Raw genomic sequence first — 144,179 nt, forward strand, 5'->3', positions numbered from 1 at the left:
TTATGTGGCACCTTATCAAATACCTTCTGGAAATCAAAATACACCACATCCACTGGTTCCCCCTTATCCACCCTGCTCGTTACATCCTCAAGGAACTCCAGCAAATTTGTCAAACATGATTTCTTTTTCATAAAACCATGTTGACTCTCCTTAATTGAATTATGCTTTTCCAAATGTCCCGCTATTGCTTCCTTAATAATGGACTCCAGCATTTTCCCAACGACAGATGTTACACTAACTGGTTAATAAATTCCTGGTTTTTGTCTGCCTCCTTTTTTAAATAAGGGCATTACATTTGCGGTTTTCCAATCTGCTGGAACTGCCCCAGAATCCAGGGAATTTTGGTAGATTACAACCAATGCATCCACTATCTCTGCAGCCACTTCTTTTAAGATCCTAGATCTCCTGGCCGGCCTCCCATTTTCCTTACTCTGCTGCTCATATCTTAACTCACACCAAATCCTGTTCATCAATCACCGCTGTGCTCGCTGATCTACATTGCCTCCTGGTCCAGCAACACCTCAAATTTACTGTTCTCATCCTTGTGTTTATATGCCTCCATGGTCTCGCCCATCTCTATCTCTGTAACCCTCCGAGATCTCTTTGTTCTTCAAATTCTGGCCTCTTGTGTATTGCCTCACCATTGGCAGCTATGCCTTCAGCTGTCTGGGCCCTAAGCCCTGGAATTCGATCCCTAAACCTTTCCACCTCTCTACCTCTCTCTCCTCCTTTAAGACACTCCTTAAAACCTGCCTCTTTGACCAATCCTTTGGTCACCTGTCCTGATATCACCTTATGTGACTTAGCGGGATAATTTCACATCGTTTGCTCTTCCCATTAGGGGGCATTAATGGGACACAAACGATTTTTCGCCCGGGGCCGAAACCAACGATTTACTGCCTCCCGCCAAATTGTGCAGGAGTTAACGGTACCACGCCAGTGATGATGACGTCATTGCCGTGCGCAGTGACCCATTTTCGCCCCATAGCGGAAATGTGAGCACCCGCCTCGCGGGTCGTGAACTGGACTGCACTCCACTCGCGGGGCGAAAAGTAAAGGGGAGGTGTGTGGTGCCATTTTTCTTGTACGGTAGACTTACTGGACCAGCCTTTTTTTGTATATTTCATGGGGTCCGTGCGGCAATGGTGCAGCCCAGCACTCCACTTCTGTGCCGAGTTGCGGTCATGACATCCCGCATCCCCTCACCCCACTGCGGAGCTCAAGCATGCCCTCCCCTTTAGCGGAAGGGGAGGGGCATGTGTTCGCACCACCGCTACGTGGAGAGGCCGCATAACGCTGAAAAATTTGCTCACTTACTGGCCTGGTCTCACCCCCGAGAGGAAGTGGAACACTTAATTGTGCTCCACTTCCTCTCAGGGGCAGTATCCCCAATTTTGCGACCGGGTCGGGACTTCCGCGCCAGGCACAGGAAGTCCCACCTCGCCTCAGATGGGGTAATACTGAAGTTTGACCCCTTAGTATCAAATTTTGGTTCATAACATTCCTGTGAAAGGTCTTGCGATGAAAGGCACTGTATAACTGCAAGATGTTGGTGTACTCAAGTGGTTGTTCTTCATATGTGTGTCTGAACTTGTTATGTTGATGAAGGGGTAGGGGGCGGGGTTGGAGGGGGATCACAGCTGTGTTTGAATGTCTCATTACCCAATATCTACATGTGCACCCTGTCTGACAGGAATCATGGAGTAGCTTTCAGGAGTGGGAAACTCTTCTCAGTTCAGGGATACTGAGGCTAGCTACAGCAACCCTGACACCACCCCAGCTAAGATTGGCAAACTCAGCATAGAGAAAGGTACTGTGCCTGTGTGGCATAGTAAATATTTCAGTGCTATCAGTACTTTTAATGGAAATTGTTTTATTTTTTGGTTATTAAATCCACTGCAGGCATTATTATAACATTTCACATCAGTAGGGCATGGCTGCAATCGTGCACTTCATACTTTAAAAGTGGTAAAGATGCAAAGAGTAGGAGGAGTAAATTGGAGTCCGGGAAATCAGCCAGTAAAAGTGAAATGACTCCAGCTACAAAGTGTACACTTTTGGTTATTAGGTAAGAACAGTATGAGAAATCAAGCATTTTGTGTTGTGATTGGCCTCAGTCGGTATTAGTTACTCGAACCGAATGACTGAAATAAACCCAATATTGACTTTGCACCCACATCATGTACCTTACTCATATAAAGTGGGCTCATTGAGGATTCTGGAGCATGGCCTGATAAAGTAGGCTTCTTAAAGGTAGGCTAATGCTCATAGTTGTTGTGAAAGTTGTATTTTTTTGGCATTTTAGATATTGAGGCTTAAATGTTATAAACATATTTAGGTATGTAGCTAGGGGCATCTACCCTGGTTGGGCGTATTCCTGGAGGTTTTATCACATGACCTCCCACCTCCAAATACCCCGCCTATTTTTCCCATCTTCAATATAGATATAGATTACATATATGTGCATAGTAAAAGTTGCATATTTTAACATCGTGAAGGACAAATTATTTTCAGTGAAGCCAACCAGTAAAAGTGTGATGACATGCAGTAGTATCAGAGGTATTTCTGCATTGTATAGCTCACATGCCTACTGGCACACGCCTGGAAATTCCAAGTAGTAAATTATATTGTTTTTGCAACAATGGAAAATGAGATGGTCTTGAGAGGTATTGACAGCAGAATTCGTAGGGGCTGCTCAGTTGCATATCCATTGTATAGTCATTGGTGTGAAACCCAGGTCAAGCAGGAGTAATGGAGCTGGGATGTATGGGAATTGGAGGGCAGCCTTTAAAAAGGTTGCGTTTATTTGCAACACCAGTTTTCTGATTGGTCCACTTGGAGGACACGACACATCTAACAGTTTGTCTGGACTATGTAATTAGATCCTGCCTTCTGGAGAGTAATCAAGTTCTTTGCAATGATTAATTTGATCCATTGATTGTCATAGCCATGCTCCAGAGCTTAGTGTTAACACTACTGCTTTCTGAGAACAGACAGGGCTCACCCGCCCAGGTTAGGAGAAATCACAGTGCTCACACTGCCAAGTTCACATCGTAAGGGGTTACGCCATGGAGGGATTTTAACAAGAGGATGAAAATTTTGTGTTGGTGGGTAGGCTCTGCCATCATAGATGCAATGGGAAGCCCAAGTCTGTGTAATCAGAATTCCCCGCCAAAAATACCTCAAAAGGTAATTCCTAGCTGCAGAAATTGCCAGTAAAGCTCTCCGCGCTCTATAAGCTCACAAAGTCTTCACTTCAACAACAACAATAACAACTTGTATTAAACATAGTAAAACATTCGAAAGTGCTTTAATAAGAGTGTTATTAAACAAATATTGACACTGAACAACATAAGGATATATTGGGACAGGTCAGCCAGGTCAGTTTTAAGGAGTCTCTTAAAGGAAAAGTGAGGTCGAGCAGTAGTGAGGTTTAGGGAGGGAATTCCATAGCTCAGGGCCTAGGCAGCTGAAGACACAGCCACCAATAGTGGAGCGATTAAAATCGGGGATACGCAAGAAGCCATAATTGAAGGAGTGCAGAAATCTAGAGTACTTTTTCTCATGCTCTGTAAAGTATGCCCAGACTGCATACTTTCTTTCAGTGTGGGCCAAGAAGAGGCATGTAGGAATCTAGGATAATGGCTACTTTTGACAGAAGTAAATTATGCTTAAATAATGGTTCAAGAACTTTTGATTGTTAGCTGACTGGGACTCGATTATGTGATGTGCTGTCTGAGGTGATCTTAAGTTATTTATGCTGCACCGACATGATAGAGGAAGTATAATAACAACAACAATTGCATGTACATAGCACCTTTAATGTAGTAAAATGTCCCAAGGTGCTTCACAGGAGTGTTATCAGACAAAAATAAGACCTATTGGCCTAGAAATTCAATAAGACCTGAAAACAGTGGTGGTACTGTGGGGTGAGACTTGTTCACGCCTGTTTAAAAAGTGCAGGCAGCACATTATTTTGGTGCTGCTTGCTGATTTGAATGGTTTTGGCATATAGCCCAGTGATATACAGACTGCTTCAGGCTGTGCGCTCAGCAGGAGGCCCAATATCGCATCACTGTAGCGTCCCTGGAGTGACACTGCATTCTCATAAAGCAAAGCTGTCATTTTAGAAAGTGGTCTTGAGAGCCCTCAAAGCTTAACTGCCATCTGAAAAATAGCATTTTCAAAATCATTCCAAACTAGGCAGTCTTCAACTCTTAAAGCTGAACTGCCTTCTGCACATACAAAAATGGTACAAGTGGTTCAGTACTAACACAGATGGCTCAACAGGCCAGGGAAGGGGCACCCAGGGTCTTGCACTCAGCACTTGAGTTTTGTGCAGGGGGTCAACACTAGAAGAGAGGTCCTCTACCCCCAGGGGGCCAAGAAGCCCTCTAGAAAGAAGGATGTGGAACCAGATCGCAGAGGCCATCACTGCCAGCATTGTCACCTCCAGGACCTGGTTCCAGTGTTCAAAAAAATTTCATGACCTCAGACGAGTGGTCAAGGTCAGTGAATGCATCTTCACAATCCATCTCCTACCAACTGCATCACTAGCCTCACACACAGCTCAATTCACGAACCCCCACCCATCATTCACCTACCAACAATCTTTAGCAAACACGAGGCACACCTCACATTCCTAGCTTCACCTCACCCCCTTGGAGGAGCTGGTGCTGACCATTCTTGGCAGAGGCATGGCTGAGCCCTTGGCCAGCGGCGGGACTGAAAGAATACAAGATGCCGGTATCCTCATACGTTTTCCTCCTTCACACATCCCACTTTACCCTCATCCCACGATATCTTCTGATGTGTAAGCTGCAAGTGGTGTAAGCATGCACCTCTTGCTTTCCTGCCCTCCTCTCACCATCACCCTGCCCTTGTGCCTTCCTCAATTCAGACACCAAAGAAATTAAGCCTGCTCAGCCAGTGGTTTATCAAGAACAGGGAGAGGAGAGTGAAGAAGAGGAAACACCATCACGCGATTTGACACTCCTAGCCATCAGCTCCTCTAAGTCGGCCAGCAAGTCCATTTGCAGTAGCCCCACTGAAAATCAGCAGCCTTCCATCAGCCATGCTGCAGCCACTGGAGTAGTACTGTGTGACATCACTATAATAGGCAAAGGCACATGCAGGACAGTCAGTAAGGGAATGTACAAAGGTGATTAATTTATTTTTTGATATAATATTGGTCGCATTTATGGATATAGTTGGATTGGAAAGTTTGCTTTGTAGTGGCTTTTATTTCAGCATTGTGGCCAAGAGGACGTTGTGATGGTCAGTTACAGATGGAAAGTAATGTTGAAGAGAATTGTGGGAGAAATGTGTGGGAGAAATGTTGAAAGGAGAATTGGGGTTGTGTCACTGGTACTGGCGGCGGATGATTCGATCCCAGATATCCCAGCCAGAACGGGGTTGTCTGGGTTGCTTCCTTCCTTACGTTTCTTCCTCCACTTCGGTTTCCTCCTCTTCTGCGTCTTCCTCTTCTCTCTGCAATGCTTCCACCCAAGGAGAAGTTCAACTAGAGCCCCCTGTGAGCAAGTGGTCTTTTCAATGGCCTTCATTTAACATCCAAAGCCCTGCAAGCATCCAGCAGCACTTCCTGCACACTTGAACAACTTTTAAAATGTATTGCATGCACCAAACCACTACTCCAATAAGAGATTTTTTAAAATTCCAAAAGCTGAAATGATACTTACCTGAAGATGGGTGTATCCCTTTAAGAAGTACTGCATGCACATTTTTCAGTGCGTGGTTAGGAGCAGGAGGTATGGAGTGCGGCGACGTCCAAAACCGCAGTTGTGTGTCAATTCAGGTGTTGCATGCCGGTTAACATCGCAATCTGCACATTTACATTGGAGAGTCGAGCGCAGGCAACGGCAGCGTTGCCAGTGTCTCCAAAATGGTGGCCCACGCCACAAGCGGGCGGAAGCGAGGCAGCCGCCACTTTCTCAAGAAAACCGATTTTAATGGCTGGCATTACAAGATCGAACTTCACAGCCATTGCTTTTCTCTTGGAATGTGAATGTTTAAGAAAATGTCTGTGCCCCTGTTTCTTGTTTCCCACATCACAACAGTGACTAAAGTACTTAATTGGCTGTAAAGCGCTTTGAGACGTCTGGTGGTCGTGAAAGGTGCTATATAAATGTAAGTCTTTCTTTCTTTGAGTGAATCTGATTTGTTTCTGTTTATTTATAATTAGTTTTCAATTTGTATGACATGGTAATGTTAATTCATGGTTAATACTAATCCCAACTACATTCATCAGCAGGTGCTAGGGAGGGTCACAGCAGAATCCCAGAGAGACTCCTGCAGACATCTCAGAACTATGATGTGATGGGTGTTATGGAAACAGTAAGATAGAACAGTCAGGTGGTTTATTGGGAGTTGGGCTTCAGCATGGGAAGTGAGGTCACTATTCTGGCAATGCTCAGTTGTCTGATTGCCATGTCCAGTCATTAATGGGCTCAATTTTCCCAAGTGATTTGCACTGTTTTTTTGGAGCAGTCTGCTCTTTTTGGCCTAAGTTGAAAATCCACAGTTTCCCCAATCAATTTGCACTAGTGTAATTCATTTAGTTACGGTTTTTTTAAGTCAGTTTTTTTTTCAGCTAAAGGGGGCGTAACCAGTCACCTACACCACTTGTGGCCATTTAGGGAAGTTTGGCCAGCTGAGAGTTACGCCAGTTCTGATTAGGCCAGCGTATGTGGCATCTCCAGAAAAACCTTCCCTAGAGTTAAGGAAATCGGCGCAGGTAAGGAAAGCGGTGCAGCAGATGCCCAGACACAGTGAAAAAATTGAAAAACACATAGCAGCAACTTACCTCCAACCCTGTCCGAAGGCTGTCTGGTTCCATTCTCGGTCCCCGGTTCACACACACAGTCCTGTCCCATTCTCGGTCCCTGGTTTCGTGTGAGAGAGAGAGAGAGAGAAGCCCTTCGGGCGGGGTTGGAGGTAATTTGCTGCTATGTGTTTTTTAATTATTTTAATGTGTTGGGAGCTGGCTGTATGTTTCACTTTGCAGTCTCAGCTCGCATTGTGTCCCTAGTTACCATGGCAGCCCGATTTATTTGGCACAGATCAAGGCTCCACCCCCAAAACTAAAGATCGGGTTAGGCCACGCCAAAATGAAGAAATCCAACGGGGAAACTTAGAACATTTGTTTTTGGCGCACTTGGGCCCCAAAAAATCAGGCATAACTCTTCAAGTATGCCAAAAAAATGCTTTAGGGAAAATTAAGCCCATTGTAGTGCAGCAATTAACACAGCAAACAGAATGCTGAGCTATATAGCCAAATCAACGGCACTTAGGTTGAAGCTATCTTTCAGTAACTGTGTAGTACACCTTGAATACCACGTTCACTTATGGCTATCGAGGCACGAAGAACATTCTGCGTCGTCAGACTATTTGTCCAGCATCCAGTCCTGGATGAACCATCATTTGGGAAGACCGAAGCCATTGGCCTAAGCCCCTACCACAAACTTCTGCCCCTTCCGCGACCACTGTCTCAGGCTGAACCAGATAGTTCAGTGGTTCTAACTCTCAGAAGATGAATCAAGAAACAGCTTAACATTTTTGCTTCAGTTTCCTGTCGTTTTCAAAATGACTTGCTGAAATTACTTGCACCATTGCCCAATGGGAAACTTTTATGTGGTGATTTGGTTTTCAAAATAATGCATTCTAGATGGCCACATGTTACAAAAAGGATGAATTAAATGTTTCTACTAATATATGTAGTTCGTCCTATATGATGATTATCTTTACAATGAAAGCAACCTGAAGGTAAAATCTTTGCTTTCTCAGCAGACAGACTTACAAGGCAAATAGCAAGGCAAATATGGATTTCTGTACAAAGACTCCCCATGTGCCATTCATTGCTGCTACAAAGACATAACATCATGTGAAAAAAATTTCTACGGAAATTAATCCCAAAGCTGTTGACCACAATTTCTTGTAGTGACAAAGCTCGTTTTGGTCTGCCAAGGGTGTCATGATGAGGAACCATCACTGCTCAGTTAGTACAGCCTTCTGATGGCTCAATAGTGTCTTGTTTTAAGACAATAGACTACTTCATAGTTAGTGACCTCTTGTAGTCCATGACATCACAGCAGGACACTGGGGGGCAAGAGAATATGTCTTTCCTACAATTAAGGAAACTCCATGAATCCTATGTGGCTTGTAAATCACCAAATATTTAGTTTTAAAAGACAAAACAATTCTTTGAAATCACTGCACAGTTTTTGTCATGAATTTCAATGCAAAATTGTTTAATTATATAGTTATACATAAACAAGCCATTGACATGATTTAACATAATGTTTAAATATATATATATAAATATTTCTGATGGAATTTTGTACTTATTTAAATGAATTCTGTTCACTGAGAAATAAGACCCCTTTCCCACATTTGCTACCCAGTGCCAACATTAATTTCTCCTAGGTGAGGTATAGCATATCAGATGCAGAGTGAAGCTTCCTGCACATTATCACAGCAAGCATGTCTCATCTCCAAGTTCAGAGCACCAATTATTTTTTCTGCTTCCACATCAGCCTCTGTAAATGTACTCCTTAAGTAAAAACTTACCAATTAAGAATTAAATGGAAGCCAGTTTGTGATGCTGGCTCACACCTACTAGAAATGACTCAATGAGGAGCCATGAGAGGAGACTTTGATTGCACTGATGCAGGCTGGATTTGAACCCAGGCCTCAGAATTGAATGGATAGTGCGTTGGACATTGTGCCACCTAATTCTGCCAAACCATATATGTTGCCTAGTAATTCTGGCCCATTTTGGATACAGATTTAGAAACATAGAAACATAGAAAATAAATGCAGGAGTAGGACATTCGGCCCTTCAAGCCTGCACCACCATTCAATATGATCATACAACCCGGTGGGGGTAGAAGAAGTTGGGAAGAACCTATTTCTATTTGGTTTCCACTCCTTTCTAGCCATTGTGAAATTTGAATGGGAGAGAGGCTGGTCAGGCCACTTGCCCCCTTCATCATACAGCACAATTGGAGGCAGGACTGGCAAATAATGGTCTGCGCCCAGAAAGCTACATACATCTAATGTGTGCCTGCAGGAATACTGGGCTTAATTGTCAACATAATGATTACACTAATTCATAACTAACTACCTTCTTCCACTCATGACAGAAATGATAAAAGGATAGATTTGTGTGGGCTGTATGGCCTTTTTCTGTTTCAAAGGGCTGGATTTTTGGCTCATTCGCATCCTGCTTAATGCCTGGGCGGGGCGCAAAACCAAATTTTTTTTTGGCCCAAAACGAGGCGCCCAGCCGGAACTTTCGGCAGTGGTTTTGTGGCGGTGCTAAAACTTAGTGCCCGCCCGATGTTTTCACCATTTGAATGACGTCAATCAGCGTGCAACGCTGCACTAGCACCCTGGACGGAACTTTCGAGCATATCACCTGAATTAGCCTCCGCCCGGGAAGGCACCAGCAAAAATCAGTCGCACTCAGGTCGGACCCAGGGTGCACCCAGCGCTAATGGTGCCATCTTCAAAATGGAGGAGAAGTTGAGAGCATAAAAGGATTGGGAGAAGAAGGCTGCGTTTTTCATAGTGAAGTTTTATGTGAATTTATAGTTCGTTTTAAAGGACGTTTAAGGACATTTTAAAAGATGGGGACCAGACTATGTCAGCCATTAATGCTGGCTGCTATATTTACACAACGTCGAGCTGGAAGAAGACATATTGATGAGCATTTTCAACGTAATTGAAGAGGTCGCAGACTTATGGGGAGGAGGCCTTACCCTCCCACGAGTTTACAGAGAACATCACTCATTTCTGCAGCTCTCTGAGGCACAGTGCATTAGAAGGCTGCGCTTCCGAAAAGACGTGCTGACAGAGATATGCCAGCTCATAAAGGCAGACCTTCAGTCTACCAGCGGCAACAGGACTGCACTGCCCATTGAGGTGAAGGTGACTGCGGCGCCCTCTATGCCTCTGACTCCTTTCAGGCATGGCCATCATAGAATCATAGAAATTTACAGCACAGAAGGAAGCCATTTTGACCCATCGTGTCCGTGTGGAGGAAGAGGAGTTTAGCCATCAGCCTACTCCGGAGTGGGGGGGGGCAGATGCACGACACCTCTTTTGTCCACCGGCAAGCACCTCGTCAGAGGATGAACTTACATTCCCGAGCTTTGAGATCTCTGAGACTCCTGGGACTAGTGGCATGCAGCAATGCAGTTCTGGGGTCGAATTCCATATGCCATCTCTCCAGAGGGTGAGACGGCAAAGTTGGTCTGCTGACAGACAGGCAGACGCAGAACTGGACATGGTGGGACTGTCCAGGGAGAGCACCACTAATTTTAAGGTTATGCCCCCTTGTTCTGGACTCACCCACCAGAAGATATAGTTTCTCTCTATCTACCCTATCAACTCATTTAATCATCTTAAATACCTCAATTAGATCGCCCCTTAATCTTCTAAACTCAAAGGAATACAAGCCTAGTCTATGCAACCTGTCCTCACAAATTAACCCTTTTAGCCCCAGTACTACTCTGATGAATCTGTGCTGCACCCGCTCCAATGTCAATATATCCTTCCTGAGGTGTGGTGTCCGGACTGAACACAGTGTACCATTGTGTTAGGATTTCTTAGGGGTAGACTTTCCCCAAGACCCTGACCACCCGATTGCCACCGAGAAAATACCGCTAAGCTGCATCAGTTAACGCCGGCGAAAGTTTCCACTAATTAGATAATTAAAATTGCCCGGCGAGAAAATGGTTCTTACACCAAGATTCTGGGCGGTTACAGCCGAAAGTAACGAGAACGGGCGGTTCTTAAAAATGTTTTTTAAATTTACTCTGAGGCTGCGGTTGGACCTAGGGAGGGGGGAAAACTTCAAAAAAAAATTTACTAAAAAAACTTTAAAAACATTCCCAAGATAGTTTTACAGCTAATCGCCATTTTAAAATTTAAAAAAAACCTTTAACTTACCTTTCTTTGCAGAGTACTCACCTACCGCCCACCCTGTTTCAGCTGCTTCCAGAGGGCGGTTCCCTCAGCGATCTGGACCGGCTTCTGTTGAGGCCAAACTTACGCCCTGGCGATTCTGTCGGCGGTACACACAGGTGCACATCGGCGGTTTGCTCCCGGCGGTCTTTTCGCAATGTGGGCGGTACAAAGGTGTAGCAGTTATCATGGGTGACTTTAATATGCACATAGATTGGGCTAGCCAAACTGGAAGCAATACGGTGGAGGAGGATTTCCTGGAGTGCATAAGGGATGGTTTTCTAGACCAATATGTCGAGGAACCAACTAGGGGGGAGGCCATCTTAGACTGGGTGTTGTGTAATGAGAGAGGATTAATTAACAATCTCGTTGTGCGAGGCCCCTTGGGGAAGAGTGACCATAATATGTTGGAATTCTGCATTAGGATGGAGAATGAAACAGTAAATTCAGAGACCATGGTCCATAACTTAAAGAAGGGTAACTTTGAAGGTATGAGGCGTGAATTGGCTCGGATAGATTAGCGAATGATACTTAAGGGGTTGACTGTGGATGGGCAATGGCAGACATTTAGAGACCGCATGGATGAAATACAACAATTGTACATTCCTGTCTGGCGTAAAAATAAAAAAGGGAAGGTGGCTCAACCGTGGCTATCAAGGGAAATCAGGAATGTTTTAAAGCCAAGGAAGTGGCATACAAATTGGCCAGAAATAGCAGCGAACCTGGGGCTGGGAGAAATTTAGAACTCAGCAGAGGAGGACAAAGGGTTTGATTAGGGCAGGGAAAATGGGGTACGAGAAGAAGCTTGCAGGGAACATTAAGACAGATTGCAAAAGTTTCTATAAATATATAAAGAGAAAAAGGTTAGTAAAGACAAACGTAGGTCCCCTGCAGTCAGAATCAGGGGAAGTCATAACGGGGAACAAAGAAATGGCAGACCAATTGAACAAGTACTTTGGTTTGGTATTCACTAAGGAGGACACAAACAACCTTCTGGATATAAAAGGGGTCAGAGGGTCTAATAAGGAGGAGGAACTGAGGGAAATCCTTATTAGTTGGGAAATTGTGTTGGGGAAATTGATGGAATTGAAGGCCAATAAATCCCCAGGGCCTGATGGTCTGCATCCCAGAGTACTTAAGGAGGTGGCCTTGGAAATAGCAGATGCATTGACAGTCATTTTCCAACATTCCATTAACTCTGGATCAGTTCCTATCGAGTGGAGGGTAGCCAATATAACCCCACTTTTTAAAAAAGGAGGGAGAGAGAAAACAGGGAATTATAGACCGGTCAAGCCTGACCTCAGTAGTTGGTAAAATGATGGAATCAATTATTAAGGATGTCATAGCAGCGCATTTGGAAAGAGGTGACATGATTGGTTCAAGTCAGCATGGATTTGTGAAAGGGAAATCATGCTTGACAAATGTTCTGGAATTTTTTGAGGATGTTTCCAGTAGAGTGGACAAGGAAGAACCAGTTGATGTGGTGTATTTGGACTTTCAGAAGGCTTTTGACAAGGTCCCACACAAGAGATTAATGTGCAAAGTTAAAGCACATGGGATTGGGGGTAGTGTGCTGACATGGATTGAGAACTGGTTGTCAGACAGGAAGCAAAGAGTAAATGGGTACTTTTCAGAATGGCAGGCAGTGACTCGTGGGGTACCGCAAGGTTCTGTGCTGGGGCCTCAGCTGTTTACATTGTACATTAATGATTTAGACGAGGGGATTGTGTAGTATCTCTAAATTTGCGGATGACACTAAGTTGGGTGGCAGTGTGAGCTGCGAGGAGGATGCTATGAGGCTGCAGAGTGACTTGGATAGGTTAGGTGAGTGGGCAAATGCATGGCAGATGAAGTATAATGTGGATAAATGTGAGGTTATCCACTTTGGTGGTAAAAACAGAGAGACAGACTATTATCTGAATGGTGACAGATTAGGAAAAGGAGAGGTGCAACAAGACCTGGGTGTCATGGTACATCAGTCATTGAAGGTTGGCATGCAGGTACAGCAGGCGGTTAAGAAAGCAAATGGCATGTTGGCCTTCATAGCGAGGGGATTTGAGTACAGGGGCAGGGAGGTGTTGCTACAGTTGTACAGGGCCTTGGTGAGGCCACACCTGGAGTATTGTGTACAGTTTTGGTCTCCTAACTTGAGGAAGGACATTCTTGCTATTGAGGGAGTGCAGCGAAGGTTCACCAGACTGATTCCCGGGATGGTGGGACTGACCTATCAAGAAAGACTGGATCAACTGGGCTTGTATTCACTGGAGTTCAGAAGAATGAGAGGGGACCTCATAGAAACGTTTAAAATTCTGACGGGTTTAGACAGGTTAGATGCAGGAAGAATGTTCCCAATGTTGGGGAAGTCCAGAACCACGGATCACAGTCTTAGGATAAGGGGTAAGCCATTTAGGATTGAGATGAGGAGAAATTTCTTCACCCAGAGAGTGGTGAACCTGTGGAATTCTCTACCACAGAAAGTAGTTGAGGCCAATTCACTAAATATATTCAAAAGGGAGTTAGATGAAGTCCTTACTACTAGGGGGATCAAGGGGTATGGCGAGAAAGCAGGAAGGGGGTACTGAAGTTGCATGTTCAGCCATGAACTCATTGAATGGCGGTGCAGGCTAGAAGGGCCGAATGGCCTACTCCTGCACCTATTTTTCTATGTTTCTATTCAAAAAGTAAGTGGAAAACTTTAGCCGGGCGGTTTCTCTCAGAAAAATAACTGTACCGCTGAGAAAACCGCCCAAAAAGAAGGCGAAAGTCTAGCCCATAGGGTTTTAAAAGTTACGTGCCCAGAAATTGGAACAACCCCTGCGCTGGAACGAACAGGCCCAAGGCCCACCAGATATTGGGCCTGCTCCGTGCCTATAAAATGGGTGTGGTGCCATCGAATTTCGAGGTGGAACATCCGTTCACTTATTCGTTTGCTGTTTGTGAGATTTGGTTACTCCATAAGAACAGTAACTGCACTTCCAAGAGAAATCTATTGGTTGTAATGTGTTTTGTGATGTCCTAAAGATGTGATAAGGTACCAGCTCTTTGTTTACTGCTATTATGCATGGTTTAAACTGGAATAAACCATGTTGCTTAAAGCTGATATCTGTTTGCTGTGAGATGTATTGTGTAACTCTGAGTTACAGGTAGTAGGTTTTCTCTCTGGATATCTCTGTAATTGTGTCGTTAATTACAAATGTTAGTATCCATGTTACTTTGCAGTGATGTTCAGAACCAAAGGGAAGAAAGGGAATCTAATACATTTTTTTCCACTGGAGAAATCAGAAGAAGAAAATGAACCAATTAGAGAGCAATTGTAGACGTTCATTCACTGCATTTGGTTTTAATTTAAAAGAACTTCAAATCATGAAGTAAAATGGAGTCAGAACTGCCTTAGATTCACCAAATCCAGTACGAGAATAAAACTGGTATAACATTTCAACAAAATCACTAACGTAGAATGGAGCGAAAAAAATCCGTCTGCATTAGCTTTAGTGAATGTTATACTTCCTAATAAAATGCTTATGTTCTGAGTCTGAAATCTGCAGCCAAATCACCTTTGTTGATCAAAACATATATATGTATCTTAGCTGATAATATTACATTGCTGGCTTCAGCCAGCCCGCCAGGCCATCTTGTGGACTTTAATGGGAGAAAATACAATTCAGCTTTACAGGATAGGAATTCCTGCATGAACAGCAAGCGGGGCCGCACACACAGTGGGTGGCTTTCTGCCCATTCATGAAAGAAAGAACTTGGATTTCTGTCATGCCCTTCACAACGTCAGGATGTTCGAAAGAGCCAATGAAGTACTTTTGAGGGGCAGCCACTGATACAATATCGGAAACCAGCAGCCAATTTGCACACAGCAAGGTCCCACAAACAGCAATGTGACCAGATAATCGTTTTGATGCTATTGGTTCGGGCATAATTATTGATCCAGGACATCTCATCTGAAAGACAGCAGCTCTAAGAGTGCAGCGCTCACTCAGCACTGCACTGGAGTGCCAGCCTAAATTATGTGCTCAAGACTCTAGAGTGGGGCTTGAATTTATAACCTACTGACTCAGAGGCGAGAGTGCTACCCACTGCGCCACAGCTGACATCTGGCAATGTCACTGGATGGCAAATCCCAGGCCAGTACCCCTGATTTTTTGTTAAGTTGCCTGCTGCATGAGAATAGGCACATGAGCATCAGGGCCAAGCATTTCCGGTTTGGGTGTAATCGGCAATCTGGGCACAAATTGCACTTGAAATTGTGCTAGTTTTCCAAAGTGTTTTTTTTGTTCAAGTTTCTGCTCAAACTCATTTGCATATCACCAAATGCAAAATCTTCCAGGAACCAGCTCAATTGGGCAGCATTTTAGAATACCATTCAAAAAAAAACATTGCATTAAAAAATGTTTCTTGATGTATTTAAGGGCCCAAGTTTTGGGCCGCACCTAGAACGGCGCAGCCCAGACCTGGACGCCCGTTTTTCGCGCCACAAAGTGCGCCTAAAAAAAACTTACCTATTTTCCGGCTCCCTGCAGGCCCTCTGGAGCTGGGCGCGGCGCAGCACGAGCTGTGGGGGGCGGAGCTAGGTCCCTGCGCTGAAAACAGTGCCGGGACGTCTGCACATGCGCGCTACAGTGGCTGCGCATGTGCAGTAGCTCCAGGCGCCCAAAACTGTGTGGGAGGGGCCCAAAGCACGCAGCCCCTAGCCCTGGCCAAATGGCCTCACTGGGGCTGCGTGGATCAGGCTGCACCTCCCACGTCCAGCTCCTGCTTCCTCCCAACCCGACCCGACTCCCACTTCCCCCACCACCCCCCTGCCCCCAGACCGCACCCGACCCCCCGGACTGGACCCGACCCGCACTCCCCCACCCCCCCCACCCGACCTGACCTCCCTCTTCCTCCCGACCCGACCCGAACTGAACCGACCCGACCTCCCTCCCACCACCCCCCCGACCCGACCCGCGCTCCTGACCTCCCTCCCACCCCCTCCGCCCCCGACACGAACCAACCCAACCCAACCTCCCTCTGCCCCCCACCCCAACCCGAACCAAACCGACGCGCGCTCCCTCCCTCCCTCCCCCCCCCGACCTGAACCAACCTGACCTCCCTCCTCCTCCCCCACCCGCGAACCGACCCGACCCAACCCGTGCTCCCTCCGCCCCCCCCCGACCCGACCCGCGCTCCCGACCTCGACCCACGCTCCCCCCGATCCTGGACCCCGGACCCGACCTGACCCAACGCCACCTACCTGTAAATCTGGTGCTGGGGACGGGCCCTGCCCGAAGCCTTGGGCCTGGCCGGGCCCAGCCCGTTCAGCCTCCCTCCCCCTTCTCCTTCCCCCCCCCGCTTCTCCTCCTCCCCTTCTCCTTCCTCCCTTCTCCTTTCCCCCCTTCTCCTTTCTCCCCTTCTCCTTCCCCCCTTCTCCTCCCCTCCCCCTTTCTCCTCCCCTCCCCCTTCTCCTCCCCACCCCCTCCCCCCCCCTTCTCCCCTTCCCCCCTCTCCCCCTTACCCCCTTTCTCCCCCTTCCCCCCTTCCCTCCCCCTTCTCCTTCTTCTCCCCCTTCCCTCCCCTTCTCCCCCTTCCCTCTCTCCCCCTCTCCTCCCCCCTCTCTTCCCCCTCTCTCCCTTCGCCCCTCTCCAACCCCTGCCGCCCCCTCTCCTCCCCCTGCCCCCCTCTCTCCTCCTCCTGCCCCCACTCTCTCCCTCTACCCCCTCCTCCCCTCCACCCCTCGCTGTCAGAAACACAGACACTGACAGACAGAGAGTGAGAGACACACACAGACAGACAGACAGAGAGATAGAGACACTGACAGAGACACACTGGGTGGGGGGCATCCCAGCACGCTGTTGGAGGACTCCCGGTGCTGCAGTCGGTAAGTAGAAAATGTTTTATTTATTGATTTAAAAAAAAATTATTTCTTATTAATTTTTTTTGATTGATTTATTGGTTGATATATTGATGTTTTTATCATTTATTATTGATGATGGCTCTTTATTTGTAAAACTGAAGTGTTGAATGTTTGTAAACTTCCCTTTAAACCCCCCCCCCCCCCCATTCCCTATGCCTGATTTGTAACCTACGCCTGATTTTCTAAGTGTAGACAAGGTTTTTCTGAACGTACAAAAATCTTCACTTACTCCATTCTAAGTTAGTTTGGAGTAAGTTTTCACTGCCTAAACTTTCAAAATGGGCGTAAGTGGCCGGACACGCCCCATTTTGGAAAAAAAATCTGTTCCAAACTGAAACTGTTCTAACTGACTAGAACTGGAGCAAATTAAATGCCGAGAATTGCAATTTCTAAGATACTCCATTCTAAACCAGTTACTCCAAAAAAACAGGAGTAACTCTGGCCGAAACTTGGCCCCAAAGTGTGGTAACTTGGTGGCATTTTATTAATACAGCTGAAAATGGATATAGCACTAAAAATAATGAGGTAGAAATTGGCGCCCCCCCCCCCCGCTCGAAAGGGGGCACACATCCCGTTTCAATGGTTTTTACCGTAGCTGTGGTTGAGGTCGCCTCTTGAGCAAAATTCCATTCTTTGTTCTTTTTTTAAAATTCGGATCCGGAAGTCGCTCTTAATGTGGGCGGTGGCAACACCTGAGGGGCGGAAGTTGGGAGCGGTGTGGAGCGACCACCGTGATTACGGCACCACGTCACCATGGCTTTTCCCTTCAGTTAAAGGGGAGAGCCTTCGCGATTTTAAAACTTCGGTCCACTGGACCACCATGGAGGATTTTAGCCGGGCCAGCAGCCTGGCACCCAAGAGGGGTTGCCAGGCTGCCCACTGATGGCCTGGTCAAACCCGGGGGCATAATTATCGGGTCGACATGGCAGTCGGACGACAAAAAAAAACATGACAGCAGCGACAGTGCGTCCTCCCCTTTAAGGGAAGTCGCACCGCCATTGCAAAAGGCCACAGCCTCACTGGACCACCGGGAAAAAGCAGGTTTTGGCACCGCCGGGCGGGCCGAAGATTTTCAGAGGGAAATGTTGCTGTCAGGTGTGTAGATCGGTAGTGTGCACGGTAATGACGCACTTACCGCCTATCGGCAGCAGTGGAGTGGCGGGGGTGGGGGGGATCGGGACACTGCCGGGAAAACTCTGAAGGGCAATTGGGCGATCAGCGACCACTCCACTCTGCTGCGTGGCCACCGATTTGAGGTGGTAACAGGCCTTAAGGAGAGAGGCAATTTCAGCCCCAAGAATTTTTATGCAGAGTGTCTTGTCCACCACCTGTAAGTAACCCCATTTTAAATAACTGAAAACGACGTTAAAAAAACTCTACAGAACCATTTACTAGTTACATTGGGGCATAGTCGGCATTTTCTTAGTAAATTAAAAATATATAAATATATTTCAGCTTTCAAAACATGTCTAATAGTGTCCTTGCACCTAAATACAACAACTTAATTTTAAGAACCTTCTCGAAGGCCTACTAACGGGCACAATTAGCAGAAACTCGCCATGATGATTAATTTGATCCGGAGTTTGGGCAATTTTGTGGGCGGGGCCAGCTTCAGCCAATGATTTTTAAACCAACGCAAAAGATCACGGAAACTCGGTTTGCGCTGGATGAAAATTGCGCTTGAAAGTCCTCAAACTTTTGAGAAGTTTTGGCCGATTTTGGACAAATTGTGCTGAAAAAAACAGCGCAACCTAGTGGAAACTCCTTCCCCAGGTCTCTAGGCAACAAAAGTGTGGATAGGGGTTTCAGTGGTGGTGGGAATAAAGTGAAGATGGAGGCGCGTGATGCTGTGGTGGTGGAAGGAAGCAGTCTTGCTGATAGATGGAATTTGGTCTTTGAAGCTCAGCCCTGGGATGACCAAGACACCGGGGGTTTCCCACCATCCGATTCAGCAGAGTGAATAGTCAGCAAGGACAATAAAAGTACTGGTAAAGGTTTTTTTGGCAGAAGCTGAATGAGATGGTTTTGGTTATTCCCACTACTCAATCGAGACAATTCTGCATTCCAATAGACACAGTGCGACAGATCAGAGACAGTGGGGGAGACGAGAGAGGTGGCAGAGAGGTAGAATAGGAAACTAACCCAGTGCCTACAGATAATGGGAACAAGTGGCAGCATGTAAAAGAGGAAAAAGTTGAAGCGAACAATGCAACCTTGGGGTATTCTGGAGGTTCTCGTACTGAGGCAGGAGGAAACAATGCTGGAAATACATTGGCAGCATTGAGAAAGATAAAGAAAAACTTATATTTATATAGCGCCTTTCACAACTACCAGACACCTCAAAACGCTTTCCAGCCAATGAAGTACTTTTGGAGTGTAGTCACTGTTGTAATGTGAGAAACGCAGCTGACAATTTGCGTACAGCAAGCTCCCACAAATAGCAATGTGATAATGACCAGATAATGTGTTTTTGTTATGTTGATTGAGGGATAAATATTGGCCAGGACACTGGGGATAACTCCCCTGCTCTTCTTCAAAATAGTGCCATGGGATATTTTACATCCACCTGAGAGAGCAGACAGGGCCTCGGATTAATATCTCATCCTAAAGACGGCACCTTCGACAGTGCAGCACTCCCTCAGCACTGCACTGGAATGTTAACCTAGATTTATGTGCTCAAGTTCATGGCATGGGACTTGAACCCACAACTTTCTGACTCAGAGGCAAGTGTGCTACCCACTGAGCCACGGCTGACAGGGACATGGTTGTGTGATGTTAGTCTTGTGAAGATTGATCACAGCAGATAGGTGTTGGAGGAAGAAGGAAGGTTGAATGCTGCAAAAAAAAGGTCACGGACTAAACTATACACATTGTAGAACAATGGTACTCTTACAATTTAGGATGTCATCTGAAGTCCTTGAACATGTTACAATCTTCTAGCTTCAACCATCATTCATTCTCCTGTAATAATATAGTTTGGACAATTCCCTGAACACCATATCTAAATCTGATGCAAATCAGTTCTCTGGCTCATTCCATTTGTGCTATAGTACTTATTTTGGCCTAGATACTGGGCGGGTTATGGGTTATCTCTTAACCCAAGTTATGCTGGACTTGTTGCACCTCAATGTGTTCTAATCACTAAGTTCTAATCATGGTAATGGGTGTGTTCGACAACCACTTTAGAATTCTTTACAGATGCAATATCTGTTTGCTAGGATAAAGGAGCATGCACATCATTGCAAATTAATCCAGGCATTGTTTTGCTGGTCCTAAATATGGGTTTGTGTCACGAAAAAGGATGAAAAGGTGAAGAGGGCACAGTGCGAGCACTTGTAAAATAAAACCATGAATAACATTTCCACCACATTTAATTTTGTGCACATCTGACAGTATTAGCAATGGGTAAAAAGATGACTTATATTGCAAAGAGGAGTGCAGCGGGAACAGAGGAGACTGAACAAGTTTCAGTAACCTTCTATGCAAGCAAACAAGACTGTTCTTTATAAAAACATGGTATTTTTTTCCCAATTTTAAAATGACTTTTTAATGAGAAGCAGATTCTGTGCTGTCTGTTGTCTGCTCCAGCAGATTTATCAAGACTCCTCCGTTTTGTGTAATGATATAAGAGAAGTTGAAAGTTGACTGTTTTTCCCACCATATCTCCCACGATGCAAAATGTAGCTCTGAAATTTCACAATCATTCTGGGCAGTGCCCCATGCTGTCTACAGACCAAGAGGAAGATCTGCCCTCTGACCAACTGAATAACTCTTTAAACAAACGCAGTTGTTATGGCATTGATGTAAAATGCAGTGAACACCACATACATGAAATTCTGATTTAAGCAAAATTGTCACAGTGCCACTTTCGAGGTGGTCTGGTGGAGGGGAACCGCCCGCTCACATCAGCGCACGGCCGAGTGCCGTAAGTGATCTCCCGCCCGCCAAGCTGCCAGATTGGTGTGGGTGGGAGTCCCCGGGAGTCGGTGCCAGAACGGGGGGTGGACCGCTGAGAGGAGGCTGGTCTGTCCCAACAATAGGTAGGAAGATCCTGAAAAAAACGTTAGTGAACTTTAAAAAACCATTTTCACAGCGACTTACCTGGATGGGGTCCCCTGAAGGTCTTCAGATGGTTTTTTTTATGCTTTTGCTTTTCAGCTCTTCGACCCTCCGTGGGCCCGACTCCATCCTCGGCCGCACTTGGGCGGCAAGCGTCTTTGCCACCGAGAATGAGAGTTCCCGCTGGCTGGTGCCCAGATTGGTGGTGTAAGTCGCTCATTTGCCACCCGCCGACCTTCGAGGGAACTTTCTGATAAAAACCCCACTCAAAGTACCGTCAGGTACCTCGGCAGCCATCGGAGGTCCTTTGGGTGGCATTTGGGTGGGCGGGGGCCTTCATCAAATTCGGGCCCCGAGTCCCAATTTGCTGCTGAGTGAGTCAGGATTGGTATAAAACAACTTCTTGAATTTGTCTAGCACCTTAATCATAGTAAAACGCCCCAAGATGCTTCACAGGAATGATTATCAAACAAAATTAGGAGATTTTAGGACAGGTGACCAAAAGCTTAGTCAAAGAGGTAGGTTTTAAGGAGCGTCTTAAAGGAGGAGAGAGCGATAGAGAGGCGGAGAAGTTTAGGGAAGGAATTCCAGAGCTCTGAACCCTGGCAGCTGAATGCACGGCCACCAATGATGGAGAGATGAAGATCGGGGATGCACAAGAAGCCAGAATTGGAGGAAGGCAGAGTTCTCGGTTAAGCAAATGCTTTGTGAACTATGATGGTTTCTCAGCTGCTGGGATCACAGAAAGCAACTAGTCAAGAATGTAAGAGTAGATACTAAGGGCTGGATTTTCTGATCCTTTGTGCTCAGGGTTTCGCCCCGGAGCGGCGTGAAAGGCGATGGTGAGGTCCCCGGTGCCCCACCGCGATCCTCCGGTCGGGTTTTGCGGCAGCACTGAGCAGCACCGCCCGGAAGAGCTACGCCATGGATGCAATGCCCCTGGTTGTGACACTGGCGCGAGTTTCCCGTCTGCCCGGAAGTGCGCCTGCAATGACCGCCTGGGAAAACAGAGTGGTCCAGTCATGGCGGTGGCGGAGAGGAAGGTAATGGACTCCAAAATAAGTGCATTTGTTTTTTGTTTTAATTTTTTGTGAAATTTGTGTTGCGGTGACGTGAACAATATTTTAGGACTATTTTTGTGGGGGGGTTTTAGCACCCTGCACCCCCCACCCCCGCCCGCTGCCAGGCCTCTCATGGAGCGCTCCCCGGCTCGCTGTTTATCTCAGAAGTTTCCCTTCCTTGCGCCACGAGAGGTGTACAATGCCTCCTTAAGTGCCGCGTCCCCTGACGCAGAGCCCAGGTGCCCGAACTTAAATATTAAAGTGCAAACTATTCCCAGCCGCTAACTTTCCCATCCTGCCGCCATTATCGCTCCGAAAACAGAAAAGCTGAAAATCCAGCCCTATGATTTACCTTTGGCAGAGCATGGGGACATATTGCAGAAATCTTCCATAGGAGATTAAGTGAGTTGATCTGAGTCCATGGCAAAGCACATTGTACATGATCTGTGGAGGCAACAGGATATGTGGCTGAATGGTATTTTCTCAATCTACATTTCCTTCTATATCACTAAGCCATTAATGTGATATAATAATAGCAGATCTACCAATTAAATCTCTTCCTTTCCTCCACCATGTTCTAACTGAATGGCCATTACACTCTGCCCATCAAACTCTGTCTATCAAACTTTGTCCATCAAACTCTGCCCATCAAACTCTGCCCATCAAACTCAGCCCATCAAACTCTGCCCATCAAACTCTGCCCATTACACTCTGCCCATCAAACTTTGTCCATCAAACTCTGCCCATCAAACTCTGCCCATTACACTCTGCCCATCAAACTCTGTCCATCAAACTCTGCCCATCAAACTCTGCCCATCAAACTCTGCCCATCAAACTTTGCCCATTACACTCTGCCCATCAAACTCTGTCTATCAAACTTTGTCCATCAAACTCTGCCCATCAAACTTTGCCCATCAAACTCTGCCCATCAAACTCTGCCCATTACACTCTGCCCATCAAACTCTGTCCATCAAACTCTGCCCATCAAACTCTGCCCATCAAACTCTGCCCATCAAACTCTGCCCATCACACTCTGCCCATCAAACTCTGCCCATTACACTCTGCCCATCAAACTCTGTCCATCAAACTCTGCCCATCAAACTCTGCCCATCAAACTCTGCCCATTACACTCTGCCCATCAAACTTTGTCCATCAAACTCTGCCCATCAAACTCTGCCCATTACACTCTGCCCATCAAACTCTGTCCATCAAACTCTGCCCATCAAACTCTGCCCATCAAACTCTGCCCATCAAACTTTGCCCATTACACTCTGCCCATCAAACTCTGCCCATCAAACTCTGCCCATCAAACTTTGCCCATTACACTCTGCCCATCAAACTCTGTCCATCAAACTCTGCCCATTACACTCTGCCCATCAAACTCTGTCTATCAAACTTTGTCCATCAAACTCTGCCCATCAAACTCTGCCCATCAAACTTTGCCCATCAAACTCTGCCCATCAAACTCTGCCCATTACACTCTGCCCATCAAACTCTGTCTATCAAACTTTGTCCATCAAACTCTGCCCATCAAACTTTGTCCATCAAACTCTGCCCATCAAACTTTGCCCATTACACTCTGCCCATCAAACTCTGCCCATCAAATTCTGCCCATTACACTCTGCCCATCAAACTCTGCCCATTACACTCTGCCCATCAAACTTTGTCCATCAAACTCTGCTCATTACACTCTGCCCATCAAACTCTGTCCATCAAACTCTGCCCATCAAACTCTGCTCATTACACTCTGCCCATCAAACTCTGCCCATCAAACTCTGTCCATCAAACTCTGCCCATCAAACTCTGCCCATTACACTCTGCCCATCAAACTTTGTCCATCAAACTCTGCTCATTACACTCTGCCCATCAAACTCTGTCCATCAAACTCTGCCCATCAAACTCTGCCCATCAAATTCTGCCCATTACACTCTGCCCATCAAACTCTGTCCATCAAACTCTGCCCATCAAACTCTGCCCATCAAACTCTGTCCATCAAACTCTGCTCATTACACTCTGCCCATCAAACTCTGCCCATCAAACTCTGCCCATCAAACTCTGTCCATCAAACTCTGCCCATCAAACTCTGCCCATCAAACTCTGCCCATCAAACTTTGCCCATCAAACTTTGTCCATCAAACTCTGCCCATTACACTCTGTCCATCAAACTCTGCTCATCAAACTCTGCCCACGACTCTCTGCCCTTCGCACATTCTGCACATCGGTACCTGAAAAATACATTAAGGTCCTAAAACTGCCACAGAACCCCAATTTAAATAATGCTCCCACCTATTCTGGGCGCGAATACTGATTGCTCATTCAGATAGTGAGGTTTTATAGGCCGGGGTGGCTAGTGGGCAGTAGGATTCTCCTCAAATTGTTTTCACAGACACAAATCCTTCACCGTCAGTTTAAGCAACAGTTCAACCTGGCTACAAAGTGACACCAATGCACATTGGAAATTGTTTTCCATTGATGCATTTCTTCTGCAAGGCTTTGCATTCTTCAGAAAATGCAAATTTGGGCAGAAAAAAAAGCTCAGAACAAGTTGTCTTGTCATTGATCTCAGAAGATGAATGTGTTTAATTCTTGTGTGAGCATGCCTAATTGCCTGTTTATGAAGCCTGGATGATAACATTGTCAGAAGTAAGTGGTCTTTCAGACAGTCTATAATCCTGATGTGATTAGCCTTTCATTTGACAGCCTTCAGACTTTAGTGTGGATCTAAAATCAGGCTTTCAAGGATGCCTTAATTACCTGTGAATCTTAAGGAGCTCCTTCTTATTGTAACATCAAGAATGCTTGAACATCATCGATAGATCAGTATTTACCATAATTGTGCATCAGGTCTTTTATTTTTGCATCAAAATGGCCATGTCTATGTCCCAGTGGAAAAGTTAGGTAAGCGGCAATTACTAAAAAGCAATTGCTGCAATGGATTCACAGAAAAGCACATTTTATTAAGCACTGTCAAAACGGGAATATATTTGCACTCTGTACATGTGGAAACTCTTACCAGCAACTCTTAATGGTGCCTTTGAATTGCCAGATTGTTCCTGGTTGTAGATCTGAGGTTGGCAGTGAGTCAACAATGTAAGCAAGGTGACACATTATCCAAAGTACGTGGCTTCTGCCCACGGTTCGAACGGGGCCATGAATTCACCGCTACCCCTTGGCACAGGAGCGTATGTTTGTCTTGGGACACCAACAGATGGAGCACCTTAAACACTCGTGCTCACTCAGGCCAGAGGAGCAGGGATTATAGCATGGTTGGGGAAGGTAACTGCCCAGAAAAACAGGCTCGAGTCGTTTTACTACTGATCCTGTCACACAATAACCAAGCCACAGCATCAAGCCAATTTCTACTGCAATGTCAGAAAAGGATTCTCCAGTATAAATATATTGGAGATGGAAATCATAGATACATTTAAGGTGCAGCTAGATAAATGTAGGAAAAAAGGAATAGAAGGATGGGGTAAGATGAAGTAAGGAGGGAGAAGGCTCATGTGGAGCAGAAACACCAGCATAGACCGGCTGGGCCAAATGGCCATTTTCTGTGTTATAAATACTATGTAATAAACGCAGGATGAGATACTATTTATTAGGGCACTGGTGTGGAACAGCACGATAGTGTTTCCAACTGCTCTGCCCTCAAAGGGCAGAGCCCTGGTTAGTGCCTAAACATTCCGCTCATGGTCTTAGCCATGCCTCAGAGGTGGCACAGGACAGAGGCTAAGCTCTTTGCCACTAGAGGGTAAGGACATCAGCAAGCAAGGCACTTCCTTGTAACCGGTTACTGAGCAGCACTTGTAGTTGGATGGCACCAGATGATCTAGCAGCCCCCTCACTCAGGGAATGGTGATGGTTCACACTGTAACCCAGTGTATAATCTGCTGCACATCACAATCTACTATACCAAGCTTCTCTGAATTCAACCTGAATTATAATCATAGAATTATACAGCACAGACGGAGGCCATTCGGTCCATCGTGCCTGTGCCGCCACTTTGAAAGAGCTATCCAATTAAGCCCACACCCGCCCTGCTCTTTTACTATAACCCTGTAAATCTTCTCTTTTCAAGTATTTATCCAATTGCCTTTTGAAAGTTACTATTAAATCTTTCACCGCCCTTTCACGCAGTGCAATCCAGATCATAGCAACTCACTGCGTAACAATAATTGTCCTCATGTCGCCTCTGGTTCTTCTACCAATCACCTTAAATCTATGTCCTCTGGTTACTGACCCTCCTGCCAGTGGAAACAGTTTTGCCTTATTTACGCTGCAAAACCCTTTATAATTTTGAACACCTCTATTAAATCTTCCCTTCACATTCTCTGCTCGAAGGAGAACAGTCCCATAAACAACAACAACAACTTGTATTTATATAGCACCTTTAACATAGTAAAATGTCCCAAGGTGCTTCACAAGAGCGTTATCAAACAATATTTGTCACCGAGCCACATATTAGGGCAGATGACCAAAAGCTTGGTCAAAGAGATCGGTTTAAGGAGCGCCTTAAAGGAGGAAAGAGAGGTAAAGAGGCAGAGAGGTTTAGGGAGGGCTTGGTGCCTTGGCAGCTGAAGGCATGGCCACCAATTGTGGAGCTTTTAAAATTGGGGATGCTCAAGAGGCCAGAATTGGAGGAGCGCAGATATCTCGGAGGGTTGTAGTGTTGGAGGAAGTTACAGAGATAGGAAGGGACGAAGCCATGGAGGGATTTGAAAACAAGGATGAGAATTTTGAAATTGAGGCATTCTTAATCGGGAGCCAATGTAGGTCAGCGAGCACAAGGGTGATGAGTGAATGGGAATTGGTGCGAATTAGGACATGGGCAGCAGAGTTTTGAATTACCTCAAGTTTATGATGGGTGAAAGATGCGAGGCCAGCCAGGAGTGCATTGAAATAATCAAGTCGAGAAGTAGTAAAGGCAGATGAGCTGAGGCAGGGGTGGAGTCAGGCAATGTTATGGAAGTGGAAATAGGTGGCCATAGTGATGGCATGGATATGTGGTTGGAAGCTCATCTCGGGGTCAAATACGACACCAAGGTTGTAAACATTCTGGTTCAACGCCAGACAATTTTCAGGGAGAGGGATGGAGTCGGTGGCTAGGGAATGGAGTTTATGGCAGGGACAAAAGACAATCAGCTAGAAATTCAGTATCGCCCATTTTGAGGCATTAATCCTGTCGGGGCGGTAACAATAGCGCACTTTGAAAGCTTGTGCTGCCTACCATGAAGTTAGGTTTCAGTGCCCCAAGAGGGAAAGGGAGCACTAAATCAGTCATTCCACAATTCTCTTAGGGCATTGGAATCGAAAATCTCAGCGGTAAATTTCCAGAAAGAATGCACTTGCTGCGAAGGCTGCTATACATCCTGTGGACAGCCGATTCTTCATGGCATGGTAAGATAAGTATGCACATGCGCAGTTTCAACTTTTCAGTCAGCTCAGAGCGGGAAAATGGAAGAACAAGAAGGTCGCCATTGTGCACGGCGCTTCTCGGCCATGGCCACGTTCTCCAACCTTCCACTGGGAGGAGGCCCGCTCCTCAAATATTCAGGAGGCTTTAGAGGGAGGTGGCCTAGCACATCTCTGCGAGGAACACAGTACCCAAAACTGCGATACAGTGCCGCAAGAGGTTCAACGACCTCACTAGGGTCGTGGGGGTGTACACTCTTTCTACTAACGTTGCAATGCCATAATGTGACCCTCACTGTCTCACATAATGTCAAGTTTTTGCAGCACCTGCTCCTTCTCTATGTGCACCAGGTCATGGTCTTCATTGGTGAAGACACCATAAAAGTTCAGGCTCTGTTCAGCAGCCATGCCCTGGCATTGAAGTGGAGCTGACCTTCTTCTTCCCTACGTGTTATGCTCCTCCTATACTATGTGGGAAGTCAGGGACGCTTCCAGTGTCCCTGACAACTACATGTGCGGGAAGTGTATACAGCTGCAGCTCCTGACCGACCACATTGCAGCACTGGAGCTGCGGGTGAATTCACTCTGGAGCATCCACGATGCTGAGGATGACCTGAATTGATAGGTCCTTACTATACAGTACAAATGCACATGAGGCCCATGCTTGAGAGAAGGTCACTCTGTGACCAGTAACTTTTATTCCAGCACTGAAGCGATGAAGGTGGTTGGAGCTTCCCCTTTTATACCTGAAAGACCAGGTTAGGAGTGTCTCCCACAAGTTCACCACCTAGTGGTCAATGATCTCACAGTGTACAACTAGTTAGTTTATACATGGGTTCAATGACAGTTAAATACATGACATCACCGCCCCCCCAAAGTCTTAATGGGATCACAGATTAAGTCCCTCTGGTGGTTTACGCTCCCTTGCAGAGCGTCTGAGTTGGGGCTCCAGTTGTTGGGCGCTGGCCTGAGTGTCTGCTGTTTCCGGTGCCTCAGCCCTGTCCAGACTGCCCACAGTGACTGGGCTATCCTCCACTTGGTTCCGGTGTTCGGTCACCTGTGGAGGAATGAACTCTACATCGTGTTCTTCCTCTGCTTCTTCTATGGGGTTGCTGAACCTCCTTTTTGTTTGATCCACGTGTTTGCGGCAGATTTGTCCACTGGTAAGTTTAACGACCAGAATCCTATTTCCCTCTTTGGCAATCATAGTGCCTGCAAGCCATTTAGGCCCTGTAGCTTAGTTGAGAACAAAGACAGGGTCATTGACATCAATACATCACGCCCTCGCATTCCCGTCATGATAGTCACATTGTGACTGACGCCTGCTCTCAACAATTTCTTTCATGGTGAGGTGTATAAGGGATAACCTGGTTTTGAGTGTCCTTTTTATTAGCAGCTCTACGGGTGGGACCCCTGTGAGCGAGTGTGGTCAGGATCTATTGGCCAACAGGAGGCATGATAAGCGGCTTTGTAGGGAACCCCCTTGGATTCTGAGCATCCCCTGTTTGATTATCTGCACTGCTCATTCCACCTGGCTGTTTGAGGCCGGCTTGAATGGTGACGTTCTGACATGGTTGATTCCATTTCCTGCCATAAAGTCCTGGAATTCAATGCTTGTAAAGCTCAGGCCATTGTCACTGACCAAGACGTCAGGTAGACCATGGGCGGCGAACATTGCCCGTAGATTTTCTACCGTGGCCGAGGATGTGCTTGAATTGAGAATGTCACACTCGATCCATTTGGAGTAGACATCTACTACAACCAAAAACATTTTTCCCATGAAAGGACCTGCGTAGTCCACATGGATGCGTAACCATGGTTTGGCGGGCCAGGACCAGGGGCTAAGGGGGGCTTCACTGGGCGCATTGCCCAGCTGGGTGCACGTGTTGCACCTGCGAACACAAAGTTCCAGGTCTGCATCTATCCCTGGCCACCAAACGTGTGACCTGGCAATTGCCTTCATCATGACAATGCCCGGGTGCTGATTGTGGAGTTCTCTGATGAACATCTCTCCGCCCATCTGGGGCATGACTACTCGGTTTCCCCATAGTAGGCAATCGGCCTGAATCGAGAGTTCATCCTTGCGCCTGTGAAATGGTTTGAATTCCTCAGGGTATGCCCTGTCGTAGCTGCCCAGTCCCCATTAAGGACACATTTCTTGACTAAAGACAGTAGTGGGTCTCTATTTGTCCAGACTTTGATCTGACGGGCTGTCACGGGTGAGCCTTCGCTTTCGAAAGCTTCCATAGCCATGACCATCTCAGCAGCATGCTCGGTTGCCCCCTCGGTGGTGGCTAGTGGGAGCCTGCTGAGTGCATCGGCGCAGTTTTCAGTGCCCGGTCTGTGCCGAATTGTATAGTCATAGGTGGCTAACGTGAGTGCCCACCTCTGTATGCGGACTGATGCATTTGCATTTATGGCCTTGTTGTTGGCCAAAAGGGACGTTAGGGGTTTGTGATCTGTCTCCAGCTCAAATTTCCTGCCGAATTTTTTTTAGAGCATATGCACATGCAAGCGCTTCCTTTTCTACCATCCCGTAGCCCCGTTCTGCCTGGGACAGACTTCTAGAGGCATAAGCTACCGGCTGTAACTGACCATTGGCATTCACATGCTGCAACACACACCCCACCCCATAGGACGACGCGTCGCATGTTAAAACAAGTTTCTTACATGGGTCATATAGCGTTAACAGATTGTTGGAGCATAACAAATTTCGTGCTCTATCAAAAGCCTTTTCCTGGCTGTCCCCCTAGACCCATTCGCGACCTTTGCGTAGAAGCACGTGTAGTGGCTCTAACAGCGTGCTCAATTTGGGAAGAAAGTTACCAAAATAGTTCAGGAGCTCGAGGAACGAACGCAGCTCTGTCGTGTTACGGGGTCTGGGTGCTCTCTGGATCACTTCTGTTTTGGATGCAGTAGGTCTGATCCCGGCTGCTGCTACCGTCATCCCCAGGAATTCTACCTCTGGAGCTAGGAAGATGCAATTCACCTTTTTCAGTCGCAGACCTACCCGGTCCAGTCTGCGTAGCACCTCCTCCAGGTTGCGGAGATGTTCTTCAGGATCGCAACCCGTGATGAGGATGTCGTCTTGAAAAACCACTGTCCTTGGAATCGACTTGAGGAGGCTTTACATATTACGTTGAAAGATCGCAGCGGCCGAGCGAATCCCAAACAGATATCTGTTGTACTCAAACAACCTCTTGTGTGTCGTGATGGTGGTTAGCTTCTTCTACTCACTCGCCAGCTCCTGGGTCATGTAGGCTGAGGTTAGGTCCAATCTTGAAAAAAGTTTGCCACCGGATAGCGTCGCAAAGAGGTCCTCCGCTCTCGGTAACGGGTACTGGTCTTGGAGTGACACCCGATTGATGGTGGCCCTGTAATCACCACATATCCTGACCGACCCATCCGTCTTGAGCACCGGCACAATCGGGCTCACCCAGTCACTGAATTCGACTGGCAAGATGATGCCTTCTCTCAGCAGGCAGTTCAATTCGCCTTCTATCTTTTCCCGCATCAAGTACGGTACCGCTCTGGCCTTGTGGTGTACTGGCCTGGCGTCCGGGTTTATGTGAATCACCACCTTGGTCCCCATGAAAGTGCCAATGCTGGGCTGAAATAGTGAGGCAAATTTTTCCAGGACCTGTGAGCATGATATTTGCTCCACAGAAGAAATTGCATTGACATCGCCCCATTTCCAGTTCATGACAGCCAGCCAACTCCTTCCCAGCAGTGCGGGACCGTCCCCCGGAACAATTCAGAGTGGCAACCTGTTCTCCGAATCTTTGTGGGTCACGACTACCGTGGTGCTGCCTAGCACCGGAATGATCTCCTTTGTGTATATCCGTAGCTGTGCATCAATTGGCAATAATTTTGGCCTCCTGGCCTTAGATGCCCACAACTTGTCGAACTGTTTGATAGACATCAGGGACTGGCTGGCCCCTGTGTCTAGCTCTATTGACACTGGGATGCCATTGAGCAGCACTTTCATCATTAACGGTGGTGTCCTGGTGTATGAACTGTATATGTGCTCCACTTGAACTCGCTGAACTTCAGCTTCCAGCGATTTCCCCCAGTGTCCATTTGGCTCTGTAGGGCTTACAGCACCCCCGTCCTCCTCGTACATCAACCTGGCTGCAGGCTTCCTGCACATACGTGCCAAGTGACCGCTGACGTTGCAATTTCTGCAGGTGTATGGCTGATACCTGCAAGCTCTGGCTGTGTGTTTGCCTCCACACCTCCAACATGAGCCGTTGTTGGAAACAAAAGGCCCATTACCAGTCGATCGTCTCTGACTGTCTGTGTAACTATTTTTAAGCACACCATTAACAGGTGTTGATGGCCCCATTACTGGCCGCATTGTCCCTTGCGATGGCGTGAATCGCCGTTCAGCTAGCCATTGTCTCTGTTGAATTCACCCTTTGGGTTCGACTACATGCTCGGGCATGTCCAATTGCCACTGTCTGCCTGGGGAACTGTGTGCCGCGTTAACAATGTTGACTCCTTGTCCATTTGCTGCATTTAAATCAAGATTTTTGTCAAACATCATTCTGGTCTCTTCCTCCCCTGAGATAAATGTCTGGGCCATCAAAGCCGAGGTTTCCAGGGTCAAGTCTTTGGTCTTGATCAGTTTCCTGAAAACCCCAGCGTGCCCGATGCCCTCAATAAAAAAGTCTCGCAGAATCTCTGCTCTGCATGCATCTGGGAACTTAATAGGCTCGCCAGTCGCCGGAGAATTGCCACGAAGTCTGGAACGCTTTGCCCTTCTCGCCGCCGGCGCATATAAAACCGATGTCTCGCTATGTGCATGCTGCTCGCCGGTTTAAAGTGTTCCCCGATTAACTTACTGAGCTCTTCAAAAGTCTTGTCTGTCGGTTTCTCTGGCGCTAGAAGGTCCTTCATCAGGGAGTACGTCCTGGACCCACAAACCGTCAGGAGATGAGCCCTGCGTTTGTCGGCCGAATCCTGTCCCAGCCATTCCTTACTGACGAAGCTTTGCTGTAGTCTCTCAATAAAGTCGTCCCAATCATCACCAACACAGTACCTCTCTTCTGTGCTGCTAGTGGCCATGCTCGCATGGTTTAAATCGCAGTTTCTCGTCGCCAATGATAGGTCCTTACTATACGGTACAAATGCGCACGAGGCGCATGCTTGAGAGAAGGTCACTCTGTGACCAGTAACTTTTATTCCAGCACTGAAGTGATGAAGGTGGGTGGAGCTTCCGCTTTTATACCTGAAAGACCAGGTTAGGAGTGTCTCCCACAAGTTCACCACCTAGTGGTCAATGTTCTCACAGTGTACAACTTAGGTCAGCTTATACATGGGTTCAAAGACAGTTAAATACATGACATGAATAGCACGTTTAGTGAGTTGGTCTTACAGCAGGTAAAGGTTACACAGTCAGATAGGGGATGGGTGACCAACAGGAAGAGCAGTGGAAGGAAGGTTGTGCAGGCGTCCCCTGCGGTCATCCCCCTGCAACACAGATACACCGCTTTGGGTACTGTTGAGGGGGATGATTCATCAGGGGAGAGCAGCAGCAGCCAAGTTCATGGCACCGTGGGTGGCTCTGCTGCACAGGAGGGCAGGAAAAAGAGTGGGAGAGTTATAGTGATAGGGGATTCTATTGTAAGGAGAATAGATAGACGTTTCTGCGGCCACAACTGAGACTCCAGGATGGTATGTTGCCTCTCTGGTGCAAGGGTCAAGGATGTCTCGGAGTGGGTGCAGGACATTTTGAAGGGGGAGGGTAAACAGCCAGTTGTCATGGTGCATATAGGTCTAACGATATAGGTAAAAAACGGGATGAGGTCCTACAAGACAAATTTAGAGAGCTAGGAGCTAAATTATAAAGTAGGACCTCAAAAGTAGTAATCTCAGGATTGCTACCAGTGCCACGTGCTAGTCAGAGTAGGAATCGCAGGATAGCCCAGATGAATACGTGGCTTGAGGAGTGGTGCAGAAGGGAGGGATTCAAATTCCTGGGACATTGGAACCGGTTCTGGGGGAGGTGGGTCCAGTACAAACCGGACGGTCTGCACCGGGGCAGGACCGGAACCAATGTCCTGGGGGAGTGTTTGCTAGTGCTGTTTGGGAGGGGTTAAACCAATATGGCAGGGGGATATGAACCTATGCAGGGAGACAGAGGAAAGTAGAATGGGGGCAGAAGCAAAAGATAGAAAGAACAAAAGTAAAAGTGGAGGGCAGAGAAATCCAAGGCAAAAAGCAAAAAGGGCCACATTACAGCAAAATTCTGAAGGGGCAAAGGGTGTTAAAATGAGAAGCCTGATGGCTCTGTGCCTCAATGCAAGTATTTGCAATAAAGTGGACGAATTAACTGCGCAGACAGCAGTTAACGGATATGATGTAATTGGCATCACGGAGACATGGCTCCAGGGTGACCAAGGCTGGGAATCAACATCCAGGGGTATTCAACATTTAGGAAGGATAGACACAGAAAGGAAAAGGAGGTGGGGTGGCATTGCTGGTTAAAGAGGAAATTAATGCAAGAGTAAGGAAGGACATTAGCTTGGATGATGTAGAATCTGTGTGGGTGGAGCTACGGAATACCAAAGGGCAGAAAATGCTAGTGGGAATTGTGTACAGACCACCAAACAGTAGTAGTAAGGTTGGGGACAGCATCAAACAAGAAATTAGGTATGCATGCAATAAAGGTACAACAGTTATCATAGGCGACTTTAATCTACATATTGATTGGGCTAACCAAACTGGTACCAATGCGGTGGAGGAGGATTTCCTGGAGGGTAGTAGGGATGGTTTTCTAGACCAATATGTCGAGGAGTCAACTAGAGGGCTGGCCATCCTAGACTGGGTGATGTGTAACGAGAAAGGACTAATTAGCAATCTTGTTGTGCGAAGCCCCTTGGGGAAGAGTGACCATAATATGGTAGAATTCTTTATTAAGATGGAGAATGACACAGTTAATTCAGAGACTAGGGTCCTGAACTTAAGGAAAGGTAACTTCGATGGTATGAGACGTCAATTGGCTAGAATAGACTGGCGAGTGATACTTAAAGGGTTGATGGTGGAAAGGCAATGGCAAACATTTAAAGATCACATGGATGAACTTCAACAATTGGACATCCCTGTCTGGAGAAAAAATAAAACGGGGAAGGTGGCTCAACCATGGCTAACAACGGAAATTAAGGATAGTGTTAAATCCAAGGAAGAGGCATATAAATTGGCCAGAAAAAGCAGCAAACCTGAGGACTGGGAGAATTTTGTAATACAGCAGAGGAGGACAAAGGGTTTAATTAGGAAGGGGAAAATAGAGTATGAGAGGAAGCTTGCTGGTAACATAAAAACTGACTGAAAAAGCTTTTATAGATATGTGTAGAGAAAAAGATTAGTGAAGACAAACGTAGGTCCCTTGTAGTCAGATTCAGGTGAATTTATAATGGGGAACAAAGAAATGGCAGACCAGTGGTTCTGTCTTCACGAAGGAAGACACAAATAACCTTCCAGAAATACTAAGGGACCGAGGGTCTAGTGAGAAGGAGGAACTGAAGGAAATCCTTATTAGGCGGGAAATTGTGTTCGGGAAATTGATGGGATTGAAGGCCGATAAATCCCCGGGGCCTGATAGTCTGCATCCCAAAGTAATTAAGGAAGTAGCCCTAGAAATAGTGGATGTATTGGTGATCATTTTCCAACAGTCTATGAACTCTGGATCGGTTCCTATGGATTGGAGGGTAGCTAATGTAACACCACTTTTTAAGAAGGGAGTGAGAGAGAAGGCGGGTAATTAAAGATCGGTTAGCCTGACATCAGTAGTGGGGAAAATGTTGGAATCAATTATTAAAGATAAAATAGCAGCGCATTTGGAAAGCAGTGACGGGATCGGTCCAAGTCAGCATGGATTTATGAAAAGGAAATCCTGCTTGACAAATCTCCTAGATTTTTTGAGGATGTAACTAGTAGAGTGGACAAGGGAGAACTGGTGGATGTTTTGTATTTGGACTTTCAAAAGGCTTTTGACAAGGTCCCACACAAGAGATTGGTGTGCAAAATTAAAGCACATGGTATTGGGGGTAATGTACTGATATGGATAGAGAACTGGATCCTTTTCAGAATGGCAGGCAGTGACTAGTGGGGTGCTGCAGGGCTCAGTGCTGGGACCCCAGCTATTTACAATATACATTAATGATTTGGATGAGGGAATTGAGTGTAATATCTCCAAGTTTGCAGATGTCACTAAGCTGGGTGGCAGTGTGAGCTGTGAGGAGGACGCTAAAAGGCTGCATAATGACTTGGACAGGTTAGGTGAGTGGGCAAATGAGTGGCATGTGGATAAATACGAGGTAATCCATTTTGGTGGCAATAACACGAGGGCAGAATATTATTTGAATGGCGGCAGATTAGGAAAAGGGGAGGTGCATCGAGACCTGGGTGTTATGGTACATCAGTCATTAAAAGCTGGCATGCAGGTACAACAGGCATGTTGGCCTTCATAGCTAGGGGATTTGAGTATCGGAGCAGGGAGGGCTTACTGCAGTTGTACAGGTCCTTAGTGAGGCCTCACCTGGAATATTGTGTGCAGTTTTGGTCTCCTTATCTGAGGAAGGACGTTCTTGCTGTTGAGGGAGTGCAGCGAAGGTTCACCAGACTGATTCCCGGGATGGCAGGACTGACATTTGAGGAGAGGCTGGATCGACTGGGCCTGTATTCACTGGAGTTTAGAAGGACGAGAGGGGATCTCATAGAAATATATAAAATTCTGACGGGATTGGACAGGTTAGATGCTGGTAGAATGTTCCCGATGTTGGGGATGTCCAGAACCAGGGGACATAGTCGAAGGATAAAGGGTAAGCCATTTAGGACTGAGATGAGGAATTCCCTACCACCCAGAGCTGTTGATGCCAGTTCATTGAATATATTCAAGAGGGAGTTAGATATGGCCCTTATGGCTAAAGGGATCAAGGGGTATGGAGAGAAAGCAGGAAAGGGGTACTGAGGTGAATGATCAGCCATGATCTTATTGAATGGTGATGCAGGCCTGAAGGGCCGAATGGCCTACTCCTGCACCTATTTTCTATGTTTCTATGTTTACTCAGCCTGACCCCCTCCTCGCACTACCCTTTCACTCTTGTTATGCGTTCGCAACACTTCAGCCTCATACTTCATCTTAGGTGGTTGTCACGTAATCCTACCATTCACACAGGCACTCTGCACAGCCACACAGATTTAAATGTAGATCGACACACTTCCATACAGTAGCAGCTATTCAACCATGGAAGGCACACGTGGCACACGATGAGCTGCTCACTCATCATACCTTCCTTTGTTTGTTATTGCAGTCGAAACTGGCACACATGGACACACCAGTTGGTGTGGTAGCAGTCAGCGAAGCCGAGCCACCTGTGGACAGCGACGATATGTTAATGCCCTTTGCGTTTTATGTGAGACCCTTTACCCTTAATACTACATGCCTTACCCCCTTTACATATAAATATCCATTGCTACCTCCTTCTTCCCTTCCTGCCCCCTCTCCTGCTGCTAACCACAGTTGTGTTGCTTTGTGCTTACAGATGATGAACCAGAGCACAATTTCCTGCCTGTGAGCCCTCCCCATCGAATGACGGCGGAGACGAGGAGCAAGGGGTACAGAAGTCTAGCGACAGAGCCGAAGCCCCCATCTGCAGTACCAAGTGTGGACCCCACCTTGATGGAAGAGCCGACACTCCTGGGCTTTGAAGAACCTGAGGCTTCTGGCCCCTGTGGCCTGCAGCAAGGCCCAACACGAGGTGTAGCTCAGGCGCCACTTCCCTGGAGGGTGAGTCAGCCCATGAGACCTGCTCAGAGACACTCAGATGTGGACCTGGACTTGGAAGCTATGTCGAGAGAGTCCATAGTAATGCTCCGCGAGCTTATGGATGCATTGGAAAGGGTGCCACATAGTATGGATGCACTTGCCTTGAGGTTGGCGGAGGCCGCCTCAAGCAATGCCCGTGCCTCCTGTAGGTGGTTTGCCTTGATGGTTTCGAATCACCCCAGCCTACGGTTCTAGACACGGGAATTATTTGGTGGAACAGAAAACTGAACCAGAGACAGGTCTTTCAGCCTCAACTGTACAATACTTTATTCAGTTCCACACACACACATACACACACACCAGTAAAAGTAACACCTGGTGGCATTAACAACAGTATAAAAACTGGCCCGTCCTACCAGGCCCCTGTCACAAATTATGACGATTAAGAAAACAACACACTACGGTAATGTACAGGGTATAACTGGATTCGTCCAACAAATCCCACCTTACAAACACTATAATCACACGCAGCACCTCCCTACTAAACCCCTAAGGCTTGGTTTGGGACACACGACATCCACTCACACTCGATTCAGTTGTCTTAATGGTGCATGGGCTTGGATAAATGCTCACCCAGATTATCCGTTGGCTTACTCGCTGCTTCTTCCTTGGGGAAAGCTTTCTCTTCTGATTCCGTTCCGCCGTTGCAGCATTCAGGTCCTGGTCTCGAGGATCCTTCCGAAGGTAGAGTAGCGAGGTTCTTGGTCCCTCATTGGTGGGTTTCCTCTCCGTCCCGGACGGAGTGCACAATTCTTGAAGTGAAGAGAGAAGAGAGAGAAATGGCAGCAAATTGCCGTCTCTTATATGTTACAGTCCATGCTTCTTCCTGACAAAATAGAGTATTTCTTTTGTCTAGGGTGGTTGTCCGAATGGCCCATCTTCCCAGATCTTACGTTTGTGTATTCTGTTGATGGCTCCTGATGGCTTCTGCTTCCACTGGGTCTGGGACTTAATGACAGTTCTTTGTTCGGTTTCCTGCCTTTCGGAGCTATTTCATCCAGGTAATGGCATAAATGGCTCTTGATGGATTTATGCTTCGCACCCGATCTTGGGCTAAGTGGTTTCCCATAATTGAACAATCCTGCCAATCACTTGGGATGAGTTTTCTCTCCTGGCTATTGTTGCCCAGAGACCCCGGTCTGCTCCAGACATTAACACAAACAGGCTGCTGTCTTCTTTTCAGCAAACAATGAAACACAATATGTCCAAAACTCCCAATCTTTGGGAAACAGTACAGTGTCCCGCATGTTCTTTAATAAAAACCTTCTGGCGTAAGCACTTTGTCCAATATCCTTCAATATCTTCCTGAAGCCTGCGCCAATACTTACACTCTCAACAACCCAACGAGCCCATCCTTACCTGGTTACACAGGGAGATGGACTCAATGAGCAACAGTGGAGTGCCAGAAGTGATGGCGCGTGCCATGGTTGACGTGGCAGCAGCTATCACATCACAGGTTGAAGCCACACAAGGCCTTCGTGGTGTGATGCAGTCACTGGTTGTTGGTCTCAGCTCTCAGATTGCTGCATTTCAGACCCAGTCTGCTGTGAGTCAGTCTCAGATCGATGGCAGGCAATCACTGCATGCTGCCATCCTCTCTTTCTTCCCCACAGTCCAACGGGGAAGTGACAGTGCTGAAGCAGGCCACAGATTGCTCCGGATGCTGAGGCTCTGCCCTGGGATAATGGCAGTGGGCCATTGGAAATGAAAGCTGCTGTCCTTGCTCAAGATGACAGCATTCCAGCTCCCACCACTGCCACTCCACCTTTGCACCTGCCGCGGCCTACACCCCAGCCATCCGAGACTTCTGCCACCGGTGCTGAGGTGGGGCAGTCTGCAGTCGGGCCTTCCAGGCCCAGAGCTGGTCCAGAGCATTCTGCTAGACCCTCTGTAGTGTTTGCCTTACAGACAGAGCAGTCCTCAAGCAGCCTTGCTGCAGACACTGTGGCCTCATTAAGGAGGAGCAGTAGGCATGGGAGGGGGATTAACGAAAGGGGTGGCAAATCTCTGAGCAAGTCTCAATAAAGGCTTTGCCCACCAAGGACAGATGTCCTCATCCTGTATGTCATTGTAAATATCTTTTTGCTGTTATTTGACGCCTGCTATTGGTGTATGGGTCTGGGCCCAATATGGCACATGGAAGCTGGTGTCGAATTACAAATGGCAGGGGCATTTGTACACATAGTGCTGAAGTTGATTGTGTGTTATGCTGTTTCAAGGGACATTTATTACATTTGTTATTTGTTGCTGGTGAGGGGTTGTTGGTGTGATGTTTGAGGCAAGATTTTTGATGGAGTTTTTAAAAAATGTTCATTGAATCATTTGCATTCCCATCTTGTGTATTAATGTGTAATGTCACGGAGATGTGCCATTATCATAGCACATAGCCCGGCCAATATTAGCTGCATCTGGCAGCTTCTTCCATTCAAGAGAAGTGATGCATTATGAGCCGCTGACGTGTGGCCCTTACACCTGAAGCATTACCACGGTGCCACTTCCATGGTTGCTGCTCCTCCTCCTCCTTCTCCTCATGTAGCTGGCCATTCAGGGCCTCGGCCGGCTCCTCTTCCTCTTCCTCCTCCTCCTGAGGTGAGGCTGCAATCCCCACTGGCAACGCCTGGTCGCTCATTATGGCCAAGTTATGCAGCATGCAGCACACCACAATGAATAGCAACACCTGTTGAGGGCAGTATTGAAGGCTGCCTCCAGAGCGGTCCAGGCATCGGAAATGTTGCATCAGCACCCCTATTGTCTGCTCGATGAGGTTGTGAGTGGCCGCATGGCTGTCGTTGTAGCATTGCCCCGCTTGGGTGGTGGGGTTGCAGAGGGGGGGTCATCAGCCAGGTGGCTAGGCCAAGCAGCCAGCCGCGCCCTTCCCGTGGTGGCTCAAACATTTGTGGCACATTGCTCTCATGCAGGATGAATGCATCATGTGCGCTGGCAGGATATTGGGCATTCACTGTGAGGATGTGCTGTGTGTGGTCGCACAGCAGCTTCACATTCAGGGATTTGTATCCCTTTCTGTCTCGGAAGACCTCGGCATTCTGGAATGGTGCTTGCAAGGCCACATGTGTGCAGTCAATGACTCCTTGAACCATCGGGAAGCACTCTATCCTGGCAAAGCCACATGTCCGCTCATCAGGTTTATCCCTGCTCATTGGGAACATTATGAAGTCCATTCTCCATCTGTGTGATGTCGCGGATGCAGCAATGTGCAGCAAATTGAGAGAAGCTACATATGTGCCCTGTTGCAGCCTGAAGGAGCCGGAGGCATAGAAGGTCAGTGCAACAGTGTCCTTCACTGCGACGGGCAATGCAGTCCTGGTGCCAATTTCAGGCTGCAGGTCCGGCTGCAGTAGAAGGCATATCTCTGAGAGGAACTCCTTTCAGAAGCGCAGCCTTCTGACACACTGTTCCTCGACATGTCGAGGTGTGAGCATTGCTGCCGGTAAACCTGGGTGGGTAAGTTCTTCTGTCCCGATGTCTACAGGGTCTCCTCAATCGTGGGTCAACATGCCCAACAGCCCTTCTATTTTGATGCCGCCTAACAAGAGCATGTAGAAGGCGACGCTGGCATGCTAGTAATGCACCAATTAAATTCTCAAACTCAAATTGCTCGGAACCTATACGGTCAGATAAAGCTGCCGCTGACGAGTAAGAGCTTCAAACAAAGTGCTCTGTCGAAACGTTGCACTCGCTGTGACCTCTGATTAATCCCTTCAAATAGTCTCCAGCTATCGCCTAAAGAAGTTGGGACCACCTGGTTTCCCCGGCATGTTCAGCAGCGGATGCTAAATGATGTGGAGACACCTACAACTTGCGTGACCGGGTGATAAGCCATTCAAGGCACATTAACGTCCCTCCGGGGTGCTAACTGAAGTGCTACACAACCGAATTTCTAGCCCAATGGCTTTGGTCTTCCCAATATTTAGTTGGAAAAAATTTCTGCTGATCCAGTATCAGATGTCAGACAAGCAATATGATAATTTAAAGACAATGGAGGGGTTGAGAGAAGTAGTGGTGAAGTAGAGCTGGATGTTATCAGCGTACATGTGAAAACGTTCACTGTGCTTTTGGATGATGTCATCAGGGGCAGCACATAGATGAGAAATAGGAGGGGGGCGCCAAGGACACATCCTTAGGGGACACCAGAGATAATGATGCAGGAGTGGGAAGAGAAGTCATTGTAGGTGATTCAATGGCTACAACTGGATAGAAAAGGATAGATAGATAAGATAAAATTCATAAACTGTATGATGATGTCCAATATTATCATGTGGTAATTTAAAATGACAGTTCTTTCCTGTGCAGGCTACATAAAGCATGCTGCAACATTCTTTTAAAAATATTCAACATTTCTAATGATATATTACTGTTTTATCATAAAACAGCACTTGTGTATAAATAAGGGCCTTGATCTAAGGAATGTCTACACTTACATTTTGAGAGTAAAAGCTATCACTGGGGGTGTGTTGCAGCTCGTAACACGCTCCAAGCAGTTTTATTATTTTTACCAAGTTAATCTACCTATTATGACTGTAAAATAGTGCATTGAGATTTTACATTTGTGTTAATATCCTCCATTACTGCTCCCAACCTTTCTCTCACTGCAGATGTTATGACTAGCACGTTTTGCCACGTGATAGTTCTAGTGGAAAGTGAAAGCCATATGCCTTTTCACATGAGATGAGGGTGAGGCGGAGACGCGGGGAAGAGTTTCAATCTAAATACTACAACCCATACATTATTCCATGCACAATATCACGCTGCCGTTGTTTATAAGTTTGCATAGTGTGAAATTGTGCTTTTAGACTTAGCCATGTCTGTAGGTTAACCTAATTGGTTGTGAAAGTGAAGCTGGTGTGATGAACTGAAATTGCACTGACACACTGCCGCAGTGTAGTTGGACCACAGCCAAAGTTCTCTCCGCTATTAGATTTTCGGATTCACGAGACAATGTTGATAGGGGTTGCCAACTCTGATTGGATGTACTCCGGGAGGTTTCACTACATGACCTCCTGCCTCCAATGGCCCCACCCCCACACTCCCCCCATTGGTCACCCAACACGCCCATCCTCCCGCTGCTACACCTTCCCACGGCCAATCAGAAAGGGAACAGACTTTCCATTACCCAACTGGATGAATCTTGACTGCCAGTCAAACAGACATTTTTTCCATCTCCAAAGCCTTTATAACTAAGAAACAAAACCAATCAGAGAAAATTATTATTTTTTTAATACCCTTATGATTTTTCTTCTGGTTTGCTCGCAACAGTGTCCTGGAGATTAATCTTTAATTCCTGGTGACCCCAGGACAATCCTGGATGGTTGGTAACCCTAAGTGGGACTGTGGACGAGAACATTGTTTTCTTATCTCTGAGACTGAAGTTCAAAATCACCTCAGACTGAAGGGATTTCAATTTCCTCTCTGTTGGCCATAAACATCTTGTGTGAAGCCAGTTTTGGCAATCTCAAACATGTCCTTATGATAAAAATGCCCCTGAATAGTTGCAGTTACATTTTAATAATGTATCATGGAATTATATAGCACAGAAGGAGGCTACCATGCCCATCCGCCTGTTCCGGCTCTTTGAAAGAGCTATCCAATTAGTCCCACGTGCCCCTACTCTTTCCCCATAGCCCTGCACATGTTTCCTTCTCAAGTATTTATCCAATTCCCTTTTGATAGTTACTATTGAATCTGCTTCCGCCACCCTTTTAGGCAGTGCATTTCAGATCGTAACAACTCAGATGGGGGGTGCCACTGATGTGCCCCCTCACCCCAAAAGGCCCACTCATTGTGGCCCCCTCCCCCTGTCTCCGTGAACTTAGGCTGGGGTCAACGGTGCCTTAACCACTCGTACTTCAACCCCAGGGAATCTATATATTCTCCATTGGCTAGAGTCATACCTAGCACAAAGGAAGATGATTGTAGTTGTTGGAGGACAATCTTCTCAGCTCCAGGACATCGCTGCAGGAGTTCTTCGAGGCAATGTCCTAGGCCTAACCATCTTCAACTGCTTCATCAATGACTTTCCCTCTATCATAAGGTCATAAGTGGGGATGTTTGCTGATGACTGCACAGTGTTCAGTTCCATTCGCAACTCCTCAGATAATGGAGCAGTCCATGCCCGCATGCAGCAAGACCCGGACAACATTCAGGCTTGGGCTGATAAGTGGCAAGTAACGTTCGCGCCACACGAGTGCCAGGCAATGACTATCTCCAACAAGCGAGAGTCTAACCACCTCCCCTTAATATTCAATGCTATTACCATCGCTAAATCCCCCACCATCAACATCCTGGGGATGCCCATTGACCACAAAGTTAAATGGACCAGCCAATACTGTGGTTACAAGAGCAGGTCAGTGGCTGGGTATTCTGCAGTGAGTGTCTCGCCTGCTGACTCCCCAAAGCCTTTCCAACATCTACAAAACACAAGTCAGGGGTGTGATGGAATACTCTCCACTTGCCTGGATGAGTGCAGCTCCAGCAACACTCAAGAAGCTCAACACCATCCAGGACAAAGCAGCCCGCTTGATTAGCACCCCATCTACCACCTTCAACAATTACTTCCTGCACCACTGGGACACAGTGGCTGCAGTCTGTACCATCTACAGGATGCACTGCTGCAACTTGACAAGGCTTCTTCAGCAGCACCTCCCAAACCCGTGACCTCTACTACCTAGAGGGACATTGGAGAGGTGGAGCGGCAGCGTGGAGAGGCCTACATAAGGACCAACAGGCATCGGGAGCCAGCGTGACGTCGGAGAGGCGGAGCGGCAGCATGGGGAGGCCTACATAAGGCCCAACAGGCATCGGGAGCCAGCGGGACATCGGAGAGGCGGAGCGGCAGCATGGGGAGGCCTACATAAGGCCCAACAGGCATCGGGAGCCAGCGGGACATCGGAGAGGCGGAGCGGCAGCATGGGGAGGCCTACATAAGGCCCAACAGGCATCGGGAGCCAGCGGGACATCGGAGAGGCGGAGCGGCAGCATGGGGAGGCCTACATAAGGCCCAACAGGCGTCGGGAGCCAGCGTGACATCGGAGAGGCCAGCTGGTGCAGCTGCAGCAGGGAGTCAAAAAGAAGTATAAAGAAATTGAAAGGTGATGTCACAGCCAAGGGGGTAAGTGATTGGCTAGTGATTGGAGAGTAGTTTTTCTTATTTTCGTTATCAGTAAGTAACCTTTTAGCATTGTTGTTGCCAAATTAATTTAATCTAAGGGTTAAGTCATGGCAGGAGAGCTCGGACATATATTATGCTCCTCCTGTACTATGTGGGAAGTCAGGGACGCTTCCAGTGTCCCTGACGATTACATATGCAGGAAGTGCATCCACCTGCAGCACCTGACAGACCGCGTTGCGGCACTGGAGCTGCGGGTGGATTTACTCTGGAAATCAACGATGCTGAGAATGACATGAATGGCACGTTTAATTGAGTTGGCCACACCACAGGTAAAGGGTACACAGCCAGATAGGGAATGGGTGACCAACAGGAAGAGCAATGCAAGGAAGGTAGTGCAGGGGTCCCCTGCGGTCATCCCACTGCAAAACAGATACACCGCTTTGGATACTGTTGAGGGGGATGACTCATCAGGGGAGAGCAGTAGCAGCCAAGTTCATGGCACTGTGGGTGACTCTGCTGCATAGGAAGCAAGAAAATAGAGTGGAAGAGCCATAGTGGTAGGGGATTCTATTGTAAGGGGAATAGATAGACGTTTCTGCGGCCGCAAACGAGACTCCAGGATGGTATGTGCCTCCCTCGTGCAAGGGTCAAGGATGTCTCGGACCGGGTGCATTTTGAAGAGGGAGGGTGAACAGCATGGTGCATATAGGTACCAATGATATAGGTAAAAAACGGGAAGAGGTTCTACAAGAAGAATTTAGGGAGCTAGGAGCTAAATTAAAAATTGGACCTCAAAAGTAGTAATCTCAGGATTGCTACCAGTGCCACGTGCTAGTCAGAGTAGGAATCATAGGATAGCTCAGATGAATACGTGGCTTGAGGAGTGGTGCAGAAGGGAGGGATTCAAATTCCTCGGATATTGGAACCTGTTTTGGAGGAGGTGGGACCAGCACAAACTGGACTGTCTGCACCTGGGCATGACTGGAACCAATGTCCTAGGGGGAGTGTTTGCTGGTGCTGTTGGGGAGGAGTTAAACTAATATGGCAGGGGGATATGAACCTATGCAGGGAGACAGAGCTAAGTAGAATGGGGACAGAAGCAAAAAATAGAAAGAAGAAAAGAAAAAGGGGAGGGCAGAGAAACCCAAGGCAAAAAGCAAAAAGGGCCAAATTACAGCAAAATTCTAAAGGGGCAATGTGTGTTAAAAAGACAAGCCTGAAGCCTCTGTGCCTCAATGCGAGGAGTATTCAGAATAAGGTGGACTGATTAACTGTGCAGATAGCAGTTAACAGATATGATGTAATTGGCATCACGGTGATATGGCTCCAGAGTGACCAAGGCTGGGAACTCAACATCCAGGGGTATTCAACATTTAGAAAGGATAGACAGAAAGTAAAAGGAGGTGGGGTGGCATTGCTGGTTAAAGAGGAAATTAATGCAACAGTAAGGAAGAACATTAGCTTGGATGATATGGAATCGGTATGGGTGGAGCTACGAAATACCAAAGGGCAGAAAACGCTAGTGGGAGTTGTGTACAGACCACCAAACAGTAGTAGTGAGGTTGAGGATAGCATCAAACAAGAAATTAGAGATCCATGCAATAAAGGTACAGCAGTTATCATAGGCGACTTTAATCTACATATAGATTGGACTAACCAAACTGGTAGCAATGCGGTGGAGGATGATTTCCTGGAGTGTATTATGGATGGTTTTCTAGACCAATATGTCGTGGAACCAACGAGATGGCTGGCCATCCTAGACTGGGTGATGTGTAATGAGAAAGAACTAATTAGCAATCTTGTTGTGCGAGGCCCCTTGGGAATGGTAGAATTCTTTATTAAGATTGAGAGTGACATAGTTAATTCAGAGACTAGGGTCCTGAACTTAAGGAAAGGTAACTTCAATGGTATGAGACGTGAATTGGCTACAATAGACAGGCAAGTGATACTTAAAGGGTTGACGGTGGATAGGCAATAGCAAACATTTAAAATCACATGGATGAATTTCAACAATTGGATATCCCTGTCTGGAGTAAAAATAAAACGGGGAAGGTGGCTCAACCGTGGCTAACAAGGGAAATTAAGGATAGTGTTAAATCCAAGGAAGAGGCTTATAAATTGGCCAGAAAAAGCAGCAAACCTGAGGACTGGGAGAATTTTGTAATACAGCAGAGGAGGACAAAGGGTTTAATTAGGAGGGGGAAAATAGAGTATGATAGGAAGCTTGCTGGGAGCATAAAAACTGACTGCAAAAGCTTCTCTAGATATGATAAAGAAAAAGATTAGTGAAAACAAACATAGTTCCCTTGCAGTCAGATTCAGGTGAATTTATAATGGGAAACAAAGAAATGGCGGACCAGTTAAACAGGTACTTTGGTTCTGTCTTCACAAAGGAAGACACAAATAACCTTCTGGAAATACGAGGGGTCCAAGAGTCTAGTGTGAAGGAGAAACTGAAGGAAATCCTTATTAGGCGGGAAATGGTGTTAGGTAAATTGATGGAATTGAAGGCTGATAAATCCCCGGGGCCTGATAGTCTGCATCCCAGAGTACTTAAGGAAGAGTGGATGCATTGGTGATCATTTTCCAACAGTCTATCGACTCTGGATCGGTTCCTATGGAAAGGAGGGTAGCTAATGTAACACCACTTTTTAAGAAAAGAGGGAGAGAGAAAACGGGTAATTATAGACTGGTTATCCTGACATCAGTAGTGGGGAAAATGTTGGAATCAATTATTAAAGATGAAATAGCAGCACATTTGGAAAGAAGTGATGGGATCGGCCCAAGTCAGCATAGATTTATGAAAAGGAAATCCTGCTTGACAAATCTTCTAGAATTTTTTGATGATGTAACTGGTAGAGTGGACAAGAGAGAACCAGTGGATGTGGTGTATTTGGACTTTCAAAAGGCTTTTGACAAGGTCCCACAGAAGAGATTGGTGTGCAAAATTAAAGCACATGGTATTGGGGGTAATGTACTGACATGGATAGAGAATTGGTTGGCAGACAGGAAGCAGAGAGTCGAGACAAACGGGTCCTTTTCAGAATGGCAGGCAGTGACTAGTGGGGTACCATAGGGCTCAGTGCTGGGACCCCAGCTATTTACAATATACATTAATGATTTGTATGAGGGAATTGAGTGTAATATCTCCAAGTTTGCAGATGACACTAAGCTGGGTGGCAGTGTGAGCTGTGAGGAGGATGCTAAAAGGCTGCAGGATGACTTGGACAGGTTAGGTGAGTGGGCAAACGTGTGGCAGATGCAGTATAATGTGGATAAATGTGAGGTTATCCATTTTGGTGGCAAAAACACGCAGGCAGAATAATATATAAGGCAGATTAGGAAAAGGGGAGGTGCAGCGAGACCTGGATGTCATGGTACCTCAGTCATTGAAAGTTGGCATGCAGGTTCAGCAGGCGGTGAAGAAGGCAAATGGTATGTTGGCCTTCATAGCTAGGGGATTTGAGTATCGGAGCAGGAAGGTCTTACTGCAATTGTACAGGGCCTTAGTGAGGCCTCATCTGGAATATTGCGTTCAGTTTTGGTCTCCTAATCTGAGGAAGGACGTTCTTGCTATTGAGGGAGTGCAGCGAAGGTTCACCAGACTGATTCCCGGGATGGCAGGACTGACATATGAGGAGAGACTGGATCGACTGGGCTTGTATTCACTGGAGTTTAGAAGGGTGAGAGGGGATCTCATAGAAACATATAAAATTCTGACAGGACTGGACAGGTTAGATGCAGGAAGAATGTTCCCGATGTTGGGGAAGTCTAGAACCAGGGAATATAGTCTAAGGATAAGGGGTAAGCCATTTAGGACTGAGATGAGGATAAACTTCTTCACTCAGAGTTGTTAACCTGTGGAATTCCCTACCGCAGAGAGTTGTTGATGCCAGTTCATTGGATATATTCAAGGGGAAGTTAGATATGGCCCTTACTGCTAAAGGGATCAAGGGGTATGGAGAGAAAGCAGGAAACGGGTACTGAGATGAATGATCAGCCATGATCTTATTGAATGGTGGTGCAGTCTTGAAGGGCCGAATGGCCTAATCCTGCACCTATTTTCTACGTTTCTATGTTTCTAAGGGCAGCAGGCACATAGGAACTCCATCATCTGCAATTTCCCCTCCAAGTCACACACCATTCTGATTTTGATATATATCGCTGTTCCTTCGTCGTCGCTGGATCAAATCCTGGAACTCCCTCCCTAACAGCACTGTGGGAGTACCTTCACCAGAAGCACCGCAGCGATTCAAGAAGGTGGCTCATCACAACCTTCTCAAGGGCAATTAGAGATGGGCAATAAATGCTAATCTTGCCAGCGATGCCCACATCCCAGGAATGAATCAATAAATATTCTGCTAGATTCACCATTTTGAGATGTACATTTAATATTACAGTATCTTTTGTGTTTATATTATGGCATTTGGGTGATTACTTTATACTTGAATGGGTAGAAAGTACAACATGCTGCGGTGCAGAGGGACCAGGGGGTCCTTGTGCATGAATCCCAAAAAGTTAGTTTGCAGGTGCAGCAGGTAATCAGGAAGGCAAATGGAATGTTGGCCTTCATTGCGAGAGGGATGAAATACAAAAACAGGGAGGTCCTGCTGCAACTGTATAGGGTATTGGTGAGGCTGCACCTGGAGTACTGTGTGCAGTTTTGGTCACCTTACTTAAGGAAGGATATACTAGCTTTGGAGCGGGTACAGAGACGATTCACTAGGCTGATTCCGGAGATGAGGGGGTTACCTTATGATGATAGATTGAGTAGACTGGGTCTTTACTCGTTGGAGTTCAGAAGGATGAGGGGTGATCTTATAGAAACATTTAAAATAATGAAAGGGATAGACAAGATAGAGGCAGAAAGGTTGTTTCCACTGGTGGAGGAGACTAGAACTAAGGAGCACAGCCTCAAAATACGGGGGAGCCAATTTAAAACCGAGTTGAGAAGGAATTTCTTCTCCCAGAGGGTTGTGAATCTATGGAATTCTCTGCCCAAGGAAGCAGTTGAGGCTAGCTCATTGAATGTATTCAAATCACAGATAGATAGATTTTTAACCAATAAGGGAATTAAGGGTTACGGGGAGCGGGCGCGTAAGTGGAGCTGAGTCCACGGTCAGATCAGCCATGATCTGATTGAATGGCGAGCAGGCTCGAGGGGCTAGATGGCCTACTCCTGTTCCTAATTCTTATGTTCTTATGTTCTTATGTACCAGGAACATCTAACTTTAAGAATAGTTTTACGATTAAATTCTGCAAACCTATTGTATTCCAGTAACTCTGAATCTGTGCCTCAAATTTTATTGCGAAAATTTTCTTCTGCCTCCTAACATCAAATAAATGATTGCACTGGCTGTTTGTCATGAGTTGGACAGAGAATGCGAGAAGTATGCCTTCGACCCAGCAGTGCAACAGCCCACAGAGAGCAATTTTACAGTAAAATTGGAGATATTTAGTACCGATGCCATGCTTTAGTGTATCGTAGTTTTAATAAAAAGACCATAATTTGTCAGGCTTTTAAGAGCGTCTGTTAGCCGCTTCACTCGGGGAGTCACTTTAAGTACGTATTGGGTTTTGAAAACTATTATTACGACTGATTTATGGTTTAATATTCATCAGCTTCTAAATACATTTTCTGCCGGTTTAGAATGAAATGGGAGCTGCTGCAATGAGAAGCTATTTTTTGAAAAACTGCCAAAGTCTGCAGAAAATTATGGACAGTATCTTATTTTCAGAAGATAAATTATATCCATTTTTAAATAACATGAAAAAAACATGCAGTTAAACTACAAATACAATCAATGGTACACTGATTGTCAGGTTTTAAGGATATGGGAGAAAAATAAAATCCCATTTGACTCTTCTGGCTCCATCTACAATCTAATCTATTTGATTGATGTTGGAGAACACATTTAACTTTTTTCTTTGCCATTTTTTGATGCAGCATTTGAACTCCTGTCATACAAGTCCCTTTTAATCTCCCTTAGGCCTCCACTGTTTCATTGCTGCTCTAGTTTTAAGCTGCTCTCCTCTCTCTTGACTCAGAAATTTATCTCGCTGTGTATTTCGACAAAGTCTAATTTGGCAACCTGCATTGTGTGGCGTCAGAACTTTATTCCTTAAGTTAACAGCCTTTTGAATGCTTTTCTTTTTTTCCCACTCCGTCTTTCCAAAGGCAGTGACCTATGGTGCAGTACGGTTGCACAGAGACTCAACACACCAGGGAGTGCACGACCAACATGATTTAGGAAGTCCTAACTTGCATTACCTATTAGTTTCCTAATTTTAAACTTGCTCTGAACCCAGAGTGTAGCACAAAGTATAGCCTGAAAGAAAAAGAAAGAAATGTATTTATACAGTGCTTTTCACAACCGTAGGATATCTCAAAGCGCTTTACAGTAAAGTACTTTTTGAAGTGCAGTCACCATTATAAGGTAGGAAACAGATCAGCCAATTTGTGCACACCAGATCTTATCAACACCAATGTGATAATGATCAGATAATCTGTTTTACTGATGTTGGTTTGAGGGATAAATATCGGCCTGGACACCTAGAGAACTCCCCTGTCCTTCTTTCAATAGTGCCATGGGATCTTCTACGTCCACCTGAGAGGAAAGACTTGTGATACGTTCAAAATAAAGGATGAAACTGAGTACTATGTACAATGAGCAAGTGTACTCCAGAGTGCAGGTAACTCGTGAATGGCCTGCTTATATACCGTGCTCCCAAGGGATGCTGGGATCCCTTCGGACTCCAACAGGTAGGCCCTCTGGTGGTCGTGTAATACAGATTACAAGGAGTTAAATACATAATATCACTCCTCCGTGAAGTCAATAGTAATTTACAAGGTGAGACGATCTGGGGCTTTTCGCTCCCTTGTCGATCGTCTCGGTACAAATGCGGGTGTGGGTGGGTTGGTTGGTTCTTCACTGGGCTGCTGGGCAGCCGGCCTTACCGGGCTGCTGGAGATGGTGAGTTCGGCTTCGTGGTCAACCATGATGTCGCTTGCCACTTGTGTGTGTGTTGGAGGGTCAAAGTTGGTGGTGTCTTCTTCGGGTTGTTCGTAGCTGTTGGTGAACTGCAATTTGATTTGGTCCAAATGTTTTCTGCACGTTAGTCCATTGGGCAATTTGACCTGAAACACCCTACTCCTCTCTTTGGCTATGACAGTGCCAGCGAGCCAATTGAGACCATGTCCATAATTGAGCACAAACACAGGATCATTGATCTCAATATTGCGTGGCAATTTTGCGCGGTCATGGTACACACTTTGTTGATGCCGCCTGCCCTCCACGTGATCATGGAGATCAGGGTGGACAAGAGAGAGCCTTGTTTTGAGCGCCCTTTTCATAAGCAACTCGGCTGGGGAACCTCCGGTGAGTGAGTGGGGTCTGGTGCGGTAGCTGAGCAGCACTCGGGATAGCCGGGTTTGCATGGAGCCTTCTGACATGAGTTTCAAGCTTTGCTTGATGGTCTGAATTGCCCGTTCTGCCTGGCTGTTGGATGCGGGCTTGAACAGGGCAGATGTGACGTGCTTGATCCCATTGCGGGTCATGAATTCCTTGAATTCAGCACTGGTGAAACACGGCCATTGTCACTGACTAGGACATCAGGCAGGCCGTGCGTGGCAAACGTGGCTCGTAGGCTTTCAATAGTGGCTGTGGACGTGCTTACAGACATTATTGCACATTCAATCCATTTTGAGTAAGCATCCATGACAACCAAGAACATTTTACCTAGAAATGGGCCCGCATAGTCCACGTGGATCCTCGACCACGGTTTGGAAGGCCATGACCACAAACTTAGCGGTGTCTCTCTGGGTGCATTGTTCAGCTGAGAGCAAGTGTTGCACTGGCGCACGCATGACTCTAAATCTGAGTCAATGCCGAGTCACCACACATGGATCTGGCTATGGCTTTCATCATTACAATGCCTGGGTGGGTGTTGTGCAGTTCACAAATGAACATAGCTCTGCCTTTCTTGGGCAAGACCACGTGATTACCCCACAACAGACAGTCCGCCTGCAGGGACATTTTGTCTTTGCACCTGTGGAACGGCCTAATTGCCTCATGCAACTCTGCTGGTATGCTGGACTAGCTCCCATGGAGGACACAGTTTTTCACCAAAGACAGTAAAGCATCTTGGCTGGTCCAGGTCCTGATCTGGCAGGCCATAACGGGAGACTTTCGTTTTCGAATGCATCCATAACCATGAGCAAGTCCGCTGGCTGTGCCATTTCCACCCCGGTGGTGGGCAATGGCAGCCGACTGAGAGCATCTGTACAGTTCTCTGTTCCCTGTCTGTGGCGGATTACATAGTTGTATGCCGACAATGTGAGCGCCCATCTTTGGATGCGGGCAGAGGCATTGGTGTTAATCTCTTTGCTCTCAGAGAACAGTGATATGAACGGCTTGTGGTCAGTTTCAAGCTCAAACTTGAGGCCAAACAAGTACTGGTGCATTTTTTTCACCCCGTAAACGCACGCCAGAGCCTCTTTTTCAATCATGCTGTAGGCTCTTTCGGCCTTGGACAAACTCCTGGATGCAGAAGTGATCAGTTGCAAAATCCCCGATTGTAACACACACCCGACCCCGTATGACGACGCATCGCAAGCTAGCACTAATCTTTTTCAAGGGTCATACAGGACCAGCAGTTTGTTTGAACGCAACGGATTTCTGGCTTTCTTAAAGGCAGCCTCTTGTAAATTCCCCCATACCCAGTCATCTCCCTTGCGCAGTAGAGCATGTAGGGGTTCTAGCAGGGTGCTTAACCTAGGTAGGAATTTACCAAAATAGTTACGGAGTCCGAGGAACGACCGCAGCTCGTCACGTTCTGTGGTCTCGACGCATTCTTGATGGCCTCCGTCTTGGTGTCGGTGGGTCTGATGCCGTCTGCTGCGATTTTTCTTCCCAAGAACTCGACCTCCTGCGCCAGGAAAACACACTTCGAGCATTTCAACCTGAGTCCCACGCGATCCAACCGACTAAGAACCTCTTCCAGATTCTTCAAGTGCTCAATGGAGTCCCGACCTGTAACCAGTATGTCTTCCTGGAAAAACCACGATGCGAGGAACCGACTTTAGCAGGCTCTCCATGTTCCGTTGGAAGATTGCCGCGGACGACCGAATCCCGAACGGGCATCTGTTATAGATGAACAGACCTTTGTGCATGTTGATGCAGGTGAGACCTTTCGATTTCTCCTCCAACTCCTGCATCATGTAGGCCGAGGTCAGATCCAGCTTGGTGAACGTCTTCCCTCCAGCCAGGGTCGCAAATAGGTCATCTGCCTTAGGTAGGGGGTACTGGTCCTGTAGCGGAAAAAAGATTAATCGTTACTTTATAGTCCCCACAAATTCTGACCGTGCCGTCCTCTTTAAGTACCGGGACAATCGGACTAGCCCACTCATTGAATTCCACCGGCACGATGATGCCTTCTCGCTGCAGCCTGTCCAGCTCAATTTCCACTTTCTCACGCATCATAGAAACATAGAAACATAGAAAATAGGTGCAGGAGTAGGCCATTCGGCCCTTCGAGCCTGCACCGCCATTCAACAAGATCATGGCTGATCACCCATCCCAGCACCTCCCCCCCACGCCTCCTCTACATCCCCCGACCCCCCCCCAGCCGCAAGGACCACATCCAACTCCCTCCTGAACACATCCAATGAACTTGCATCAACAACTCTCCGCGGCAGGGAACCCCACAGGCCAACAACTCCCCGAGTGAAGAAGTCTCTCCCAATCCCAGCCCCAAACAGCCCACCCCCCCCATCCCAAGAGTGTGCCCCCCACCGGCTCCGGACCCACCCAACACCGGGAACACTCCCCCCGCACCCAACCCGCCCCATCCCGTCAGAATCCTTCCCAAATGCGGAACACCCCCGGATGTCGAGCCCCCAGCCTCAGCCACCCCGGAGCCACGCCCCCGCGATGCCAACCACACCACACCCACCAACTGCCATTTGCGCAGTCAACCCATCCACCCCACTCCGAACACTCCCCGCACCGAGGCACAGAGTCCCCAGGCCCGCCCCTCCAACACACTTCGCCCTCCCAGACCTCCGCTGCAATGTGGCCCCTCCTGTCCCCCGCCCTGGGTTTCTCCGCCCCCCACCTCCACCACTCTCCCCTCTATATGTGGTATATATGGTATATATATGGTACATGGTATATGCATCATATATGGTACCGCCCGTGCCTTGTGGTGGATGGGTCGCGTACCGGGAACCAAATGGATCTGCACTTTCGCCCCCGAGAAGCTTCCAATGCCTGGCTCGAACAACGATGGAAACCTGCTCAGAATCTGGGCACATGAGGCATCGTCAACAGATGAAAGCGCACGGATGTCGTCCCAGTTCCAGCGGATTTTTCCCAGCCAGCTTCTGCCAAACAATGTGGAACCATCCCCTGGCACAATCCATAGCGGGAGTTCGTGTACTGCTCCATCATAGGAGACTTTGACTTCTGCACTGCCAATTACAGGGATTAGTTCCTTGGTGTAAGTCCTTAGATTGGTGTGAATGGGGCTGAGCTTGGGCCTGTGTGCCTTTTTGCCCCACAGCCTGTCGAAGGACTTTTTACTCATTATGGACTGACTCGTACCCGTGTCCAGTTCCATAGATACTGGAATTCCATTCAGCTCAACTTTCAACATTATTGGTGGACATTTCGTGGTGAATGTGTGTACCCCGTACACTTCTGCCTCCTCAGTACGAGACTCCAATTCAGCCTGATCCACAGTGGATCGATCTTCCTCTGCAATGTGGTGGTTTGCAGGGTTTGTCGCTCACCTACACATTCGCTAGAGGTGCTCCATTGCTGTACAACCATTGCACGCATAGTGCTTGAAGCCGCATTGATGGGGCCGATGATCACCTCCACAATGCCAACAGGGTGTTAACTGCCTCACATTAACGATTGATGGCGGACTCTGGGTCATCTGAGGTCGGGCAGCAGCAGCCGGCGTGTACGTTCTGCCATGTATATTCCTGCTCGAAAATGACGTTACTTTGTGCACAATACTGGCCGAAACTTCTTTACTCTGAGAAATTTGTTTGGTGTTATCGCTGGTGGACATAAATGCCTGGGCTATCGTTATGGCTTTACTTAGACTGGAGTTTCAACAGTCAACAGTTTGTGAAGGATTACTTCATGGCCAATGCCCAGTACAAAAAAGTCTCTAAGCATTTGTTCTAGGAATCCCTCAAATTCGCAATGTCCTGCGAGGTGCCTTAGTTCGGCGACATAGCTCGCCACTTCCTGGCCCTCCGACCATTGACACGTGTAGAACCGATATCTCGCCATCAAAACGCTTTCCTTAGTATTTAGGTGCGCCCTCCCGGACCAGTGTACACAATTCTTCATAGGATTTAGCTGTTGGTTTTGCTGGAGCTAGGAGATTCTTCATGAGGCCACAGGTTGTTGCCCCTCAGACAGTTAGGAGGATCGCCCTTCGTTTGGCAGCATTCTCGTCCCCTTCCAGTTCATTGGCCACAAAGTATTGGTCGAGTCTCTCCACGAAGGCCTCCCAATCGTCCCCTTCTGAGAACTTCTCCAGGATACCAACTGTTCTTTACATTTTTGCGCGGTTTTTCGTTACCTCGTCGCCAATTGATACATTCAAATTAAAGGCTGAAACTGAGTACAGTCTACAATGAGCAAGTGTGACCTTAGCTCCTTTAATAAGACTCCAGAGTGCAGGTACCTCGTGGGCGGCCTGCTTATATATCATGCTCCCAAGGGATGCTGGGATCCCTTGGGACTCCAACAGTAGGCCCTATGGTAATAGTGTAATACAGGTTACAAGGGGTTAAATACATAACAACTTGGTTTAATGTTTCATCTGAATGTTTTCCAGGTGCGGTGGTGGGGCGGGGGGGTAGGCAGGGGGAGGGAAAGATATGGAAGACAAACATGGAAGGACTATAAGAAGAACAGATCAAATGCATGCTAAGTGCATACCACCATGTCTCTGAACATCATACTCCTAAACCTACAATAGTTTTGCACCAGAGTGCCCCATAGGCTGACACCCTCTAATTTCCCTTCTTGCCTTCTGGGGAAGCACCTAGCTTTTATTAAGGGCTTCACTTTGTCTCAGTTGATAGCACTCTCACCTCTGGCTCAGCAGGGCATGGGTTCAAGCTTCACCCTGGGATTTGTGCTTATAATCGCAGCTGACACAGCACTGGGGGAGTATTGCATTGTTTGACCAGACATTATTTGAAGGAGAACGCTAAGTTTTTAACGGGTAACCATTTCTTTGACGTAAATCGGGCTCTATCAGTTCATCCGCTTATTATATACCCTGCGCGAGTTTCCTTTTTCTCAATGGGAGAGGTATAGAGAGGACAGGGGGGGAAGTGAGTTAAAAGGAGAGAGGGAGAGGTGAGTTAAGACGGAGATTAAAATAATAACCCGAGTCCATTTTGAGAAGTGGCAGATGTCACACGTTATCCACCAGTGCCACGTGGCAGTAGTGAGCGGTGCTGGTATCAAATTGAAATATGCAGTCTCAGCCATAGGACTACTTACAGGAAAAACAAACCCTGGCGCTCCAGTGTTTCTGTGTTCAAACGAAGTAAGTAGAAATGACAGAAATTGAGTTCTGCATTTTAAAAGGGGGTTCATTAAAACCTGAAACGTGAAACATTTAAGCTGCGACCAGAAAGGGTTTGAAGCCAAAGTTCCTGTAATAAATCTAAAACTTTCAGTATGTTTCACTTTTAACTGTAGTTTATTCCTTCCAATGGCACACACTTCATTACAGATTTCCAAAACTCTTGCTCCTTGGCCTGATTGAGCTGACATGAACAAGCTGGTCTTCTCTGAGGGAGCTGATCTGATGCTAAACTTGCCCCACAAGCACAGAGCTAGGGATTAGGGTGATTGGATATAATTTACATCTAATTTCACCAGTACCTTACGAGAAATGAAGAATTTCATTTGACAGGAGAGCAATAAGCTGATTTAAAATGATGTCATCGTATTGATCAGATTTGACACTCTGGACCTGATTTTCCTCTTATAATGCATTTTCTTCATGGGTTCTTTGCTTAAGAATTCATAGCAACACATTGCTATTAAGAACAAGTTGGTTTATTAGCAAAGGTTTAACAATCACACTACATATTACCAGTTCATCCACCAGGCTCATAATCACCTGCCTCATTGTGGATCCCCTGAACCCAACTGGCTGGGGTTTTATTGAGTCTTGTGAACATACATGACTGGCTGAGCCACTCACAGCTCAACAGCTCTACAAAACTGTGAGCATACTCATAGATGCATACATTACACCCCTTGAGCACTTGGACATGAGCTTGCTGGCATTAGGGCAATGTCATTGGACAGGGCAAGCACCGAGAGAGAGTCTGTTCCCCCCATTCAACACCACAGACAACAGCAGGTGCCTGCTTGAAGCATGGTGAATTCACACACCCAGTGCTGGCCCATTCACCTTTCAGCTAGTGGCTCAGTGGGTAGTACTCTCACCTCTGAGTCAGAAGGTCGTGGGTTTAAGCCCCACTTCAGAGACTTTAGCATAAAATCTAGGCTGACACTCGCAATACTGAGGGAGTGCTGCACAGTACGAGGTGACATCTTTTGGATGCAATGTTAAACCGAGGCCAAGTCGGTCCTCTCAGTAGATGTTAAAGATCCCACGGCCACTATTCGGAGAAGAGCAGGGGAGTTCTCTCTAGAGTCCTGGCCAATATTTATGGCTCAACCAACATCACTTAAAACAGATCATCTGGTCATTATCAAGTTGATGTTTGTGGGAGCTTGCTGCATGCAAATTGGCTGCTGCGTTCCCTACATTACAACAGCGACTACATTTGAAAGTATTTCATTGGCTATAAAGTGCCTTGGGATATCCTGAAGTTGTGAAAGGTGCAATAGAAATGCGAGGCTTTTGTTTCTTTTTATACTCTCTGACCACAAAAATGACCCAATGATCACAGTACTACTCCTGTATTACTGCTTCTCTGAGATCCCCCGGCATGCTCTCCTCCCTCCAGATGAGAGAGATGAGGTCGTGAATTCATGCCAGCAGTGCCTCTCTGCCATACTTCAATGTCTCAGCAGGGATTCCGACCGCACCCGTAGCCTTGTTTTTAAGCTGTCTTATGGCTTTTTCTACCTCGGGGTCAAACAGGGCTGCGTCATCACCCCAACCCTCTTCTCAATCTTTCTCACAGTCAACAAGCTCCCCGCGGCAGTGGAACTAAACTACAGAACCAGTGGGAACGTGTTCAACCTGCGCTGTCTCCAGGCCAGGTCTAAGACCACCTCAACCTCTGTCGTCGAGCTACAGTAGGCGGACGACGCCTGCATCTGTGCACATACAGAGGCTGCACTCCAGGACATAGTCAACGTATTTACTGAGGCGTACAAAAGCATGGGCCTTACGCTAAACATCCGTAAGACAAAGGTCCTCTACCAGCCTGTCCTCACTGCACAGCACTGCCCTCCAGTCATCAAGATCCATGGCGCGGTTCTGGACACCGTGGACCACTTCCCATATCTCGGGAGCCTCCTATCAACGAGAGCAGGCATCCACGATGAGATCCAACACTACCTCCAGTGCACCAGTGCACCAGTGCAGCCTTCAGCTGCCTGAGGAAAAGAGTGTTTGAAGACCAGGCCTTCAAAACTGCCACCAAGCTCATGGTCTACAGGGCTGTAGTAATACCTGCCCTCCTGCATGGCTCAGAGACATGGACCATGTACAGCAGACACCTCAAGTTGATGGAGAAATATCACCAACGATTTCTCCGCAAGATCCTACAAATCCCCTGGGAGGACAGGCGCACCAACATCAGTGTCCTCGTCCAGGCTAACATCCCCAACATTGAAGCACTGACCACACTCGATCAGCTCTGCTGGGCAGGCCACATAGTTCGCAGGCCAGACACGAGACTCCCAAAGCAAGCGCTCTACTCGGAGATCCTTCACGGCAAACGAGCCAAAGGTGGGCACCGGAAATGCTACAAAGGCACCCTCAAAGCCTCCCTGATAAAGTGCTACATCCCCACTGACACCTGGGAGTCCCTGGCCCAAGACCGCCCTTAGTGGAGGAAGTGCATCCGAGAGGGCGCTGAGCACCTCGAGTCTCAACGCCGAGAGCATGCAAAAATCAAGCGCAGGCAGCGGAAAGAGCATGCGGAAAACCAGTTCCACCCACCCCTTCCCTCAATAACTATCTGTCCCACCTGTGACAGAGTCTGTGGCTCTCGTATTGGACTGTTCAGCCACCAAAGAACTCACTTCAGGAGTGGAAGCAAGTCTTCTTCAATTCCAAGGGACTGCCTATGATGACTCCTGTATCCTGTTTTAATCAGGACATTCAGACGTTAAAAACGCCACAACAACAGTTGCATAAAAGGCTCCTAATCAGCTGATTTGCCAGTTCTATAGAAAGCTGCGCTTCTGCCCCAGGCACCACCCCACACTCCCATCCCGTCCACACAGGTTGAACAATATGGAGAGAACCAACGGAAGATATCTCTGCCATACTTTAATCATTAACTTATTTACTAAAGAAATAGAGGGACGTATCAAAAACACGTATCACATTTCCAATTAAATAAATCAGAATTCTTTCTTTAAAATCCAATTGTATGTTAAAGGAACAAGAAAAACCATTGAAGTCTTGTAGCTGGAATGGAGTAAATTATCTGCTTGTACCCAGAGATTCACTGACTTAATCGTCCATCATGAACAATTTTCACAGCATGACTTTTATAGTCACATCCCCAAAAACACTGAACTATTAAACTGAGTGCAGCTGTTTTTCTTTTATCCAGAGGCTACAGAGAATTGAGCACCAAACACTAAACATTCCCTTAGCAACCACACGGCCACCAATGAATAAAGACAACAGGCCTAAACTAACCAACTAAATCAGTCCCTATAATCATCACCCGAATAACTGCACAGGTACTAAACAATACAAATTGCACGCTGCACAATATATTTCAATACGACATATAATTTGTGATGTCACGTGGGACAATTCCTCTACATTGCCCTTAGGGAACAGCGCCTAGAATTACATAGAATGTACAGTGCAGAAACAGGCCATTCGGCCCAACTGGTCCATGCCGGTATTTATGCTCACACCAGCCTCCTCCCACCCCTCTTCAGCTCATCCTATCAGCATATCCTATTATTCCTTTCTCCCTCATAAGTTTATCTAGCTTCCCCTTAAATGCATCTATACTATTCGCCTCAACCATTCCGTGTGTTACCAAGTTCCACATTCTAAACATGCTCTGAATAAAGAAGTTTCTACTGAATTCTCCAATGAATTTGTTAGTGACTATCTTATATTGATGGCCCCTAGTTCTGGACTCCCCAGAAGTGGAAACATCCTGTCTACCTCTACCTGATCGAACCCTTTCATAATTTTAAAGATCTGTCACGTCACCCCTCAGTCTTCTCTTCTCTTGAGAAAAGATCCCTAGTCTGTTTAGGCTTTCCTGGTCATTATAACCACTCAGTTCTGGTATCATCTTAGTCATAAGTAGACCAGAACTGAGCACAGTTTTATCTGGGTCTAGCTCCGCGACTCTCGTCAGCAAAGTTTGAGGCTTCAGTCCACGCGCCTCAAGCCTCCCAATCCACCGGGGGACATTTTTTTCTTTCAGCATTGGAAGCTGCACTATGGAAGCGTCGGACTCATTAGCACCTATGCAAATATGATAATTGTCACGTGTGTATGCTTGGGTTTACTAGCCACCAGGTAGCGCCACCATCGGATGTTATTGGGCTGTGCGCATGTTTATGCGGCCCAGGTATAAAAGGCCCGCCATCTTGTAATGTAATCACATTGGGCCCTAATAAAGTAGAGCCAGGTTTGTACCTTTTCGGAGTTTACAGTATTCAGTCTATTGAGTTATTGCTTACACAACATTTGGCGAGGTAACAAGAACCTTCGCATGCAAAAATGAGCACAATTGGAATTCTGGAGCGATTCGTGGAGAGAGAAGATTGGGCAGACTCTGTAGCCCGCTTGAACCAGTAATTCATGGCCAACAAAATGGAGAAAGAAGCAGACGCAGTTCGGCGTGGGGCGGTCCTCCTCACGGTTTGCGGTCCGAAAATCTATGGACTCATAAAGAATCTCCTCTCGCCCTTAAGTCCAATGGACAAGGACTATGAAACATTGTGTGCTCTGGTATGTGACCCTCTCAAACCAGATGAAGGCATCATCATCTCAAGATATCGATTCTATACTCATGTTCGTTCTGAGGGCCAGGATGGATAGGAATTCGTTGCTGACCTAAGACGTCTAGCTGGACCGTGTAAGTTCAAAACTGCGTTGGCAGACATGCTGCGGGACTTCTTTGTAATCGGCATCAACCACAAGATGATCCTGCATAAGCTACTGGTGGCGGAGATGCTGGATTTGAGCAAGGCCATCACGATTGCCCAATCATGCATTACGATGAACAAAAGCTTAAAGTAGATATCATTGAAAAATCAGAACTCGACAAGTACTGTAAACAAGATAGTATTGTCGTTTGGCAGAGCTGCATATGGCAGGGCCTACCCGATTACATATGTGAAATCTGTGGCTGCTCAAAGTCTGCCAAAGAGAATGAACCCGATATCACCATGTTGGTGTTGTGGGGGAAATCATCGGCATCATCAGTGTTGGTTTAAACAGTATATTTGTAAAGGCTGTTCGAGAGTGGGACATCTCCAGCGCATGTCTCTGCAACTGAGCAAGCGTGCTGCAACATACCACATGGAGGATGATGACCAGTCTAGCGCTGATCTGGATATGCAATTCAAGATACCAGAGGAGGAAGTGTATGGACTGTAGTCATTCCTAACAAAGAACCAACCAATAATGATTAATGTAAAACTTAATGGTGTGCCGGTATCGGTGGAATTGGACACGGGTGCGAGTTAATCAATAATAAGCCAGAGGACATGCGACAGGCTGTGGGATACTAAGGTTGTGAGGCCTAAGCTGAGTCCAGTCAATGCCAAGTTGTGTACATACACTAAAGAACTCATAACGGTGATTGGCAGTGCAGCAATCAAGGTGTCGTATGATGGTGCGGTTTACGATTTACCATTATGGATTGTTCCAGGCAATGGTCCAACACTGTTCGGCAGGAACTGGTTAGAAAAAATCAAATGGAACTGGAACGAGATCAAAGTGTTGTCATCGGAGGAGGATACTCCATGTGCTCAAGTGCTGAGCAAGTTCCCCTCACTATTTGAAACAGGCATCCGCAATTTCACGGGAGCCACAGTGCAGATCCATATGGATTCAGATGCAAGTCCTGTCCATCATAAAGCTTGGGCATTTCTGTACATGATGAGGGAGAAGGTCGAAATTGAACTGGACAGACTCTAGCGTGAAGCGATCAAATCACTGGTTGAATTTAACGAATGGGCCAGCCCCATTGTTCCCATGTTGAAAAGTGATGGCACTGTCAGGATTTGTGGAGGCTACACGGTTACGATCAACCGAGTTTCGAAACAGGATCAATACCCGTTATCGAAGGCTGATGACCTGTTTGCAATGCTAGCCGGGGGGAAATCATTCACAAAATTGTATCTGATGTCGGCCTACATGACACAGGAGTTGGTCGACACGTCGAAGAAACTTACATGCATCAACACTCATAAAGGACTATTTATCTACAACAAATGCCCTTTTGGAATTCGCTCGGCTACAGCCATATTTCAGAGGAACATGGAGAGTCTACTGAAGTCCGTCTCCAGAACCGACGTGTTCCAAGATGACAGATTGGTCACAGATCGTGACTCTGCCGAACATCTGAAAAACCTAGAAGAGTTTCTACATTGTCTGGACAAAGTGGGACTCAGACTGAAACGCTCAAAGTGCGTCTTCATGGCACCGGAAGTCGAATTCCTGGGGAGGAAAATTGCTGCCAATGGTATCAGGCCTACGGACTAGAAAACCAAGGCCATCAAAAGTGCACCCAAGCTCAGAATATGACAGAGCTGCATTCATTCCTTGGTCTACTTAACTACTTCGGTAATTTCTTACCTAGATTGAGCACCTTATTAGAGTCACTGCACATGCTGCTAAGAAAAAGCAACAACTGGGTTTGGATTGCATCTCAAGATAGATCTTTTGAGAAAGCTACTAATCTGCTTTGCTCCAACAAGCTTCTGGTACATTATGATCTGTGTAAGCGTCTAGTATAGGCCTGTGATGTTTCGTCATATGGAGTTGGTTGCGTGCTCCAACAAGCTAATGAGTTGGGCAAATTACAATCTGTTGCATATGCTTCAAAAAGTTTGTCAAAGGTGGAAAGAGCCAACAGCATGGTAGAGAAAGAAGCACTAGCCTGTGTGAATAGGGTTAAAAAGATGCATCAGTACCTGTTTGGTCTTCGGTTTGAACTGGAAACAGATCACAAGCCACTCATTACATTGTTTTCGGAAAACAAAGGTATCAATACCAATGCAGCGTCCTGCATCCAGGGGTGGGCGTTGACATTATCTGCCTATGATTATGTCATTCGCCATAGACCTGGCAATGAGAATTGTGCCGATGTATTGAGCCGTCTACCATTGCCCATACTGGAGGTGGAAACGCCACAACCGGCAGACCTACTGTTAGTCATGGATCCTTTTGAAAGTGAAGGAACACTTTCACAGCCCAACAAGTTAAGACCTGGATCAGCCAGGACCCGATATTATCAGTTGTGAAACGTTGTATCCTTAGTGGTCTGCCATACCCAAGCAAATGTGTGAGGAGACCAAACCTTACATCTGTCGCAAAGACGAACTATCCATTCAATCAGATTGTATACTGTGGGGTAATCGTGTTGTTATGTCCAAGAAAGGGAGAGAGAAATTTGTGCATGATCTACATAGCATGCATCCTGGTATTGTCATGATGAAAGCCATTGCCAGGTCTCATGTATGGTGACCTGGAATTGATTCTAATCTAGAATCATGTCTATGCAACACTTGCATGCAGCTTAGTAAAGCACCAGCAGAATCGCCGCTGAGTCTGTGATCGTGGCCATCTAAACCAAGGTCCAGGATCCACATCGACTTTGCAGGTCCCTTCCTGGGAAAGATGTTCTTAGTTGTGGTGGATGCTTATTTCAATTGGATAGAGTGTACAATCATGTCATCCAGCACATCCACAGCTACCATTGAAAGCCTTTGTGTCATGTTTGCTACGCATGGTCTGCCTGACATCGTTGTAAGCGACAATGGATCTTGCTTCACCTGTATGGAGTTTCAAGAGTTCATGAAACTCAGTGGTATCAAACATGTGAGGTCAACACCATTCAAACCCGCATCCAATGGACAAGCAGAGCGTGCGGTCCAAACTATCAAGCAGAATATGAAACGTGTAACTCAAGGTTCACTGCAAACTCGCTTGTCACGCTTATTGCTTAGTTATAGGACAAGACCCCATACGCTTACCAGGGTCTCCTGTGCTGAACTATTGATGAAGAGAGGTCTCAAGACCAGGCTCTCTCTTGTCCACCCTGACTTGAATAATCGTGTCGAATACAGACGTCAAAGTCAGCAAGGGTATCATGATCGTGCTACTGTGTCACGTGACATTTCCATCAATGATCCTGTGTATGTACTGAATTATGGTCAAGGCCCCAAATGGATCACCAGTACTGTTACGGCCAAGGAGGGTAACAGAGTGTTTATCGTCAAGCTCAAGAATGGGCAGACATGCAGGAAACATGTCGATCGGATAAAGCTGCAGCACACGCATGAACCGGAACAGTCTGAGGAAGACACAATCAGTGACCAAGCAACCTACCCTCAGTCATCAGAGGATTCCGCTGTCATCAGTGAATCTGGACTTTCAATCACTGACATGGTCAACGAATCTGGACTTTCAATCCCTGACATGGTCATGACTCTGGACTTTCAATCCCTGATGTGGTCATTGCCACTCCCATCAGATCGGCTACCCAGCCCCCAGTCATAACAGACTCAGAACGCTCGCCCAAGGTTGGAGTTGAACTGAGACGTTCATCTTGGGAGCGGAAAGCCCCGGACCATCTCAATTTGTAAAAAGACCATTACTAATATCTTAAATGAGGATATTGTCATGTATGTATGCTTGGTTTCACTAGCCACCAGGTGGCGCCACTGTCGGAGGTCATTGGGCTGTGCGCACGTGTGTGCGGCCCAGGTATAAAAGGCCAGCCATCTTTTAATGTAATCACTTTGGGCCCTAATAAAGTAGAGCCAGGTTTGTACCTGTTCGGAGTTTACAGTATTCAGTCTATTGACTTATTGAATAGACAACAATAATGTACTTGAATTGGCCCATAATGAACTTCCTGTGCTGTTCTGCAGCACGGCTCCTGATTTGCTGAGCACTCATTTGCGAAGGATCATGAGATGCAACCATTTCAAGCTCAGTTGCCATGTTTATAAGAGCTGTATTTTGACGGGTATTTTTGACTTGACAAATGAACTAATTGCTTGTGTATTTATGTATTTTTTTCTGTTACTTACTGCTCTTTGTCTGTAGTTCAATAATCCTTTGGTACATAGCAACAACAACAACGTAGCGCTATTAACTTCGTATAAAATACCAAGGCATTTTACAGGAGCATTATCAGACAATAATTGATGCCGAGCCACATAGGAAGGTATTAAGTTAGGTGACCAAAAGCTTGGCCAAAGGGGTAGGTTTTTCAGGAGCATCTTAAACGAGGAGAGAGAGGTGGAGGGGTTTAGGGAGGGAATTCAAGAGCTTGGGGCCTAGGCAGCTGAAGGCATGGCCACCAGTCGTGGGGCGCAGGATATCGGAGGAACGCAGAGTTCATGGAAGGTTATAGGACTTGAGGAGGTTTTATCTCCAAAAGTATCATTCTTGCTGCTGCCCGTTAGCCATCTCCCGCAGCTGCAACCACATTGAGGTTTCCTCATCCTCAGTGATTTCAACCTCTGTCTCAGCTCAACTTGCCGTTTCTCCTCTTACTTCACTGTCCTCCTCTCCTCTCCCACTATGTAAACTCGCCTACCCATAATCATGGTCACCCCTTTGCCCTTGCCATTTCATGCGGTCTCTCTACTCTCATGGCCTTGATCACAAACAAGGCCATCTCCACCATTTCCTTGCATCCCTCACCATCCACGCCTTGCGAGCCCATTCCAATCCTAACTGCACCCGCATCTCCTAGAACAAAAACTCCCACAATGCAAAGCAAACTCCCTGTGACCTTCCTTTCATCATGATATTTCTGCAGCTGTCGTCTGCTCACCCCTCCCTCACTTGCACCTCTGATGCTCTTGTTCCCAGCAAAACCTGGCCGTTCTCCCAGATACAACCCCTCAAATCCAAGGGATGCAGACTTGAGCATATTTGCCGCACAACTGGTTTAACCATTCATCGCCAGATTTGGCTGGACCACATCAAGCATCACTATCCTCAGTTCAAACCATCCACTGCTCCACGATCATTCTGGAGAGCACAGATAACACCCGGCTTCTCTTCAACACAACCGACCATCTCCTGAAACCCCTCTGCCTCCTCCAGCATCGCCTCCAAAAACAAGTGCGAGGAGCTCATGGGCTTCTTTGCCACCATGATTGAGGCCATTTGCCCCTGCTGTTTTACCCCCTTCCCTTTGCCAACCAGGCCAAACATCCCTCCAGTCCACCCCTTGCCCTAGCCCTGAACTCATGTCTTTCACTACTTTCTGTCCGATCTCCCCTCATACCATCTCCAAGATCATCTTGTCCATGATACCCACAACAACAAATTATATTCATATAGCACCTTTAACCTAATAAAATGACCCAAGGTGCTTCACAGCAGTGTTCTAAAAAATTTTGACACCAAACCATATAAGGAGATGTTAGGGCAGTTGACCAAAAGCTTGTTCGAAGAGGTAGGTTTTAAAGAATGTCTTAAAGGAGGAAAGAGAAGTGGAGAGGTGGAGAGATTTAGGGAGGGAACTCCAGAGCTTAGAACCTAGGCAGTTGAAGGCACGCCTGCCAATGGTGGAGCATTTAAAATCGGCGATGTTTCAAAGGCCAGAACAGGTGGAACGCAGAGGTCTAGGGGGATATAGTGCTGGAGGAGATCACAGAGATAGGGAGGGGTGAGGCCATGGAGGGATTTGAAAACAAGGATGAGAATTTTAATATCAAGGTGTTGCTTAACTGGGGTCATGGGTGAGCAGGACTTGGTGAAAGTTAGCACAGTTTTAGATATGGAGTTTATGGAGGGTAGAACTAGGGAAATTGTCCAGGAGTGCATTGGAATAGTCAAGTCTGGAGGTGGTAAAGGCATAGATGAGCGTTTCAGCAGCGGATAAGTTGAGGTAAAGGCGGAGCCAGATGATATTACGGAGGTGGAAATGGGCGGTCTTAATGATAGAACGGATATGAGGTTGGAAGCTCAATTTGTGATCAAATATTACACCAAGGTTGCGAACAGACTTGTTCAACCTTAGAAAGTTGCCTGGGAGAGAGATCGAATCAGTGGAAAGGGAACGGAGTTTGTGGCATGACAATGGTCTCGGTCTTCCTGATATTTAATTGGAGGAAATTTCTACTCATCCATGCTGGATGTCAGACAAGCAGTCTGATAGTATAGAGATGGTGGAAGGTTCGAGAGAGGTGGAGGAGAGGTAGAGCTGTATCATCAGCGTGCATGTGAAAATCCACATTGTGTTGTCAGATGATGTCACCGAGGGACAGTATGTAGATGAGAAATAAGAAGGGGGCCAAGGATAGTTCCTTGGGGGACACCAGAGGTGACAATGTGGGATTCGAAAGAGAAACCATTGCAGGTGATTCAATGGTTACGGCTGGAACGATAGGAATGAAACTAGACAAGTGCAGTCCCACCCAGCTGAACGACGATGGAGAAGAGTTGGAGCAGAACTGTGTGGTCAACCATACAAGGCTGCAGACATGTCCTGAAGGACAAGAAGGAATAGATTACCTGTGCCGCAGTCAATTAGCATGTAATTTGTGATTTTGGTAAGAGAAGTTGGAGATGGGGCCATAGTTTGCAGTGATAGAGGGATCAAGGGTTGTTTTTTTGAGGAGAGGTGTGATGATGTTAGACTTGAAGGAAAGGGGGACAATATTGCTAATATGGGGGTCAGGAAGGAAAGTCGGGTTGTCAGCAATTTAGTAGGAATAGGATCACAAGAGCAGGAGGTCGGTCTCATTGACAAGATGAGCTTTGAAAGGGCAAGTGGGGAGATCGGAGAAAAATTAGCGAAATATGCAAATTTAGGGCAATGGGGGAAAATGGAGAGGAAGTAAGGTCTGGTGGGCTAAGGGAAGGGAGGGAATTGAAAGCAGAAACAGTTGAACGGATGTTGTCGATCTTTTTAACAAAGCAGTCCATGAGCTCCTCACATTTATTGTTGGAAGTGAGGGAGGAGGAGGTGTGGAGGGGTGGGGGGAATGGTTTGAGAAGATGGTTAGTGGTGGAGAAGAGAAGCCTGGTGTTTTTTTGCCATCCTAGATGATCTTAGAATAGTGGGCGGATTTAGTGATGGAGAGCAGGACCTGGTAGTGCTTTATATGATCTGGTGATGGATGATTAGACCAGTTGTCCGCCAAATACATTCAAGTCTGCATCCCTTGGACTTATGGGAGCGGAGATGAGGGGTATACCAGGGGGAATGACTAGGGTGAGAGAGTGTAATGATTTTAGTGGGGACAAGGGCATCAAAGTTGGTGGAGAGGTTGTGATTTTGTAAGTCAGTAGCTGCAGAGATGTCATGGAGAATAGTAGGCCAAAGGCTGGGTAGTTGGGAATTAGACAGTGCAATGGTAAGGGACTTGATGGAGAGTTTTTTCCAGGGGCAGATATGAAAAGAAGTGGGTTTAGGAGGGGAAGGGGAATAAGGGTAGAGAGTGATATAAGGAAATGGTCGGAAATTGCCTTATCGGTTAGCAAGGCCATGTGAGATGATACAATCGAAGGGTGACTGTGTGTGTGGGTGGGGGAGTTGACATGAAGGGAGAGATTAAGGGAGTAAAGGGAGAAAGAAGAGTTGAAATGGAGGTTGAAATCACTGAGGAATAGAAGTCGCTGAGTGCAGAGACATTGGGAGGAAAGCAGAGAAGATAACTCATTGAGAAAATTGGTGTGGTATTTGGGTGGACGATACAGAATGAGAATTCTAAAAGAGAGATGTGAGGGGTGAAACAAGGTGAGATGCTCAAAGGAGGAGAAGTTGCCGGAGGAGTAGGGAGCCAGACCAAAGTATGATTTAGATATCAGGGCTACACCACCACCAGGGCGGTTTGTGCGTGGAATAAGGTGGAAAGTATAGCCAGGTGGGGAAGCTTCATTAAGAGGAAAGGTGTCATCACCCCTCAATCCTGTCTCCGTCAATGCTATGATATCAATTTGATCATCCACAATAAGGACATGGATGACAAGGCCCTTATTTACAAGTGAACGGACATTTTGATGGGAAATGTGAAGAGGGACAATGATACCTAACTTACTGGCATAGTCCAGAGTGGCAGAGCAGAAGGGACAGAGAGGAGGTTGGCGAGTTTAGCTCGCAGCAGGCGCTGAGGGCGGGGAGAGGGTGAGATAGTGCAGTTTGGTTTGCTGCTAACTTGGAGGTAGCAATGAGTGCCTCGGTGGGCCTTTCGATGGATGCCAAGTGAAGCACATGGGGAAGCTGTGGAATTATTTAGGAGGGTGTCAAGCCTTGAGCGGTGGCAGGAAAGTATGAAGGATGATGAGGAGTGGAGAATAGGGGTTAGCGAGGACACAGTCCATGATGGTGGAGAAAGAAAAGAAAGGATGAAGGTTGGGGGAGGCTAATGAAGAAAGAGGAAAGAAGTGATGGAACTCGGGTCCGGATTGACAGCCAAAATGTGCCCAAATCCTGCTTCCGAGACCCCATTACCACTAAACCACTGACCAACTAACTTCCCTTCTTGGCCTCCATGCTAGCTGCCATCCTCAACCCCTCCTCAAAAATCTCATGCTCGATCCTCTGTCCTTACAAACTACTACCCCATACCCAGTCTCCCTTTACTCTCCAAATGTCTTCAATGTGTTTTTGCTTCCCAAATCCATGCCCATCTTTCCCACAACTTTCACAACATCAGGACGTCCCAATTAAATACTTTTGAAGCGTAGTCACTGTTGTAATGTAGGAAATGCAGCAGCCAAAATGCACACAGCAAGCTCCCATAAACAACAATTACATAAATTACCAGGTTTTCTATTTTAGGTGTTAGTTGAGGGTCAGGTCATCAGGGACAACCCCCCTGCTCTCATTTGAAATAGTGCCATGGAATCTTTTACATTCACCTGAGAAGGGAACGGAGCCTCGGTTTAACATCTCATCCAAAAGATAGCACCTGCAACATTGCAGCACTCCCTCAGTACTGTACTAGAAGTTTCAGATTATGGACTCAAGTCCCTGTAGTGTGACTCAAACCCACGACCTTCTGACTCACAGGCAACAGCGCTACGCACTGAGGCATGGTTGACACCTCTAACTGCATTAGTTCTGAATTGAAGGTACAGCTCACTGTTCAAAGCCCCCACACATTTCACTGGACAGAAATTTCTGATGCCATCACAAAGGGGGATTCTACAGAAAATGTCTGTTTGCAGGCCACCTCATAAAGTAATTTTAAATAAGAAATTGCAGGAAGGTTAAACGGCACAAGTATAACAAATACGCAGACCTCTGTAGCATTTGGGATTATGTGGCAACTCAGAGGAAAAGAGTTCCCCTTTAAGGGATACTTTCAGAGTTCAGGCCACCAAACATTATCTCCAGCTCACATTAAACAGAGACCATAGACATTTATTCCACATGCCAGAGCCACTTATTGATTTGCCTGCATTTGGCTCCCTTGTTATCTGTTGAGTACACTGTAAACAGGATATAATTAACAGCTGGACAGCACTGAGCAACAAGGTAGGAACAATTTAAAGTCTTTTTCAAATACGTTGGTGACTCTACCCTTTTAATAGTCTTTGAACAACTATGGCGTAATGTTGAAATCGTGCTGTTACAGTACTCGTACTCAAGTCCTGTTAAAGTGTTACCCAAAGTTCATCGTAGGCCCGAAATTCCCCTGGGGCTAGGGGTGACCAATCCTCCAGGAGTGCCCCGGAGTCGTCAGTAATTCAAGTTTAATCTCCTTGGACACTGCTGAGAGCAACCTAGGGGTAAAATATCAGGAGAGGCACGAAAATAAATTGTGCTTTCCTTTATTTTCTTTCAACACATTTGTTCATTTAGTTATGAAAAATATTGGAGGTGGAGTAAAAAGGCTGTTTGACTGACAGTCAAGAATCATCCAATCGGATAATGATGAGTCTGTTCAATGGGGCGTGCGAGGACGGGCCACTGCAAGGCTGACCAATGGGGCGGGGTGGCTGGAGACAGAAGGTCATGTGATGAAACCTCCAGAAATATCTTCACTGACTTAACACGAGCAATGATACTGGAGATCGGCAATAACCAATAAGCATCATGCTCCAATGGACCTGCAAACCCAACCCTTGTTACAAGAAGGAAGGGTGCATTATTACAGTACTAAATATGTACTGAGCGTCTGAGAAATGTTTTAATGATTGTTGTAGTCTTTCACGGAGCAGATTAAAAACCCGCTGCTTCTTAATTAGCATATTGGCAGGTTTGCACTGGCTGGGACCGTGCTTACTGTTTATCCTCTGCAAGATTTTGGCTTTGAACTTAAAAACTATGAAAACAAAGTGTTTATAGGAAGTGCGGGGAATTACATGCTTATTTGAGCAGGTTTTATTGCAGACCGCTTCACATGTGCATGTGTTTGTTTGCTTTGGAAATAGCAGCAAACTCATTTTAGCATAGAAAATCCTACCAAAGTTTAGTGCAGTGTACTAAATTAAAGGGCATCGTCAAAAGATAAATACAATCTAACTATAAAAGAGTACATCAAATTGCACAAAAATAAAAATTAACTGCAAGCCGAAGTCTCGCCGTATGTCTCTATTTCATCTCTGAGGCAGCCTACAGCCGACAGGTCCAATTGTTCAAAATGTATTTTATCGTCTCTCATCATATGTTTTTCTCAAGTCTGCAAGTCCAAGACCCTGCATCATGACCCACTCAGCTCGCTTCATCCAGCATTAAGCTCCAAATGAGCTTGTAACTAAATGACAAGCCTTGATTAGGCTCTCTTGCCAACTGTAGTGAACTCGAGAAGAAAAGTTTTGACAGTTACTACCATTGGGCTCAATTTTCCCCAAGCCCGTTTTCTGGCATATTGCCAGAGTTACGCCCGTTTTTATAGGCCAGAAATGCGGCAGAAATATTTTGCCAAAGTTTCACCGCCGTATAATTCAAATTTGGCGCCGCGCAGCGTGTCCAGTTGCCACGGGGGGTGGAGCCTGCTGTCTGCGCCGAAAAAACGAGGCTGTACCTTCTACGCATGCGCACAAAACAAAGTGACGGTTTTGACGTTATTTCAATGGACGCGCATGCTCAGTACAGCTTCGGGTTGGCAATCAACCATTTTTAAAGAGCCAGTTGTGTGAGGAGGAGTGCTGTGTGAGAGCATTGGAAAAATCAGATCTGCAGCAATACAAGATGCAACACGTGCAAGGGCCAAGAATTTCTTACAGGATGAAGTGGAGGCACTAGTTACTGTGATTGAGAACAGAGGCAGGAGCTGGACACCAGCAGAGGTCACATAAAAGTTCCACCCAAAGAAATGAAGAAACGCTGGAACCAAGTTGCAGAAGGTCTGGAAGCCATTATAAAAAGAAATGGCAGGACCTTGGTCAAGTAGTTTATGTAAGTAACATTTTCATTTATTCATTGGAATTGCAATTGCAAATGTAACCTCTGTATATGTCCCACCCAGCAGAAAGACACCCTCTCTAAAAAGTTGCATTTTCATCTTTGCAGAGGAAGGTGGCACATAATAAAAGGGAAAAAACTCGAACAGGAGGAGGTCTGTCAAATCTGCACCTACTGACACCCTTGGAAGACAGGGTCGCTGCTTTGATGGGTCCTGCCTGGAGAAAGGCAACTGCACAAACTGGGCCCACATTCGAGGGAGAGGCTAAGTCCTGCAAATTCCACAGTCTGGCTTTGCTAAATGTTAAATACTGCAAGGGCTAGCCCTGCTTTGGTTCATGGGGATGTCTCCGTCAACTACGCTTCGGTTGATGCAATGTGCTATCATTCATCGTGGTCCTTCAAATCAGCCTGCTGCCTGCGCTGTGTGACCCTACTCATACCACCCACTCTGCCCCCTCCTCTGCTGCTAATCATTTGTCTGTGTTCTGTTATATTTTGGAGAACTTGAGGCCAACCCTGACGATGCAGAAGAAGATTCAGATGAGGATGAACCTGAAGAGGAGAACACCTTCCAATCCCACCTTACAGACCAAGAGCATGGGGGGGGGGGGGGGCGGAGGGGAGTGGGATGAAGATGGATGAAGACCCCACTGTTTTACTGACTTTGGTGGAGGTGCAGGTGCCACCCATTGAGATGCCAGCCCCTTCCGTGACTAGTGGTTTGAGTGCTGGTGGGACATTCTATGGTTTCACACCTTCCGAGGCTGCGGGTCCCAGTGCTGTGGTGCGAGCCACAACTGAGGGGAGGAGGGGAAGGAGAGCTCGACCGTGCTCTCCTGAGGTGCCGTATCTAACAGATGCGGTTCAGATGATGGCAATGAGTGGGGAGAGCATTGATCTTACCCATCACTCCTAGACACCATCAGTGGGGTGGGTGATGAGGTAGCGGGACTGTCAGGAGAAGTTACAGCAATCTCATGAGAAATGGGAATGATGTCAGTGACCATGAGGGAGGAAATGTCACAGGTAGTTGAGACAGTTTTGCTCAACATGAGGGAGGGAATGTTGCAGGTTGTTGAGACACTGTCAGGGCGCATGAGGGATGGCATGTTGCAGTTAGCTGCTGCGATAAGGGAACGTGCCCAGACCCCGCGTCCATTGACAGATTCAACTGCCACTCCCACTCCAATCCCCACACCAGCCTCTGAAGAGCCCAATGCGGCCCTCCACATTGCTGCCTGCTGCCCCCTCAACAGGTGAGCATTACACGAGATGTTAGAAAGAATAAGCTTGGTACCAATCCCAGAAACACTGCACCACCACCTGCGGGCAGGGGTGGTGGAGTCACCAAGAACAAGCGCGGCGGGCGGTCTTAGAATAAGGTGGAGGAGAGATGGATGCAGCCGTTCTTTGTTGCTGCTGCTGTTGTTATTATTATTGTTACTGTTGTTCTCAAATTAAAAGATTTTTGTAAGCTACGTAAATTTACAAGTTTAAAAGTTAGTAAGTGATCTTAAGAGTTTTTAAGTGATCATAACTGAAAACTTTAAAGTTTGATACAAGAATAATTTTATTAAAGTTAAGTTAAGTACAAAGAACTGTTTGTTAAACTTTTGAATAAAATCTATTTTACATTAAATCTGAATATTTTAATTGCTTGTTCCATTATTAACACAGCAGGCAGGACAGGTACTTTGTTCTCTCTCCCCAAGGTCTGTGTGGATGGATTTCTCTCCCCGCGCCCCCCCCCCCCAACTCATTACAGTCTTGTGACTTCTCCCCTTCCGCCCCCCTCCCCCAAACTCATTGCGGGCTTGTACCTAGTGCCGAAGCGTTCCGATCGGCACCTCCTCCCCCCCCTCACCACCCCCCATCCCGGAATTGTTTTCCAGCCGAGCCCCGAGCCCCTGTGTCCGGGCGTGGGGTCGATTCTGACGGCCAACGCTACGACCCTCTAGCCCTGCTTGAAGACGTGAGTGGTGGCGCGTGAGTAAAAAAAAATTAAAACTTCAGAAATCCAAGAAACTTCCATGTACTCCGTTGGAAGGTAAAGAAAGTGTGAACTTTATTATGGATATTTCAAGTGATAGAGACTCCCCCCAAAAACTTAGATGAAAAACAATGGCGTCTTTCTGCGCCGATTTCTTAATGTGCGCTGTTTTCTATTAACTCACCAGAAGATTTTTCAGGAGTGGCCAGATACGCCGATCTAGGATAAAAATTTTTTGGGCAAACTGCGAAAAATGCTGAAAACTGCTGCTGACGTCAAAAAAATCTAACGTAGAAAAATCGTAACTAAAGCAGTTACACCAGCGCAGATTCCAGAAGAAACGTTGCATTAAATAATTATGCCAGAAAAAACCCGCGCGGCAAGAAAATTGCGCAAATGACCCGGGAAAATTGAGCCCATTGTCTTTGTGTTATCCGTGGCTCAGTGGGTAGCACTCACTCCTCTGAGTCACGAAGGTTGGAGGTTTGAGTACCACACCAGAGTCTTGAGCATGTAATCCAGGCTGACACTCCCAGTGTAGTACTGAGGGAGTGCTGCACTGTCGGAGGGGCAGTACTGAGGGAGTGCTGCACTATCGGAGGGGCAGTACTAAGGGAGTGCTGCACTGTCGGAGGGGCAGTACTGAGGGAGTGCTGCACTGTCGGAGGGGCAGTACTGAGGGAATGCTGCACTGTCGGAGGGGCAGTACTGAGGGAGTGCTGCACTATCGGAGGGGCAGTACTGAGAGAATGCTGCACTGTCGGAGGGGCAGTACTGAGGGAGTGCTGCACTGTCGGAGGGGCAGTACTGAGGGAGTGCTGCACTGTCGGAGGGGCAGTACTGAGGGAGTGCTGCACTGTCGGAGGGGCAGTACTGAGGGAATGCTGCACTGTCTGAGGGGCAGTACTGAGGGAGTGCTGCACTATCGGAGGGGCAGTACTGAGGGAATGCTGCACTGTCGGAGGGGCAGTACTGAGGGAGTGCTGCACTATCGGAGGGGCAGTACTGAGGGAATGCTGCACTGTCGGAGGGGCAGTTCTGAGGGAGTGCTGCACTGTCGGAGGGGCTGTACTAAGGGAGTGCTGCACTTTCAGAGGGACAGTACTGAGGGGGTTCTGCACTGTTGGAAGATTTTTAGACAGATAGATAGATTTTTGGACTCTAGGGGAATCAACGGAAATGGGGGTTGGGTAGGAAAGTTCAGGTCGAAGATCATCTATGTTCTTATTGAATGGCGGAGTGGGCTTGAAAGACAGTATGGCCTAATCCTGCTCCTAAATCTTATGTTCATATTTAGTACTGAAGGAGTGCTGCACTGTCGGAGGTGCCGACTTTTGGGTAAGATGTTAAACCGCGGCCCTATCTGCCCTCTCAGGTGGATATAAAAAATCCTATGACACTATTCAAAGAAGAGCAGGGGAGTTCTCCCCAGTGTCCTGGCCAATATTTATCCCACTATTTAGCTATCACCTATAATAGATGGTTTTATTGCATTGCTGTTTGTGGGATCTTGCTGTACACATATTCGCTGATAGCCCCCCCCCACCACTACATTACAACAGTGACTACACTTCAAAAGTACTTCATTGGCTCTAAAGCGCTTGGGGACATCCTGAGGTTGTGAAATGCAAGGTCTTTCTTTCCTTCTCTTTCAGGGTCGGATAAAGGAGTCAAACTCACTGCTCATTCCAGGTGGATCTATGATATAATCCTTTGGAATTTATGAAAATAGCTTTCTTGCCTTCTAATATGATGCGTGAATTCAACACATGCAGTAACAAAAAAATAATGGAGTTCAGAAGGCGGGTAAATTGAAATGCCCAGGGCAAAGATTAAGTTAAGATGCACTAAAACGCTACGATGCCTAACAGTGTTATACGTGCTCTCTGTTTTATGTATATAGGTGTTAGCTGGAACACAGGTTCCTAGTTATTAGAGCAGAGCTTGAGATGGGACATGAACCATCGTCACACACAGGGAGACAGGGTAAGAGCTATCAGGGGGATAAAGCAGGAGAGTCAGTGGTAAGTGGGGGGAGGGAATGAGATAATTCCAATTAAGCTACTGGAGTCTGACCCGACTTTGACCAGTGTCTATTTTCCAATTATTGTGACTTGAGAGTTGTAGAATTTGACCTTAGATTTACACATGAATTTTCTGGGAGTAATCTCAGCACTTCTTCTTAATGTTTGTTTTTTCCCTTGTCCCACCCCCAAAACCAAAAAAAAATTTATGTCAATTTTTCTTCATGCATTTCAAATTGAAAATTTCGCAAAGATCACAGACTGGTTTGCGGGGAGCGGGAGGGGAACTGGGAGCCATGTTTGCTCTCTCCTCCCATTTACGTGCTTATGAGGTTTGTGTAAATTTATATTCAGTAAGAGACACAGAGCTATGGCTTTGTGCTTTCACAAGGATATCCAATGTTGTTATAGGCCAGCACTGCTTTGTTATCTTGGGTCCTAATTTATTATTATTTCAGAGATAAGACAAAAAAACATTAGAAGAGCTGCTGAGGTTGCTATGAGTTGATCTGCACAAAGTGTATGTGTAGATGCTTGGAGTATGTTTTGTTTCTTGTTTTTGATGTTTCTGTAGAGATGCCAGGTTTTGGGAAAGGGAGGAGGAACAGTGTTTACTCTTTCTTAAAACACTAGTATGAGGGGTTCATGGAACACCAACATCCATTCAGCTACTTTTACTGCATCCCCTCGACCAGCAAACCAATATTTCTCCAGATCCTCCCCATCCTAGCCCTGAACCCCTGCGACACTTTAATTTCTCTCCCATCTCTGTTCATGCCCTCTCCTAGCTCGTTTTGTCTGTGACTTGGCTGGTACCCCCTCAAATCCCATTCCCACTCATCTGCTGACCACTCTTGGTTTCCCCTGGCTGACGAGTCTAGAGCTAGGGGGTCATAGTGTCAGGATAAGGGGTCAGCCACTTAGGACTGAGATGAAGAGAAATTTCTTCACTCAGTGGGTTGTGAATCTTTGGAATTCTTTACTCCAGATGGCTGTGCATGCTCAGTCATTGAGTATATTCAAGACTAAGATCGATAGATTTTTGGGCATCAAGGGATTATGGGGATCGGGCAGGAAAGTGGAGTTGATGTAAAAGTTCAGCCATGATCTTATTGAATGGCGGGGCAGGCTCGAGGGGCCATATGGCCTATGCCTGTTCCTATTTCTTAAGTTCTTACATTCAACTTTCCTTGCTGCCCACTTCTCCACGCTCCCTGCACCCCCTCCCCCACCCCCACCTCCCTGCCCCCCCACCACAGCCTATGCTAGATGACATTGAAAACTGTTTCTTCTCTTCAGGCACTGTCCTTCTCCCTTTTAAGATGACATCATCATCCAACACCTCGATCCCACTGTCCCGGCAAATTGCTGCCCCATCACCAACCTCCCTTTCATCTCCAAAGTGTTTGAATGTGTTGTTGCTTCCCAGATCTGTGTGCATCACCCCACAATGCCCTGATTGAAGCTTCCCAATCAAGTGTCTGCCCTGCCACAGCTCGAAATTTTCCTAACCATTTCACGAATGACTCTTTCTGTAACTGTGACCACGGTGCATTATTAAGAACATAAGAACATAAGAATTAGGAACAGGAGTAGGCCATCTAGCCCCTCGAGCCTGCTCCGCCATTCAATAAGATCATGGCTGATCTGGTCATGGACTCAGCTCCACTTACCCGCCCTCTCCCCGTAACCCTTAATTCCCTTATTGGTTAAAAATCTATCTATCTTTGACTTGAAAACATTCAATGAGCTAGCCTCAACTGCTTCCTTGGGCAGAGAATTCCACAGATTCACAACCCTCTGGGAGAAGAAATTCTTTCTCAATTCGGTTTTAAATTGGCTCCCCCGTATTTTGAGGCTGTGCCCCCTAGTTCTAGTCTCCCCTACCAATGGAAACAACCTCTCTGCCTCTATCTTGTCTATCCCTTTCATTATTTTAAATGTTTCTATAAGATCACCCCTCATCCTTCTGAACTCCAAGGAGTAAAGACCCAGTCTACTCAATCTATCATCATAAGGTAACCTCCTCATTTCTGGAATCAGCCTAGTGAATCGTCTCTGTACCCCTTCCAAAGCTACTATATCCTTCCTTAAGTAAGGTGACCAAAACTGCACGCAGTACTCCAGGTGCGGCCTTACCAATACCTTATACAGTTGCAGCAAGACCTCCCTGCTTTTGTACTCCATCCCTCTCGCAATGAAGGCCAACATTCCATTTGCCTTCCTGATTACCTGCTGCACCTGCAAACTAACCTTTTGGGATTCATGCACAAGGACCACCAGTTCCCTCTGCACCACAGCATGTTGTAATTTCTCCCCATTCAAATAATATTCCCTTTTACTGTTTTTTTTCCCAAGGTGGATGACCTCACACTTTCCGACATTGTATTCCATCTGCCAAACCTTAGCCCATTCGCTTAACCTATCTAAATCTCCTTGCAGCCTCTCTGAGTCCTCTACACAACTCGCTTTCCCACTAATCTTAGTGTCATTTGCAAATTGTGTTGCACTACACTCTGTCCCCTCTTCTCGGTCATCTATGTATATTGTAAACAGTTGTGGTCCCAGCACTGATCCCTGTGGCACACCACTAACCACTGATTTCCAACCGGCAAAGGACCTATTTATCCCGACTCTCTGCTTTCTGTTCGCCAGCCAATTCTCTATCCATGCTAGTACATTTCCTTTGACTCCGCATACCTTTATATTCCTCCTTTTCCTCCTCAACTCCATGCAGCCACATCAACCTCCTCCAACAATTTTCTTCCATTGCCCAGCTTGGCAGGATTGCTTTTTCAAGGTTTATTCATACCTGTCCAATCATAGCCACAGTATTTCTACCAATGTCTTCTCATCCCACCCCTGCACTGTTACCTAGGGGGTTCCCTCGATGATCCATCCTTGGCCTTCTCCTCTTCTTTCTCTAAACACTGTCTCTTGGCAACACCATCCGCAGACATGCGGTCAGCTTCCACATGTATGGAGAGAACACCCAGCTCCATCTCTCAACCATCTCTCACGACCCTTCCGCTGGTCCAACATTCAGCTTCAGATGTGCCACTGTTTCATCCAGTGAAATATCGGCCACACCAAAGCCACCGCGGTCCCCTCCACAAATCCTCGCCATTGACTCCACCCCCCTCCTCAGTACCTCTCAGGCTGACCCAGACTGTAAACAATCTTGGTATCCTGTTTGGCCCTGAACTGAGCTTCTGACCCCATATCCTTTCTGTTATGTATGCAACCCTATGTAACCAGCATTCTACTGCCACCAGAGGGCATATCTATTGGAGTCCCAAGGGATCCCAGCTTCCCTTGGGAGCACTGTATATAAGCAGGCCTCCCATGCTGTACCAGCACTCTGGAGTTAGAATAAAGGAGCTAAGGTCACGCTTACTCATGTCTACAGTACTCAGTTACATTACTTTATTATTGGCGTAACAACTGGCGACGAGATAACGAACTATCACGGGAAAATGCAGAGAACTGTTGGTAACCTGGAGAAATTCTCAGAAGGAGACGATTGGGAGGCCTTCGTGGAGCAACTTGACCAATACTTCGTGGCCAATGAGTTAGAAGGGAACGAGAACGCTGCCAAACAAAGGGCGATCCTCCTCACCGTCTGCAGGGCAACAACCTATGGCCTCATGAAGAATCTTCTTGCTCCAGTGAAACCAACAACCAAATCGTATGAAGAACTGTGTACACTGGTCTGGGAGCGCCTAAATCCGAAGGAGAGCGTTCTGAAGACAAGGTATCGATTTTACACATGTCAACGGTCTGAAGGCCAGGAAATGGCGAGCTACATTGCCGAACTAAGGTGCCTTGCAGGACATTGTGAATTTGATGGATTCCTCGAGCAAATGCTAAGAGATTTTTTTGTGCTTGGCATTGGCCATGAGGTTATCATTCACAAACTTTTGACTATTGAAACACCAGACCGGAGCGAAGCCATAACGATAGCCCAGACATTTATGTCCACCAGCGATAACACCAAACACATTTCACAGCATAAAGAGGTTTCAGCAAGTATTGTACACAAAGTAGCGTCGTTTTTAGGCAGGAATGCATATGGCAGAACGTACACGCCAGCAGCTGCATGACCTCAGATGACCCAGAGTCCACCATCAAACGTTAATGCGAGGCAGTTAACACCTTGTTGGTGCTGCGGAGGTGATCATCGAGCCCATCAATGCCGCTTCAAACACTGTATGCAAAGGCTGTGGAACAATGGGACACCTCCAGCAAATGTGCAGACGAGCTGCAAATGCTCCAAACCACCACGTTGCAGAGGAAGATCGATCCATGGCGGATCAAACTGAATTAAAGACTCGAACCGAGGAGACAGAAGTGTATGGGGTACACACCTTCACCACGAAATGTCCACCGATGTTAAAAGTCGAAATGGACAGAATTCTAGTTTCCATGGAACTGGACACGGGTGCGAGTCAGTCTATCTTGAGCAAAAAGGCCTTCGACAGGCTGTGGTGCAACAAAGCACACAGGCCCAAGCTTAGTCCCATTCATACCAAGCTGAGAACTTACATTAAAGAGCTGATCCCTGTAATTGGCAGTGCAGCAGTAAACGTCCCCTATGATGGAGCAGTGCACGAACTTCCGCTATGGATTGTACCAGGAGATGGCCTGGTTCGGCAGAAACTGGCTGGGGAAAATCTGCTGGAACTGGGATGACATCTGAGCGCTTTCGTCCGTTGATGACACCTCATGTGCCCAGGATCTGAGCAAGTTTCCATCGTTGTTTGAGCCAGGCATCGGAAGTTTCTCGGGGGCGAAGGTGCAGATCCACTTGGATCCCGGTACACGACCCATCCACCACAAGGCACGGGCAGTGCCATATATGATGCAGGAGAAAGTGAAGATTGAGCTGGACAGGCTGCAGTGAGAAGGCATCATCGCGCCGGTGGAGTTCAACGAGTGTGTCAGTCTGAGTGTTCCGGTCCTCAAGGGCGATGGCACGGTCAGAATTTGTGGGGTCTGTAAAGTAACGATTAATCGTTTTTCGCTGCAGGACCAGTACCAGTTACCCAAGGCAGAAGACCTATTTGCGACCCTGGCAGGAGGAAAGACATTCACCAGGTTGGACCTAACCTCGGCCTACATGATGCAAGAGCTGGCGGAATCTTCGAAAGGCCTCACCTGCATCAACACACACAAAGGTCTGTTCATCTACAATAGATGCCTTTTGGGATTCGATCGGCCGCGGCTATTTTTCAAAGGAACATGGAAAGTCTGCTAAAGTCAGTTCCACGCACTGTGATTTTCCAGGACGACATTGATCACAGGTCGGGACACCATCGAACACTTGAAGAACATGGAAGAGGTTCCAAGTCGGCTAGATCGTGTGAGGCTCAGGTTGAAACACTCGAAATGTGTTTTCCTGGCACCAGAGGTCGAGTTCTTAGGGAGAAGAATCGCAGCAGACAGCATCAGACCCACCGACACCAAGACGGAGGCCATCAAGAACGCTCCGAGACCACAGAACGTGACGGAGCTGCGGTCGTCCCTGGGACTCCTCAATTATTTTGGTAATTCCCTACCCGGGTTAAGCACCTTGCGAGAACCTCTACATGTGTTGCTACGCAAGGGAGATGATTGGGTATGGGGGAAATCACAATAGGCTGCTTTTGAGAAAGCCAGAAATCTGTTATGTTCCAACGAACTGCTTGTTCTGTATGACCCATGTAAATGTTTAGTGCTAGCTTGCAATGCGTCTTCGTACGGGGTCGGATGTGTGTTACAACAAACAAATCAATCGGAACATTGCAACCGGTTGCATATGTGTCCAGGAGTTTGTCCAAGGCCGAAAGAGCCTACAGCATGATTGAAAAAGAAGCTCTGGCATACGTTTACAGGGTGAAAAAAATGCACCACTATCTGTTTGGGCTTAAGTTTGAGTGTTCGAGTTAGAAACTGACCACAAACCACTCATATTGCTATTCTCAGAGAGCAAAGGTATTAATACCAATGCCTCTGCTCGCATCCAAAGATGGGCGCTCACGTTGTCTGCATATAACTATGTAATTCGCCACAGGCCAGGCACAGAGAACTGCGCTGATGCTCTCAGTCGGCTACCATTGCCCACCACCGGGGTGGAAATGGCACAGCCTGCAGACTTGTTCTTGGTGATGGATGCATTTGAAAACGAATAGTCACCCATCACAGCTCGCCAGATCAGGACCTGGACCAGCCAGGATCCTTTACTGTCCCTTGTAATAAACTGTGTCTTCCATGGAAGCTGCTCCAGCGTCCCAGCGGAAGTGCATGAAGAGATCAAGCCATTCCAGAGGCGCAAAGACGAAATGTCCATACAGGTGGACTTTCTTTTGTGGGGTAATCGCTTGGTTTTGCCTAAGAAAGGCAGGGAAACATTCATACGCAACCTACACAGTACCCACCCAGGCATAGTAATGATGGAAGCTATAGCCAGATCCCATGTGTGGTGGCCCGACATCGACTCAGATTTAGAGTCTTGCGTGAGCCAATGCAACACTTGCTCTCAACTGAGCAATGCACCCAGGGAGGCACCGCTAAGTTTGTGGTCATGGCCCTCCAGACCGTGGTCTCGGATCCACGTTGACTTTGCTGGCTCATTTCTAGACAAAATGTTTTTGGTTGTTGTGGATACTTATTCAAAATGGATTGAGTGTGTAATAATGTCTGTAAGCACATCCACTGCCACCATCAAAAGCCTACGAGCCATGTTTGCCACGCACGGCCTGCCTGATGTCCTTGTCAGCGACAATGGACCATGCTTCACCAGCGCTTAATTCAAGGAATTCATAACCCGCAATGGGATCAAGCACGTCACATTTGCCCCGTTCAAGCCCACATCCAACGGCCAGGCAGAACAGGCAGCCCAAACTATCAAGCAAAGCTTGAAATGCGTGTCGGAAGGCACCCTGCAGACCTGCCTGTCCCGAGTCCTGCTCAGCTACCGCACCAGACCCCACTTGCTCACCGGGGTTCCCCAACCGAGCTGCTCATGAAAAGGGCACTTTTCATTTGTACCGAGACGATCGACTAGGGAGCGAAAGACCCCAGATCATCTTACCCTGTAAATAAGAGTACTATTGACTTTGGGAGGGAGTGATGTTATGTATGCAACCCTATGTAACTAGTATCCTACCACCACCAGAGGGCGGATCTGTTGGAGTCCCAAGGGATTCCAGCATCCCTTGGGAGCACTGTATATAAGCAGGCCTCCCATGCTGCACCAGCACTCTGGAGTTAGAATAAAGGAACTAAGGTCACACTTACTCACGTCTACAGTACTCAGTTACATTACTTTATTATGGACATAACACTTTCCATCACAAAGGCCGCCTACTTCCACCTCCATAACATTGCGCACCTCTGCCGTTACCTCATCCCATCTGTTGCTCAAACCGTCATCCATGTCTTTGTTACCTCCACACTCGACTATTCCAATGCTCTTCTGGCCGTCCTCCCAACCTGCACCCTTTGTAAATCTCTGCTTCTTCAAAACCCTGATGCACATATCCGATCTCAGACCAAATACTTCTTGCCCATCACCACTATCCTCGCTGAACTACATTAGCCCCCGATCCCCAACATCTCTAATATAAGATTTTCATTCTCATGTCTAAATCCCTTCATGGCATTGCCATTCCCTGGGCTGAATTTTAATGGTGAAGGTGGGTTGGGGGTTGGGGTCGGGGGGGGAGAGGCGGCGGGGACTCCAAAGTGGTCGGAAAACCCAGAAGAATGGATTTCCCGCAGGCCCACCTGACTTTAACGGCAGGGCCTGATTTAAATGGAGAGGCTGGTTGGCTGCGGGTGGGTAGGCCTGCAGCACTAAGCTGCAGAGAGTAGGGATGGAGGAATCGGGTGGAGGCCGGGGTGGTCAGGGGCCAAGAGGAGGATCGGTAAGCAAGAGGGGCGGCGGAGAGAGGATCATGTCCAGAGCATCGAGGGGGAGGGAGGAGGGAAGAATGGATCGGGGCTGGAGTATCGGACGGGGGGGCGGGGGGGAGGAAGAATGGATCGAGAATGGAGCATCGAAGCTGGAGGGATGAATGAATCAAGGTCAGACTCCGGAGGATTGGGGGAGAGGGAGATAGGATCAGATCCAGAGCATCGGTGCGGGGGGAGGGAAGCATGGGTGGGGGATGGACAATGAATCAAAACAGAATGATTTGTGCTGAAGGTCTCGCTGGTCTATGAGCTGAATAGCTTCAAGCTCTGCGACTAATCAACAGTTAACCACTTTCTCATCCAGAGCTGCAAAGTTGCCAGATGCCAAGGGCTAGGGATATTTAGCGGAAAAAGGGAGAAAAGGTGGAGGACTGGAGAAAAATAGAGAGAATGCGAGGTGACAGGAGGTTATCCAAAAAAGGTTTTGGGAGGGGAGGCTCTCTGGTCTGAATTCAGCATCAATCGGTACTAAAAGGGAGATTTTCTGTTTTGTGAAATTTCACTTCCCTCTAATCCATTCTATCCATTAAGTTAAGCAGAAATCTCCCCTTAAATTCAGAGAGAAGGGAAAATAGAATGTGCATCTGGCACTGTGGCATAGTAAGGAGCATTCTTCCAAGGTTCAGGGTTAATGTAAACCTGTATTTGGGAGGAAGATGAAGATTCAGAAAAGGCAACCAAAGATTTCAACGGCAACTCTTTGTGTGTGAAGTGTATTGATGCAGTTCTAGCCAATCACAGCATTGAGATTAATCTCCCTCTGATCTGCTGTACCACTGTACGTTGCTGTAGTGTAAGACACAATTTTCACACAGTGGCAGAGAAGAGACTGATAACTGTTCATAAGAACATACATAAGAACATAAGAATTAGGAACAGGAGTAGGCCATCTAGCCCTCGAGCCTGCTCCGCCATTCAACAAGATCATGGCTGATCTGGCCGTGGACTCAGCTCCACTTACCTGCCCGTTCCCCGTAACCCTTAATTCCCTTATTGGTTAAAAATCTATCTATCTGTGACTTGAATACATTCAATGAGCTAGCCTCAACTGCTTCCTTGGGCAGAAAATTCCACAGATTCACAACCCTCTGGGAGAAGAAATTCCTTCTCAACTCGGTTTTAAATTGGCTCCCCCGTATTTTGAGGCTGTGCCCCTTAGTTCTAGTCTCCCCGACCAGTGGAAACAACCTCTTTGCCTCTATCTTGTCTATCCCTTTCATTATCTTAAATGTTTCTATAAGATCACCCCTCATCCTTCTGAACTCCAACGAGTAAAGACCCAGTCTACTCAATTTATCATCATAAGGTAACCCCCTCATCTCCGGAATCAGCCTAGTGAATCGTCTCTGTACCCCCTCCAAAGCTACTATATCCTTCCTTAAGTAAGGTGAGCAAAACTGCACGCAGTACTCCAGGTGCGGCCTCACCAATACCCTATACAGTTGCAGCAGGACCGCCCTGCTTTTGTACTCCATCCCTCTCGCAATGAAGGCCAACATTCCATTTGCCTTCCTGATTACCTGCTGCACCTGCAAACTAACTTTTTGGGATTCATGCACAAGGACCCCCAGGTCCCTCTGCACCGCAGCATGTTGTAATTTTTCCCCATTCAAATAATATTCCCTTTTACTGTTTTTTTTCAAGGTGGATGACCTCACACTTTCCGACATTGTATTCCATCTGCCAAACCTTAGCCCATTCGCTTAACCTATCTAAATCTCTTTGCAGCCTCTCTGTGTCCTCCACATAACCCGCTTTCCCACTAATCTTTATGTCATCTGCAAATTTTGTTACACTACACTCTATCCCCTCTTCCGGGTCATCTATGTATATTGTAAACAGTTGTGGTCCCAGCACCGATCCCTGTGGCACACCACTAACCACCAATTTCCAACCCGAAAAGGACCCATTTATCCCAACTCTCTGCTTTCTGTTAGCCAGCCAATTCTCTATCCATGCTAATACATTTCCTCTGACTCCGCGTACCTTTATCTTCTGCAATAACCTTTTGTGTGGCACCTTATCGAATGTCTTTTGGAAATCTAAATACACCACATCCATCGGCACACCTCTGTCCACCATGCTCATTATATCCTCAATGATACTCAGCCTCCAGGATTAACCCTAATCACCAGCACATCTCATCCTGACTGATGTGGATTTAATTGGCTTGAGAGGTCATTTTCTGCAGCAAGACTCGATAAGTGTTTTGTTGTTTGCAAGAATACTTGGTTGCAGATAAATACCTCACCCAGGCATGAGTCTAATCCAAATCTATAATAGCAGCGGATAACACAAAGTCAATTTATCCCTAGCTCATTCTCAGCAAAGGGGCTATATTGAATTGCACTGCCGTTTTAAAGTAGGGAGGGATTGGGTGGGGACGAGGCCAGAGGAGGATCGGGTGGGGAGGAGAGAGGATCAGGGTCAGTTCATCAGGGGGGATGGAGCAGTTGGGTGTGTGGTGAAGGGATGCATCAGGGCCGGAATATTTGGGGGAGGGAGGAAAGCATCGTGGCTAGAGCATCAGGAAGGTGGTGCGGGGTGGGGGGGCTGCGGTGGGTGGAGGAATAGGGCCAAGCTGAGGATCATTGGTGGGGTAAGGGGGGGCGCAGGGAGCGACACAGGGCCTGCGTGAGGATCATCGGTAGGGGGGGAAGAGAGGAAGGGGGCCAGCCTGAGGATCATCGGTGGGGTGAGAGGGAGTTCAGGATGGCGATCGCAGTCCTCGTGGGGGAGGGATCCATAATCATGGGGGGCGGGGGAGGCGGGTTAGGCAGGGACCCTGGATCAAGGAGGTAGGTGTAAAGGCATTTACCTCCTGGACCCAGCAGTCCGTGCCTTGCTGTAACTGACGAGTTTTACGAAGTGTGCTAAACCGAACCAGCTACAGGTAAGCACAAAATGGAGGTTAAAGAAGAGGCTTCCACCTCATTATAATATTTAAATAGACAGCCCATCACCTGGCAGCGGGTTGGCTGTCCGTCCCCATCCCGACTCCCGTCTTGTCTCCATTTAAACCGGAAGTGGGCGGATTGGAGGAGCCTTCAGGTCGGGATTCCAAATTTTTAACACTCTAACTACCCCCATATCTCCAACCCACTTTTTTTTCAGGTTAAAATCCCCCCCCCCTCCTCCATCTGTAACCTCCTCCAGTTCTAAAACCCCCTCCCCCGAATTCTCCATTTTTGCATGAAGAAAAATTGGCATCAATTTTTTTTTAGGGGTGGCACAAGGGAAAAAAACAAACATTAAGAAGAGGTGCAGAGATTACTCCCAGAAAATTCATGTGTAAATCTAAGGTCAAATTCTGCAACTCTCAAGTCACAATGATTGGGAAACAGACTGGTCAAAGTCGGGTCAGACTCCAGTATCTTCATTGGAATTGTCTCATTCCCTCCCCCACTTACCACTGACTCTCCTGCTCTATCCCCCTGATAGCTCTTACCCTGTCTCCCTGTGTGTGACGATGGTTCATGTCCTATCTCAAGTTCTGCTCTCATAACTAGGAGCCTGTGTTCCAGCTAACATCTATACGCATAAAACAGAGAGCACGTATAACATTGTTAGGCATCGTAGCGTTTTATTGAATCTTAACTAAATCCTTGTGCTGGACATTTCAATTTCCCCGCCTTCTGAACTCCATATTTTTTGTAACTGTATGTTGAATTCATGCACAACATTAGAAGATAAGAAATCTATTTTCATAAGTTTAAAGGAAGTTATAAAACACAAAAGATATTGAAAGTATACACCCACATGTCTTGGGTAGAACCCTTTCTAATGTTTCTACCAATAGAAGAAAAAGAGCAACAACATCAACACCTTGCATTTATATAGTGCCTTTAATGTAGTGAAAAGTCCCAAGATGCTTTGCAGGAGCATTATCAGACAAAACTTGACGCCAAGCCACATGAGATATTAGCACAGGCAGGTTTTAAGGAGCATCTTAAAGGAGGAGAGAGAGGTAGAGAGGTTTAAGGAGGGAATTCCAGAGCTTAAGGCCTAGTCAGCTGAAGGCACGGCTGCTAATGGTGGCGCGATAAAAATCGGGGATGCACAAGAGGTCAGAATTGGAAGAGTGCAGAGACCTGGGGGGTTGTAGGGCTGGAGGAGGTTACAGAGATAGAGAAACTATTTTCACATTGTTTTTGTGACATGTAATGGCAGCGGATCCTGAGGTGTGTGTCCCATGCAGCCTGCGGCAGCCTCAAAGTATACTTACCAGGTTCACTAATAGCTAGGAAGAAGTCTTTTTTTAACCAGATTTTCCCGGTCTCTGGCCGTACCAAGACCAGTAAGTCTACGTTACATTGTCGCCAGCTGAGTGGCTCTCGTACAGCAAGAACTCCATATAAAAGCAGCTGAGGATACTGACTTGTATCTAGGCTGCACCCTTTTTAAAGAAAAATAATAAGTTGCGGAGAGGCCACCCACCCCCCCACCCCTGCCCCCCACTGAAGGCGTGGCCCATACCTGAATTATTTTTTTGTTCCAGAGGAAGATTAAAGTTTGGGATGCAGCTTATGCAAAGCGATGACCTGCATGCATGTCAGTTTGGTAAAAACTAGAAATGAAAGAGGAGAAGAAAGCAAACTGGAAGGATGGACCCATGATAATGAACTTGGAAGGAGTTGATGGCTATTAAAATATTGTAGTGCTGGGGGTATATGATGGAAAGCAGCAGCTCCTTCCCAATATGTGGATTGGTACACACTCCCTGTTATTTATTTACACAAAGGGACAGGGCAAGCTTATGGTGTCAGATAATATCTGCCTTCAGGCTTGCCAAGTACAATAAATGATCATATTTGTAACCTCATGAGTTGAGAGCAAGAAAGTCATTCCCAGGGCATAGTCTTGTAGCTCCTTCAGTTTTTAGCCAACCCAGTGATTACTGTGTTGTATTCTAGAAATCCCATCTCATGGTGGCAGTGTGCTGGTAGCATGTGTGTCGTAACTGCAATTCCTTCACGCACTGTGCTCCCAATTTCCTCAACACCTTAGGATGGTAGCAAGTGGAGCACAGTAGAAGGAATGTCAGAGGCTAAAGTTTTCTCCAGCTTATTCCGAGTCAGCTCCTGCTGATTGATTTCAGGGAAGCTCTCGCAGAGAACAGGGCACATCTAGCCTGTTCGCCATGGATGTGCAGAATGTAAAAACAGCAATAAAAACGGATCAGTTAATAAATGACATTGGTTTGGAGTTGCCAGGAAGCCACCAGGTTTAATCTTTCGTTTAGTACTGTTAGTTCATCTCAGCTCTCCTCCACCGTTTGCGAAGCCTCCACTGTCTCTATACTGACACACTGCTTGTCCGACATCCAGCACTGGATGAACAGACATTTCCTCCAATTCAATATCGGGAAGACTGAAGCCATTGTCTTCAATTCATGCCACAAACTCCATTTTCTGTCTGAGGGTGAACCAGTCTGGTGTTATATTTGATCACGAGATGAGCTTTCTACCTCATATCCACGCCATCACTAAAACCGCCCATTTCCATCTCCATAACATTGCCCGTCTCTGCCCTTGCCTCAGCTTATCTGCTGCTGAAACTCACCCAAGCCTTTGTTACCTCTAGACTTGACTATTCCAACTCACTCCTGGCTGGCCTCCCTAGTCCTACCATCCATATACTTGAGGTCATCGAAAACTCTGCTGCCCGTGTCCTGATTCGCACCAAGTCCCGTTCACCCATCACCCCTGTGCTCGCTGACCTACATTAGCTCCCAGTTAAGCAATGTTTCGATTTTAAAATTCTCAGCCTTGTTTTCAAATCCCTCCATGACCTTGCTCCTCCCTATATCTGTAATCTCCTCCAGCCCTACAATCTCTGCGCTCTGCCAATTCTGGCCTCTTGAACATCCCTGATTTTCATTGCTCCAACTTTAGTGGCCGTGCCTTCAGTTGCCAAGGTCCTAAGCCCCGAAATATTCTCCCTAAACCTCTCCATCTTTCCGCCTCTCTTTCCTGCTTTAAAACGCTCTTTAAAACCTACCTCTTTGATCAATCTTTTGGTCAGCTGTCCTCATACCTACTTATGTCGCTCGAGATCAAATTCAGTCTGATAAAGCTCGTGTGAAGCACCTTGGGACGTTTTACTACATTAAAGGCGGTATGTTGTTGTTGTTGTGACATTATTGGCTGGCTCCATTAGCCACAGTGTATCCGAGCCAGGGAGGGGCAAAATCAACGCGTTCCACTGCTGATTGCTGCCCATTGAGTCCTACTGGACATGCTCATGTGTAGACATTGAATAAGGTCAGGATTTGACTAGCAGGATACATTCCACAGTCGGGATACACTTAGGCCCAGATTTTCCTCAGTCCCAGTGAATCACCAAGTATCATCTTAATTTGCATATTTCTGACACATTCCCAGTGAGATTCCTGCCTGTGCTGAGGAACCTATTTCAGCAGGTGGAGGCACAAAGTGGCTACTGGAGGCCTCAGGCTCCTGATACAGTGGAGCGGGATAGCTGACAATGTGGCAGCATTACCAGAGGGGCCTTTCGCTTAAAATAAACACCAATTTCATGGGCCACTGAGTGAATTGATTGCCTTGTGGTCATGGAGGAGGAAAGATCTAAATTCTAAATGCCCCGCCATTAGACTTTAGCAATGCTGGACACCAGAAACATGCTGGCTTTGCTTGGGTCTAATTTTGCTATGATAATAATGACAGGAAATGTGACTCCCTCATTACCCACTGCTTTGAAAAACACACTTGTGTTTGGGTGGGTACATTCAACGACTAAAGGAAAATTCACAGAAGCGGCTGTGATCGGCAGGGATCCAGTGAAAGGACATTGCAGCCAATCTTTCACAGTTGATCATTCCAGGATTGGTCGAAATTAGATGGTAAAACAGGAAAATCAAGCCTTACAGTTTAGGCTCACACACAAATGAGGACCACTTGGGGCTGGGGGGGTGGGGGGGGGCGGGAGGGGAGGTGGGCAAAGGTACCACTGGACATTCAGAATCTGTGGAATCATAGCCCAGTGCTTACTGTAGGAAGTAAATTACAATTGGGAGATAGAAAGAAAAAATAAAGTTAACATACCTTCAAAATGGGGATTTTCATCTTTAACAAGAAAGAAAGGGAAGAGAAAGCAGATATTGTGTATGGGGCTGATGGTCAGACATAGATTGGACAGAGTTATCTGTTCCAGCTCGGATAAACAAAAACCATGGTGACAGATGTGTACTTTGCTGACGAGCATTGGGCACTTACTGCGAGTCCCAAGTACAGCTCCAAGCTCTAATCAATTGCAGCCTCTTCACAACACAAGAAAGCACTGGAGAAACAAAACAAACCCTGGCGTGTGTGAACTGTGGATAACTGTCAAAGTAGTGCAGTAACACAGAGCATGTGTTGATTCACTGCTCTCTGCGACCTATGAATGGCAGATTGTCCCAAGAAAACAAAAAGCTAGTTTCCTCCGATAACAACTGCGGAGGCCACTTGCTGTTTTTTTCAGCAGCCATAAAATAGGAAAGAGCTACGAGAACACAAGAAAACTCTACTTCGCCCCCTAATAACGTTGGTTATAGTCATCATATGTTAATACCGTATGGTATGGGCAGGGCTCAATTCACTGTGGAAAATGCACACATGTAATAGCTACTGTAAGTTTAATGCTGCTTGCCATTGGCAACATACTATAATAAGTGGTGAGCATTACCGCACTCTAAACAATTCCGGTGCATGTTTTTTTTTGGTTTCTGCCGTTGTGGGGAGAATAAAGATTTAGGACAAAAGCAGATGTGCCAGTGTCCACCCAAGGGAAAAACACGCTCATGCATTTTAAACATTCAAACAATTTCCATCAAACGGAATGCTTCTCTCTACCACAGGCTCCACACATCAGGTTTTACTGTGGCTCGGTTTAATTCAAAATCTGATTCAGTTCATCCCTCTAATGACTAAATTCCGAAGTGATTCAGTTTCTAAATTAGCTGGTGTGGATTATATTGGCTACTCTGCCTTTAAGAACGTAAGTACATAAGAAATAGGAGCAGGAGTAGGCCATACGGCCCCTCGAGCTAGCTCCGCCATTCAATAAGATCATGGCTGATCTTCTATCTCAACCCCACTTTCCCGCCCGATCTCCATATCCCTTGATTCCTTTAGAATCCAAAAATCTTATCAGCTCAGCCTTGAATATACTCAACGACTGAGCATCTACAGGGGTAGAGAATTCCAAAGATTCACCACCCTCTGAGTGAAGAAATTCCTCCTGATCTCAGTCTTAAATGGCCGACCCCTTATCTTGAAACTATGCCCCTTAGTTCTACACTCTCCAGCCAGGGGAAACAGTCTCCCAACATCAATCCTGTTATTTCTGGTCCTCTTACAGCATTAAAGCATAGCTTTGGGATTGATATCACGGACATTGATGTAACCAATTCAGTGAGAGGAAAAACACCGTTGATATTTTTATGACTAACTTGAGATTGGCATGTACAGCACAGAGATAGTCCAATTGGCCCAACTAGTCCATGCCAGCATTTATGCTCCTCACGAGCCTCCTCCCATCCTTCTTCATCTCACTCTATCAGCATAACCTTCGATTCCTTTATCCATTGCTGAGTTTTAGAACCGTAAGCTGGATTGGGTCGCAGTGCACATTGCAGAAGAGCGTGTCAGTCGACAAGCAGAGAGACCTCTAAGTGGGAGAATTCCCTCAGGCTTATCCCAAGACACTGCCAGAGTTTTAGCGGAAGATTAACGCAAACCCTGGAGGAGCAGCAAAGATGGTGCTTTTTGTTGTTGCCTTTTTACGTCATGGCCCCAGAGGTTCTGCCGATTTTCTGCTGAAGTTTCGGTAATAGACCGGGTTGAGCCGCAGTAGAACTTTCAGGCGTAGTACCTGCGGGAAACGATGGCACAAGAGGGGGTGTGAGTAGGAGACGTTCCCCATTTACTATTTCTACTGAAATTGAAAAATCATTCTTTATACTCACAGTTAGGGGTAAAGAAAGAACTTGCATTTATACAGCGGCTTTCATAACCTCCAAGCGTCCCAAAGTGCTTAGAAAGACTTACATTTATATAGCGCCTTTCACGACCACCGGATGTCTCGAAGCGCTTGACAGCCAATGAAGTACTTTTTGAATGTGGGAAACGCAGCAGCCAATTTGCACACAGCAGCCTTGTGATAATGACCAAATAATCTGTTTTTGTGATGTTGGTTGAGGGATAAATATTGGCCAAGGCACCAGGGATAACTCTCGTGCTCTTCTTCAAAATAGTGTCATGGGATTTTTTTTCTGTCCACCTGAGTGAGAAGACAGGGCCTCAGTTTACCATCTCATCTGAAAGACAGCACCTCTGACAGTGCAGCACTCCCTCAGCACTGCACTGGTAAAGTCAGCCTTGATTTTATCTGCTTAAGTCCCTGGAGTGGGACTTGAATGTACAACCGTCTGACTCAGAGGTGAGTGTGCCACCCATTGAGCCACAGCTGAAACAGCCACCAAGTGTGGCCACTGTTGCAATGTCGGGAAACGCAGCAGCCAATTTGCACACAGCAAGCTCCCACAAACAGCAATGTGATAATGGGCCAGGACACCAGGAAAACCACCCTGCTCTTCTTCGAAATAGTACAATGGAATCTTTAAATGAATATTAGACGGAAGACAGGGCCTCATGTTAAGATCTCATCCAAAAGACAGCACCCCTGACACTGCAGCACTCCCTCAGTACTGCACTGGGAGTGTCAGCCTAGATTTTGTGCTCAAGTCTCTGGAGTGGAGCTTGAACCCACAACCCACTGACTCAGAGGCGAGAGTGCTACCCACTGAGATCTTGACTTTGTGCGATAGTGTAAAGTAGGTGATTGTGAGTCGACGGCCCTTTTTACATCTCTCCCGATTTTTATTTCCATTAAAGTTACCGGGCGGCCGATTCGCTATCACTGGTTTTACACTATTGTGCACGGTCAAGATCTACCCCTTACACTTTCATTGCAATAGTGAGCAAAGGAATATCTTCTCCCAGGACACCTACACTGCATTTATATTACAACATTTCCGGTGACTGAAGCCCTGGCTTTGGCAGGAGCTCGGTGATATCATTGAGTTAGCACCGGTGCTTCAACTGGCAAAGCAGTATGACTTCCAGAGGCGGTTTTTCCCTGCACTGCACTATGCCTCTGGTGATACTGTTGCCGGCTCCATCCAATTGCTAGTTTTTCAGGTCACTGGTGTTGGGAGTGGTGCTCTGAAATCCACTCCACAATGTAAACAGGATTCGTTCCAGGACACAAGCAGCCAACACAAACACAACCACTTCTATTTGAAGTGCGTCTGTGTAATATAAAATGCTTCAATGGATTTCGCTTTTTGTTATTTTATTCTGTATATATTTTTAATGTACAAATACAAATTACAGGTGTCAGCCATGCCTCAGTGGGTAGCACTCTCGTCTCTGAGTCAGAAGGTTGTGTGTTCAAGTCCCACTCCAGAGACTTGAGCACAATATCCAGGCTGACACATCCAGTGCTGAACTGAAGAAGCGCTGCACTGTTGGAGGTGCCGTCTTTCAGATGAAACATTAAGCAGATGAAATGTCTGCCCTCTTAAGTGAACTGAAAATATCCCATGGTACTATTTTGAAGAAGAACAAGGGAGTTCACCCAGTTGTGCTGATTATTATTTATCACTTAACAAATGTTTGAAAACAGATATCTGGCCATTTATCTCATTGTTGTTTGTGGGAGCTTATTGTGCGTAAATTGGCCACCCCGGTTCCTACATTAAAACAGTGACTACACTTCAGAAATACTTCATTGGCTGTAAAGTGCTTTGGGATGTCCAGAGGTCGTGAAAGACGCTGTATAAATGCACGTCTATCCTTTTAATACAAATTGCCCGTGGTCCAATTAACATGTCACGTTGTTGGCGAGCATTCACTTCCTGAGTGACTGCCATTATATTTTTGCTAGATAGGTTCCTAAATGATGACAGCTTATAACATGGAGGAATAATGATTATTCGCTTACTAAGCGACAATCTGTAAATATTAAATTACTCTGGCTGATGTACAAGATCTACAAACAATGTGGATCCAATACTGGGATCTGCAGGAATAAAAGCACAATTTCTATTAACTGGTCATTAATTCTGTTCACTTGCTGCTCACAGCCAACATTTGATCCACTGCTTCTTATATCATTGCCAGCCAAAGGAACTTAAACCACCCGATGGGAAGATAGTTGATGTAATTTCTAATGTAGCAATTTAACAAATAAAAGTAGAACTACTTGACCTTTTGAAATGCAGTCTGGCAGTGCAGGAGAGAAACTGGAAACAAGGAACGACACAATGCAGAGCACATATCATTGAGGCTGATGTGTTTGTTTTAGTGAAGTCATGCATGACACTGCATCTCCTGAAAATGAAACATAAATGTCTAGAATGCAACACGATAGTGAACTAAAAGTCCCCAAAGTTTACAAAGTCTTTTCAGGAAGTAAAGGACCATGGAACAAAGATCTTCGACCTCAACTCCACCTTCCCACACTACCCCATATCCCTTGATGCCCTTACTATACCAAAATCTATCTACCTCAGTCTTGAATATACTCAATTACTGGGCATTCTCAGCTCTCTGGGGTAAAGAATTCCAAAGACTCACAGCCCTTTGAGTGAAGAAATTTCTACACATCTCAGTCCTAAATGGCCAACCCTTTATCCTGAGACTGTGATCCCTAGTTCTAGATTCTCCAGCCAAGGAAATATCCTCCCTGCATCTACCCTGTCAATCCCCCTTAAGAATTTTATATTTAATCTGGGGCTGGATTCAAAATGGCACTCAATAAAAGAAAGGTCATCAGGGTCGCCCTAATAGCTCAATTGGTGAATGAACCAAAGGATGTAGAGCTCAGACACGCAGAGGAGGGAGGTCCCATGTTCGATTCCTGGTCTGTAGAGAGCTCACTGATCTCAGCTGGAATGATAGATATGGGCCTCACATTTCTCTGCTATGGAGAGGGCAGAAAGAGATCAGTCAGGGTTCTTGATCCTGATTGATGTCCAGTGACCTTTGATGGACATGGATGCCTGTTGGTATTGGATGAACACATGATAGGGCTCAGTTGTGGTACGCACCATGGTCATGTAGCCTGCTGGGACTAATTGTCTAGGCAGATATACGACAAATGGCTACTTGGGTGAGATACCAAAATGCTACATCACTCACACAGCAATACATCCACCCACAAGCACAATAGTTGTGTGACAACATTACTTGCACAGAACGATCCCCTATAACTAAGGGACTTTTTAATGGTTTGTTAATTCTTTAGCAAAGGTACAATGCCAAAATATTAAGTAGAATTCCTGGTCAAAAGTCTGTTGCTCCGGGTCATTAGTGAGCCAGCTAGGCAGATTTATCATCCATAGTATCCCAGAATATTGCTTTCCTTTGAGGGCCCTGTAGAAACTGGGCAGGTGGGCAGTTAAAATGGCCACAGGGACCTACCCCACTCTAATCCCACTACCTTCCTGCAGGTTGGAATTTTAACCTGCTTTTTCCAGCAGGCGAGAGCAGGACACCCTCCAGAAGGTAGCGGGGTCCTTCTTTAAATATGCAGAACAGGCACAATCATAATTTTAACTCCAGACGAGAGTGGGGAGGCCATCAGGCCCAAACTGACAGCAAGTGTCAGCTGTGGCTCTGTGGGTAGCACACTTGCCTCTGAGTCACAAGATCATGGTTTCAAGTCCCACTCCAGAGACTTGAGCCTATAATCCAGGCTGACACTCCCATTATTGTACTGAGGGAGCGTTGCAATGCCGGATGTGCTGTCTTTTGGATGAGGCATTACACCGAGGCCCTGTCTGCCCTTTCAGATGGATGAAAAATATCACAAGGCATTTCGAAAAAAAGCAAGGGCGTTCTTCCTGGTGTCCGAGACCAATGTTTATCCCTTAACCAACATCACTAAAAACAGACTATCTGGTCATTATATCATTGCTGTTTGTGGGAGCTTGCTGTGTGGAAATTGGCAGCCATGTTTCCTATATTACAACAGTGGCTGCACTTCGAAAGTGCTTCATTGACTGTAAAGCACTTTAAGATGTCTTGAAGTTGTGTAAGGCGCTATATAAATGCAAGTTATTTCTTCTCCTTTAAATGCTGTCATTTTACGTACATAGACGTAAGTGCATGGGACATGACAAAGATTTTTTTAAATGAAACACACGAGAGAAGGGAAAGAAGCCAGAGTGGACACTTTAGTACATGCAGGTGTCATAATGCTTGCTGTGTACACATGCACCTCACCCCGATGATTGGGTTCTCACTGATAACAACTCTTATAAAACTATTGGACCTTGGCTCCTGACTTTGTTACGCTCTATTCCATGAAGTGTTTGGCACTTTCACTGCAATGTTACTGTGACTTGTGAAATGTTTGGCTGCCAAAGGTTATGTTATGATGAGGGTGGAGTACATCAGAGTTCTTGGAATGAGGAATTTAAAACAAAACCTCTTGTTTTTGTTACTGTGTCTTACAGCCTGGGGAAGGGGACTTGTTTAACTGTCCGTTTCTGGTCACCCAGTTTGCTAGCAGCTCTCGTGGAGATATCTCGTGGCGATACTTTCATCTGTTCATCACTGTGAATGATTGTCTTTTCTAATTTAGCTGAAATTCAAATTAAATTGTGTGGAAAGACTTCACGAATGTTTAGGAATCTCCAAACTATATGAAGTTCATACTCTCTCTCTGTACCACATATCCTGCTTACTAAAGTCCAGGGAATGTAGGTGCAGGTTGTTAAGAGCCAAGGCTTAGGGATCCCTGAGTGGGTGCAGGGCACCTGCTGGAAATTAACCTACTGGACAAGTGCAACTTACCAGCAAAGTGTTGGTGAGTTTCTCACTGCTGTCTCGGCACTTAAAGCATTGGTTGGAAATGGATTCTCTCTGGAATTCCCTCCCTAAACCTTTCTTGCTCTTCACCTCCTCCCCTTTCTTTATTTAAGACGCTCCTTAAAACCCACCTCTTTGACCAATCTAATATCTTCTGCTTTGACTCAGCATCCCTTCTTTTTCTTGTGCCCCTGTGAAGCACCTTGGGATGTTTTTTTGAAGTGCTATATCAATCCCCTTCTTGTTGTTGTTATTATCTGGAGCCCAGTGGAAGAATCAGAGTAGATCTGAGTACTTTCTATATGATGAAAAACTAGAAACAGTGGAGGCCCAGTGCATAGATGGTTAAAATTCATGAACAGGTACAGAAAATAATCAAAAAGGCTAATGGAATGCTGCCCTTTATAGCTAGAGGACTAGAATACAATGGGTAGAAGTTATGCTGCAGCTATACAAAGCCCCAGTTAGACCACGCCTGGGGCACTGTGAGCAGTTCTGGGCTACCACACCTTAGGAAGGATATATTGGCCTTGGAGGAAGTGCAACTTACCAGCAAAGTGTTGGTGGGTTTCTCACTGCTTATCTCACCACTTAAGACATTGGTTAGATTTACCAGAATGACACCTGGACTCCAAGGGTTAAATTACGAGGAAAGATTACACAAATTAGGGTTGTATTCCCTAGAATTTAGAAGGTTAAGGGATGATTTGATCGAAGTATTCAAAGTATTAAGGAGAATGGATAGGCTGATAGGGTGTTAAAATCTCCAGGTGTTTTTTTTTAGAACTTTTAGAAAATGAGTTTTGTTGACAATAGTACTGTGTAAGTGTGTGTGATGAGGTGTACAATAATCTTATCAAATTATAGTGGTAATAGTGTGGGGGTGAGGGGAGGTGGGGTGGGGAGGGGGAGGGGGGCGCAGCTGACAGAGCTCATCGAAAACTCGACTGCTGTATCCGAACTCGCACCAAGTCCCATTCACCCATCCCCCTGTGCTCGCTGACCTACATTGGCTCCCGGTCTGGCAATGCCTCAATTTTAAAATTCTCACCCTTGTTTTCAAATCCCTCCATGGTCTCGTCACCTCCGTAACCTTCTCCAATTCTACAACTCTCCAAGATCTCTGCGCTCCTCCAATTTTGGCCTCTTGCACATCCCCAATTTCCATCGCTCTACGATTAGCAGCTGTGCCTTCAGCTGCATAATCCTCAAGCTCTGGAATTCCCTCCCGAAGACTCTCCGTCTCCATCTGCTCCTTTAAGACGCTCCTTAAAACCTATCTCTTTGTTTTTGTCACCTGTCCTAATATCTACTTATATAGAAACATAGAAAATAGGTGCAGGAGTAGGCCATTCGGCCCTTCAAGCCTGCACCGCCATTCAATGAGTTCATGGCTGAACATGCAACTTCAGTACTCCATTCCTGCTTTCTCACCATACCCCTTGATCCCCCTAGTAGTAAGGACTACATCTAACTCCTTTTTGAATATATTTAGTGAATTGGCTTCAACAACTTTCTGTGGTAGAGAATTCCACAGGTTCACCACTCTCTGGGTGAAGAGGTTTCTCCTCATCTCGGTCCTAAATGGCTTACCCCTTATCCTTAGCCTGTGACCCCTGGTTCTGGACTTCCCCAACATTGGGAACATTCTTCCTGCATCTAACCTGTCTAAACCCGTCAGAATTTTAAACGTTTCTTTGAGATCCCCTCTCATTCTTCCTCACTCTAGTGAATACAAGCCCAGTTGATCCAGTCTTTCTTGATATGTCAGTTCCGCCATCCCGGGAATCAGTCTGGTGAACCTTCACTGCACTCCCTCAATAGCAAGAACGTCCTTCCTCAAGTTAGGAGACCAAAACTGTACACAATACTCCAGGTGTGGCCTCACCAAGGCCCTGTACAACTGTAGTAACACCTCCCTGCCCCTGTACTCACGTCCCCTCGCTATGAAGGCCAACATGCCATTTGCTTTCTTAACTGCCTGCTGTACCTGCATGCCAATCTTCAATGACTGATGTACCATGACACCTAGGTCTCGTTGCACCTCCCCTTTTCCTAATCTGTCTCTCTGTTTTTACCACCAAAGTGAATAACCTCACATTTATCCACATTATACTTCATCTGCCATGCATTTGCCCACTCACCTAACCTATCCAAGTCACTCTGCATCCTCATAGCATCCTCCTCGCTGCTCACACTGACACCCAACTTAGTGTCATCCGCAAATTTGGAGATACTACATTTAATCCCCTCGTCTAAATCATTAATGTACAATGTAAACAGCTGGGGCCCCAGCACAGAACCTTGCGGTACCCCACTAGTCACTGCCTGCCATTCTGAAAAGTACCCATTTATTCCTACTCTTTGCTTCCTGTCTGACAACCAGTTCTCAATCCACGTCAGCACACTACCCCCAATCCCACGTGCTTTAACTTTGCACATTAATCTCTTGTGTGGGACCTTGTCGAAAGCCTTCTGAAAGACCAAATACACCACATCAACTGGTTCTCCCTTGTCCACTCTACTGGAAACATCCTCAGAAAATTCCAGAAGATTTGTCAAGCATGATTTCCCTTTCACAAATCCATGCTGACTTGGACCTATCATGTCACCTCTTTCCAAATGCGCTGCTATGACATCCTTAATAATTGATTCCATCATTTTACCTACTACCGATGTCAGGCTGACCGGTCTATAATTCCCTGTTTTCTCTCTCCCTCCTTTTTTAAAAAGTGGGGTTACATTGGCTACCCTCCACTCCATAGGAACTGATCCAGAGTCTATGGAATGTTGGAAAATGACTGTCAATGCATCCGCTATTTCCAAGGCCACCTCCTTAAGTACTCTGGGATGCAGACCATCAGGCCCTGAGGATTTATCCCATCAATTTCCCCAACACAATTTCCCGACTAATAAGGATTTCCCTTAGTTCCTCCTTCTTACTAGACCCTCTGACCCTTTTTATATCCGGAAGGTTGTTTGTGTCCTCCTTAGTGAATACCGAACCAAAGTACTTGTTCAATTGGTCTGCCATTTCTTTGTTCTCCATTATGACTTCCCCTGATTCTGACTGCAGGGGACCTACGTTTGTCTTTACTAACCTTTTTCTCTTTACATATTTATAGAAGCTTTTGCAGTCCGTTTTCATGTTCCCTGCAAGCTTCCTCTCGTACTCTATTTTCCCTGCCCTAATCAAACCCTTTGTCCTCCTCTGCTGAGTTCTAAATTTCTCCCAGTCCCCGGGTTTGCTGCTATTTCTGGCCAATTTGTATGCCACTTCCTTGGCTTTAATTTGACTTGGTGTCACATTTTATTTGATAATCACTCTTGTGAACCCCTTAGGATGTTTTACTACATAAAGGCGCCATATAAATTTATTTTTAAATGCCGTTCATGAGATGTGGGCGTCGCTGGCAAAGCCAACATTTATTGCCCATCCCTAATTGCCCTTGAGAAGGTGGTGGTGAGCCGTCTTCTTGAACCATTGCAGTCACTGTGGTGGAGGTACTCCCACAATGCTGTTAGAGAGGGAGTTCCAGGATTTTGACCCAGCAACGATAAAGAAACAGCGATATACTTCCAAGTCAGGATGGGAACTTGGAGGTGATGGTGTTCAATGAGCTTGCTGCCCTTGTCCTTCTAGGCGTGTTTGGGAAGTACTGCCGAAGAAGCCTTGGTGAGTTGCTGCTCTGCATCTTGAAATGGTACACACTACAGCCACAGTACGCCGGTGGTGGAGGGAGTGAATAGGGTAGCAATCAAGTGGGCTGCTTTGTCCTGGATGGTGGCGAGCATCTTGAATGTGGTTGGAGCTGCATTCATACAGGCAAGTGGAGAGTATTACATCACACACCTGACTTGTGCCTTGTAGATGGTGGAAAGACTTTGGGGAGTCAGGAGTGAGACACTCGCTGCAGAATATCCAGCCTCTGACCTGCTCTTATTGCCACAATATTTATGTGGCTGTTCCAGTTAAGTTTATGTCAAGGATAACCCCCAGGATGTTGATGGTGGTGGATTCAGTGATTGTAATACTGTTGAATTTCAAGGGGAGGTGGTTAGACTCTCGCTTGTTGGAGATAGTCATTGCCTGGCACTTATGTGGCGCGAATGTTACTTACCACTTATCAGCCCAAGCCTAAATGTCGTCCAGGTCTTGCTGCATGCGGGCACAAACTGCTTCATTATCTGAACAGTTGTGAATGGCACTGAACATTGTGCAGTCATCAAACATCCCCACTTCTGACCTAATGATGGAGGGAAGGTCATTGATGAAGCAGCTGAAAATGGTTGGGCCCAGGACACTGCCCTGAGGAACTCCTGCAGCGATTTCCTGGGGCTTTGATGGTTGAGGTAGATGATATGTTCCAGCTGCTGAAGGGACAATGGAAGAAATAAAAGGCAAATTTTGTAAGGCTGTGTTTCCAGAATGCTACTTTGTCAAGGTTAAGACTTCGGGTGCACCCTGTTTGGGGGCAGTAACGCTCGTGAGACTTTGCGCCAGGCACAGAAGTTTCGCCTCTCGCAAGAAATTGGGGTTGCTGGCTGTTGTGTATCTGTAAAACATGCACTCCCATGTTCCGCCACTAGGGAGCTCATCCCCTGAAGTCCCATGGGATCCCAGCATCCCTTGGAAGCACTGTATATAAGCCGGCCCCTGAGGCCTGCTCCACACTCTGGAGTGTCTTATTAAAGACTGAGGTCACTGTTACTTTAACCTCCCTGTGTGCAGCCTCATCTGTGTTAGGAACACAATAACTGGTGACGAGAATACGAATCCAACGCAAAGTTGCAGCAAACTGTGGGCATCCTGGAGAAGTTCTCGGAGGGTGAGGACTGGGAAGCCTATGTCGAACGGCTAGACCAGTACTTTGTAGCCAATGAGCTGGAGGGAGAAGGAAGTGCTGCAAAAAGGAGAGCGGTCCTCCTCACAGTCTGCGGGGCACTGATCTACAGCCTCATGAAGAATTTTCTGGCTCCGGTGAAACACACAGATAAGTCGTATGAAGAGCTGTGTACACTGGTTTGGGAGCATCTTAACCCGAGGGAGAACGTGCTGATGGCGAGGTATCGGTTCTACACGTGCCAGTGATCTGAAGGTCAGGAAGTGGCGAGCTACTTCGCCGAGCTAAGGCGACTTGCAGGACAATGTGAGTTTGATGGCTACCTGGAGCAAATGCTCAGAGACCTTTTTGTAGTGGGCATTGGCCACGAGACCACCCTATGAATACTTTTGACTGTTGAGACACCGGCCCTCAGTAAGGCCATTGCGATAGCACAGGCGTTTATGTCCACCAGTGATAACACCAAACAAATCTCTCAGCACACAAGTGCTAGCAATGTTCATAAATTAACTGGAACTTGTTTGCGAGCAGAAATGTACAGGGCAGAACCCACGAGTCTGCAACCGCCAGCAGGCCTCAGGTGACCCAGATGACTCAGAGTTCCCAACAAAGGATGAATGCAAGGCAATTCACACCTTGTTGGAGCTGTGGAGGCTTGCATTCAGCCTATTCATGCCACTTCAAAGTGTTTGTTTGCAAGAGCTGTGGAACAATGGGGCACCTCCAACGAGCTTGCAAACGAGCTGCAAGCTCTGCAAAACCTGCTAACCACCACGTGGCAGAGGAAGATCGGTCCATGGTGGATCAAAGCAATTTCGAGCCTCAGAGAGAGGAGGCAGATGCTGAAGTACACAGGGTGCACACATTTTCGACGAAATGTCCACCTATAATGCTAAACGTAAAATTGAATGGCTTACCCGTAGCCATGGAACTGGACACTGGCGCTAACCAATCCATCATGAGTAAAAAGATGTTTGAGAGACTGTAGTGCAACAAGGCATTCAGACCAGCCCTGAGCCCCATCCACACAAAACTGAGAACGTACACCAAAGAGCTTATCACTGTCCTGGGCAGCGCCATGGTCAAGGTCATCTACGAGGGCAAAGTGCATGAACTGCCACTCTGGATTGTCCCGGGCGATGGTCCCACACTGCTTGGAAGGAGCTGGCTGGGCAAAATCCACTGGAACTGGGATGACATCCAAGCACTATCACATGTCAATGAGGCCTCATGTACCCAGATTCTTAACAAATTTCCTTCCCTTTTTGAGCCAGGCATTGGAAACTTTTCCGGGGCGAAGGTGCGGATCCACTTGGTCCCAGAGGCACTACCCATTCACCACAAGGCGCGAGCGGTACCTCACATGATGAGGGAGAGAGTGGAAATCGAGCTGGACAGGCTGCAATGCGAGGGCATCATCTCCCCAGTGGAATTCAGTGAGTGGGCCAGTCCGATTGTTCCAGTACTCAAAAGTGATGGCACGGTCAGAATTTGCGGCGATTAAAAAGTAACTATTAATCATTTCTCGCTACAGGACCAATACCCGCTACCTAAGGCAGACGACCTATTTGCGATGCTGGCAGGAGGCAAGACGTTCACCAAGCTCGACCTGACTTTGGCCTACATGACGCAGGAACTGGAGGAGTCTTCGAAGGGCCTCACCTGCATCAACACGCACAAGGGACTGTTCATCTACAACAGATGCCCATTTAGAATTCGGTCGGCTGCAGCGATCTTCCAGAGAAACATGGAACACAATACCGGTCACCTCCCCTTTAACTTTCACCCCACTAGTGGCCAGCCACCTGAAGCTGTCTTCGATCGGTGCAGCTTCAGGGGGCGACACCCACTTTAGGGTCCGGGGCGCTGTAATGCCATAATGCCGCCACTAAACCTCCGCCAAATTTAGTGGGAGTCATTTGCGTCCAGGGGCACTAGCGGGAATCGCAAATGACCCCTAAGACTTCAGTTCCTAATTCTGCCCCAAGTGCCCATCTAATGAGACTGCACTCTGCACTCTGGGCACACAGTGTCACTGACCTTGTCCTAGTGTCAAGCATCTCAGTTCAGCCGATGGAGATCTCACATTCTTCTCAAAGGGCAGGGTTTTCTTTTTTTGTCACGAACAAAAAAATGTTTGAAAACCTGATTTTGCTTGTTATGATCTGCAGCGACATAAATCAGGTCAAAATTTTGCTTGCAGCTGAAATCACATTAATGACAATTAATCAAAATTGTAACTCCCAGACAGGAGGAAAAAATTGCCAAGTGCAATTTCATGAAAATAGCACCCCTTAAAGACATTCTGATGTTTTCTGTCAGAATCTCTTGTGAATCATTATGTAGGAGTTGCAGCAGCAAAAACATGTACAGTTATTTGTTGTGTAATGTGTTAGGCATGGCATATATCCCTCAAGCACCCCCACACCATCAACCGTATCCCACGCATGCTACTGTATTTGCATTGGCAGGTTGGACTGTGTAAATAAACTGATGTCAATATAGCTGTTCACACAAGTTGAAACTTGGCTCCATTCTGGCATATGGTTGGCCAGCAGGCAGTGGGCACAATTGCATATGCAAGAGATTCTGCCCCGAGACCCGAGCACAAACTCATATTTTTATATACGGCTGTGCTGCAGAAGTAAGTGGTGCCATTTCAATAACCCATCCTCCAGCCTCCATAAACCTCAGCTCATCCAAAACTCTGCTGCCCGTGTCCTAACTCGCACCACGTCCTGTTCACTCATCACCCCTGTGCTCGCTGACCTACAATGGCTTCTGGTCTGGCAATGCCTCGATTTCAAAATTCTCATCCTTATTTTCAAATCCCTCCATGGCCTCACCACTTCCTCCAACCCTACAACCCCCCCAGATCTCTGTGCTCCTCCAATTCTGGCATCTTTTGCATCCTTGATTTCCATCGCTTCACCATTGATGGCCGTGCCTTCAGCTGCCAGGACCCTAAGCTCTGAAATTCCCTCCCTCAACCTCTCCGCCTCTCTGTCTTTCTCCTTCTTTAAGACGCTTCTTTAAACCTACCTCTTTGACCAAGCTTTGGTCAAAACTCCTATTATCTCCTTATGGTGGCTCGGTGTCAAATTTTGTTTGATAATTGCTCCTGTGAAGCACCTTGGGACGTTTTACTATGTTAAAGGCGCTATATAAATGCAAATTGTTGTTGTGTTAAGCATTTTCTGTCTTTATTTTATATTTTCTGCATTTACCCTTTTATCTGTGCATCTTTTCGTGCCTTTCCATATCCTTTTGTAATTGTAATGCCTTTTCTTTGGCTCCTTGAGATGAGCTTCATTTACACTGCAATATGTTTTGTTTCCAGCTTTTCAGAAAATAATTGATAGCTGCCAATTTAACCCACTGGCTCTTCTCTGTAACAGGGGTCAGGAATTCTGATATTTTCATCTGTTGTTTTCTTTTCCTCCACCCTTTGTTTTGTTTATTCCTACTAAAGCGCTCTCTTATCTTTCCATTTTCAGATCCAACAAAGAGTCTGCATCCAAAACGTTAACATCAAAAATAACTTGCATTTATACAGCACCTTCATTGTAGGAAAATGCCCCAAGGCGCTTCGCAGAAACGAAAATCGACTCCAAGCCAGGAAAGGAGATATTAAGAGTGGGGTCCAAAAGCTTGGTCAAGGACGTAGCTTTTCTGGCGGGCCTTTGAGAGAAGAGGGAGGTCTAGGATTTAGGGAGGGAATTCCAGAGCATGGGGCCTAAGTGATCAGTACTCCTGTGGAGTTGGAAAAAAAGAAAGAAAGAACTTGCATTTCTATAGCGCCTTTCACGACCTCAGGACGTCCCAAGAGATTTCACAACCAATTAAGTACTTTTGAAGTGTTGTCACTGTTGTCATGTAAGAAACACAACAGTAAGCTCCCACAAAATGCAATGAAATAATCTGTTTTGTTATATTGGTTGAGGGATACATTTTGGCCAGGACTCCCGGGAGAACTCCCCTGCTGTTCTTCGAAATAGTGGCCATGGCATCTTTTACGTCCAACTGAGAGGGCAGCCGAGGACTCAGTTTAACATCTCATCCGAAAGCTGGAGGAGGACTCCTGCTAGTCCTGGCTCCACGGGAACAGATTTCCTTAAAAAGCAAAAAAAACCTTAAATTACCTTTGCGTTTGGGACGCCAAAAATAGGGCCTCACGATTTTACCAGTGGGACCAACACCTGTGAAGGTCAGGTGCAGCCATCCCACTGCTAAATCATTCTGCTTTACGCCTGTTTTTCTGGCCAATTCTATCCTTGAGGGCTTTGTATCTTTACAGATACAGATACAAATGCCCCTGTCATGTATTTCCAATATTTTCTGCTTTTATTCCAGATGTCAATGTTTGCAATTTGTTTTAATTTATATAGCTGCCATTTTGCCTGGTCACGGATGGGTAGAGTCTCTGCATAGTTGCGCAGGCCCAACAATATGATTTTGCCTGTTCTGACCTCTACTGGCCTTTCACCGTCCTCAGAGAGGGTCACAAGGCCAAAGAATAAAGTTGTAGTCTAAAATTCAGTTATCAATCTGTTGCTGCTGGTGCTAGTGGGACCCCATTCTACGGTATAGAGAAGATGGATTCTATAGTACTTGGGATCACCAAGACAGGTTCCTCTTGACTTTCAATCTCTTTCACCACTTCTTTCTGGTACATTCCCACATTACAACAGTGACTACACTCCAAAGGTACTTCATTGCTCTTTGAGACGTCTGGTGGTCATGAAAGGCTGTATATAAATCCAAGTCTTTCTTTTTTAATTTTGTAATTACAGTCATCACCATAACCGGCCTCTCTTTCTTTGGTGATGTTTCAGAATTACCCAATGCTGCAGGCAACCTTTTTTTTTATTCATTCATGGGATTTGGGCATCACTGGTATGCCCAACATTTATTGCCCATCCTTAATTGCCTTTGTGAAGGTGGTGGTGAGCTGTCTTTTTGAACCGCTGCAGTCCGTGTGGTGAAGGTACAGCAACAGTGCTGTTAGGGAGGGAGTTCCAGGATTTTGACCCACCGACGATGACCAACTGTAACAAACAACATTATTGTACATGTCACTTGCAGAGGAAAACAACAACTTGCATTTATAAAGCACCTTTAATGTAGTAAAACATCCAAGGCGCTTCACAGGAGTGTTATTGGTCAAAATTTGACACCGAGCCAAATAAGGAGATATTAGGACGGATGACCAAAAGCTTGTTCAAAGAGGTTGGTTTCAAGGAGCATCTTAAAGGAGGAGAGAGAGGTAGAGAGACGGAGAGATTCCACGAGGGAATTCCAGAGCTTACGGCCCAGGCAACTGAAGGCACGGCCGCCAATGGTGAAGTGATGAAAATCGGTGATGCGCAAGAGTCCAGAATTGGAGGAACACAGAGATCTCGGAGGATTGTAGGGCTGGAGGAAGTTGGAGAAATAGGACGGGGGTGAGGCCAAGGAGGGATTGGAACACTCACCTTTATTCTAACATCCAAGAAGATGGAGACATGCTTGATTATTGTAACCATAGCTTTTTTAGGGTGGAGCCTTTGTCCTGTATTGTGTCTTCTTGGCAGGAGTGATATTATTTAAAAACGCAGGTTGGTGTTAATCACATCAAGCCGTTGAGTATCTCTTGAATGAAGGCTTGTTTTGAGCCAGGATATGTTTCTGGCCCTGAGCTGTTTGGATTTTCTGGGCAGCCTACAGTGTGATGAGTTCTGCAGAACTTAATACAAGTCCTTGAGGGAGCAAATGAGGAAAATAAGAAAAGTCTAGTTTGTAGCATGCTGTGTCAAGGTAGATACCAAGTGCCAATAGGCAACTATTGCTGCCCGGGTAAAGTGCCCCACCGTGATACTTAATATTTCACTACCACAGATTGACAGACTGATTCTACTGCAGCCAAGACTGTAGGGCTTAAAGGACATCTAAAACGTTTAAGTTCCCTGTCTAAGAAAAAACTAAAACAAAAATGGGGATTGTTGCTGTCTTTCGATGTTTCCATAGCAAAACCTGTAAGCATGTGGATATTGTTCTTCAGATTTCTAGTTGTCTTATTTAATTAGCATGATAGGGTGTTCCCCCAAAATTTTTTTAATTCTTACTTTTCTTGTTATGCACTTTACGCCCTCAAGATACAACAGGGTAGAAATTTGTCTTAGATGATATCACATGGGCTGCACCTTGTACTCCCCATCAGATGCTCAGCTCCATTGAAGGGTCATCACTGTTGTAATGTAGGAAACACAGTAGTCAATTTACACACAGCAAGCTCCCACAAGCAGTAATGAAATAAATGACCAGATAATCGCCTTTTTGGTAATATTTGTTAAGGGATAAATAGTTGTCAGGACACCAGGCAGTTCTTTAAATAGTGCCATGGGATCAGAGTAACATCTCATCCTAAAGACAGCCCTCCCTCAGTACTGCACTGGAGTGTCAGCCTGGATTATGTGCTCTAAGTCTCTGGAGTGGGATTTGAACCCACAACTTTCTGGCCCAGAGGCAAGAGTGCTGCCCACTGAGCCACTGAAACCATTGTGTTACACAGAAAGGTATTGCTAATTTAAATTCAGATTCAAGATTAGAATCAGAATTTAGATTCAAACGTGACTTTGGGAAAATAATCGCAGATTGATACGTGTGTTGAAGTTAGAGACATGGGGGCAGAGACGTCTTTTGACACTTTTTAAAATAATGGAATTGCATTAGCTACTTTCAAATCATCAGAAATCTGTTCCATATTCCGTAAATCTTTTTGGCAAAAAGAAAGAAAACTGGGGAAGGGCAACGGACTTTCTAACACATTTAATCACAAACTTTGCATTCTTTGCCCTTCAGTATCAGCATCCTCCCTCAAAGATGCACTTTTCATTACTTTCTCTAGGCACTAGAAACATAAGACTTTGGTATTTTCTTTCAATTCGCCTCCAGTGAGAGTGATAATATAACAATAAAAACAACTTGCATTTATATAACGGCTTTAATGTCGTAAAACATCCCAAAGTGCTTAATATTTTATTACATGAGTTACTGCTGTGGAGAATGATAATGGCAGCTTGAAAGATTACTTAATTTAAGGGAAGAAGTGGATTAGAAATAACATTAAATCTCGCAAACATCTGTTGATAAACAAATATTAAACTTGATCAAAGTAATAATTATTGTGCATGTTGTACAGAGGATCCTTGCAACCTGGCTGGTGCAGAGAACCTTTCACATCAAGTGACAAGACTGGGAACCAGCCCAGACTGATGAGATGAAACTCTTCCTTTCACTCTTCTGTTTTATTTGGTTTATGCTGATTGAGGTCAGAATTCAAATTTTGGCTTGTCTCAACATCTGACAAAACTCTTCTTTTATTATTCATTCTGGGAGTGGGCGTCACTGACGAAGCCAGTATTTATTGCCCATTCCTAATTGTCTTTGAGAAGGTGGAAGTGAGCAGTCTTCTTGAAGCGCTGTTAAGGAGGGAGTTCCAGGATTTTGATCCAGTGACGATGAGGGAACGGTGATATATTTCCAAATCAGGATGGTGTGTAACTTGGAGGGGAACTCGCAGGTGATGATATTCCCATGCACCTGCTGCCTTTGTTCTTCTGGGTGGTAGAGGTCGCTGGTTTGGGCAATGCTGCTGAAGAACCCTTGGTGAATTGCTGCCCTGCATCTGGTATATGGTACATCCATTGTGCATTGGTGATGGAGAGAGTGAATGTTGAAGGTGGTGGATGGGGTGCCAATCAAGCAGACTGCTTTGTCCTGGATGGTGTCTAATTTCTTGAGTGTTGTTGGAGCTGCACTCATCCAGGCAAGTGGAGAGTATTCCATCACACTCCTGACTTGTGCTTTGTAGATGGGGAGTCAAGAGGTGAAACACTCGCCACAGAATACCCAGCTTGTGACCTGCTCTTGTAGCCACAATATATTTGGGGCTGGTCCAATTAAGTTTTTGGTCAATGTTGATGGTGGGGAATTCAGTGATTGTAATACTGTTGAATGTCAAGGGGAGGTGGTTAGACTCTCGCTTGTTGGAGATAGTCATTGCCTGGCACTTGTGGGGCGCGAATGTTACTTGCTACTTATCTGCTCAAGCCTGAATGTCATCCAGGTCTTGCTGCATAAAGGAATGGACTGCTTCATTATATGAGGAGCTGCGAATGGAACTGAACACTGTGCAGTCATCAGCAAACATCCCCATTCTGACCTCATGGCACAACCTTGCTCAAGCTATTGACACCTTCCCACTCATCCCCACCACACAGCAATGTAATCCCCTGCGAGAGGCAAAAAAAACACACCTCCTGCATCCCCACCTAAGTCCCTTCACTGCTGAAACCCTTATATGCGCCTTTGACATCTCCAGAATTGATGGTGGTTTTTGTTAGAACTGAACACTGTGCAATCATTAGCAGAGGTAAACGTTTACAGGTGATAGGTCAACCCAAACAATATCTTCATTGTTGTCCGTAGATCTGGGATGCCATGCGCAACTTACTAAAAATGCATGTCTCAAATTGGTATAATAGAATGCACATTTTAAACATTTTATTTAGTCATTACAACATTGCTGTTTGTGGGAGCTTACGGTGTACAAATTGGCTGTTGCATTTCCTACATTACAACAGTGACTACACTTCAAAAGTGCTTCATTCGCTGTACCGTGCTTTGGGATGTCCTGAGGATGTGAAAGGCACTATATAAATTCAAGTCTTTCTTTGTTCTTTATTTAAAGGGACAGTTCCATCCCTGGAGTGAGGAGCCATGCTCATAGGGACTGTAAGTGGTTTTGTTCTTGGTAGTTTTGAATCACCCCCCTTACTATAGTTCTAGACACCAGAATTATAGTCATGAAGAGTAATACACAGTCATAGACAGATCTTTTCGGTCTCAACCATCACAATGCTTTTATTCAAGTTAAAGCACACATCTGCACCCAGTAAAAACACACCCTGGTAGTGTAAAACAAACAAACACAGTACAACACACAGTCTAAACAGGCCCCTAACGCAAAGTACCCACGTCTAAAACACCCCAGCTCAGATTCAGAAGTACCACCGGATCTGTTCAAAGGATTTGTGTGTACACTTATGATCCTTGCAAAAAACTCCTCACTAAAACCCCGAAGGCTTGGTTGGGATACACGACACCCTTTCACACTATGCAGTGGTCTTAAAGATATGTGGACTGGGATAAATGCTCACCAATTATCCCTCTGGCTTACTCGCTGCTTCTCCTGATGAGGTGTATCTTCTGTGGTATTCAAGTCGAGTCTCAAGGTCAGCTTCTCAGTTGAAATAGCGAGGCTCTCTTTGCTTATAGATGGTGTTTCTTCTCCCCGCCCCAGACGGTGTTCAGTCCTTGTGCGTTGAACGAAGCAAGTAGGCGTAGAAGAGGGGAAAGAGACAGAAAGTGATGGTTGCCAACCACCATCTCTTATACCTGCAAGATGCTTCTTCTCGTGCCAAAAGTTCAACTGTTTTCCCTGAGGTTGCGAAACTGAAAAGCAATATCAAGTCCTTGGCCTGTTCCTTTGTCAACTGGGCTGTACCTCGATGTGTGGCTCTGATGAGTCTGTGGTCGAATAGCTTTCCTTTGTCTTTCGATGGCCTGAACACGGGCCACTTTACTTAATGTCTCACTGATTGCAAGACAAAGGGCCTGTCCATCAACTATTCCTGCCATTGATTCCTTGTCCACCTGATGTGTATTCCCGTGGGGCATGTATGGACCTGTCCCAAGTCAGTGCTGTCTTCTCTCTGCAGTAACAGAAAATGTGTCCAAGCAATGTCCAAAAGTCCAAAAGTTTACGCCAATGTTTTCGCCGAATTCTTACAGGACCGTGGTCAGAGATAGGGTTATAGCACCAATTCTCTGGCCGATGCTTTCTACAATTGCAGATCCCTGCTGGGATCTGAGGATTGTTGCATTATGTCTTGTTGTGCTGGACAAAGAGAGCCATGAAAGATGTCACCTTGGCATCCAATATATACCACTCAACCACACAGGTCTCCCACAATGACCCCTGAGAATATGAGGAATCCTGCAACTTCTGCGAATCCTAGAGCCCCAGCTCACTGCTTCTCGACGTCTGATCGGAAAGTAACAAAATTTTTTCCATCATTTACCCCACAGCAGCACTGAGCACAAGGATCACACATAGCTTGGGCAGTGGAGGCTGGCATCAGAAACCCCGTGCAATTGATTGCAGAGCGGTCGATTGCAGAGGCCTTAGTGCCAAAATCATAGAATCATATAGCACAGAAGGAGGCCACTCAGCCCATTGTGCCTGTACCGGTTCTTTGAAAGAGTTCTCCAATTAGTCCCACTCCTTCGCTCTTTCCCCTTAGTCCTGCAATTGTTTCCTTTTCAAATATGCATCCAATTCCCTTTGAAAAGTTACTATTGAATCTGCTTCCACCACCCTTTCAGGCAACGCATTCCAGATTACAGCAACTTGCTGTGTAAAAAAACTGTCTCCTCATCTCCCCTCTTGTTTTTTTGCAAATTACTTTAAATCTGTGTCCTCTGGTTACCGAACCTTCTGCCACTGGAAATAGTTTCTCCTTATTTACTCTATTAAACCCCATTCATAATTTTGAACACCTCTATTAAATCTTCCCTGAACCTTCTCTGCTCTAAGGAGAACAATCCCAACTTCTCCAGTCTCTCCACAGAACCCTCATCCCTGATACCAGTCTAGTAAATCCACCTCTGCACCCTCACCAAGGCCTTGACATCCTTCCTAAAACGTGGTGCCCAAAACTGGACAAAATACTCCAGCTGAGGCCTGACCAGTGATTTATAAAGGGTTAGCAAAAATTGTGTGTTTTTTAAAATTCAAAGTTGTACTGGTAGCTCATGGCCACCACCAAGACTGTGCCTGACATTAACCCCTCTCCTGGCCCACTCCATAATAGAGCCCAGCAAAAGCCTGAGGAAGTTACACTGTACCAGAGGTGCACCCCAATGCCGCTAAAGTAGAAAACAAGGGCCAGTGACTCAAGGGTACACTTCCCTGGGAAATCATCCCAAGATTCCCATCTCTGATCACTAGACAGAATGCTCCTTGCTGCAAGTACTGAGGTCACTGTTGATGGCAGAGTCAGAACTTACATAATTACCATTGAGCAAGATACCAGAGAGGTGGAAATAAATCCCCCAAATAAGTCAGATTTTCAAGAGGAGAAGAGTAAGAGGAGCAAGTTGGGAAAAAATAATAATGAGACGATATGGCTTATGGGGGTTACACTGTCAAACAGATATTAGGGCTGACTTTACCTCCTCCCCCCCCCCTCCGCTATCAAGACAAAGTGCCCCAAAGTTGGCCTCAGCTCACTTACTGCCCTACTTACAATGGTGTTTGTGTTGTCGTGTTGGGCTGGGTCTTGAGACGGGCAGCTGTAGTGTCTGCCTATTCAGGCTGATCACAAGATACAATACAAAATTATCCGTCTGTGCATTTATCTTACAGGAAATAGTGAAGCTCGTTTCAAGTGATACTTACAGTGCTGGTGGTGTATCAAAAAAAGGAGCTTGAGTTAATTGGCTGTGATCCTAATTTAATCAGCTCGTGCGTTTTTTAAGTACACGAGCTATAAACATTTAGCGCCTAGTTAAGAGAAAAATGTGACTCCCCTTAAACATTGCCTGAGGAAACATTAATGCCAAGTCTTCTCTTTAATTGACTGGTGCCCTGTCAGTGTACAGATTACTGACACTCAATCAGTCACCCCAATAATCTTTGCAATGCATGACAAAGAAATGCATGTTTGTTATCTTTTATCCGCTATCATCTGCCTGCCAATGGAATAATTCGGGCTTCAAATCACAGGGGTGCCTGTCACTCGAACCAGCTAGTCACAGTAGAGAAGGAGTCTGGTCAATTCGGGCCTGGGCAATGAGATGGAGTACTTGCAATTATGCTGCATTCCCTGTTTGGGGTAGAGGGGGTGAGGAAAGGGTAGCCACATCCTCTTCTCATGCCTGCTAATGGAATGGCAGGAAGGTTGGAGCAGTATTGTGTGCTACAAGATGTCCAAAGCTTCGCTTACCTATTGATGCTTTAACATACAAGGAATCGTCATTCTGTTGTAGAGAAAAAAAAGTTGCTACAGTTGCAGCAATCTTTCAAAGCTATAAACTATGCTATAGGCAATATAACCTATTGGAGTTCACGCTTAAAAAAAACACTGATATTTCCTGAAATGCTTTTACTGCCTCCAGCTGAAATTGTTCAGAAACTGAACTTGCTGAACTAAACTGCAACATACCAGATGTTGCAAGTTAACTTCAGAAATGTCAATAAGTTCCTATTCGATGGAATTTTTCTCATTGTGTGTAATTCACCAGGCATTTCGTTTAGAGAACAAGGCAACAACCTCTTCTAATAGCAGGTGCTGTCACCACAAGCACTGATGCTGTCATTCAGCGCTTGGCTTAGCTTTTAATAAGGCTACCTGCAATATTACTCCACTCTAAAGCAGAGAAGGTCTAAAAATTGTCTGCCAGTAATGATTCTTAATCACATTACAGCAATGCTTAGTGGCAGAATGGGAAGACAATGCGCAGTTCGAGCACATTCCACCAACAGGATGCAGTTTGAACTCATGCATGTGTTTTGCAAGTCAAGGGTGCAAAGAAATATGTCAATAAAACTCAACCCAACATTATCAAATGCTTGTTTCGTGTATCTCGCTAGAAAAAGGAATCACAAAGTAATAGAAAGAGACTGGAAGAGTCAATAAAGCTCATTCTTGAACTTTAACGCATTAAAGTAACGCATCAGCACTTGTGGTGAGAGCACCTGTTATTAGAAGAGGTCGTTGTCTCATTCTCTAAACAAAATGCCTGGTGAGTTGCACAGAGCAATGTGTAAATTCCACTGGATAATAATTTATTGCAAATTCTGGAGGGCAACTTGCAACATCTGGTATGTTGCAGTTTAGTTCACTAAAGTTCAGTTTCTGTGTCCTGGCCAATATTTATCCCTCAATCAACATCACTAAATAGATTACCTGGTCATTATCACATTGCTGTTTGTGGGAGCTTGCTGTGCGCAAATTGGCTGCCGCGTTTCCTAAATTAAAACGGCGACCACACTTCGAAAGTACTTCATTGGCTGTAAAGGCTTTGGGACATCCTGAGATCATGAAAGCCACTGTATAAAGGGGGTCTATCTATATTAATAGACAAACAATGCTTTGGCTATCTTGTGGCACACAAACATCTGTCACCCTCCTCCCTTATTGAGTGTCAGTAATCAGCACACTGACAGGGCACCAGCCAATTGCAGCAAAGGCTTGGTAGTAATGTTTCCTTCGGCAATATTAATGGCAAGTCACACTTTTCTCTCTAACTCAGCGGTAAACGCTTGCAACTCATGCAATTAAAAACCACGTGAGCTGATTCTGAAAGAGCACAGCCAATTAATTCGAGCCCCATTTTTTGATACACCACTGGCACTGTAAGTGTCACTTGAAACGAGTTTCACTAATGTCTGTGACATAAACGTACAGATGGATAATTTTGTATTGTCTCTTGTAGTCAGCCTGAACCGGAGGACACTTCAATCGCCCGTCTCACGACCCTGCCCAACACGACTACCTAAGTGCCATTGTTAGTGAACGGTAAGTGACCTGATGCCATTTTGGGGCCAGTACTGCCCTGTTAACGGAAGGGGAGGGTGGTAAAATCAGCCCTAATATCTCTTGACAGTGTAACCCCCATAAACCATATTGTTTCTCTTCTGCTATGGCTCCACCATATGTCCTCTCTTCCTGCTTTCAAAAAGAAAGACTTGCATTTATACAGCGCCTTTCGACGTCCCAAAATATTTTACAGCCAATGAAGTGTAGTCACTGTTGCAATAGAGGATATGCAGCAGTCAATTTGCATACAGCAAGCTTCCACAGACAGCAATGTGATAATGACCAGATAATTTGCTTTTAGTGGCACTGGACACCGGGAATAACTTCTCTGCTCTTCTTCAAAATAGTGCCATGAGATCTCGTATGTCCACCTGAGAAGCACTTGGTTTAACGTCTGATCCCAAAGACATGCAGCACTCCCTCAGCATTGCACTGGAGTGTCAGCTAGATTTTGTTCTCAAGTCGCTGGAATGGGACTTGAACTCACCATCTTCTGACTCAGAGACGAGAGAGTGCTACACTCCAGACAATAATTGACAGGGTAGATGCTGAAAGGTTATTTCCCCTGGCTGGAGTGTCTAGAACTAGGGGGCATAGTCTCAGGATAAGGGATGGACCATTTAAGACAGAGATGAGGAGGAATTGCTTCATTCAGAGGGTTGTGGATCTTTGGAATTCTCTTCCACAGAGGGCTGTGGATGCTGAGTCTCTGAATATATTCAAGCCTGAGATGGATAGATTTTTGGGGTCTAGGGGAATCAAGGGATATGGAGATTGGGCGGGAAAGTGGAGTTGAAGTCGATGATCAGCTATGATCTTATTGAATGGCGGAGCAGGCTCGAGGGTCCATATGGCCTACTCCTGCTCCTATTTCTTAAGTTCTTATGTTCATAATAAAAGTCTATGAAATACTTTTTAAAATCTGATATTTTGCCCTGCCCCTTCATTCCTATCCACATATTTTCACCATTCTCACTCAGTGTGCTATTCATTCTCATAAGCACCAATACCTTTTAATCCCACTGCCCCATCCATCAAAAGGAATCCATGTTTCCATGGGCTGAGTTCTTGTACTCCATTTTGTAAATTAGTGACGATGGAGGAGACCCCACTTTAACTTAAATATTTAAAAAAACATATAATATAGACAGAAATTCCTTATTTATTACAGCAGGCTCTCTTTATGTGTAATGCCAGCCGAGACTCAATGGATAGCTTTGAGTCAGAAGCTCGTGTGTTCAAGTCCCACTCCAGAAACCTGTGCACGAAATCCAGGCTATTGCTCGCTATGCAGTGTTGAGCGAGTGCTGCACTGTCGGAGGTATCATATTTCAGATGAGACCTTGGACGTCTGCTCTCTCAAGTAGACAAAAAACATCCCATGGTACTATTCGAAGAAAAGCAGGCGAGTTCTTCCTTGGTGTCATGGCCAGTATTGATCCCTCCACCAACATAAAGAAAGGAAAGACTTGCATTCATATAGCGCCTTTCGCAACCACCGGACATCCCAAAGCACCTTACAGCCAATGAAGTATATTTTGAAGTGTAGTCACTGTTGTAATGTCGGAAACACAGCAGCCAATTTTGCGCACAGCAAGGTCCCACGCACAGCAAAGTGATAATGACCAGATAATCTGTTTTTAGTGATATTGGTTGAAGGATAAATATTGGCTGGCACAACAGGAATAACTCCCCTGCTCTTCTTCACAAATAGTGCCATGGAATCTTTTACATCCACATGAGAGAGCAAATGGGTCATCAGTTTAACATCTCATCTGAAAGATGGCACCTCTGAGTGCAGCACTCCCTCGGTACTGCACTGGAGTATCTATCTAGATCTTTGTGCTCAAGTCTCTCAAGTGGGACTTGAACCCATGACCTTCAGACTCAGATGTGAGAGTGCGACCAACTGAGCCACAGCTGACACCAATGAAACATCACTAAATCTGGTCATTATCTCATTGGCGTTTGGGGGGTCTTATTGTGTGTAAATTGGTTGCTGCATTTCTTACATTGCAACAGTGACGACACTTCAAAAGTGCCTCATTGGCTGTGAAGCCCTAAGTTTGTGAATGGTGCTATAGAAATGCAAGTCTTCCTTTTTCTTTTCACCTACAGAAAATTCCCACATTACAACAGTGACTATATTTCATAAAAACATAAGAAATATGAGCAGGAGTAGGCTGTTTGGCCCCTCGAGCCTGCTCCGCCATTTAATACGATCATGGCTGATCCGATCATGGACTCAGGTCCACTTCCCTGCCCGCTCCCCATAACCCCTTATTCCCTTATCGGTTAAGAAACTGTCTATCTCTGTATTAAATTTATTCAATGACCCAGCTTCCACATCTCTCTGAGGCAACGAATTCCATAGATTCACAACCCTCTGAGAGAAGAAATCCCTCCTCATCTCAGTTTTAAATGTGCGGCCTCTTATTCTAAGATTATGCCCCCTAGTTCTAGTCTCCCCTATCAGTGGAAACATCCTCTCTGCATCCACCTTGTCAAACCCCCTCATAATCTTATACGTTTTGATAAGATCACCACTCATTCTTTTGAATTCCAATAAATGGAAGCCCAACCTACTCAAGAGTGTAGCGGCAGGTCAGAGTGCAAAGGTAAGAGTTTGGTAATTGGGAGAACTTTAAGGGTTAATCCCTTTTAAACCATTTCAAGGTTGGTGTAAATTACTAGTGACAATTTCTAGTAGCTTCTAAAGTTAAAATAAGATTGCAAGTTTAAGTAAAACTGCAATATTAAATAGATAGGATTCTTGTAGGTTTAAGCAGAGACAAACAAGCAAGCTAGCTTAGTTAATTGGACAGCTAGTAAAAACTGGTCCCTAAACAGGCCAGTGGTGAGTCAGCCAGGAACAGTATAAAAAGAGGGGGCTTGGTGCAGTCTGGCTCGGAGTGCAGAGGCAGGTCAGAGTGCAAAGATAAGAATTTGATAAGTGGGAGAGTTCGAGCAAGTGGGAGCGGGAGGTGTTGCTTTGTCTTGTTTTCCCCACCAGTGCTGACTCCCCGACCTGGGAGGAAAAGAAAACAAAGTGTGACATCACAGCAAGAGGTTCGGGGATGTCGGAGCGGCCTATAAAGGCCCAGTGGCAGTCGAGAGGCGGCGGCAGTCGGAGAGGCGGGAGTTCGGGGACGTCGGAGCGGCCTATAAAGGCCAGCTGGTGCAGCTGCAGCAGGAAGAGAAGGCAAAAAAGAAGTAGAAAGAAATCGAAAGGTGACGTCACAGCCAAGGGGGTCAGTGATTGGCTGGTGATTGGTGAGTAGGTTTTTCTTTTTTTTTACTTTATCAGTAAGTAACCTTTAGCATTATTATTGCCAAATTAAGTTAATCTAGGGGTTACGTCATGGCAGGAGAACTCGGACACACCTTATGCTCCTCCTGTACTATGTGGGAAGTCAGGGACGCTTCCAGTGTCCCTGACGACTACATATGCGGGAAGTGTATCTAACTGCAGCTCCTGACAGATCACATTGCGGCACTGGAGCTGCGGATGGATTCACTCTGGAGCATCCACGATGCTGAGAATGACGTGAATAGCACGTTTAGTGAGTTGGTCTTACCGCAGGTAAAGGTTACGCAGCCAGATAGGGGATGGGTGACCAACAGGAAGAGCAGTGGAAGGAAGATTGTGCAGGGGTCCCCTGCGGTCATCCCCCTGCAAAACAGATACATCGCTTTGGGTACTGTTGAGGTGATGACTCATCAGGAGAGGGAGCAGCAGCCAAATCCATGGCACTGTGGGTGGCTCTGCTGCACAGGAGGGCAGGAAAAAGAATGGGAGAGCTATAGTGATAGGGGATTCTACTGTAAGGGGAATAGATAGACGTTTCTGCGGCTGCAACCGAGACTCCAGGATAGTATGTTGCCTTCCTGGTGCAAGGGCCAAGGATGTCTCGGAGCGGGTGCACGACATTTTGAAGGGGGAGGGTAAACAGCCAGTTGTCATGGTGCATATAGGTACCAATGATATAGGTAAAAAGCGTGACGAGGTCCTACAAGATGAATTTAGAGAGCTAGGAGCTGAATTAAAAAGTAGGACCTCAAAACATGCTAGTCAGAGTAGGAAGCACAGGATAGCTCAGATGAATACGTGGCTTGAGGAGTGGTGCAGAAGGGAGGGATTCAAATTCCTGGGATATTGGAATCGGTTCTGGGGAAGGTGGGACCAGTACAAACCGGACTGTCTGCACCTGGGCAGGACCGGAATAAATGTCCAAGGGGGAGTGTTTGCTAGTGCTATTGGGGAGGGGTTAAACTCATATGTCAGGGGGATGGGAACCTACGCAGGGAGACAGAGAGAAGTAGAATGCGGGCAGAAGCAAAAGATAGAAAGAAGAAAAGTAAAAGTGGAGGGCAGAGGAACCCAAGGCAAAAAGCAAAAAGGGCCACATTACAGCAAAATCCTAAAGGGGCAAAGGGTGTTAAAAAGACAAGCCTGAAGGCTCTGTGCCTCAATGCGAGGAATATTCGGAACAAGGTGGGCAAATTAACTGCGCAGATAGCAGTTAACGGATATGATGTAATTGGCATCACAGAGACATGGCTCCAGAGTGACCAAGGCTGGGAATCAACATCCAGGGGTATTCAACATTTAGGAAGGATAGACACAGAAAGGAAAAGGAGGTGGGGTGGCGTTGCTGGTTAAAGAGGAAATTAATGCAATAGTAAAGAAGGACATTAGCTTGGATGATGTGGAATCTGTATGGGTGGAGCTACGGAATACCAAAGGGCAGAAAACGCTGGTGGGAGTTGTGTACAAACCACCAACCAGTAGTAATGAGGATGAGGACAGCATCAAACAAGAAATTAGGGATGCGTGCAATAAAGGTACAGCAGTTATCATGGGCGACTTTAATTTACATATTGACTGGGATAACCAAACTGGTAGCAATGCGGCGGAGGAGGATTTCCTGGAGTGTATTAGGGATGGTTTTCTAGACCAATATGTCGAGGAACCAACTAGAGGGCTGGCCATCCTAGATTGGGTGATGTGTAATGAGAAAGGACTAATGAGCAATCTTGTTGTGCGAGGCCCCTTGGGGAAGAGTGACCATAATATGGTAGAATTCTTTATTAAGATGGAGAGTGACACAGTTAATTCAGAGGCTACGGCCCTGAACTTAAGGAAAGGTAACTTCGATGGTAAGAGATGTGAATTGGCTAGAATAGACTGGCGAGTGAAACTTAAAGGGTTGACGGTAGATAGACAATGGCAAACATTTAAAGATCACATGGATGAATTTCAACAATTCTACATCCCTGTCTGGGGTAAAAATAAAACGGGGAAGGTGGCTCAACCGTGGCTAACAAGGGAAATTAAGGATAGTGTTAAATCCAAGGAAGAGGCATACAAATTGGTCAGAAAAAGCAGCAAACCTGAGGACTGGGAGAAATTTTGTAATACAGCAGAGGAGGACAAAGGATTTATCTAGGAGGGGGAAAATGAGAGTATGAGAGGAGGCTTGCTGGTAACATAAAAACTGACTGCAAAAGCTTCTATAGATATGTGAAAAAAAAAGATTCCTTGCAGTCAGATTCAAGTGAATTTATAATGGGGAACAAAGAAATGGCGGACCAGTTAAACAAATACTTTGGTTCTGTTTTCACGACGGAAGATACAAATAACCTTCTGGAAATATTGGGGACTGAGGAGAAACTGAAGGATATCCTTTTCAAGCGGGAAATTGTGTTAGGGAAATTGATGGGATTAAAGACCGATAAATCCCCAGGGCCTGATAGTCTGCATCCCAGAGTACTTAAGGAAGTGGTCCTAGAAATAGTGGATGCATTGGTGATCATTTTCCAACAGTCTATCGGCTCTGGATCAGTTCCTATGGACTGGTGGGTAGCTAATGTAATACCACTGTTTAAAAAATGAGTGAGAAAGAAAACGGTAATTATAGACCGGTTAACCTGACATCAGTAGTGGGAAAATGTTGGAATCAATTATTATAGATGAAATAGCAGCGCATTTGGAAAGCGGTGACAGGATCTGTCCAAGTCAGCAGGGATTTATGAAAGGGAAATCATGCTTGACAAATCTTCTGGAAATTTTTGAGGATGTAACTAGTAGAGTGGACAAGGGAGAACCAGTGAATGTGGTATATTTGGACTTTCAAAAGGCTTTTGACAAGCTCCCACACAAGAGATTGGTGTGCAAAATCAAAGCACATGATACTGGGGGTAATGTACTGACGTGGATAGAGAACTGGTTGGCAGACAGGAAGCAGAGAGTCGGGATAAATGGGTCCTTTTCAGAATGGGAGCCAGTGACTAGTGGAGTGCCGCAGCGCTCAGTGCTGGGACCCCAGCTCTTTACAATATACATTAATGATTTAGATGAAGGAATTGAGTGTAATATCTCCAAGTTTGCAGATGACACTAAATTGGGTGGCGGTGTGAGTTGTGAGGAGGACGCTAAAAGGCTGCAGGGTGACTTGGATAGGTTAGGTGAGTGGGCAAATGCATGGCAGATGCAGTATAATGTGGATAAATGTGAGGTTATTCACTTTGGGGGAAAAAACACGAAGGCAGAATATTATCTGAATGGCGGCAAATTCAGAAAGGGGGAGGTACAACAAGACCTGGGTGTCATGATTCATCAGTCATTGAAAGTTGGCATGCAGGTACAGCAGGCGTTGAAGAAGGCAAAGAAGGCCTTCATAGCTAAGGGATTTGAGTATAGGAGCAGGGAGGTCTTACTGCAGTTGTACAGGGCCTTGGTGAGGCCTCACCTGGAATATTGTGTTCAATTTTGGTCTCCTAATCTGTGGCAGGACATTCTTGCTATTGAGAGACTGCAGTGAAGGTTCACCAGACTGATTCCCGGGATGGCGGGACTGACATATGAGGAGAGACTCGATCAACTGGGCCTTTTTCACTGGAGTTTTGAAGGATGAGAGGGGATCTCATAGACACTTATAAGATTCTGATGGGACTAGACAGGTTAGATGCAGGAAGAATTTTCCCGAAGATGGGGAAGACCAAAACCAGGGGACACAGTCTTAGGATAAGGGGTAGGCAATTTAAGACTGAGATGAGGAGAAACATCTTCTCTCAGAGAGTTGTTAACCTGTGGAATTCCCTACCGCAGAGAGTTGTTGTTGCCAGTTCATTGGATATATTCAAGAGGCAGTTAGATATGGCCCTTACGGTTAAAGGGATCAAGGGGTATGGTGAGAAAGCAGGAAAAGGGTACTGAGGGAATGATCAGCCATGATCTTATTGAATGGTGGTGCAGGCTTGAAGGGCCGAATGGCCTGCTCCTGCACATATTTTCTATGTTTCAATGTTTCTATATTTCTAACCTTTCCTCATAAGTCAACCTCCTCAACTCCAGAATCAACCTAGTGAATCTTCTCTGAACTGCCTCCAAAGCAAGTATATCCTTTGTTAAATATGGAAAGCAAAATATGTATTCCAGGTGTGGCTTCACCAATACCCTGTATAACTGTAGCAAGACTTCCTTGCTTTTATACTCCATCCCCTTTGCAAGAAAGGCCAAGATTCCATTGGCCTTCCTGATCACTTGCTGTACCTGCATACTAATCTTGTGTTTTATGCACCAGGACCCCCAGGTCCCGCTGTACTGCAGCACTTTGCAATTTTTCTCCATTTAAATAATAACTTGCTCTTTGATTTTTTTCTGCTAATGTGCATAACCTCACAATTTCCAACATTATATTCCATCTGCCAAATTTTTGCCCATTCACTTAGCCTGTCTATGTCCTTTTGCAGATTTTTTGTGTCCTCCTCAGACATTGCTTTTCCTCCCATCTTTGTATCATCAGCAAACTTGGCTATGTTACACTCAGTCTCTTCATCCAAGTCATTAATATAGATTGTAAATAGTTGGGGTCCCAGCACTGATCCCTGCGGCACCCCACTTGTTACTGATTGCTCACCCAAGAATTAACCATTTATCTCAACTCTTTGTTTTCTGTTAGTTAGCCAATCCTCTATCCATGCTAATATATTACAACAACCCCATGAACTTTTATCTTGTGCAGTAACCTTTTATGTGGCATCTTGTCAAATGCCTTCTAAAAGTCCAAATACACCACATCCATTGGTTCCCTTTGATCCACCCAGTTTATTACATCCTCAAAGAGTACTTCATTAGCTGTAAAACACTTTGAGACATCCGGTGGTCGTGAAAGGCCATATATAAATGCAAGTCTTTCTTTCTACTTGACCAATAAAATATTGAAACTCCTACATCAGTGATAATTTACACTCATAGAATTACCTAGAATTACAGTACAGAAACAGGCCATTTGGCTCAACTGGTCCATGCCAGTGTTTATAGATTCACAGAATCATAAAAGTTTACAGAACGGAAGGAGGCCATTTCAGCCGATAGTGTCCTTTCCAGCCAAAAAGAGTCTATCCAGCCTAATCCCACTTTCCAGCTCTAGGTCCGTAACCCTGCAGGTTACGGCACTTCAAATGAACATCAAAGTACTTTTTAAATGAGGTGAGGGTTTCTGCGTCTACCACTCTTTCAGGCAGTGAATTTCAGACCCCTACAACCCTCTGCATGAAAAACTTTCCCCTCAAATCCTCTCTAAACCTTCTACCAATTACTTTAAATTTATGCCCCCTGGTTGTTGACCCCTCTGCTAAGGGAAATAGGCCCTTTCTATCCACTATATATCGGCCTCTCATAATTTTATACAGCTCAATGAGGTCGCCCCTCAGCCTCCTCTGTTCCAAGGAAAACAAATCCAGCCTATCCATAGCTAAAATTCTCCACTGGCAACATCCTCATAAATCTCCTCTGTACCTTCTCCAGTGCAATCACGTCCTTCCTGTAATGCAGTGACCCAGAACTGCATTCAGTACTCCAGCTATAGCCTAAATAGTGTTTTATACAGTTCAAGCATAACCCCCCTGCTCTTGTATTCTATGCCTCGGCTAATAAAGGCAAGCATTCCATATGCCATCTTAACCACCTTATCTACCTGGCCTGCTACTTTCAGGGATCTGTGGACATGCACTCCGAGGTCCCTTTGTTCATCTACACTTCTCAGTGTCCTACCATTTAATGTGTATTCCCTTTCCTTGTTAGCCCTCCCCAAATGCATTACCTCACAAACTTCTCTGGATTAAATTCAATTTGCCACTGTTCTGCCCACCTGACCAGTTGATTGATATCTTCCTGCAGTCTACAGCTTTCTTCTTCATTATCAACCACACAGTCGATTTTAGTATCATCTGCAAACTTCTTAACCCCCTATATTCAAGTCTAGATCATTGATGTATCACAAAAAGCAAGGGGCCTAATACTGAGTCCTGCAGAACCCCACTGGAAACAGCCTTCCAGTCACGAAAACACCCATCAACCATTACCCTTTGCTTCCTGCCTCTGAGCCAATTTTGGATCCAACTTACCACTTTGCTCTGGATCTCATGGGCTTTTACTTTCATGATCAGTCTGCCATGTGGGACCTTGTCAAAAGCTTTGCAAAAATCCATATATACTACATCGTACGCACAACCCTCATCAAACCCTCCTCGAAAAATGTAATCAAGTTAGTCAGACGCAACCTTCCCTTAACAAATCCATGCTGACTGTCCCTGATTAATCCATGTCTTTCCAAATGTAGATTTATCCTGTCCTTTAGGACTTTTTCCAATAATTTTCCCACCACTGAGGTTAGGCCGAATGGCCTGTAATTACTGTCTATCCCTTTCTCCCTTCTTAAACAAAGGTATCACATTAGCAGTCCTCCAATCCTCTGGCACCACAACTGAAGCCAAAGAGGTTTGGAAAATGATGGTCAAAGCCTCTGCTATTTCCTCTTTTGCTTCACTTAACAGCTTGGGATACATTTCATCTGGGCCTGGGCACTTAGCTACTTTCAAAGCTGCTAAACCCCTTAATACCTCCTCTCTCACTATGTTCATTTCATCTAATATTTCACATTCCTCCTCCCTGATAGCAGTGTCTGCACCGCTCCTCTCATTTTTGAAAACAGACGCAAAGTACTCATTAAGAACCATACCCACATCTTCCACCTCCACACACAGATTATCCTCATGGTCTCTAATAGGCCCTATCCTTTCTTTAGTTATCCTCTTGCTCTTAATATATTTATAAAACATCTTTAGGTTTTCCTTGATTTTACTTGCCAAGAATTTTTCATGCTCTCTCTTTGCTTTCCTAATATCCTTTTTAATTTCACCTCTGGACTTTCTATACTCCTGTAGAGATTCTACAGTATTTTGCCCTCGGTATCTGTCATAAGCCTCCCTTTTTTTTCTTTATTCTGCCCTGTATGTCCCTAGACATCCAGGGGGGCTCTAGATTTGTTAGTCCCACCCTTTTGCTTTAAGGGCACATATTTGGCCTGAACACTCCGGATCTCCTCTTTGAATGCCTCCCACTGCTCTGACATTGATTTACCTTCAAGTAGCTGTTTCCAGTCCACTATGGCCAAATCACTTCTCAGCTGAGCAAAGTTGGCTTTTCCCCAATTTAGAATTTTTATTTCCTGGTCTATCCTTGTCCTTTTCTGTAACTACCTTAAATCTAACTGAATTATGGTCACTAGCACCTAAATGCTCTCCCATTGATACCCCTTCCACCTGCCCAGCTTCATTCCTAAAACTAAATCCAGAACCGCCCCCTCCCATGTTGGGCTTGCTACATACTGGCTAAAAAAGTTCTCTTGAACGCATTTTAGGAATTCCGCACCCTCTGTACCTTTCACACTAATTTTGTCCCAGTTAATATTAGGATAGTTGAAATCCCCTACTATTACTGCTCTATAGCTTTTGTACTTCTCAGAAATGTGCTCTTCTATCTCCCTCTCACAGTTTGGTGGTCTATAGTTCACTCCCAGCAGTGTGATCGCCCCTTTTTTGTTTTTCAGTTCGACCCATATGGCCTCGTTTGATGATCCCTCTACATATCATCCCTCCTCACAGTTGTAATAGTTTCTTTCATCAATACCGCAACCTTCCTCCCATTTTACCCCCTCTCTATCCCGTCTGAAGATCCTGTAACCAGGAATGTTAAGCTGCCATACCTGCCCCACTTTTAACCATGTCACTGTAATAGCTATAATATCATACTCCCAAGTATCTACCTGTGCTCTCAGCTCATCTGTCTTATCCTTGCTTTTCTCCTTGCATTGTATATACCATTTAATACAGCCAGACCTCCTTGTTGACTACTTGTTTCCTCTGTCCTTCAAATTCACTTTCTAATTTTTGCTTTCTAATTCCAGCTTTACTCCCCTCCCTTCTGAATCTATTCTTGGGTTCCCATCCCCCTGCCAAGCTAGTTTAAACCCTCCCCAACAGCAGTAGCAACCCCCCCCCACCCTCCGCGATGATATTGGTCCCGGCTCTGTTGAGGGCAACCCGTCCCGTTCAGCTTGTACAGGTCCCACCTCACCCAGAAGCAGTCCCAATGCCTCAGGAATCTAAAGCCCTCCCTCCTGCACCATCTCTCCAGCCACGCATTCATCTGCTCTATCCTCCTATTTCTGTACTCACTAGCTCATGGCACCGGGAGTAATCTGGAGATTACTACCTTTGAGGTCCTGCTTTTTAATCTCCTAGCTCCTTAAACTCTGCCTGCAGGACCTCATCCCTCTTTCTACTTATATCGTTGGTACAGATATGGACCACGACCTCTGACTGTTCACCCAATCCCCCCAGAATGCCCTGCAGCTGCTCAGTGACATCCTTGACCCTGGCACCAGGGAGGCAACATACCATCCTGGAGTCATGTCTGCGGCCACAGAAACGCCTGTCTGCTCCCCTAACTATCGAATCCCCTACCACTATAGCTCTTCCATTCTTCTGTCTCCCCCCTTGTGCAGCAAAACCACCCGTGGTGTCGTGGACTTGACTCTGGCTGCACTCCCCAGAGGCACCATCACCCCCACCGGTACTCAGAAGAGAATACCAGTTAAAGAGGGAGATAGGCTCAGGGGACTCCTGCACTACCTGCCTAGTCCTCCTCTTCTGTCTGCTGGTCACCTACTCCTCTCAGCCTGCACACTCTTAAGCTGTGGGGTGACCACCTCTAGAAATGTGCTATCTGTTATGTATTTAACCTTTTGTAACTTGTATTACACCTGACCACCAGAGGGCCCACCTATTGGAGTCCCAAGGGATCCTAGCATCCCTTGGGAGCACAGTATATAAGCAGGCCACCCACGAGGTACCTGCACTCTGGAACCTTAATAAAGGAGCTAAGGTCACCCTTGCTCATTACACACAGTACTCAGTCTCACCATTTATTATGAATGTAACAATTGGTGACGAGGTAACGAACAACTGCGCGAAAATGCAAAGAACAGTCGGCATCCTGGAGAAGTTCTCAGAAGGGGACGATTGGGAGGCCTTCATGGAGAGACTCTACCAATATTTTGTGGCCAACGAGCTGGAAGGGGACGAGAACGCCACCAAACGAAGGGCGATCCTCCTAATTGTCTGTGGGGCAGCAACCTATGGCCTCATGAAGAATCTCCTGGCCCCGGCAAAACCAACAGAGAAATCCTATGAAGAATTGTGTGTGCTGGTCCGGGAGCACCTAAATCCTAAGGAAAGCGTTTTGATGGCGAGATATCGGTTCTACATGTGTCAGCGATCGGAGGGCCAGGAAGTGGTGAGCTATGTCGCCGAACTAAGGCGCTTCGCAGGACATTGTGAGTTTGAGGGATTCCTAGAACAACTGCTCAGAGACTTTTTTGTACTGGGCATCAGACATGAGACAATCCTTCGCAAACTGTTGACTGTTGAAACTCCGAATCTAAGTAAAGCCATAACGATAGCCCAGGCATTTATGTCCACCAGCGACAACACCAAGCAGATTTCGCAGAACAAAAAAGTCTCGGCCAGTGCTGTGCATAAAATAACATCGGTTTTGAGCAGAAATGTACATGGCAGAACCTACACGCCGGTTGCTGTGGCCCGACTTCAATTGACCCAGAGTCCGCCATCATCTGTTAATGCGAGGCAGTTAACACCCTGTTGGTGCTGCAGAGATGATCATCGGCCCCATCAATGCTGCTTTAAGCACTATGCGTGCAATGGTTGCAGAACAATGAGACACCTCCAATGAATGTGCAGATGAGCTGCAAACCCTGCAAACCACGTTGCAGAGGAAGATTGATCCACAGTGGATCAGACGGAGTTGGAAACTCGTATGGAGAAGGCAGAAGTGTACGGGGTACACACATTCACCACGAAATGCCCACCAATAATGTTGAAAGTTGAACTGAATGGCATTCCAGTATCTATGGAGCTGGACACGGGGGCAAGTCAGTCCATAATGAGTAAAAAGGCCTTCAACAGGCTGTGGGGAAAGAAGGCACACAGGCCCAAGCTCAGCCCCATTCACACTAAACTAAGGACTTACACCAAAGAACTTATCCCTGTAATTGACAGTGCTGAAATCAAAGTCTCCTATGATGGAGCAGTACACGAACTCCCGCTGTGGATTGTGCCAGGGGATAGCCCCACGTTGTTGGCAGAAACTGGCTGGGGAAAATCCGCTGGAACTGTGACGTTATCCGAGCGCTTTCGTCCGTCGATGATGCCTCATGTATCCAGGTTCTAAGCAAGTTCCCATTGCTGTTCGAGCCAGGCATTGGAAGCTTCTCGGGGGCGAAAGTGCAGATCCATTTGATTCCCGGTATGCAACCCATCCACCACAAAGCACGGGCGGTACCGTACATGATGCGTGAAAAAGTGGAAATTGAGCTGGTCAGGCTGCAACGTGAAGGCGTTCACTAAGCTGCACCTGACCTCGGCCTACATGACGCGGGAGCAGGAGGAGTCTTCGAAAGGCCTCACCTGCATCAACACGCACAAAGGTCTGTTTATCTACAACCGGTGCCCGTTCAGGATTCGGTCGGCCGCGGCGATCTTCCAGCGGAACATGGAGAGCCTGCTAAAGTCGGTTCCTTGCACAGTGGTCTTCCAGGACGACATATCAGTTACAGGTCGGGACACCATGGAGCACTTGAAGAATCTGGAGGAGGTTCTTAGTGGGTTGGATCGCGTGGGGCTCAGGTTGAAACGCTCGAAGTGTGTTTTCCTGGCACAGCACGTTGAATTCTTAGGAAGGAGAATTGCAGCAGACGGCATCAGACCCACCGACGCCAAGACGGAGGCCATCAAGAACGTGCCGCGACCACAGAACGTGACGGAGCTGCGGTCGTTCCTGGAACTCCTTAACTATTTCGGGAATTTCCTACCTGGGTTAAGCACCCTGCTAGAACCCCTACATGCGTTACTGCGCAGGGGAGATGACTGGGTATGGGGGAATTCTCAGGAGGCTGCCTTTAAGAAAGCCAGAAATTTATTGTGTTCTTACAAACTGCTTGTCCCGTATAATCCATGTAAATGATTAGTGTTAGCTTGTGATGCGTCGTCATATGGGGTCGGATGTGTGTTACAACAGGCTAATGATTTGGAGATTTTGCCATCTAGGAGTTTGTCCAAGGCCGAAATGGCCTACAGCATGGTTGAAAAGAGGCTCTGGCGTGCGTTTACGGGGTAAAAAAAATGCACCAGTACTTATTTGGCCTCAAGTTCGAGCTTGAAACTGACCACAAGCTGCTCATATCGCTGTTCTCTGAGAGCAAAGGGATTAATACCAATGCCTCCGCCCGCATCCAAATATGGCCGCTCACGCTGTCAGCATACAACTATGTAATCCGCCACAGACCGGGCACAGAGAACTGCACAGATGCTCTCAGTCGGCTACCATTACCCACCGCCGGGGTGAAAATGGCACAGCCAGCGGACATGCTCATGGTCATGGAGGCATTTGAGAATGAGAAGTACCTCATTAAGGCCCGCCAGATCAGGACCTGGACCAGCCAGGATCCTTTACTGTCCTTGGTAAAAAACTGTGTCCTCCATAGGAGCTGGTCCAGTGTCCAGTGGAGATGCAGGAAGTGATTAAGCTGTTCTACAGATGCAAAGACAGGTTGTCCCTGCAGGTGGACTGTCTTTTGTGGGGCAATCGCGTGGTCTTGCCCAAGAAAGGCAGAGACACATTTATTTGCAAACTGCATAACACCCACCGAGGCATCGAAATGATGAAAGCCATAGCCAGATCTCACGTGTGGTGGCCTGGCATCGACTCAGATTTAGAGTCATGCGTGCGCCAGTGCAACACTTGCTCTCAGTTGAGCAACGCACCCAGCGAGGCACCGCTAAGTTTGTGGTCATGGCCATTCAAACCGTGGTCGAGGATCCATGTAGACTATGCGGGCCCATTCCTAGGCAAAATGTTTTCGGTTGTCGTGGACGCTTACTCAAAATGGATTGAATGTACAATAATGTCTGTCAGCATATCCACGGTCACTATTGTAAGCCTACAAGCCATGTTTGCCATGCACGACTTGCCTGATGTCCTAGTGAGCGACAATGGGCCGTGCTTCACCAGTGCTGAATTCAAGGAATTCATGACCCACAATGGGATCAAACATGTCACATCTGCCCCGTTCAAGCCCGCATCCAACGGCCAGGCAAAATGGGCAGTTCAGACCATCAAGCAAAGCTTGAAACATGTGTCGGAAGGCTCCCTGCAGACTCGGTTGTCCCGAGTGTTGTCCAGCTACCACACCAGACCCCACTCACTCACTGGGATTCCCCCAGCTGAGCTGCTCAAGAAAAGGGCACTTAAAACAAGGCTCTCTCTTGTCCACCCTGATCTCCATGATCACGTGGAGAGCAAGTGGCATCAACAAAGTATGTACCATGATCGTGCAAATTTGTCACACGATATTGAGATCAATGATCCTGTGTTTGTGCTCAATTATGGATATGGTCCCAAATGGCTTGCTGGCACGGTCACAGCCAAAGAGGAGAGTAGGGTGTTTCAGGTCAAACTGACCAATGGACATATGCACAGAAAACATTTGGACCAAATCAAATTGCGGTTCTCCAACAGCTACGAACAACCTGAAGAGGACACCACCAACTTTGACCTTCCAACACACACACAAGTGGCAACTGACATCATAGTTGACCACGAAACCAAACTCATCATCCCCAGCAGCCCGGCAAGGCCGGCTGCCCAACAGCCCAGTGAAGAACTGACCAACCCACCTACACCCGCATTTGGTACCGAGACGATCGACAAGTGAGCGCAAAGCCCCAGATTGTCTCACCTTGTAAATAAGTGTACTGTTGACTTCACGGGGGAGTGATGTTATGCATTTAACCCTTTGTAACTTGCATCACACCTGACCACCAGAGGGCCCACTTGTTGGAGTCCCAAGGGATCCCAGCATCCCTTGGGAGCACAGTATATAAGCAGGTCATGCACTCTGGAACCTTAATAAGAGCTAAGGTCACACTTGTTCATTACACATAGTACTCAGTCTCACTATTTATTATGAGTGTAACACTATCCATGTAGCTCTCAGTCTCGCGGATGCACTGCAGTGAATCCAGCCGCCGCTCAAGCTCCAAAACACGGAGCTTGAGTTGGTGCAGCTGGAGACCTCCTGTACACATGGTCGTCCAGGCTGCGTGAAGTGTCTAGGACTTCCCACATGCCACAGGATGTGCAATCCACAGGAATAAGCTGCCCTGCCGTCCCTCTAGTTAGACTCGGAGCTATCAAGCAAAAATAAACTCTAAACCTTAGCAAAACACACCCAGCAGCTACTCAGCAATCAGCTGCTTTAATTAATTAGGTTTTTTAGATTAGAAATATCACTTATCAATTTAATTGCAGCTCCTTTATTTAAAAGACTAAGAACTAACCTTTATTTAAAGGTGCACTCGAGCCTCCTCCCATGCTTCCTCATCTAAATGTATCAACATACCCCTCTATTCCCTTCTCCATCATATGCTCATCTAACTGGCCCTTAAATGCATCTACACTATTCGCTTCAGCTACTCCCTGCGATAGTGAGTTCCACATTCTCACCACTCTCTGGTAAATAAGTTTCTTCTGAATTCCCTATTTGATTACTTGGTGACTATTTTATATTGATGGCCACTAGTTTGTTCTTCCCCACAAATGGAAACATTCTCTGTGAGTCTACTCTATCAAAACCTTTCTATTCGGTCACCCCTCAGCCTTCTCTTTTTAAGAGAAAAGAGACCCACCCTGTTCATCTATTTCTGATAATTATAACCTCGTAGTTCTGGTATCATCCTTGTAAATCTTTTTTGCACCCTTTCCAGTGCCTCTAAATCCTTTTTATAATATGGTGACCAGAACTGTACGCAGTGCTTCAAGTGTGGTCTAACCAAGATTCGATACAAGTTAAGCATAACTTCTCTACTTTTCAGTTACATCCCTCCAGAAATAAACCCTAGTGCTTGGTTTGCTTGTTTTATAGCCTTGTTAACTTCTGTCACCACTTTTAATGATTTGTGTATTTGTACTCCAAGATCCCCTTGTTCCTCTACCCCATTTAGATTCCTATTTTCAAAGTAGTATGTGACTTCCTTATTTTTCTTACCAAAAAGAAATAGCTCACACTTAACTGTTTTGAAATTCATTTGCCAATTATCTGCCCAGCCTGCAAGTTTTTTGTCTTCTTGTAATTTGTTGCAGTCCTCCTCAGTATTGATATCATCCAAAACCAAAGTTGTGATGAGACAATAGGGTGACAGTTAGAATAGGATTCGATAAGCAAATCCAAAATGTACTGCCAGGAGGCACCAGAAATATGCACAATGCAAAGGCCGTTCTTTGAACGTAAGCACATGGTCTTCAGATGTTTCTTTGTCTAGCTGTCATTGGACTTTTTCATAAACCTCAATGGTGTGGTCGGTAGACCAATGCAATTTTCTGTGCTGGAAAGGGAAGATGGGATCGTGGTTCAGTCGCTGCTGATTGAAGAGTTGGCAGACCAACGACAACAGGAAGGACCCCCTCCCTCCCCCCGCTCCCAAATAAAAACAGGCTCCACAATGTCCGCAGGATCAGCAATCCTCGGAGCAAAGAACATCGTCGGAGCAACAGTGAATGTTCTCACATTCTGACTCAGTGCGGCCACAGAGCTATTTAATTCTAATGTGGATGGAGTACTGCAGATGTTCAGTACTAGACTGGACAACTCCCAAACCAATCTGCGTCCAATTCTGAAAGTGTGCTCAAAGCTAAAACTGGATGGATCCAAAGCAATTTGGACTGCACCTGAGGTGTCCAAGGCCAAAACCAGGATTGCTCCCAATTACACTGAGAGCACAACACACAAGAATATACAAATGCAAATCCAATCCAGACTGAGTCTAAAAGTTACACAAGGATGGACTAAGGATAGGTCCCAATCCAGTTTAGACTGGTTTCTCAAATATAAACTCAAGATGTTCCTAGACCAGCCCACCCTAATCTACAGTCATTTAAAGCTAGACTTAATGAGGATCATCTTCAACTTCGCCAGCCAGGGAGTAAGTTAGCCGAATGGGTGGCCCACCCATTGTGGAGCACAGATGATTTTCATTCCATTGAGGTCGTATAAAGGCCAGGAATTTGCTCTGCCAGGTTACTGCCCAGGTTGCAAAATTTCTCCAGTGACTCCTGATCTACTCTGAATGGAGACCAGAAGACACTGATGTCTTCTTTGGATGTCAAACTGAAAATGAATCCATTATCCAGATGGTGGGCAAAGTTACATCCATTTCACATTGGATAGCTCCTCTAAAATCCAATGCATGTATACGTATCTTGTCAAAACTATGCTTGTGGACCTCCAGAATCTGAACAGAGAGTGGATCAGCCAATCAAGTGGAGGAATGAGTAGATGATCTTCTATTTGAAGAAGTCAGTCACACATTTCTCATTCAGATCAGGAATTGGCAACTGAAATATTTGAAGCCTGCAAATAGAATCATATAGCACGGAAGGAGACCTTTTGGCCTATCATGCCTGTCCCACTCCACTGCTCTGACCTCATAGCCCTGCAATTTTTTCCTTTTCAGGAATATATCAAATTCCCTTTTGAAAATTACTATTGAATCTAAAAAAATTCTACTCATCTCACCCCCCACCACCTCCCCACCCCCTTGACTTTTTTGCCAGTTATCTTAAATCAGTGTCCTCTGGCTACCAACAATAATATTGTGTTTTTGTCAATTTTCTCTGCGAGTTATTCTCTGGTCCCCACAGCATAACTGATCTCCATTACAAAACAAGCCCCTGGTGCTTTTTTCACCGTATCTTTAAAATGTCTCCAATATTTCTGGTTACCTCCAATTGTTGCAGAAATTGTTACACTCGCTACACAACCTAATTCCTATCTGTGTAATCTTTTCACTGCTGACATGATTAATCTATGGAAGTAAGCCACGTCAGCGATTCCTCTTCTTACCAGAAATGGACGTTGCTCTTCCTGCCGCTTAAACCTCTGTGGGTGACCACTAAAACCACAGCTGGATGACACAGAGGTTCAGCACAGTCTAAAACAGACTCTTTCAAGCCCAAACCTTTCTCAAACAATGTTATCTGTTCGGAATTTTGATCTGCAATGGATTTTAATCCATCCTACTGCTGTTGTCAGCTAAAATAGACAAAAGCCGTTAATTTTATTCTGAGAATGTATGATGACGAAGTGATAGTGGGCTTGATCTCATTTGCTTTCAAGATCTGCTGATCTTCCTCACTGTTTTAAAGAATCACTGCCTTCATGAAAAAGCTTCTGGCAATATTTTTGGGTGGGGGGGTGAAATGATATACAATAGGCGAGCAATCTCTGTAACAACCTCCAGCTCTGCAACTCTCCCAGGTCTCTGCCTTTTGCGCATCCCCGATTTCCATCGCTTCACCATTGCTGGCCATGCTGTCAGTTGCCTAGGACCTAAACTCTGCAATTCCTCCCTAAATGTCCACACCTCTCTACCTCTCTCTCCTCCTTTAAGACGCTCCTTAAAACCTACCTCTTCGACGAAGCTTTTAATCACCTGTCCTGATATTTTCTCTGTGGCTCAATGTCACATTTTGTCTGATAACATTCCTTGGGACGTTAAAGGCGATATATAAATGCAATTTATTGTTGTTGTCATTGTCACCAGGTAATATCTTGTACAGGTGATGTGTTGGTACACTTCAACATCAGTTATGCCATCACATGGTTTGTTTGTAAGCAAGTGAAAAATGTTTACCAAGTACTTTTACTTCAAGGCAGAGCCTCTTTTTAAAAAAAACTCTCCATTTTCAGCTTGATCCTTGTGCCATGCAACATTCTGTGGCTGAGAGGGCAAACACCAAGCAGTTCCAGATGCCCGATGCACCTGTTGACTTAACCACGAAGAATTGCATTTGGCCATACAGTTTGGGCGAGAAAACCAACGTCATCGCACACGTTCTTTTGGACGTTAAGTCAACATTGGGGAGAAGAATTTTGGGCCACAATCCACAGTGCCCGATGTCCCACCTGAATTGCGCCACCTGACAAATTGGAAGCCAGCAACTTGTAAATGTAGCAGGCACTTGCCTCAAATAAGCATTAATTGCCTTGATGGGGTACCTAATGCCTAATGATGTAGCACCCCGATTGAACTAGGTCAGCAAAAGGACCCAGTTGTTCCAGGTCTTAAGTATCAATGGAAAGATAAGCAAACTTTTTCAAAGTTTCATTTCTGTTGGAGCCAGGAAGAGCAGTCAGGTGAGCTCCCTCACAGGCAGGTTCTTAACCCCACTCAATATTCCTCAATCTACTCAGGCTGATCCAATACCTTGGATCCAATCCAAGGCCACGGAAACAGGAAAATCTGTCCCTGCAAGTTCTGCAAAAGCATGAACATTCTGCTAAACCTTTACAAATTACTGCTTCGCCCTGAGTTGGAGTATTGTGTTCAATTCTGGGCACCACACTTTAGAGAAGGTTAAGGGAAGATTTGATAGAGGTGTTCAAAATTATGAGGAGTAAATAAGGAGAAACTGTTTCCAGTGGCGGGAGGGTGAGTAACTAGCAGACACAGATTTAAGGTGATTGGCAAAAAAACCTAAGGAGGAAATGAGAAGAGTTTTTTTACTAAGTAAGTTATTATGATCTGGAATGAAATGCCTGAAAGGCTGGTGGAAACAGATTGATCGTAACTTTCAGAAGGGAATTGGATAAATATTTGAAAAATGAAACATTTGCAGGGCTATGGAGAAAGAGCAGGGGGAGTGGGACTGATTGGATCACTCTTTCAAAGAGCTGGCACAGGCATAATGGGCTGAATGGCCTCCTCATGTGTTGTAAGATTTTGGGCTCAGTTTTCCCCAATGCCATTTTTTGGTGTATTGCAAGAGTTACACCCATTTTTTTTGGCCCCGACTAATTCAAAAAAATAACTTGCAAGTTTCCCTGTTCTATTGTTTGAAATTGGCGTTGCGCAGCCTGTCCTTTAGCTTCGGGGGGTGTGGGGGGCGGGGGCGGGGTGGAGCCTAATGTCTGCACCAAGAAAACGATGCCCCCCTTCTGTGCATGCGCAAAAAAAAAGGACGTTTTCAACGTGACTGCTATGGACACGCATGCCCAGTACAGCTCCCGGTCTGCATTCGGTCATTTTTAAAGAGCCAGTTGTGTGTGAGAACTTTAATTCTCATTGGAAAAATCAGAGCTGAAGAGGATTCAGACGTGGATGAGCCTGAAGAGGAGAACATCTTCCAGTCCCACCTTCCAGACCAAGAACATGGGGGTGAGGGGGAGGGGCAGGGGGAGGGGATGGATGAAGCCCCCACTGTTGTACTCACTCTGGAGGAGGTGCAGGTGCCATCCATTGAGGTGCCAGGCCCTTTCCTGAGTGGTATGAGTGTTGGTGGGACATCCCATGGTTTCTCACAGTCCGAGGCTGGGGATTCCAGTGGTATGCAGCGAGGTACACCCAGGGTCCCACCGTCTGAGGCTGCGGGTCCCAGTGGGATGCAGCGAGGCATACCCAGGGGGAGGAGGGTAAGGAGAGCTCAAGAGTGCTCTCCTGAGTGCAGGATCTAAGAGATGTGGTTCAGATGATGACAATGAGTGCGGAAAGCATTAACCTTACCTGATCACTCCTGGACACCATCAGCGAGGTGGGTAATGAGAAATCGGGGCTATCGGAAGAAGTGACAACACTCTGCAGGTAGTTGAGACGCTGTTGGTGAACATGAGGGAGGGAATGTCGCAGGTAATTGATACACTGTCGGTGAACATGAGAGAGGGAATGTTGCAGGTAGTTGATACACTATCAGTGAACATGAGAGAGGGAATGTTGCAGGTAGTTGATACACTGTCGGTGAACATGAGAGAGGGAATGTTGCAGGTAGTTGATACACTGTCGGTGAACATGAGAGAGGAAATGTTGCAGGTGTTGAGACACTATCAGGGCACATGAGGGAGGGAATGTCGGAGTTAGCTGCTGCAATTTGCCCAGACCCCGCGCCCATTGACAGAATCAACTGCCATTCCCACTCCAATCCCCAGACCAGCCTCTGAACAGGCCCAAGCCGGGCCTTCCACATTACCGCCTGCCACCCCACCCATCAAGAAGTGTGCATTACCCGAGATGTTTGAAAGAATATGCTTGGTACCAACCCGAGAAATGCCTGTGGGCAAGGGTGGAGTCAACAAGACCAAGCACAGCAGGCGGTCTTAAAATAAGGTGGAGGAAAGATGGTTGCAGCCTTTCTTTGCTGCTGTTGTTGTTATTGTTGTTGTTATTATTATTGTTGTTACTGTTGTAACTGTTCTCAAATTAAAAGTTTTTTGTCAGTTATATAAATTTACAAGTTTAAAAGTTTGTACGTGATCTTAAAGTTTTTAAGTGATCTTAAAGTTGGTAAGTGATCTTAACTGAAAACTTTAAAGTTTGATAAAAATATTCTTGTATTAAAGTTAAGTTAAGTACAAACAAGTGTTAAACTTTAGAATAAAATATATTTTAAATTATAACTGAATCATTTCCATTATTTGTTCCATATTTAACACAACTTTTTAAACTAAAGAAGAATCATTTTCATTATTTGTTCCATTATTAACACAACTTTTTGAACTAAAGAATCATTTCCATGATTTGTTCCATTAACACAACACAACATTACAGAACAGGTCCAAACAGTAAACATGGTCCATGTGGAACATTTGCCGCTGAGCCTTCAGGCAGCAAATGTTTACGGATGAGCTGCTGCGCAAAGCTCAAGCAATTGTTAAAGGGGCATGATGGCCCGCCCTCCTCTGCCGTCATGCTCCGGGTTCAGGTAGTTGCATGGCTTCCTCGTCCTCGTCCTAGTCCTCCTCCTCCTCCTCGTCATCTGCATCTTCCTTCTCATCATCAGCCACTCTCACCTCAGGTGAATCTTCTACCAACAGCTGCTGCTGCCTCATGATGGCTAAGTTATGCAGCATGCAGCACACAACAGTGAACTGACCGACAACCTCAGGGAAGAATTGCAAGTAGCCTCCGGAATGGTCCAGGTATCGGAAACGCTGTTTCAAGATGCCAAAGATCCTCTCTATGTGCGACATGTTGTATTGCTGGTCAGCTTCCGTCCGGGTTACACATAGGGGCGTCATGTGCCAGGTAGCGAGGCCGTACTCTTTGCCTCCCTGTAGCCAGTTCTGCCCTTCTGGCTGCTGCTGAAACATGGCAGCTATAGCGCTCTCGCATAGGATGAATGCATCATGGGTGCTCCTAGGGTATTTCGCATCAACTGACATTATGCGATGCATGTCATCACACACGAGCTGCACATTCACGGAGTGGAAGCCTTTTCTGTTCCTGTACATCTCAGAATCCCCCAGAGGTGCTCGCAAGGTGATGTGGGTACAATCAATGCAGCCCTGTACCTTTGGGAAGCCAGTAATCCTGGAGGAGCCCACAGCCCTTTCACGCATTGCCTGGGTGGTTATGGAGAACTTTATGTAGTCATTCCTCTGGGCATCTAGTGCAGCAGTCTCCTGCCGAATGCAGATATGTGTTGCATGTTGAGAAATGGTGCACAGATCCCCAGTTGTGGCCTGGAATGATCCAGATGCATAGAATGAAAGTGCAGCTATAACCTTCACTTCAACTGACAAAGCAGTCTTCCTGACGCTTCTAGGGTGCAGGTCTGCTTTTACTAACTCACAGATCTCGGTTACAACTTCTTTGCAGAAACACAACCTTCTCACACAGTCTACATCACTCAGGTGCAGGTATGAAAGCCTGACTCGATATACCCGATGTGGTAAGGCCTCCTGCCCATCATCCTACGTGCTCTGAGGTTTTACATGCGGTGACGTCGAATCAATCATCTCCTCCGCAGCACCATCATACAGAAGGCTTGCACGAGGTATGGCATTGTCAATATTGCCCCCATGATTAAATTGTACCTTTGGAAGAAGCTCAAAACAGCAGGTCAAGGAGTTAAAGCTTCCTTCCTCTCTCTCTCTCCGCAAGGTCGACGCCCTAATATGGACCGCACTCAGGTCTTGGCATGCGCAATAGGCTTGCTTAGAACGGGAAGCTAGGCATTCAAATAGAAACATAGAAAACATAGAAAATAGGGGCAGGAGTAGGCCATTCGGCCCTTCGAGCCTGCACCGCCATTCAATGAGCTCATGGCTGAACATGCAACTTCAGTACCCTATTCCTGCTTTCTCGCCATACCCCTTGATCCCCCTAGTAATAAGGACTACGTCTAACTCCTTTTTGAATATATTTAGTGAATTGGCCTCAACAACTTTCTGTGGTAGAGATTTCCACAGGTTCACCACTCTCTGGGTGAAGAAGTTTCTCCTCATCTCGGTCCTAAATGGCTTACCCGTTATCCTTAGACAGTGACCCCTGGTTTTGGGCTTCCCCAACATTGGGAACATTCTTCCTGCATTTAACCTGTCTAAACCCATCAGAATTTTAAACGTTTCTATGAGATGCCCTCTCATTCTTCTGAACTCTAGTGAAGGCAAGCCCAGTTGATCCAGTCTTTCTTGATATGTCAGTCCCGCCATCCCGGGAATCAGTCTGGTGAACCTTCGCAGCATTCCCTCGATAGCAAGAATGTCCTTCCTCAAGTTAGGAGACCAAAACTGTACACAATACTCCAGGTGTGGCCTCACCAAGGCCCTGTACAACTGTAGTAACACCTCCCTGCCCTTGTACTCAAATCACTATGAAGGCCAACATGCCATTTGCTTTCTGAACCGCCTGCTGTACCTGCATGCCAACCTTCAATGACTGATGTACCATGACACCCAGGTTTCATTGCACCTCCCCTTTTCCTAATCTGTCACCATTCAGATCATAGTCTGTCTCTCTGTTTTTACCACCAAAGTGGATAACCGCACATTTATCCACATTATACTTCATCTGCCATGCATTTGCCCACTCACCTAACCTATCCCAGTCACTCTGCAGCCTCATAGCATCCTCCTCGCAGCTCACACTGCCACCCAACTTGGTGTCATCCGCAAATTTGGAGATATTACATTTAATCCCCTTGTCTAAATCAAATGAGGACATTTGGGGCAACGAAGTCCAATGCAATTCTTTAATTTTAGATTTTTTTCAAAGTACCACCCCACCACCAAATGAACGTCTCCTCACCGGACTCAAGGGCCGGCAGAATCGCTCCCTCGTCCGGACACAGGGGCTCGGCAAACACCACCCCACTCCGGCTTTTTTTGATGCTGCTGCATAGTGTAAGGCTTCTCATGCCTTCAGTTTGGCTTCCACCTCCCACTCCCCCAGACTTCTTTTGAAGCCAAGCCCCTGTGTCCAGGCAAGGGACCGATTCTGCCGGCCGACGCTCCGACCCTCGAGCCCAGTTTGGAGACGTTCAGTGGTGGCGTGGCACTTTGAAAAAAATCCAAAATTAAACAATTGCATTAGACTTCCATTTTCTCTGTTTTAAGTTTGAAAAAATTAAGCTTCATGATATTTAATGTGTTCTTGACTCCCTCCAAAACTTCGCATTAAAAACAATGGTGTCTTTCTGCACCAATTGTTTAATGTGCGCAGTTTTTTCTTAAGTGCCCAGAAGGTTTTTTGGGAGTGGTCATGTATGCCGACCTAGAAAAAAAGTAGGTTGGCCAAACTTGCATAAATTTGAAAAACTGGCGCAAATATCAGGTTACGCCCCCTATGACGCAAGAAAAATCTAACCTAAAATAATCGTGACAAACTGGCGCACAATCTTTGGGGAAACTTGGCTATTGTAAGTTAGGCCAGAGAAAGCGGCACGCACCAAAAAAAGGTGCACATAACTGGGGAAAATTGAGCCCTGTGATTCTAAGTTTAGTGATTTCTTTGAGAATTCTTTAAATGTTATGTTTATTATTTTATAAATTAATTTTTTACATATGTGGCTTAAAAGTCAATATAAAGCTGCGAAAAGCTGCAAAAATATTCTGAACTATTTACTTAGTTGGTTCATGTTGGTTGCTCGTTGTTCATTGGTTACTTTTTGGTACTAGGGTCTGGATCAACATTCTGGGGGTCATTGACCAGGAACTTAACTGGACCAGCAACATAAATACTGTGGCAACAAGAGTAGGTCAGGAGCTGGGTATTCTGTGGCAAGTGTCTCACCTCCTGACTCCCCAAAGCTTTTCCACCATCTACAAGGCACAAGTCAGGAATGTGATGGAATACTCTCCACTTGCCTGAATGAGGCAGCTCGAAAAACACTCAAGAAGCTCAACACCATCCAGGACTTAGCAACCCGCTTGATGACAGCCCATCCACCACCTTAAACAGTCACTCCCTGCATCAGCGAC

This window comes from Pristiophorus japonicus, chromosome 1 (assembly GCF_044704955.1).
Source record: "Pristiophorus japonicus isolate sPriJap1 chromosome 1, sPriJap1.hap1, whole genome shotgun sequence".
Classification (NCBI taxonomy): domain Eukaryota; kingdom Metazoa; phylum Chordata; class Chondrichthyes; family Pristiophoridae; genus Pristiophorus; species Pristiophorus japonicus.